Source organism: Podarcis liolepis (assembly GCF_965112155.1).
Source record: "Podarcis liolepis genome assembly, chromosome: 10".
Classification (NCBI taxonomy): Eukaryota; Metazoa; Chordata; class Lepidosauria; order Squamata; family Lacertidae; genus Podarcis; species Podarcis liolepis.
The window spans coordinates 5,209,355-5,327,729 of record NC_139562.1 but is presented as its reverse complement, the minus strand read 5'-3'; the positions used below and the strand labels follow the sequence as shown (position 1 = coordinate 5,327,729).

The 118,375-nt window shown below is 49.4% G+C and overlaps 2 protein-coding genes across 6 annotated transcripts; one reads left to right on the top strand and one right to left on the bottom strand.

Moving 5' to 3' along the window:
* The first annotated feature begins 15,556 nt into the window (after window positions 1-15,556).
* Window positions 15,557-60,607, top strand: TNPO3 (transportin 3). 3 transcript variants are annotated; one of them, XM_083461063.1, is made up of 23 exons: window positions 15,557-16,129; window positions 28,913-29,113; window positions 30,785-30,858; window positions 33,068-33,224; window positions 36,658-36,801; window positions 38,026-38,201; window positions 39,574-39,712; window positions 40,479-40,625; window positions 40,758-40,865; window positions 42,060-42,151; window positions 43,052-43,191; window positions 43,991-44,182; window positions 45,267-45,358; window positions 46,139-46,215; window positions 47,680-47,740; window positions 48,687-48,827; window positions 51,241-51,357; window positions 52,780-52,874; window positions 53,676-53,832; window positions 55,001-55,168; window positions 56,438-56,550; window positions 58,892-58,984; window positions 60,260-60,607. In XM_083461063.1, the coding sequence occupies exons 1-22, from the start codon at window positions 15,935-15,937 to the stop codon at window positions 58,950-58,952; spliced, it is 2,847 nt and encodes a 948-aa protein (XP_083317189.1). In that variant the 5' UTR covers window positions 15,557-15,934; the 3' UTR covers window positions 58,953-58,984; window positions 60,260-60,607. The 3 variants fall into 3 exon arrangements, 2 of the variants coding, with proteins under 2 accessions (XP_083317189.1, XP_083317188.1); XR_014516118.1 differs by having other exon boundaries at window positions 15,567-16,129; window positions 47,680-47,764; window positions 52,780-53,146; window positions 53,532-53,832; XM_083461062.1 differs by having other exon boundaries at window positions 15,569-16,129; window positions 47,680-47,764.
* A 5,513-nt stretch (window positions 60,608-66,120) lies between these two features.
* On the bottom strand, window positions 66,121-109,049 carry IRF5 (interferon regulatory factor 5). 3 transcript variants are annotated; one of them, XM_083461397.1, is made up of 9 exons: window positions 108,897-109,049; window positions 84,160-84,372; window positions 79,635-79,824; window positions 77,232-77,278; window positions 75,956-75,989; window positions 74,029-74,349; window positions 72,642-73,031; window positions 69,623-69,741; window positions 66,121-67,915 (listed from the first exon to the last, which is right to left on the bottom strand). In XM_083461397.1, the coding sequence occupies exons 2-9, from the start codon at window positions 84,331-84,333 to the stop codon at window positions 67,682-67,684; spliced, it is 1,509 nt and encodes a 502-aa protein (XP_083317523.1). In that variant the 5' UTR covers window positions 84,334-84,372; window positions 108,897-109,049; the 3' UTR covers window positions 66,121-67,681. The 3 variants fall into 3 exon arrangements, with proteins under 3 accessions (XP_083317523.1, XP_083317521.1, XP_083317522.1); XM_083461395.1 differs by lacking the exon at window positions 108,897-109,049 and adding an exon at window positions 108,553-108,797; XM_083461396.1 differs by lacking the exon at window positions 108,897-109,049 and adding an exon at window positions 87,281-87,572.
* Between the last annotated feature and the right edge of the window lie 9,326 nt (window positions 109,050-118,375).

Genomic DNA, 118,375 nt, shown 5'->3' with positions numbered 1-118,375 from the left:
AGGGAAACCAAAAGGCTTGCTCACAAAGCTATTGTACTACCAACCTTACTGTACGCTTGTGAAACATGGACCCCTTACAGGGAGGGGGGGAAGTATTTGATCCGCCTTGGGCAAAAGATTCACGGGGTCGGACTAGATGACCCTCGTGGTCCCTTCCAAGTGTACGATTCGACGATCCAGAGGAAAGCAGCGTGTGTGACTCGCTTGACCCGGGTTCTACCCAGGGTGTTTGTTTTTTAAAATTAAATTAAATTAAATACATTCTTTACAACAAGCAACTCCAAAATAAGCAGACAACTCCAAAATAAAATCATATGTAACAAAACCATAAGTCTCATGTTTTCATTTCACCCTCTCCAATATTTTTACTTGATATTTCTTGCTGCTTTCTGCTTTCCTTATAGAATCTTTATAAAAATTTAAATCTCTTAAATACTATACCAATCTTTAACAATTTCAGGTAACCCCCTCACCTCCCTCCCCCACAACCCAGTACTTCCCTCCACCCGTGTGTGATCTTCTTTACCTACTACTGTATTATTTTTCTTATTGTTGTGTTATTCACTTTATTTGTTACTCCATCTGTTATGTACTGAGTTGAATAGGGTCCAGAATGCAGCAGTCTGATTGGTCCACAGGAGCCACCCAATCCAGCTCCAGATGGAAGTGAATCCGCAACCTGATTGGCCTACAGGAGAATCCCGGAATTAGCCAATCACGTGCAGCCCATTGTGTAAATAATGTATATAAAGCAGACATTCTGGGGGAACTTTTATTCCTCCTCACCACTTTGAGCTGAATAAAGAGCATGAAATCCACTCTCGACTCCGAGTATATTTCACCATCCTTGATATATTATTATCCTATCTCCTTGCACCTTTTAAACTTTAAAAGGTTCAAGACTACATGGAGATGGCGGAAATGACTGGCAGAATCCGAGATCAGGGAGAAGAGTTGGTGGAAGAAGATTGGAGGAAATTTAAAATGTATTTGCAGAAATATTGTAAAATTTTTGAATGTTGAGGACATTGAAATGAATTGCAGGGGTTTTAGCAACAAGGTAAAGTGCAAGATTGGATTAATAAATAGATAGACTAACAGGATATGAATTTGCGGAACTAACTTTTAAAAGGGATACAAAAATGGGAGACGCGAGGCAGTCAGGAAAATAAGTTAATCAAAGAGGAGAAATTAAGAAAGAAGGAATTTTTGTCTTTTTATATGTGCTCTTTTCTTTTTTTGTGTTTAATGTCTGTATTACTCTATTTTGTAATTTTGTATCTTTTTCGTTTTTTGTATTTTTCTAAACTTTTTTATGAATAAAACCTAATAAAATATTATTTTTTAAAAAAACTTTAAAAGGTTCTACCCAGGATGTTTGGAGTCCTGACAGAGCAACCACACATTTTGCTGGACGCCCACCCTCCCTTCTGTTCTGAAAGGAGGAAAGGGTTAAAGACCTCCCCTTAGTGAGGGGGTGACATGGCTGGCTTAGTTGCTCCCCCCCTCCCATTGCTGGGAAGGGGCTAATGGGGGGCCACAACCACTCCATTTTGCGGCCCTTTTTCCTGCTTTTGTGACGTGGCAGCCATTTTGCATAGTGTCTTGGCAACCACAGCATCCATTTTGTGTCATTCTCCCATGGTTTGATTTCATCCCCGGAGGCGCACTCCATTGTCTTTCGAGACACTGTCTTTCCCATTGCTCTGCCCCACCTCCTGCCAAGCTAGCAGTTCTAAAGCACACCAGTACAAGTAGATAAATAGGTACCGCTCCGGCGGGAAGCTAAATAGCATATCCGTGTGTTACAGGAATTCATGTATAGTGTTGTGTATTGAGTCAAAGGATTTTATATCTGTATTATTATGGTCTGTATTTGCATTAGGGTAAAATAACTGCCTTTTGGTTTCAAAGGGTACAGCTACTATTGGTTCATTTAAGCTGCTGTATTTGGATCCTCTGTCTTATTGGTTTCCTCCAAAAGGCAGGACTGTGATTGCCTGATATTGTTCCCTCCAAAATGTATCCTTTCTAGCTAGTCCCCTGTCTCTATAAATGTAGCTTTCCCCTCCTCAGGCTTCAATCTTGTTTGCTTTAATAAAGAAGTGTTACTAGAGAACTGTCTCCAGCATATTATGTCAAGAGAGCTGAAATCACAAACCCCACGTCACAACATATAGGTTGGGGGGGGGGGAAGGTTGCCCCTCCAGCAGATATCATGCACATGCAGCCCGCTACCAAAATCAGCACAATCACTTTTGTGACTTTGGTGATTTGTCCCCACAAAACACTTCATCACAGTTTCTTCCTATCTATTCAAAGGGCCTTTCCTGCACGATACCAAATGTAAGAATTCACTGATAAATGTCTCTAGGTACTGGCTCACTGTGAAAACTTCAGAAATTCATCTAGACATGTGAGCTCAGCTACTCAGCAGCCCCTCTGCCTGAGTGATAATCCCTGGCATCCTGATACCTGAGTGCCAGACAGGTAGCCATTCCAGAAATAACAAACCCAGATGAAGACAAAAGGGTGTGATTCACTTGGCTGGGAAACAGGGAAATGTAAATGTCTCTTTTGTTACACTTGATGGGTGTTTGGTGGAGGGCAAGAGGAACCATGGGGCAGAGTCCAGGATGCTCAGATTCCGGCCACCAGACCTCCCCTTTCATGATGTAACCATGATGTAGTTTGGGGGGGTGTAACACGGGGATTAGCAGCTAATAAAAGTTGGGGGGCTCTTTTGTTCGGGCTTCCATCTTGTTCCACCTTGTGGCAGGTGGGAGTCCTGTTGCAACAGTCTTCAATAAAGACCAAGCCTACTGGCTGCTGTTTTACTCTGGTATTCCTGGCTGGTGTCCTTGTTTTTTGTCCAAGGGAGCCCTCAGATTTCTCCATTAACACCCCATTGCTGGGAAGGGGCTAATGGGGGGGGGGGGCGCAGCCACTCCATTTTGTTGCCCTTTTTCCTGCTCTAGTGACGTGGCAGCAATTTTGCGTAGTGTCTTGGCAACCACAGCATCCATTTTGTGTTATTCTCCCGCGGTTTGATTTCATCAGAAGGCCGGCAGTTCAGTTCCCCTGATCTCCCATTGCTCTGTCCCAGCTCCTGCCAACCTAGCAGTTCAAAAGCACACCAGCACAAGTAGATAAATAGGTACCACTGTGGCGGGAAGGTAAGCGGTGTTTCCGTGCGCTCTGCACACGTCATGGTGTCCCATTGTGCCAGAAGCGGTTTAGTCCTGCTGGCCAGCTGTCTGTGGCCTGAAAAGCGAGATGAGCGGTTGTCTGTCGACTTTCTGAGGCGACTTTAGCTCGGAATCGGGACCGGTCCTCACAGGGCTGGAGGCAAGGCTGGCAAGGACAGTGGAAAGGCTAAGGCAAAGGCAGTGTATCACTCACAAAGAGTTGGACTTCAGTTCCCAGTGGGTCGTATCCGTAGACACTTGAAGACTTGCACCACAAGCCATGGACAAGTTCGTGCTACTACTGCTGTGTACAGTGCTGCAATTATACACACACACACATATATATACCTTAATTTTTTATTTCAACACAGACTTATTGATGGCGACAGCACTAGCTGGCAGGGGCGGGGACAAAAAATACAAGCCCCCTTCCAGATCTCCAGATCTTTATTTTCTGCAGCAACATACAGGTACTTAACATAACGAAGGAGATCTTTAACAGACCTGGATTGTGTGAGAAAATCAACCCCTTTAATGGGGCCTAGGGCAATGTGGAATTGCTTTCTCGACAAAAGGGTGTGCACGTGTGCAAATAAATAGTAACAACGATAAGGATAAGGATAAGGATATTTTATTTAGACCCCGCCCATCTGCCTGGGTTTCCCCAGCCACTCTGGGCGGCTGCCAGCAAAACAGAAAAACATACTAAAATGTCAAACATTAAAAACTTCCAGATACAGGGCTGCCTTCAGATGTCTTCCCAAAGTTGTGTATTTCTTTATCTTCTTGTCATCTGATGGGAGGGAGTCCCACAGGGTGGGCAACCAAAGTTTTCCTGGATTTCCCATTTCCTCAGATGCGACTGTTAGGTACAGAGAGCAGGTAGCCGGGGTTCAGGAACTGTTCAGGAAGAAATGAAGTGCAAAAAAAGGGCAGACGACAAACAGGGGCTATTTGTTAAGATTGCTCAATGGCTCCAGAAGGCTGGCTGATGTTTCCCATGACAGGAGGTCTTGACCAGGAAATGGTTGAAGTTTCCCTGGGATGTTCTGAACTTGAAGGGAGGAAGCCCATTGTTTCGGGGACTAGCCCTGGAGATCTGCTGCCAGCCAGTGCAAGCAGCAGTGAGCTAAATGGGCCAATGCTCTGACTTTCTGACACTAAGAGACGGTGGAACAGACTCCCTCCGAAGGTGGTGGGCTGCCCTGTGATAGGAATTTTAAAGTCTTAGATATGTAATAAATGTTCATAAACATACCAAGCAAACACATACATAAATATATATATAAACAACATGTCTGAAAACCCCACAGAAAAAAAGTCCTGAACAAATTGACCTCAATTATTTCTCTGCAAGGTCAAAGTGGGAAATGTCCCCATTGTCTTTTTCCTTCACAAATCCTGTCTTAAGAGCACATTTAAGATATGAATAGGGTGTGAGGCTGTGACCTGGCTCAGGAACTAAGCATTTATCATTACAAAAGACTGGCCGGGCTCCCCAGGCAATCCAATCAAGTGACCATTAAACAGGTAACCTGTCAGGTGAGATAAACAATGCACTCAGATTTCTGCTGTAGACAGCCTTTTCTGTGATGTAGGTATGATGTATCTGAGAGGTGGTCTTAGGTTACACCCCTTCTGTGATGTATGTAGGATGTATGGAGGGGTGGTCTTGAGCTCCAGGGCAGGGAATTTAAAATGTCTATATAAGGCCTTGCGCGCCATGTTTCTGGGTTCCTCCTCCTCTCCTGCGGCTGAGAGGAGCACCCTGTTGCAACAGGTCAATAAAGATCAGGCTTACTAGCTGCTTTGTTTCTCGATATTCTCTGGTTGGCCTCTGTTATCTTCTCCTACCAATAGGGAACCGATGTAAGGACTCTATATGGGCTCTTGGGTACCCCAAAAGGGGAAAAGGGCAGGGACGCGGGTGGCGCTGTGGGTTAAACCACAGAGGCTAGGACTTGCCGATCAGAAGGTCGGCGGTTCGAATCCCCATGACGGGGTGAGCTCCCGTTGCTCAGTCCCAGCTCCTGCCAACCTAGCAGTTTGAAAGCACGTCCAAGTGCAAGTAGATAAATAGGTACCGCTCCGGCGGGAAGGTAAACGGTGTTTCCGTGCGCTGCTCTGGTTCACCAGAAGCGGCTTAGTCATGCTGGCCACATGACCCAGAAGCTGTACGCCAGCTCCCTCGGACAGTAAAGCGAGATGAGCGCTGCAACCCCATAGTCGGCCATGACTGGACCTAATGGTCAGGGGTCCCTTTACCTTTTTTTAAAAAAAAAATTAAGGGGAAAAGGGCAGATTTTTGTTTACAACAGTCCTTCCTTGGAGGTTTTTAAGCATGGCCACCTGTCAGGGATTCTTTAGTTGAGACTCCTGCTTTGCAGCGGGTTGGACTAGATGAGCCTTATGGGTCCCTTCCAACTCAACGATTCTGAGATTCTACTCCAGGATGGCTTCCTAAGTTCCTATTTGGACTGTAGCTCAGTGCTAGAGCACCTGCTCTGCATGCAATACGTCCCAGGTTCGGTGCTCCAGGTCTGAAACCACCGTCTGAAGTCCTAGACAACCGCTGACAGTCAGTGTCGACAATACTAGGGTTTTGGATGAGGCCCTTGGGTTGATCATCATCTCCCACGACCCTGCTCTGACCCTGCTGTGGGTTTCCAAACAGAGCATTCCTTCGCCTCTCCGTTCTCCTGTGCCCCCCTCTTGCCCAACTTTCATTCTTCTTCCTCATTACCGTTCATCGATACGATATGATACGATAATCTTTATTGTCATTGTCCCATACAAAACAACGAAATTGAAAAAAATCTACATAAGACATTCAAAAGCCAACAAGCCTGCTATCCCAACCTGTTTAGCCCCCTAAAAACTCTGATACCCCATAATTAAATACAATATACTCCCATAGAGACTACCTTACACTGCGTTTAAAACCAAAATCGCATTTGGATAGAAACTGTTTCTCAGGCGGCTAGTCCTAGTCTTTATAACCCTGGACCTTCTTCCAGAAGGCAGAAGCTGAAAGAGATCATTTCCGGGGTGCGCACTATCCTGCGCTATCTCTGCCGCTTTCTTATGGCACCTGGGAGCATAGATTTGATCCAAGGTGGGAAGAGTGCACCCAATTATTCTCTCCGCAGTCTTGACAACCCTGGACAGCATTGTTTTTCCCCTGACCGTGCAGCTTCCAAACCACACACACAGACCATAAGTTAATACACTCTCAGCAGGACAGTGGTAAAATGCCATCAACAGGTCCTTTGAGAGATTGTTTTATTCTCAGAAAATATAACCTCTGCTGTGCTCTCTTCATCAGGTCTTTGCTGTTTTCTCCCCCGGTTAAGCGTCTCTCAACTCCATTCCCAGAAATCGAAACACCGAGACCTGTTCCACACACTTCCCCTCAATAATGAGTGGCTGAATATTCAATATCCACATTGCCCTAGGCCCCGTCTCTCTTATTCTGACACTGGCTTTGTCCCTCCTCGCCTCGGTGGAACTGAATTTGCTCCCTCTCCGATTGCCTGAGTAAGCCTTAGTCAAGGCAGTCTCTGCTGGCAACCGCTCACGTTTTTTAGGCAAAGCTGAGGGAGGGGAAACACGCGCCCTTTTCTCTTTCCGGAAGCAGTCAGCATCAGCAGAGGTCTTCAGTGCCAGAAGCAGGAATCAACTCAGGGAGAATGGCACCTCCATTTTCCTTGCTGGCTCACGGATGCTGCCGCCACTGGCTGCCAACCCTGCCCCCTGGCTTTGCCTGTAAGAATGGACCGCTGCAATCCTGCACTTGCTCACCCAATCCCATGGAACTTGTTCTAAACAAAATCTGCCCTTTTCCCCTTATGGGGTACCCAAGAGCCCATATAGAGTCCTTACGTAGGTTCCCTGTTGGTAGGAGAAAATAACAGAGGCCAACCAGAGAATATTGAGAAGCAGAGCAGCTCGTAAGCCTGGTCTTTATTGATCTGTTGCAACAGGGTCCTCACTCACCACACGCAGGAGGGAGGAGGAACCCAGAACCAAGGTGTGCCTGTCCTTATATAGATATTTTAAATTGCCCACCTTGGAGTCCAAGACCACCCCCAGAAACATCATACATACATCACATAAGGGGTGTAGCCCAAGACCACCCCCCACAAACATCATACCTACATCACAGAAAGTGTGGTCTACAGCAGAAATCTGAGTGCATTGTTTACCTCCTGTCTGGCAGGTTATCTGTTAATGCTTACTTGATTGGATACCCTGGGGAGCCTGGTCAGTCTTTTGTAGTGATAAATACTTAGTTCCTGAGCCAGGTCACAGGCTCGCCCTATTCAAACACAGGATTTCTGAAGGAAAAGACAATGGGGAGGCTTTTCCATTTTCCTTTGACCTTGCAGAGAAAACATTTGGTCAGTTTGGGAATCAAAAATTGTTTCAGGTCGGTCTTCCTGTGCTGATCTATGTACGTGCTTGGTTGGTACATTTATTATATATCTAAGACCTTAAAATTCTTATCACAAACTGAACGGAGATTGCTTCTGAATGTACCTGTTCAAGATAGCACCACAAATGATAGGAAGAAGCCTGTGTTTTATAGCTCAGAGAAGCACAAGTGTAGAATCAAGGAGAATGGAGCAATGGAGAAAATTCTGAAACAGCAATGGGATACCAGCTTCGCCCAAGGCATGATGGATAACAGCAACATCTTACAAGGACAGGAAGAACGGACAGAATAATTGCCACATACAGGAAGAACAAGGATATCGTTTGAGTTTCTCACTAGTACATTGTTTAATGTGGCAACCCGAATAGAAGTTATGAATATTGCAGTTGTTGTATAAGGGATTATTATTATGACTTGAAGCTAATGGAAATTAATAAGATTTTGGAACGCAGAAATAAAGCAAATAATCAAGCCATCAATTCTAGCACATGGAGGCCCCCACCTTATCTAAATTACCATATTTTTCTGTGTATAAGACTAGGGTTTTTTTACTTTAAAAATCTGGGGGCATCTTATACACAGATAGTGCATATGCCCATTTTCTAAATTTGGGGACCCCAAAAGTAGGGGGCATCTTATACATGGGGATGTCTTATACACGGAAAAATACGGTATATAATTCATTATTTGAACTATTGGTGTTAATTGTACTGTATTATAAATTGGTATTGTTATAACGAGGCTATTATTGGATTGTCATTGAAAACTAATAAAAATTATTATCAAAAAAAGCAGCAGCATAGGTTTTGGAATCGAAGGCACCCCAAAGTTCATCTATTCCACCCCCTGCAACGCAGAACCAGAAGAGGCCTGAAAAGGGTGGAGAGATTTGCTAGGCTCATAAACAGCCCCCAATTGTTTGGAAAAAGCCCTGGGCAGGTGGGAACTTCATCTGATTCATGGGGGTAAGACCTACTGGTGACGAGCTGCTCTGCTCATTAGCCCTGACATTTGGCCAAGTCTGTGTCTTTGTCCATGGAGGTCCAACAAAGGTCTGTATAGTTCAAGCTCTGGTTTTCCCAGTAGTGATGTATGGAAGTGAGAGCTGGACCATAAAGAAGGCTGATCGCCAAAGAATTGATGCTTTTGAATTCTGGTGCTGGAGGAGACTCTTGAGAGTCCCGTGGACTGCAAGAAGATCAAACCTCTCCATTCTGAAGGAAATCAACCCTGAGTGCTCACTGGAAGGACAGATCGTGAAGCTGAGGCTCCAAGACTTTGGCTGCCTCATGAGAAGAGTAGACTCCCTGGAAAAGACCCTGATGCTGGGAAAGATGGAGGGCACAAGGAGAAGGGGACGACGGAGGACGAGATGGTTGGACAGTGTTCTCGAAGCTACCAGCATGAGTTGACCAAACTGCGGGAGGCAGTGGAAGACAGGAGTGCCTGGCGTGCTCTGGTCCAGGGGGTCACAAAGAGTCGGACACGACTAAATGACTAAACAACAACAACATACAGATTGTGTTCTTGCTAATAAAGAGTTAACTCCTTCAGTGTGATTTACTGCTGGCCTGTTCCTTACAAGAGGCTTGAGAAGGGCTTGGAGAAGTCCATGATGTGTTGAATTGAGGAGGAAATGAAGGAGGTGAGTGTGTTCCCTGGGGCCAAGAGGAATATTTCAGTTGTATCCACCAGAGGTCACCAAATATCACTTATTATTTGATGAACACCGATTACAGGAATGGATTTAAAGGCCAGCTCTTTCTGGACAGCTGACCTTCCGCCCTGCTGGTCAAGGCAGTGACTTCTACACTCCCAGCCGCTGCAGAGGATTTGAAGCCATATTTAGCGGAGACACTCAGTACAGGCTGTAATAGTGTGGCCATGTGTCCTACTTTTCAGAGAACTGCTCTCTGTTTGCAGAACTAACGTAGAAGACGAAGAAGAAGAAGAAGAAGAAGAAGAAGAAGAAGAGTTTGGATTTGATATCCTGCTTTATTACTACCTTAAGGAGTGGCGGGTGGCGCTGTGATCTAAACCACTGAGCCTAGGACTTGCTGATCAGAAGGTTGGTGGTTCGAATCCCTGTGACGGGGGTGAGCTCCCGTTGCTCTGTCCCAGCTGCTGCCAACCTAGCAGTTCGAAAGCACACCAGTGCAAGTAGATAATTAGGTACTGCTCCGGTGGGAAGGTAAATGGCGTTTCCGTGCGCTGCTCTGGTTCGCCAGAAGTAGCTCAGTCATGCTGGCCACATGACCCGGAAGCTGAACGCCGGCTCCCTCGGCCAATAAAGCGAGATGAGCGCCGGATCCCCAGAGTCGGCCACAACTACACCTAATGATCAAGGGTCCCCTTTACCTTTAAGGAGTCTCAAAGCGTCTAACAATCTCCTTTCCCTTCCTCCTTATTTCAAAGGGCCCTCTATTCGACGGGGCCGTACTGTCAAACACCTGTCTAAAGTTAAAGACCACAAAAAGTGGGATGGAGGGACTTTGATATGCCCACCAACTGTTAACACCTGGACAGCACACAGAGCAGGCACTCAGCTCACCTGGTCACAGGTGAGCCTAGTAGCTGCCAAGCAACTCTCAGCACCTGGGCAGCAGAATAAGCAAGCATACAGGCCATCAGGCAAAACTGTCCTCAACGAGGGCGAGATGTACTATATTTCTATTTACAGTGTAGGACTTCGTTCTAAACTTACAGCATCGATAAAGCAGCTCATGCAGATTTTATGCAAATATGTGCCCACCCCTTTTGGCAATGCCTAAGAGTCCACTGTAGTCGCTGACCGGACCTGATAATAATTAATAATAATACTAATACTAATAATAATAATTTATACCCCGCCCATCTGGCTGGGTTTCCCCAGCCATTCTGGGTGGCTCCCAACAAAAGATTAAAAATACCTTAAAACACCACAAAAGTCACAAAAGCGATTGTGCTGGTTTTCGTAGTGGGCTGCATGTGCATGATATCTACTGGAAGGGCAACCCCCCCCCTCAACCTATACATAAATTCCTGCAACAAAGCGACACCACACAACTCATGGTATTCAAACCAGGCACACGGATTCCAAGCAGCATAGAAAGTCCTCGCAGCAGCATCTCTCTTCCATGAACCTCGTTTTCTCAATATTTATATTCCACTTAATACTAAGTTTCAAACCCTCTCTGTTTAGTTGTGGGTGAACGTATCAGACGACACAGCAGTTCCTCAAACAGCTCTTGTTTATTCACAGGCCAGAACAGAACTGAACTGAAGGGTTCAGCCAGCCTGCTTATATAGAGCTCAACTACAAAGCAACAGTAACCACTTTCTGTAACTATCCAATCACTGAGCGTCCCTTTCAATCCCTTATTTGCATATGTGGACCTGAGTGAAAACTACAGTATCCCCCTGCTGGCCCAGGGTGAGAACGTCAGTACATAGCATTCTTGAGACCCTCTTTCGTAGAACACCCCCAAGTGACGCACACAAACTTATGCTCAGTGGCTAATGTTTTAGGAAAAGAGTTGGTGAGGCTAACTGGGCTCAGAAGAGTTGCAAATGGGGTTGTAAAGGAAAACCCCTTTGATGAAACCCGGTCTCCTTTCTTTTTATACCTAAGGGAAGAAAATAAAAAATAAAATAAAATATTTTATTTTCTCAGGTTTTAATCAACACATTGTGGCTCGTTTTTTGAGTTGCCTTGGAACTGCTATTGTCACACTGTGTGTGGCTTTGCACTGTGTTTTCTGTTTTTTTGTAATTTGTATGTAGCCATTTTACTGCATTTTAAATAAACAATGGTTTTAAAAAAGAGAAGTTGTGGGGCTTACATGTTTCTTTTCTTTCCCCAATTTTTTTTATTGATTTTCCAAATTTATAACAAATACAACACACAAAGAAAAAGACGTTACAATACTAAAAAGAAAGAAAAAGAAAAGAAAAAGACAAGAATACAAACCAATATTACTCTAGAACCCAATTTCATTGACATTGTTAACTGACTTCCGCGAATCCCCCCTATCTGAATTTCATTGAATCACCTTCTAACAGTTTTCCAATATCCTCTTTCTAATAAAATTACCTCCTTCAAATAACTATCTTCCTTTCTTTTCAACATGTCCTGGGCTTACATGTTTCTTAAGAACCAGCCTATGGTTTTGGCCTTCCTTTCTCCAACACCTTTTACACCCTGACATCACACCTCTTATGGTATGACATCATCATCATCATCATCATTATTATTAATATTAATATTTTATGCTGCTTACTATACACTGATCTATGAAGAAGTGTGCATGCACATGAAAGCTTATACCAGAACAAACTTAGTTGGTCTATAAGGTGCTACTGGACAATTTTTTATTTTTATTATTTTTATTTCCACTGCGTCAGACCAACACTACTACCTACCTGATCTCTGAGCAGTTCACATTAAAAGTTTTTTAAAAACTAATAAAACAAGGCAAAATGATACACATGTCAATAAAAACAGAACAAAGCGGTAAAACGTTATTACCCAGGGGACCACTACATAAAAAGGTGTGCTTTCAAGAGGTGTTTTAAAGTATGGCTTTTCGCAACTGTTACTGGAAAAATCTGAGGGCTCCCTTGGACAAAAACAAAGACACCAACCAGGATAACTTGGAGCAAAACAGCAGCCTGTAGGCTTGGCCTTTATTGAACTGTTGCAACAGGGTGTTCCTCTCACTTGCAGGAGAGAGGAAAGACCCAGAAAGATGGTGTGCAAGACCTTATAAAAACTTTTGAAATTCCCCTCCTCTAGGTCAAGCCCACCCCCAGAAACATCATGTATACATTACAGAAAGGAGGGGTTGACATCATGCATACATTACAGAAAGGAGGGGTTGAGGGAGGAGTTGTGGTGGTAACCTGAGTGTCCTGTCACCTGGCTGGTTCCTCCTTTCCCCCTGCCCATGAGTCACTTCCAGGAGACAAAGGGGAGTTTGCAGTTTCCTGCCCCCAGAGGGAAGATCTGATCATTGTCCTTTGTTTCAGTCCATGCTGAATCCACTCCCATATGCAAGTTCTTTGTGATTTTGATTGTCTTCTGTCTGGGATCATCAGGGTTGGCATAGCAACTGGGCAGGGCTCCTGTGGATGTGCTGGGATGGTGAAGGGATTATGGCTGACCAGAACCAAGCCACCCCCTTTTGATAGTCCTTGTCATATGGAGTAAAATAAAAATGGAACAGTGCAAATCCGATGTATGGTTGATTTTTCTATGAATTTATAACAGAAATGTGGCGTATGTAATGTGTGAGTGTGAGTGTGTGTGAAGTTTGTACAAACAGAATGATTGGGGTGGGGGGGTTCCTGCTACACCTCCCAAATGGCACATTGCAAAGGGTGCTTCGGCAGGGTATGTGTGCCACCACCAAGAAGGCCCTCGTCCGAGGTGTCCTAAAGGGGCATAGCTCTCAAGTTCTTCTCTGAAGAACTCATTGATCAACCAAGGCCTGCTCAAGACATTTGGGCACCTGAGGCGAACCACAAAATGGGAGAGCAGGAAAGAATGGATCTGTGAAGATCTACATCAGGAACAAGCGGGAGGGGGGTATAAAATCAACCATACGCAGTGGTTGTAGTGGGAATCAAAGGCTGCTGCTGCTGCTGCTGCAGGGTGTGGTCTATTTTTTTACAATTTATTTGGTTTTTCAAATTAAAAATTTTCAGAGATCCATCAAACATAAATCATTAAAAAACAGATTCCAAGGTATCTCCTGGGCTTCTATCCTCCCCTTTGTAGGTCCTGTTATTTATCATTTCCTCCCGCATCTTTTATGATAATTCAAACCCTTTAGCTCTTCCATTAAGTCCAGAATTCAACCTTCAATACAAGTGCTATTCCAATCCTACTAATGATTTTAACTCTTTACAATGGTCTTTAAGGTAAGTTATAAATTTCCCCCATTCTTTGTTAAAACTTTGGTCTTCCTGATTTCTGACTCTTCCCGGTCATTTTAGCCATTTCGGTATAGTTCATCAACTTCATCTGCCATTCTTCTCTGGTAGGGACTTTATCTTCTTCTGTATGGTTTTTAATATTCAGTTGGAAGCCGCCCAGAGTGGATGGGGTATAAATAATAAAAAAAAATATGAGGCACAACACTTCTGTAAAACAAGAAAATCTTGAATAAAATATATATATAAAAATCACACTGTTATGTACTGAGTTGAATAGGATCCAAAAGGCAGCAGTCTGATTGGTCCTAGAACAATAGGGTCCAGAATGCAGCAGTCTGATTGATCCTAGAACAATGCAGCAGTATGATTGGTCCGCAGGAGCCACCCAATCCAGCTCCAGGTGGAAGTGAATCTGCAACCTGATTGGCCTACAGGAGAATCCCAGAATTAGCCAATCACGTGCAGCCCATTGTGTAAATAATGTATATAAAGCAGACATTCTGGGGGAACTTTTATTCCTCCTCACCACTATGAGCTGAATAAAGAGCATGAAATCCACACTTGATTCCGAGTATATTTCACATACTATTTTCTTAGTGGGGTGTGAGACCAGCACTGGCTCTTACTCACCCAGAGGACACTGCAGAAACAGAATCAACATATAAAAATGATCCTTTGCTGGCAAGGCTGCCCTTTCAAGCAGGCAGAAACCCAACAGGCGCAGCAAGTCAGATAAGAGGGAGGTAGGTTTTTTTTTCTACCCCCCCCCACCCACGTGCGCTGTAGCTGTTGAACTTCTGCCTGCCAAGCCAGCTGTTCCAGGAACAGTTGCAGATGCAGCATCAACATATAAAAACAATCGATCCTTTCCTGGTGTGATAGGAATTTTATGGTCTTAGATATATGGTAATGTTCATAACTGCACATACATAGATCAACACAGGAAGACCAACCTGGAACCATTTTGATTCCTAAACTGACCAAATCCTTTCTCTGCAAGGTTAAACTGGAAAATCCTCCCCATTGTCTCTTTCCTCACAAATCCTGTCTCAAAGATATGAATAAGGTGTGAGCCTGTGACCTGGCCCAGGAAATAAGTATTTTACCACTACAAAAGAATGGCCAGACTCCCCAGGCAATAATAAAGTAACTTGCCAGACAGGAGATAAACTGTGACAGGAGAAAAACAACATTAAAACTTCTGTGATGTATGCATAATGTTTCTGGGGGTGGTCTTGATCTAGAGGATGGGAATTTCAAAAGTCTTTATAAGCCCTTGCACAGCAATTTGGGGGGGTCCTCTTCCTCTCCTGCGGGTGAGGGGAACACCCTGTTGCAACAGATCAATAAAGATCAGGCTTACTAGCTGCTTTGCTTCTCAATATTCTCTGGCTGGCCTCTGTTATTCTCTCCTACCAATAGGGAACCTATGTAGGGACTCTATATGGGCTCTCGGATACCCCATAAGGGAAAAGGGCAGTTTTTGTTTACAACACTGGCAAGGCTGTCCTTTCAAGCAGGCAGAAACCCAACAGGCGCAGCAAGCCAGAAAAGAGGGAGGGAGGTGTTTTTTTACCCTCCCTATACTCACAGCTGTTCCAGGAACAGCCCAATAATAAAAAAACAACAACAGTATGATATTTTATTTTTAAAGGCCGGTCCCCTTTCACATTATTAGTGAGGAGACACAGAGACACACACAGAGAAGGGCGCAGCAAGCCAGATAAGAGGGAAGGTTTTTTTTTAAACCCCCCCCACGTGCGCTGCAGCTGTTGAACTTCTGCCTGCCAAACCAGCTGTTCCAGGAACAGCCCAATAACAACAACAACAACAACAAGAGTATGATATTTTATTTTATTTTGAAAGGCTGGTCCCCTCTCCCATTATTAGTGAGGAGAGAGAGAGAAGGGCCGGTTTCCTTTTTCCCGCCTCCCGGCGCAGGGCGGGCCACTTCCGGCCGGGCGCGTGCTGCCGCCCGGACGCCTTTGGCGGCGGCCCCCCGCCGCCCGCCCGCCCGGAAGTGCGTCGTCGGTTGCCGTCGGTTCCGGGCGGGAGCGCCGCGAGCCAGCAAAGGACGGGGCAGGACGGGGCCTTGGCTGCTTCGCTGGGCCGCGCGGGGGTTTCTTTCCCCCCTTTCCCTCCTTCCGCGGGGCTCTTTTCCTTCCCTCAGCCCCTCGGGGAAGGCGAGTCGGGCGGCGCGGGCCTTTCCGCCTGCCGGGGCCTGGGCCGAGGGCGCTGGAACTTTCTCCCCTCACGCGGCGGGCGGGCGGGCGGGCGGCTGACGGGGCGCGGTTTCCGCGGCGGGGGGGGGGCGCGAGGCCTCCGCTGCTGCTGCTTCTTCTTCCCTCTCCCGGTAATGGCTGAGGAGGCCTGAGGAGAAGGAGAAGGAGGAGGGATGGATCCTGGTGGCGGAGGCGGCGGCTGCCCGGGACCCGGCACGGGCGGAGGCGGTGGCGGCGGCGGCGGCTCGGGCGGAGGCGGCAAGCCCAACCTGCAAGTGGTGTACCAGGCCGTGCAGGCCCTGTACCACGACCCGGACCCCAGCGGCAAGGAGCGCGCCAGCCTCTGGCTCGGGGAGCTGCAGAGATCGGTGAGCGGCGGGCGAAGTGGGGCGGGGGGGGTTGGGGGAGAGGGGAGGGGGCGGCGAACCGCCTCCCCCCCATGTGGGGGTGGGGGTGGGGGAGGGGAAGGGCAGACCAGACTCACCAAAGGCGCATGGGGAGCCCCGGAGGAGGGAAGGAGGATTCCCCAGGCAAGGGCGCACGTGGGGGGCAGAGGGCCAGGCGTGGGGTGGTTTTTTTGGGGGGGGATCGGGGAGGGTCACGAGAGAGTCGTAGTAATAATAACAGTGGGGGGGGGCAAACGGCCAGGCGTGGTGGTGGTCGTGGGGATTGGGGAGGGTCGAGGTGGGCCATGACGACAGGACGGGGAAAGCTCAGAAAGTAGAATAGTAGTAGTAGTAGTAATAATAATAATAGTGGGGGGCAGAGGGCCAGGCGTGGTGAGGGGTGGGATTGGGGAGGGTCACGAGAGGGTCGAGGCAGGCCATGGAGACAGGCAGGGAAAGGAGCTCAGGAACGGGAATAGTCGCAGTAATAATAATATGGGGGGGGGGGCAGAGGGCCAGGCGTGGTGGTGGTGGTGGGGTGGGATTGGGGAGGGTCACGAGAGGGTCGAGGCAGGCCATGGAAACAGGCGGGGAAAGGAGCTCAGGAACGGGAATAGTCGCAGTAATAATAATAATAATTAATAGTTGTGCTCTGTCGCCCCAAGTCGCTCGGGACGGATGCAGCCAGGAAGGGGCTTGGGCCTCCTACACACGGGATGGGGGTGGAAGGGTCTTTGAAGCCAAAGGGTCAGGCTCCTGTTCAGAAGGACCCTGTGGGATTGGGCCGAGGGGGACCAGGAGGAGAGACCCTGGGAGGGAGGGATAAGCTGGGGCTGTTGGGTCTGGGCAGGAGAGGGGCGTGGGAAGCAAGTGCCAGGGCAGCCAGAGGCAAGGAGGGATGCCAGAGGGTTGGGCAGAGGTTGGGTGAGCAAAGTAGCTGCAGGGGATTCTGGGAGGGTGCCGCTCGGAAGGCTTGACGGGGTGTGTGTGTGTGTGCAGGCCTCCAGGGACGTTGGGTACAGGAAGCGGCTTTGGGATATGAGTAGACGTGGGGCTTTTGCAGAATGCCGATGAGTTCCCATGCAATGAGTTTTAAGGCGGCTTCTTCCGAGGCCTTGCAGGGTCCCGGGCAAAGGTGGGTTCCTGAGTAGTGGCTTCTCAATCCAAGCGCTTCCCTTTCTCTCGTGCTCCCAATTGCATATGTAAGGGGACTGGCTCGCACCTTCACAACCGCCCACACCCAGCACCCTTTTTCATTCTACTCCTTTTGCAACCGCCGCAGCATGGGTGCTGGAGAAGTAGGCCCGGAGGCTCATTCTGTAGATGAGTAACCGTAGTCCTCTTTGGAGAGCTGCTGCTGTTTCCTTGGTGCGCGAGAGAAGTTTCAGGCATCGGATTTAACTGGCTGTGCACTTTGCGGTGCAAGTCATGGCACTCCTCTGCAGAAGAGGTAGGGATTACAGTTCAAAACGAGTGCTTAGCTTGATCCGAGCCCAGAACTCATTCTGAGGAGTTGAAGATGTAGATACCGTAGACGTAACTGTTGTGACAGATCTCTTGGCACCGCGCACGGATTCTTCAGCACTTGGCATGGATTTATGCAGAGCTAAGCAAATGTGTGTGTTGTCAATTCGTGCTGTGCCATAAACATAAAAAACTGAATCATGGTGCTAATGCTTCTCTCAAAATAAACCCTGGTTTTAAAAAACACGCAGAGATACTTCGCTGCAACCTGTGTAGTTTGACAAGCTGTTTGGATTAAAAAGCAAATCTTATTGATTTGGGAGTGTCGGTCATGTCCCTTGTTGTAGTACACTGCTTAAATCCCTGAGGCTGTGGAAAAGTCTCTCTTGGCCTCAGTCCTGATGGTTTCCCTTATCTCTAATTTTTGCCATGGTGCGTTTCTGTCCAGCTGCTCTGGGTTGTGACACCAGGGGGAGACTTAACTTCCTTTTATTCCTCCCAGCGGCAAGCCTGCATGCCTGGATTATTCTGAAACGGGCCTGGTTTGTGTTGTGGTAGCTTATGCAAGTTCCCTGCCTTTGAAACTCTAAGCCTGCCTCTGACTGCTCAGAAGCCCAGGCTTCATTTGTGGAGGGTAGGAAGAAAATCTAGCCCCTTTTACTTTAGCACGGGCCTTGAGCCTGCATTTTTGCCAGGTTGCGAAACTCAAATGTGTGTGAGATAAGGAAAGCTGCTTGTACTTTGCCTCCCTCTCCTGGTCTTGCAGTTTCTCCCTGGGAAGCTGTAAGTTGCTTTCAGAGACCAGAGCTACAGGTTTCGCCTGAGAATTTGAGGGATTCCATGCAGGGCAGCAGCTTGGAGCCAAAGGAGCCTGAATGGTTACTGGCTTCTTAATAGCTTGAATGCAACTGATCTCGTCCTGATTTCTTCTTTGCCCGGCCTAAGGAGCTGGGAGGAAGCCACTGCAGTGGGTGGCGGAGTGTAAGGTAACTTCTCCCTGCAAATGTTGATAAGGTTCGGGTGCATTCTTGGGAGTCGCGCCCATGTCTAAAGATAGTTGCAAAGCCAGTGTGGCCCAGTTAGACCTGTCTTCTAGCCTTCCATGGACCCATTTTCACTATTTTAGAGCACCAGAAATTCCACGAAACAAGTGGACTCCCTTTTGGGGATTACCGTCAATATGAATGTGCTAAAGCTCTGGTATGCAACTAGTTTTACTGCAGGACTACTTTGGGTACTGCTCTGACCATGTGGGCTATAATTCCCGTCCCGTCCCCCAGCTCACTTCTGGGAAATGCTATTTATTTATAGGATAGTTATTTTATTTTGCTTACTTATTAATACATACAAAACAGGAACTCAAGGTACATAGTTCTCCTTTTCCCCATTTTATCCTCACAACAACCCTGGGAGGTAGGTTAGGCTTAGAGTGGTGACTGGCCCCAAGATCATCCAGTTTGATTCATGGCTGAGTGGAGATTTGAACCCTGGTCTCGCCTGGCCCAGCACTCTAACCACTGCGCCACATGCATATAAACAACGCTCATAACATATATTCCAGGGCAATTCACAGTCAAAATTCATAAACAGTATTCATAAATAATAATCCATAAATGAAATAATAACTAGTCAGTTGTAAAAGCACTGAAAGTTCTTCAACGACAGTAGAATTACATACTAAAACAGCCAGTGTTTAGAACTTGTTGAATCGTAATTTTAAAATATTCTGGGCGCAGCCTCCTTGCACTTCTCTCGCCTCTGGGTTTGCAGCTTTAGGGCCCAATACAAAGGACTGCCCATCTCAACAAAAAAAAATCCCATTTCTGGTTTACTGCACAATGCATGCCGGGCCGGTCTTCTGAGAAAGTTCTTACTTTGCTTTTCTCTCCCGCAGTCATTCAAGGAGGACAACTGGTGTGCCACGGGGCTCTTGGGACGCTTCTTAAACCCCAAATCTACTCTTTATCTTTCAGAATCATGTGCTTTGGAGGATTTAGGCTTGTTCAAATATCCTACAAGTAGGGAAAGTGTCCAGCTGCGACATACAGCAATAATTGTGCCTTTTGGCATCTTAATGACTGACATATTTATTGTGATACAGTGGTACCTTGGGTTACAGACACTTCAGGTTACAGACACTTCAGGTTACAGACTCCGCTAACCCAAAAATAGTACCTCGCGTTAAGAACTTTGCTTCAGGATGAGAACAGAAATCATGCTCCGGCGGCAGCAGGAGGCCCCATTAGCTAAAGTGGGGCTTCAGGTTAAGAACAGTTTCAGGTTAAGAATGGACCTCTGGAACGAATTAAGTTCTTAACCCGAGGTACCACTGTATGTGCTTTTGTAGGTAAGGAAGTGAGTAAAGGATAGACCCTATCGGATGGGAGGGGTTAACCCTTCCATACTAAAAACAGGCATGTGTTTGAGTCCATTTTAAGGTATCTAAAGGAGAAATAGAAAAAGGTAGGTTCAGGCATGCCCATAATTCATATGTGTCATTTTTATACATGCGTTAATATGAGTGCATGTGCTTACCTGGTAAATCCTCCCGCTAAATCCAGTGGAGCTTATTTTCCAGTAAATGTATACAGTAGTAGGTTTACCTTTTAAGGTGGCCAAAGACTTTGCTCCAGTTAACTAGAAACACAAACAGCCTATGTTCTAGAGATGGTACGTTAAAGATGCCTCCCAAGCTGAGAATAAGCTTAGTGGCTTAGACTCACAGAGTTGGAAGGAAACCTGAGGATCATTTAGCTCGGGGGGGGGGGGGTGTCAGACCAGCAACCTCAGAACCATGCACTAACCAGCCAAGCTGCATGAAATAGCCTGTGAGCCAATGTCTTTGTTTCAAATCTTACCTTTGCTGGAAACTCGCCTGGTAAGCTTGGACAAACCGACTTTTCTTTCAATCTTGTCTCCCATACATTTTTATCCTATCCCTTCCCCTTGTAAGTGTGGGCAGTATACAAGACACACCCACCCACCCCAGGCTTTAATCCTCATAACTCTGTGAGATGGGTTAGACCAGGGGCAGCAAACTTTTTCATCAGGGGGCCAGTCCACTGTCCCTCAGACTATTTTTATTTTGGGGTGGCGGAAATGAACGAATTCCTATGCCCCACAAATAACCCAGAGGTGCATTTTAAACAAAAGCACACATTCTACTCATGTAAAAACACCAGGCTGGCCCCACAAATAACCCAGAGATGCATTTTAAATAAAAGGACACATTCTACTCATGTAAAAACACGCTGATTCCCGGACCGTCCGCGGGCCAGATTTAGAAGGCGATTGGGCCTCATCCAGCCCCCGGGCCTTAGGTTGCCTACACCTGGGTTAGACCGAGAGAGAACATAATCTCGCATAAATTGCAAGAACCTCATTGGCACCTAGCCTTTGGAGACCTAAGTGGCTGAGGGCCCAGGCACCTGGAGGAACGTGGGACTCATAGAATTGCAGCGTTGGAAGGGATCACAAGGGTCATCTAGTCCAACCTGCCATCTCCCCCGCAATGCAGGAATCTCTTGGTTCCTTTATTTATTTATTTTGTATTTTCGCCCTGATGATTCATTGCTGCTGTCCAGTGTAAGAGCTGTCCTCGCAGGATTGGGCATCACCCTGGCATCGCCTCTCTTCCTCTCACCTAGAGGGGCAGACATGACCGAAGATGAGCAATTGTCGTGAGTGAGATGATTGAGCAAAAATGCTGACTCTGGCACGTCGAGCCTTTTCTGTTCTGCATGCCGGTATTTTGCTCTTTGTTCGATTCTGTTCCAGTTCTGCTGTGCAAAGAACTTTATAGCCGCTCTTTGATCGCGCGAAACGCTGTCCCATGGAACTTACTGGCGATCCAAATCAGTCTCCCTTAGCTTGCTGCTATCCAGATGTTTGGAGCTGCAACTTTCACAATCGATTCTGGGCACCATGGCCATGTGGATGCAGCCGTGTCACTTGTGTGGGTTTGCCCGTGGTGCTTCCCATTTGGCTGAATCAGAAGAGTGCTGTGTTAAAAGGTCCGTCCTAGTAGGCAGCTGAGGTGCGGCTGGCCCTCCACATTGCTGTTGTGGCCGGGAGAGGTCCTTGTCATCCCCGCGAGAGCCTTCCTTGTTGACGTCCAAATCCTGGCCTCCAAGTCCAAATCTCTCTAGGCGTTTTGTCTCCTAGACTTCTCCCTCCATAGGGAATTTATAAAGGTAAAGGGACCCCTGACCATTAGGTCCAGTCGTGGCTGACTCTGGGGTGCAGTGCTCATCTCGCTTTACTGGCCGAGGGAGCCGGCGTACAGCTTCTGGGTCATGTGGCCAGCATGACTAAGCCGCTTCTGGCGAACCAGAGCAGTGCACGGAAACACCGTTTACCTTCCCACCGGAGTGGTACCTGTTTATCTACTTGCACTTTGATGCGCTTTTGTACTGCTAGGTTGGCAGGAGCAGGGACCGAGCAACGGGAGCTCACCCCGTCGCGGGGATTCGAACCGCCAACCTTCTGATCGGCAAGCCGAAGAGGCTCAGTGGTTTAGACCACGGCGCCACCCGCGTCCCCTCCACAGGAAATACTTTCCCCCTTTTTATAGTGCCATCTAAGCCCATTGCACTTGGTTAGAGGACAGGTCCTCTCTTCGATTGCTGGTGTGAGCAGGAGGGTTGGCAGAGGCGCCGACCTACTTGAAGGATCCCGTTTCCACTTTCAGGGAAACGAGACACTCTTGCCTGTGGAGAACTCTCTTCCCTTGGTTCTCCCGTATTCACTTTCAGGTGTCGCCCTGGGCTCTTTTGCGCATTTGCCTGCCGGGTGGCTTTCAGGACAAAGCCAGGCCTCGCAGCCTCCAGATTAATGCATTTTCTGCAGCATTTTGGACTTGCACAGGAGCAAGTCAGGAGGCGCTGCAGAAGGAGGACATTCCACTCTGTTCCCAAAACTGGTTTCCATTCAAGCCCTTCAATGTATTTTTATTACTCCTAATCTGTTGAGAGGGTTGTGCACAGCGATCCGGTTTCATTCTTGTAGGCAGGCGGTGCAAAGGGTTTTGCAGTATTTAAGAGGAAGCTGGGAGGGGAGCGGTTGGGACCCAGACATCCCAGTGAAGAGAGGCGCTCTGTTTGCAGTGGTGACCCTGGCAGTACTCGGGCCTTACCTGAGAGTCACCTGATGTGGGAAGCCACCCCCCCGCTCCAGTGATTGGCTGCCGGTTGCAGCCCCTTAGTGTTGGGGGGGGGAAAAGAAACTCTGCACATGCTCAGAGCTGCTCTTCTCACAACAGTTGCTGCATATGTTGCAGAGTTGATCTCTAGCTCTGAGAAAGATTCTTGAGTTTTTCTTTTGAAAGGCCTTGTTCGAATTATTCCCTGTGTCGAGGAAGGGTTAGGTGGGGATGGAGAGAAATGTCTGAAAATAAGAGGAGAGTGGCGAGGAGAACAGTGCGTGGGAGAAACTAAAAATCAGGTGTCGGCTAGATGCCTGGGGAAGAAGATACCAAGTAGAAAAATAATAAAAAATTTCGTCTAGCTTATAGTATCCTGGATTGAAGTATTTTATTGAAGGGTTCACCTGTCCCCCTTGGGCTGAAATCCTTTCAGAGTATCCTCACCCCTCTCACCAATGGTTTAGGCCAGGCATGTCCAAAGTCCGTTTCAGGGGTCTAACCCGGCCCACCGGTCGGTTTAATACGGCCCCTAAAAACTTCAATCCTAAAAAAAGGTCAACAACTTTGGTCGGCCCCCATGGCCTTTCACTTCATCGTATTAGGCCCAGACAACCATGCTGCTCCTCCAGGATGCTATAAACTAGACGATTTGGACCACAACTCCCAACACAGTGTGCCGGCTGGCCCAAACCAAAGAGCTTAAGCAGGGCATTGCACTTTCCCCTCTATTCCTCCCGATTCCCATTTTGTTCCAACTAACCACTAACATTTCATGACTACTGAAGATGCAGATGCTGTTGTCATTAGGCTGGGTTTTTTGTTTAAATAGATACTGTGAATTTTGGATTTATTTACTTTTTGTGCTTTGCAAATCTGCCCCCTCTTGAGCACACTGATAACCTCCCTCTTGTTTCTCTGTAGCACAGTTTTTACTCCCGTTTCGGCCGACACCCACCACCCGATTTCACTACTGGAGGCAGTGATGTGTTAAACAAGAGCAACCCAGAACATTTTGCCTCCCTTTTTGGAGACTCACTCCAAGTTGGCATAGGCCAGGGGTTGGCTCAGTGGGCCAGAGGCCACTTTCTATGCTCGTAGCCTCCATGGTTACTTGCCCAGGGCAACTAGACAAAAGTGGCTCTTTGCTAGCTGCTGTGGCACATTCCCCACCAAGGGCCTCTTCAAATGCACTTGAGTCAATGGTTCTCTTCTCCTCCTGCACGAGACATCATCTGGTGGCTCAACAATCTTCCACAGGGTGTTAGAAACTCAGATATATAATGCAATCGCCAAATGGCACCTTGCATCTAGGTTACAGTTGCCACCACGGAATGCCTAGGTGCCATTTTCTTTTGCAGTGAAATTATTATTATTTTGTTTCTATATTTCTTTATATTTTAAAGGAAAAAAATCTCAAAGCAATTTACAACAAATTATAACTTCAAATAAAACAATCCAGAATAAAACAAATTCAAGCTTCAAGGAAAATATTTCAGATCTTTTCCTAAGGGACATTTTGCTTTCCCTATGTTTATTCGCCTACTAATTTATATAGCTACCCCTAGCAGAAGTGGATGCGGGTGGCGCTGTGGGTTAAACCACAAAGCCTAGGGCTTGCTGATCAGAAGGTTGGCAGTTCGAATCCCCGCGATGGGGTGAGCTCCCTTTGCTTGGTCCCTGCTCCTGCCAACCTAGCAGTTCAAAAGCACGTCAAAGTGCAAGTAGATAAATAGGTATCTGGTGGGAAGGTAAACGGCGTTTCCGTGCACTGCTCTGGTTCGCCAGAAGCGGCTTAGTCCTGCTGGCCACATGACCCGGAAGCTGTACACTGGCTTCCTTGGCTAGTAAAGTGAGATTAGCGTCGTAACCCCAGAGTCGGCCACGACTGGACCTAATGGTCAGGGGTCCCTTTACCTTTACTGTAGCAGAAGTTCTCCAGGAAGCCAGTGTGGTGTAATGGCTAGAGTGTCGGACTAGGACCTGGAAAATCAAGGTTCGAATCCCCGCTCAGTCATGAAGCTCAGTGGGTGGCCTTGGACCAGACATAGCTGCCTAACCTACCTCGCAGGGTCGTTGCTGAGATTGACTGAGGTGTGTGTGTGAACCATGTACGCCTTGGAGAAAAAGGCAGGAGAGAAATGCAACGAATAAGCTCTTCTGCTTACCTGCATAAGAAAGCCGGAGAGGTCAGCCAGATGGAGAGGTCAGTTTTGGATCTGGCGCCCACAGATCACATAGTCGCAATTGGACCCACACCAATTGTGCCTGTCTAATTTCTAACACTGCTCACATACTCAGGATCTTGCAAGTTATGACCTTTGTTGATGCATCTGCTGGCATTTTTATGAAACCTTTTGAAAAATCTTTCCTGTGGTTGGTGATTTTGGGCTTTCATAATGGCCCCTCTCTTCCTTCCTCTCCTCGACTGCCTGTTTGGCCCAAAAGTTGAGAAGCAGCGAACTTTCCTTAAGTCCAATTTCTCCTCTTGGAACGCTTTCCTTGCCATAAGACATGACAGCATTAACACTGATAGTCTTTCTGAAGTTTGGTTGTAGTCTGAATCAGTTTTGCCCTTGATGAATTCATTTCAATTCACATTACTGTTTTGAAACGTTCAAATCGAAATCGCCTCGGATGTGCTTAAAACTGGTTGTCAACTGCTTTGAGAACATGGTGGCGTGCCCGGGAAGACGGTTTATAAATCTCCAAACCCATAAAGGAGAAGTAAATTATGTTCTTCCCCAACCAAGACTGTGACCTGGGGGCAGCTTTGAGCGGTCTTGTGGTCTCCCCAGGAAGCAGGTGGGCAGCAATCCCCACAACTAATGGGGATACCCCAAATCTCAGTCTTTCAGCCAAACGCAGAAGAGTGCAGCAGGTTGCTTTCTGGAATCTAAATAGAATTGTGGTACATACATGCAATCTACCCTCCTAAAACAGTTAACAGTCGCTTTGGGAATTGGGTTTCTAGTGCAAGGTCTCCTTGTCCGAAAACTCATCAATATTTCAGCTCCATCCTCCAAATAGCTCGTTTGCCGCAAATAAACTTCCCGTGGTGATTCCTACAAACTTTCCCAAGGCAGCAGCAATACATTTTTTTTTTTAAAAAAAGCCCAATTTCTCTCCTGCTGCCTTTTTTTGTCTGTTTGGTATAACCAAATCAGTAATTTTTGATATAATTGTAAAAACTCCTCTGAAGATTTATTCCAAAAATGAAACCTTCATCTGGTTGCAAATATTAAGATTATAGCAGCAAGAATGAGTCTTTCTGTAAAAAAATGTTTTAATTCAAATCTTACTGACTGCTGATTTAAATCGTGATTTAAACCGATTTGATTTAAATCAAATCCACCTTGCTTTCAACTCTATGATTTTGTGACCATTTGTCTTGCTGGCTGATGGGAACTGGAGTCCCCTTTGACTTCCCCTGAGTTCCTGTGTCCCTCAATGATGCTTGCAACCTTACAGTGGTGCCTCGCAAGACGAAATTAATCCGTTCCGCGAGTCTCTTCGTCTAGCGGTTTTTTTGTCTTGCGAAGCAACCCTATTAGCGGATTAGCGCTATTAGCGGTTTAGCGGATTAGCGGCTATTAAACGCTTAGCGGATTAGCGGCTAAAAGGCTATTAGCAGCTTAGAAAAAGGGGGGGAAAGCGGAAAAAAATCGGAACACTCGCAAGACGTTTTCGTCTTGCAAAGCAAGCCCATAGGGAAAATCGTCTTGCAAAGCAGTTCAAAAATGGAAAACCCTTTCGTCTAGCGGGTTTTCCGTCTTGCGAGGCATTCGTCTTGCGGGGCACCACTGTATACGATTCCTTCTGCAGGCTGAAGTGACTGCTTTCATTTCCTCTCCCTTTTTTGCAGTTGTGGTTGTTGTTTAGTCGTGTCCGACTCTTTGTGACCCCCTGGACCAGAGCACGGCAGGCACTCCTGTCTTCCACTGCCTCCTGCAGTTTGGTCAAACTCATGCTGGTAGCTTCAAGACCACTGTCCAACCATCTTGTCCTCCGTCGTCCCCTTCTCCTTGTGCCCTCCATCTTTCCCAACATCAGGGTCTTCTCTTCTCATGAGGTGGCCAAAATCTTGGAGCCTCAGCTTCAGGATCTGTCCTTCCAGTGAGCAGTCAGGGCTGATTTCCTTCAGAATGGGGAGGTTTGATCTTCTTGCAGTCCATGGGACTCTCAAGAGTCTCCTCCAGCACCAGAATTCAAAAGCATCAATTCTTTGGCGATCAGCCTTCTTTATGGTCCATCTCTCACTTCCATACATCACTACTGGGAAAACCATAGCTTTAACTATACGGCACCATTAAAAGGGATCAGATCTGTCAGTTACAGTTTTATATGCTGTACAGTCACGGTGTGTGTGTGTGTGTGTGTGTGTGCATGCGCATGCGTGCCAGCCCCTTGGATTTATTCATTTTTCTACATCTACTCCTTCCCTTTTTCTTGAGGACGGTGTTGTAACATCCTGCCTGGGACTGGAAGGATAGCGAGATGGGTGCAACAACCTTGCCTCGGAAAAGAGAGTGGGTGTGAAGGCTTGTGTCGTGGGTGTTTCCTCTTTGCTTTAAAGGATAAAGGAAGTCTTTTCGTTGGTTGTTTGTATTGTTGCATTTTATGCTCACTGTATGTTATGTTCATGTTTAATGAGGGTGGATTTGTGTATTGGGAGGGTGGGGGTTATGTTGCAAATAAATTTCCAATAAAATAAAAATAAGAAAATAAAATAGAGAAACACAACTCATTCTGCACTCCATCCCAGGTAGGGAGGAGAAAGCTGTCCCCACTGTGCCAAAATGAACAATAGTCTTACCAGACTTGTAGGGCGTTCCCAGGAGGAGAAGGAAAGCCGAGGTTTGTGTCCATGCAGCACGGTGTATGAGAGCTGCACGGGTCCCTGGCAGAATAGGGGCCAGAACTGGATGGTTATGGTGGTCAGAGTTGGTTGCACACCAAGATCTGGAACCCCAGAGCCCTGCCGTCCGGGGTGAGGAGGAGAGATCAAGGTCCAGGGTTGTAAAGACTGCGGAGAGAATAATTGGGTGCACTCTTCCCACCCTGGATCAAATCTATGCTTCCAGGTGCCATAAGAAAGCTGCAGAGATAGCGCAGGATAGTGCGCACCCCAGAAATGATCTCTTTCAGCTTCTGCCTTCTGGAAGAAGGTCCAGGGTTATAAAGACCAGGACTAGCCGCCTGAGAAAAAGTTTCTATCCAAATGCGATTTTGGTTTTAAACGCAGTGTAAGGTAGTCTCTGTGGGAGTATATTGTATTTAATTATGGGGTATCAGAGTTTTTAGGGGGCTAAACAGGTTGGGATAGCAGGCTTGTTGGCTTTTGAATGTCTGGTGTAGATTTTTTTCAATTTTGTTTTTCTGTATGGGACAGTGACAATAAAGATTATCGTATTGTATCGTCTGGGGCAGCCAAGTCCGGGCATGCCAAGGAGAGCCAAGGGTGGGAGCCAAAGCCGTCTACCCAAGGAGCAGGAATTGGGGGTGGGGGGCCACGCACAGAGCAGGCGCTTGTGCATGAGGCCTGGTGGTCTGTTGCCCAGGAGACTTGATGCTGGCCTCAAACAGACTTGCTACTAGTTTTGCATTGCGCCCTATCTGACAGCTTGCTGTAGAGCAGGGATTCCCAAACATTTTGGGGGCCCTGCTCCCTTGGCTGGTTCCATAAACTCATCCCCAGCACACCCTGGCCTATGAAAAGCATAGTTCAGAATAGTAGTTGGCGCAGCCCACTAAGGAAGTTCATAACACAGTGAAAACAGTAACAATCAATTGCATGCTTATTCAAAATGCTGTTAAAACTGTTTAATTAATTCAGCAAACTGGATGGACTCAATCCAGCTTTTCAAAGTCAGATCTTTACATCTCCAGTACTTTGCTGTCTCCCCCATACCATTCACTTCCAAATCTGGGGCACCTACTGGGATAATAACTAAAGATCTAATAATTGAACAATAATAACTAAAATAATACAAGTTTTTAGGGTCTTTTGGGAGATCGGGGAACTCCTTCGCTGGCTGTCTTTTGCAACTGATCTATGAAACAAGTTCTTTGGAGCTTGAAGCTGCTGATAAACACCCACCCACACCACACCTGCCTTTTTTGCCCTGATGGCATCCATTCCCCCTTTGTCTCGCCCCAAGGTCCACGCTTGGGAGATTTCGGATCAGTTGCTGCAGATCCGGCAGGATGTGGAATCGTGCTACTTTGCCGCTCAAACCATGAAGATGAAGATCCAGACCTCGTTCTACGAGCTCCCGACGGACTCTCACGTCTCGCTGCGGGACTCGCTGCTCACCCACATCCAGAACTTGAAAGACATGTCCCCTGTCATCGTCACCCAGGTGAGCAGTGAAGCCCACGTTTGTGGGGGGAGAGCGGCCATTTCAGAAGGCAGCCACCAGCTTGCATGGCTTTTAAAGGGGGCTTCATGGAGGGGTATCTTTTATCGGTGGTTACTGGCTGGGTTGGTTTGTGTGCTGCCTCCACTGTCAGGTAGTATGCCTCCCATTGAAACCAGTTGAACAATACCAGTTGCTGGAACAACCAGTTGTTGTGCGCGGGTCCTGCTTGCATCTAGTTAGCTACTGTGAGAACAGGAGTCTAGACTAGATGGGACGCTGGCCTGAACCTGTAGACCCATCTGATGTTCTTTTAACCTTTAAAGCCCTATACGACCTAGGTACCTATGGGACCGCCTCTCCTGGTATCTCCCACGGAGGACCTTACAGTCTTCAAACAAAAACATCTTGGAGGTCCTGGGCCACAGGGAGGTTAGGCTGGCCTCAACCAGAGCCAGGGCTTTTTCACCGTTTTCCCGATCTGGTGGAACGCCCTGTCCCAAGAGACTAGGGCCCTGTGGGACTTGACATCTTTCCGCAGGGCGTGCAAGACAGAGCTGTTCCACCTGGCCTTTGGCCAAGGCACAGTCTGACCCCCTCCTTTGGTAATCCTCGCAGAACTCTGGCCCAGTGTTTGCCATTAATTAGATTTTGATTTTAGAATGCTGTATTACTTTACTGTTGTTAGCCACCCTGAGCCCGGCCTTGGCTAAAATATTATTATTATTATTATTATTATTACCTATTGGCCCTGGCAGCTCAGTGGACTCTCAAAAGGTAGCCTTCCTCTTCCTCAGTCTACCTCCGAATGCCAGTCTGGTGACTGGGGAACAACAGCAGACACCTGCCTTTAGCCTTCGTGTCTGTCTTGGGGGCTTCCTGGCTATTTAGTGTCAAGCAGGGTTCTTGGACCCGATTGACCCCTTGGTCTGAACTCATCCAGCAGGCAGCTCTTGCATTAACTGAAAGCCAGGCGCAATTGCAGCGGACCGTTTCTTGCGGTGGAGGGCTACATCTTTTATTTTATATAATTTTTATTGAATGATTTTATGTTACAAGAAAATAATACAACCATAATACCACTAAATTAAGAAATAAAAATTACATACATCAATATTTAATTTGTTATTTACCGTCTTATTTCCTCCCAAACATTCCATACAAAAAGACGCATATGTACAGACACATACCCACCCACACAAAATGATAATAATGAAAGTAAATATTTCCCCCCCTTTTATTTTACAAAATCTTTTCTTCAACTTGGACTTCCTGTCAAGTCCCTTTGCATATATTTTATCTTGCAATCGAATGTACACAAAACAATAAACCTTTCTATATAAATTTTCCGATACATTCTGAAAACATAATAAATCCTTAATTGTTATCCACCTCCTTTTACTTCCTTTGTCACTCGAATGCTAGCACGGAGTCAAAACTATTATTGTATTTTTGAACATATCTTCTATAACCATCCCATTTTCCCACAAATATTTGCTTTGAGTTTCCTCTGAGTTTCCTAGTCAGTTGAGCCGTCTCCACCAATTCCTGTAATTTGATTTGCCAGTCTGTTATTTTTGGAGCCTCGTGGCCAAGGGAAAGGGGAGCTACATCTTTTAGCTGGAAGCGCCTGCCTTTGACTTGTGTTCTCCCACCGCCTCTCTCCCCCTGCAGCTTGCGTTAGCCATAGCAGACCTCGCCCTACAGATGGCCTCCTGGAAGGGCTGTGTGCACACACTGGTTGAAAAGTAAGTGGCTCCCTTTACAAATCTCCCTCTTCTCCCCACTCCCCACCTCCAGTTAAACCTTCTGTACCCTGTAATAGTTATGCAAAGTGCTGAAGACATGAGATGGCCCTGGGTGTGTGAAGTGGTAAACCCAGATGAGGTGCTTCTGTGTAAAAGCAGATTCTCTTGGGGTGGTGGTCGTGGGCTGCCCTTCTGGGCCTTCGGAAACGGCTTCCAGCCACGTGGGGAGCTGCGTGTCACAGGTGGGAGAGGTTTAGTGGGTCTGGGGACTGCCTGTTGGTTTGTTCGTGCTTTGCTTTTTCATGCACATGGTTGCGTTCCGACTGACAACCTGAAACTTAACAGAAAACGGTGAAGAGTAAAATCGATTTAGGGACGGCTTGCTTAGTAAGAACAGCAGCACCTCCAGCCTTTGCTCACAAACAGGCAGCCATCAAAGGTGTATTCAAGCTAAACAGTGTTTGTGATTTTTGTCAAAGTGGGGAAGGGCAGAGGCTAAATGATGATCTGAATGGTGGGGGCTAGGAACCACCACTGACAAGGTCCTGCCCCACATACTCGCTAAGGGTACCAGTATAGGAGCCAACTCCTAGGGGCTAAGGTCCCTTTTGTCCGTACGACTGAGCTGAAATGGCTATTCCTCCGGCTGTATCTTCGGAATGTCCTCTGACGGTGATTAACGACCTAACAGTCCAGGAAAAAAAAACACCCCCCTCTTCTCCTTCCAAAGGTGTTCAGTAATTTTAGATGATGAAAGTTGATCCTTTACAAACAATTTACTAAACTCTAGCTTGCCATGTCTTTGCTTTAATCTTTCTACAAAAAGCGGAAGGCTGACTTCCTGTTTAGACCTTCCCGCTTCAGTGCCAAATTAAAGGAATTTCTTAGTCCAATTTTCCGTTCTACTCACGGGTCGTTGTTTAGAGTCCAATTGTCCACATTTAACCTACTCATGGGTAGTTGTTTTTGTAGCCAAATTGTCACAGGAAAAAGGTAGCGCTCTCCGGTAACGGCTGTGCGGCTTCGCTCCACGGAAGAAGCAGTTGACTCTCAGCACCCCGCCGCTTGCCCCGCTTCGCTCTGGAGCCCGTAATCGGGTTCCTTTACAAATTGGGGGGGGGGCGCAAAAGGTGCCTGCCGAGTCCCATGGTGACAGGCTTCACCCGCCTGTGATTTTTTAAAGGGTCCCCGCTTCGCCGTAGCGGAACAGACCCGATTTCCGTAGAGCCAGTCCCTCCGGATCAGAGGGAGTCCGCCATTACCAATGGCGCCACCCCGGAAGTCTGAAACTGTATTCTTAAGCCAGCCTGTTGTCTATGCAGAAACTGGCTTGACCGAATGAGAATATAGGTTACAGCTGCGATAGGTAAAGGTAAAGGGACCCCTGACCATTAGGTCCAGTCTGGCCGACTGGGGTTGTGGTGGTCATCTCACTTTATTGGCCGAGGGAGCCGCCGTACAGCTTCCGGGTCATGTGGCCAGCATGACTAAGCCGCTTCTGGCGAACCAGAGCAGCGCACGGAAGCGCCGTTTACCTTCCCGCCGGAGTGGTACCTATTTATCTACTTGTACTTTGACATGCTTTCGAACTGCTAGGTTGGCAGGAGCTGGGAGAGAGCAACAGGAGCTCACTCCATCGTGGGGATTCAAACCGCCGACCTTCTGATCGGCAAGTCCTGGGCTCTGTGTTTTAACCCACAGCGCCACCTGTGTCCCTTTAAAGCTGCGGTAAAGAGTCCAAATTATTTCAGAGCTGAGAAGCAGTATTCTCAATCTCATTGGAAGACAAAACCAGATAGATTAAGGGGGGGGGGAGTAACCTGGACAATTGCAGCTCTGTTATTTGCCACGGAGGCAGGGGTGCAAATTTGTGTGTGTGTGTGTGTGTGTGTGTGTGTGTGTGTTTAAAGCACGAAAACATGCTTATCATGCTTCGCCCTGCTCTTGCATGGGACTTCCAGGATTGCTTAACTGAGCTACTGATCAAGTCCAAACCTGCATAGCATTAAGTAGTTCTTAGGCAATCGCCCAGGCTCTTTTGCCCAGCTAGGACAGCCACCCTCTCGAATCGGGGTCAAGAACTTGGGGGCCCCTATTGCTGGCGGGCTGGCGGGGGGGGTACCCCTAGCAGTCCCCTTTCATTGCCATCTCACGTTTCTCCTCCCTTCCCTTCCCCCAACGCTCCCCCTCCCTCGCCCTGGAACCCCAGGTACAACAATGACGTGACCTCGCTGCCCTTCCTACTGGAGATCCTGACCGTGCTGCCGGAAGAGGTCCACAGCCGGTCCCTGCGCATCGGAGCCAACCGCCGCACTGAGATCATCGAAGACTTGGCTTACTACTCCAGCACAGTGGTCTCTCTGCTGGTAAGCAGCCAGGAAAGAGGGAGGGCCTGGGAGCCGGTTGGGTGGAGTGGCTGGAGAACTCGGCGTGGAGGTGGGACGGTCTGGGTTCAAATCCTCACTTAGCCCTGGAGTTCAGTGGGCGACTTGGGGCCTCTCAGCCTTGTCTACCTCCCTGGACGACTGTGAACTTAAAGTTGCATGCTCCTGGGGTGTGTGTCTGTGTCTAGGGCCTGATACCTCATAGGCTGCCTGCACAGTAATGGGGGGGACACCTATTGCTTTCCTTTTTCAATTTATTGAGATTTTTCAGCTTCGCAAAAATTACATAGAATTGTAGAGTTGGAAGGCACCCCAAGGATCACCTAGTCCACTCCCCTGCAAGGCAGGAATCTCAACTAAAGCATTCATGGCGGGATAATAATAATAATAATAATAATAATAATAATAATAATAATAATATTTTTACCCCGCCCTCCCCAGCCAAGACCGGGCTCAGGGCGGCTAACACCAGGTATAAAAACAATTGATTAAAATACGACTTAAAAACAAGATTAAGTACAGCATTAAAATGCAGCCTCATTTCAGTAGAAACTCAAATCAAAAGCTTTTTGGGGATGAAAACGTCAAATCTTCACCAAGGCCAACTATCCAGACTGGTCCTACGTGGGCCAGAAAAAAGCCAGGGAAGTCCCCAAATAGGAGTTCCATCACAGAAGGAAAAAGGAAAGAGGGGGAGGGGATCAAGTTGATTCCAAGCCAAAGGCCAGGCAGAACAACTCTGTCTTACAGGCCCTGCGGAAAGAAATCAGATCCCGCAGGGCCCTGGTCTCATGAGACAGAGTGTTCCACCAGGCCGGAACCAGTGCTGAAAAGGCCCTGACTCTGGTTGAGGCTAATCTAACTTCCTTAGGGCCCGGGACCTCTAGGGTGTTGCTATTTATGGACCTTAAGGTCCTCCATGGGCCATATCGGGAGAGGCGGTCCCGTAGGTACGAGGGTCCTAGGCCGTATCCAATCTGTGCATAAAAACCTCTGAACAAGAAGAGTACAGGCATGTAAGACATAGCTACGAACCTAGCTCCAGTGCAGTGGTGCTCGTGGATGCACAGAAAAAGGACAAAATCCAAACAATCATGAAGGAAATAATAAAAAAATTCCTTCCAGTAGCACCTTAAAGACCAACTAAGTTAGTTCTTGGTATGAGCTTTCGTGTGCATGCACACTTCTTCAGATACACTGAAACAGAAGTTGCCAGATCCTTCTATATAGTGAGAAGGTGGGGAGGGGTATTACTCAGAAGGGTGGTGGGAATGGGAGATTGGCAGATAGCTGAGATGAGCCTGTTGACGACTCTTAACGACTGCAATAGGTCTTGCTATTTTACTACAAAGGAATTTCAGAAATAGACTGGAAAGAGAAGCTGCTGAATTGCAACTCATTACCAAACTTAAAACCATGGAGAGACCTGGTCTGAACAAAGACATTGGATTCTTATCTCATTATACATGACTAAGCCATTTTTCACCTTCTCACCCCTTGCCTTTTCCTGTAAGACCTATTGCAGTCGTTAAGAGTCATCAACAGGCTCATCTCAGCTATCTGCCAATCTCCCATTCCCACCACCCTTCTGAGTAATACCCCTCCCCACCTTCTCACTATATAGAAGGATCTGGCAACTTCTGTTTCAGTGTATCTGAAGAAGTGTGCATGCACACGAAAGCTCATACCAAGAACTAACTTAGTTGGTCTTTAAGGTGCTACTGGAAGGAATTTTTTTATTTTGACTATGGCAGACCAACACGGCTACCTATCTACTAATGAAGGAAATACACAGGCAGCAATATGAAGATAATTTATAGGTTTTAAACTCAGAACCAAAACCGTTCAGGTTGTGATGCCTGTCCACAATGGGGAGATCTGGGGGGAGGATTGCTCCCTGTCTTCTCAAAAGAAACTCAAGAAGCAGAGACCAAGTGACTTAAAGTCACGTTTTAGATGTAACCCCTCTTAAGTTGTCTGTTACGCTCCGTAACTTTTTCTACAACCCCTAACTGGCATGACCATTGCTTTTTGATCTCCCATCCAGAACTAGCACGTTGGCCAAGTTTACCCGCCCCCCCCCCCCATTTATTTATTTTGGTGCTAGAGTATCCTGGAGAATCCCAGCCTGGATGCCACTCTCCAGGTCAATTAACTAAACATTACTCAGTCAATTAACTTGGGCGCTGCAGCTTTCCTCTTTTGCCTTAATTCTTCGTCTAAAGTTTTGGTTGATTCCGCTCATCGATTAAGGGAGTGACGGCTTTCAGCCCGCAATGAAATAGTGGCAGCTTTTTTCAAAAAGAGGATGAGCTTTGAGGACAAACGGGATGAGGGCAGGATGTGGCAGGACTTTGCTGGGCAGCCCTCCCCCAGTTTAAAATGGAGGGGATTCCCCCCCCCCTTCCCTTGGCGCCCTGCCGTGATCCAGGCTCAGTGTTTGACTAAGACAGCAAAGCTGCTGAGGCCAGCATGGTCTCTCTCAGCCTCCCTGCCTGATTTTGCTGAGGCTCCACTTTTGAGTCACTCGGGGTGAGCTGGAATAACTTGCCCACTGACCGACTGTCTCTTGGCACCATGTACTTCCTGTTTGGGTCCTTCCTGCATTCCCTGGTTCCCTCTGTGAATCCCACTTCAGACCTTGGCTGCTTTTCTGTCTCTGCTGTCACTGAAATAGGGGCTGGCAACCTTGAGAGATGTTACGTTAGACAGAATTCAGACCCACCCCCCCTTCTCGGAAAGCTGCCCAGGGAGGGGCAAGCGCTGGCAAAGAGCAGCCCTTCTACGATGCATGATATATGATATCTTTATTGTCATTGTCCCACGCAGAACAATGAAATTGAAAAACTACATAAAACATTCAACCCCCCCTAAAAACTCTGAAACCCCATTTTAAAATACACTATACTATAGAGACCCCTTATGCTGCGTTTAGAACCAGAATTGCATTTGCGTAGAAACTGTTTCTCAGACGGCTAGTCCTGGCCTTTATAACCCTATACCTTCTCCCAGAAGGCAGAAGCTGAAAGAGATCATTTCCAGGGTGCGCACTATCCTGCGCTATCTCTGCAGCTTTCCTATGGCACCTGACAGCATAGATTTGATCTAAGGTGGGAAGAGGGCACCCAATTATTCTCTCTGCAGTCTTTACAACCCTGGACAGCATTGTTTTTCCCCTGACCGTGCAGCTCCCAAGCCACACACACAGACCATAAGGCCCCCTTTGGCGTGCAGCTGCCATCAGCCAGCACAGCTTGCCCTACTGCAAAACAGCTGGAGGGCACCTGCATGGGAGCTGCAGATTGCAGGCACTCACACATGCGCAGATTGCATTGTTGGGGATGTGCTGAGCACCATCAGCACCACTGCGAGGTCTCCCTAGCCCCCTCTCCCAATTTCCCTTTCTTCCCTGCAGATGACCTGCGTGGAGAAGGCGGGCAACGACGAGAAGATGCTGATTAAGATCTTCCGCTGCCTGGGCAGCTGGTTCAACCTGGGCGTCCTTGACAGCACCTTCATGGCCAACAGCAAGTTGCTGTCGCTGCTCTTTGAGGTTCTGGTGAGTTTTCCAGGGTCCCTCCTCTCTCGCAGAGGGCAGCCTGGCACCATGTCAGGGGACAATGGCATCGGGGAGGCCTTCAGTGCAGCCTTGGTTGCTGCAGAGGCTTCATCTGGGCAGATCTTGAAGGGAGAGCGGCCCAGTCTTGCGCTAGGATACAGTCAGCGACTGAAATGTCCTGATGTGTGCATAGTGCTCTCTTTCTCTGTTTCTGTGCCTGCCTGCAGCTTACTGCATGTTCACAGAACAAGAGGGGACTCCCTCTGCAGTGGAATGCACTGGAAAGAACCCAAAGGCTGTCTAGTCCCACCCTCTCTACTGGGAGGTAGACCACCAGAGCATTTGCACTGCAGAAAAGAGCTTGCAGTGCCTCCTGCAGTCAAACCATGTCTGATGGGAAAAGCAGCGTTCTCCTCCTCCTCCTCCTCCTCCAGCCCACTGTCTCTGCTCTGTTTGATGCAGAAGTGGGGGTCGTGGGGGAATCTCCTTCGAGGGTGGGGGTGCTTTTATAGTAAAGAACTGTCCTGGCTGGGGCTGATGGACTTTGCAGTCCAAAACAGGCCCCGGGTTGGCTGAAGGCTGTTTTTGAAAGAGTTTCACCACTTTCCTTTGATCTGTCAGGCCTTTCCCTTTCCCAGTGTGGTGTAGTGGTTAAGAGGGGTGGACTCGTAATCTGGGGAACCGGGTTCGCGTCTCCGCTCCTCCACCTGCAGCTGCTGGGTGACCTTGGGCCAGTCACACTTCTCTGAAGTCTCTCAGCCCCACTCACCTCACAGAGTGTTTGTTGTGGGGGACAAGGGAAAGGAGAATGTTAGCCGCTTTGAGACTCCTTTGGGTAGTGATAAAGCGGGATATCAAATCCAAACTCCTGCTCTTCTCCCCCCCCCCCCCAAGGCTTGCATCTTCCACCCTCTGTATCCTGGACCACATTTGCCTCACTTTACTTGTTCCTTGGTTGTCGTCTGATGCTGCCCTCTGCCCTTCTTGCATTCTTGCTTTTTGGACCCCTGTTTGAGCAGGTGGTCTCGGGTCATTTCTGCGTTCCGTATATCTGTTCGTAGGCTACACAGAGGTTACACAGGAGTCCTCGTGGAAGGAAAGTGTGCATAACCAAAACCCGTCTCTCTCTGTGTGCTTGTGCTGGGGTGGGGTGGTGGGCACGGTCTGGATGAGATCTCTGCAGCAGAGGATTAAGCCCAGTTCCCCCTCCCCGGTGCCTTTCAGCAACAGGACAAGACGTCGACGAACCTGCACGAAGCTGCCTCCGACTGCGTCTGCTCCGCGCTCTACGCCATTGAGAACGTGGAGACCAACCTGCCCCTGGCCCTGCAGCTCTTCCAGGGGGTCCTGACGCTTGAGGCAGCCTACCACATGGCCGTGGCTCGCGAGGATTTGGACAAGTGAGTTGCCGGAGTAACCGTTTACGGGGAGAGTGGTCTGTGCACGGCAGGTTCAGGAGAGGAAAGATCGAAGGCACATCTGTGCTGGATTTCTGCTTCCAGTTTTCAGTTGTATTGTGTTTTAAACATGCACACACACACACACACACACACACACACACACACACAGGTTTTAGCAACCCAAAGAAGTGTTCTCATTTGGATTTGGGACTTGGAACAGTACAGCTGCTCTGTCCTCTCCTGCTCTCCACTGCCTGCTTCTGAAAGATCTCTTTCAAAAGTGGGATGTGGTTTTAATTTGTACACTGCCTTTAGCTAATTCATGAGCGGTGTTTTTTTTTTTAAAGCCTTTCAATCATCCTTATTTATTAACGCACACCCAAATCCCCCCCTGGCCATATGGAACTAGCTGTCTGTGTCCTAGGATCCTGAGCAAAGTTTCAAGCAAGAAGTCCCACCCTGGAAAGGGCACTCTGTCTCTGCACTGTCAGCCGAAGTTACAGGGAACCAGGCAGAGGGCCTTCTCGGTGGTGGCACCCGCCCTGTGGAACGCCCTTCCACCAGATGTCCAAGAAATAAACAACTATCGGACTTTTAGAGGATATCTGAAGGCAGCCCTGTTTAGGGGAAGCTTTTAATACTGGAGGAATAATTATATTTTAATATTCCTCTGGGAGCCGCCCAGAGTGGCTGGGGAAACCCAGCCAGATGGGTGGGGTATAAATAATAAATTATTATAATAAATTATTATTATTCCTGTTAAGAAATGTACGCTCTGGCTAGAGATGGGAAAACCAGAAAAATTGGGGGGGGGGCAGGTTTTCCCCCAAAGCCATTTGGAAAAAAAACAGAAAAAAATCTAGTTTCCTGTCCCCCCCCCCAATTTCCCCCCATTCCCCCCCCTCCGGCGTTCCCATCTCTAGCTCTGGATTTTTAAAAACTACGTCATTCTGTCTAGATATTTAACACTCTTAAGCTGTAACTATGCGCTATGTGAAGAACTACTTCTTTTTATCAGTAGATAAATCAGTAGAGAGGGAGAAAACCTTTTCTCTAGCCGCTTCCTCTGTTCCATGCTTAAGTTTATAAACTTCTAACGTGGCACCTCTTACCCGCCTTTCCTCTAAATTGGAGTTGCCAAAGGATTGAATGCAGACCGGGGTCTCTCCTGCAGAGCTTGTTCCTCTTCCCATTGGGCGGGTGGGGGGCTGTGGCAGCCGGCGCAGATGGGGGAGCAGGAGACAGTGGTAAATATGGGGAGGGGGCAATGAATGACGTTGCCCTTCCTGCCTGAGGTGGGCATTTCCATGGCAAAGGCTGTGACTTGCTGACTTGGACCGCTGCTTACCCCTCATTTTTCTTTTCCCTTCAGAGTTCTCAACTACTGCCGGATCTTCACGGAACTCTGCGAGACCTTTCTGGATAAGATTGTCTGCACCCCAGGCCAAGGCCTGGGGGACCTGCGGACAATAGAGCTGCTCTTGATATGCGCGGGTCACCCGCAGTACGAGGTAGGAAGGCAGCCCCTCGTTGCCCCTTCAATTTCCGGGTTGTTGGCATGGTGGAGGCCCCTGCAGGGCGGGCCATTCAGGCAACAGGAGGGTGCTGGGTGATGCTGTGTTGCACAGAGAGAGAGAGAGGGAGAAACAGTTTAAAAGGGTCTTCTGATATTGGTATGGAAAAGGTAAAGGGACCCCTGACCGCTAGGTCCAGTCGTGGACGACTCTGGGGTTGCGGCGCTCATCTTGCTTTATTGGCCGAGGGAGCCGGTGTACAGCTTCTGGGTCATGTGGCCAGCATGACTAAGCCGCTTCTGGTGAACCAGAGCAGCGCACGGAGCGGTACCTATTTATCTACTTGCACTTTGATGTGCTTTCAATCTGCTAGGTGGGCAGGAGCTGGGACTGAACAATGGGAGCTCACCCCATACTAAAACAAACAAACAAATGAGGTCCGGCTCCAAGGGCCTTCTGGTGGTTTCCTCCCTGCAAGAAGCGACATTACAGGGAACCAGGCAAGAGGGCCTTCTCGGTCATGGCACCTTCAGACGTCAAGGAGATAAAGAACTACATAACTTTTAGAAGACATCTGAAGGCAGCTCTGTATCTGGAAGTTTTTAATGTTTGATATTTTACTTTGTTTTTATATATGCTTTGAGCCAGCCAGAGTGGCTGGGGGTACGATGATGATGATGGTAAATTTAAAGAAAAGGTTTTTTTTAAAAAAATGCTAGGAAATAAATAATAAATAAATAAATGGGTCTCCTGCCCATGACAGGTGGTGGAGATTTCCTTCAACTTCTGGTACCGGCTGGGGGAGCACCTGTACAAGACGGAGGACGTTGTCATCCACAGCATCTTCAAGGCCTACATTCAGAGGCTTCTTCACGCCCTGGCTCGGCACTGCCAGCTGGATCCGGACCACGTATGTCCGCCTCTCCTTCCTGGCCCCCAAACACCCCTGCGCCTCCCTTGCACTTGGCCCACAGGAGGGGAGCTGGTGGTAGTTATTTACACTCCCTGCCTCCCTCTTCCCTCCTTTGTTTTCCTCTGCTAGGAAGGAATCCCCGAGGAGACGGACGACTTTGGCGAGTTCCGGATGAGAGTGTCAGACCTCGTGAAGGACTTGATCTTCCTGGTTGGCTCTGTGGAGTGTTTTGCCCAGGTGAGAGGGGAACAGGTTGGTCTGGCGTGGTCCGAAATGCCGCTGGCGTCTCCTGGCTTTTGAGGGTGGCTTGGGTGGAGGAGTTGAAAGGGCTTCGCTTCCAGAGAGCCAGTGTGGTGTAGTGGTTAAGAGCGGTAGTCTCGTAATCTGGTGAACCAGGTTCATGTCTCCGCTCCTCCACATGCAGCTGCTGGGTGACCTTGGGCCAGTCACACTTCTCTGAAGTCTCTCAGCCCCACTCACCTCACAGAGTGTTTGTTGTGGGGGAGGAAGGGAAAGGAGAATGTTAGCCGATTTGAGACTCCTTAAAGGGAGTGAAAGGCGGGATATCAAATCCAAATCCAAACTCCTCTTCTTCCCAGTGCATGTCTGCACATTAATTCCTGCTTTTGTAAAGCTTGTTATTTATTTTTAAAGGGTGGAATTCAGTGTAGCACTAAGGTGATCGTTCCATGGTTGCTGATCTGTGGGGTTCTCCCAGTCCTCCAGAGCAGATTTGAGGAAGAAGGGGGCAGGAGTCCTTTTGCTGAGCTAATACAACTCTGTAGTGGATTCCGACCCAATGTGGTTTATTTCATAATTTTAATGATTTCCGCTCTTTTTCAAGTCTGCCTTTATTGCCATTTTCAGTGACTGCTTTATAGTGTTTTATGTAAATTTCCTTGAGCAGGGGTTCCCCAACTCTGATCTGCAGACCATCAGTGGTCTCTGAGCTTCGTTCAGGGGTTCGTGGTGTGTGTAAAAATACAAAACCACACAACACAGCACATTACAATTGCTACAGTGGCAGAAAAATTATTAAGTGGTTTGCCAAGACAGTTAGTGATTCCCAAGTGATCCATGAGATAAAAGGTTTGGGAACCAATGGCTAAAGAAGATTATTTCGATTGAGCAGCATATACATCTTGCTAAATAATTTTTTTTTACAAAGTACAACCCATGTTCACTGGCATGCCTTATGTTGGTCCCTGGGGCCCTCTTAAAAGCCATTTTACCCTTCTGTTTTCCGCAGACACGCATCCACTTTGACTGCATTAATTCTTTTCTGCCCTTGAGGTCCAAAACCCTTGATCTGCTCCTCTTTCGAACTGGCCGGAAAGTCCACCCTAACAGTGACTTTATGGTTAAAGTGCATCCACGAAAAAGCTCATGTCCCTGAATACTTAATTCTTGCATTTTTTTTCTTCTTCACAGCTGTATGCTACCCTGAAAGAGGGCAATCCTCCGTGGGAAGTAACGGAAGCTGTGCTCTTCATCATGGCCTCGATAGCCAAGAGCGTTGACCAGTGAGTACCGCCAGCACCGTCCCAGAGGGGGTGGGCCACGGACCATGAATTCATTTTTGCATTTGTGTGTGTATCCTAGTCACCAGCCAGTGGCCTTTGGGTCAAACTCATGCCATGATCTACTGTAATAAACCATAGAAAAAGCTCGTTTTTTTAAAAAAAAAAACATTTTTATTAACAATATCAACATAACAAATTATCAAAACAAATCAGCTTCATTATTTCCCCCCTCCCCAAGACTTCCCCCAGAAGCTCCTCTCTCTGATTTCTCAATTCATATTGTTCTCTGCATATTGTAAAATTGTATACATCCTTATATTATCTATCCACTATATTAACCCTCAAAAAATCTGTGTATGTTTACAGTCATACCTCGGGTTGAAGTAGCTTCGGGATAAGTATTTTCGGGTTGCGTGCTGCGGCGACCCAGAAGTAACGGAGCGTGTTACTTCCAGGTTTCGCCGCTCACGCATGCGCAGATGGTCAAAATGATGTCATGCGCATGCGTAGAAGCGGCGAATCGCGACCCACACAAACGCCGGTTGCGTTCGCTTCTGGATGCGAACGGGACTCCGGAACGAATCCTGTTCGCATCGAGAGGTACCACTGTATTCAAAACCTGCCAAGGAGTCCAGTTCATTTCGTTGTCTTTTTAAATAGTTTGTAAAAAGTTCCCATTCTTCTTTAAAGTGGAAGTGGGTAGAAAAAGTTCAGGTTGGCACAAACCAATTCACTGCACTCTCCGCGGCGAGGACTAGAAAAGCGAAACCTTTCTCTTCAGGCACTTTCTGCCCTCTTTGCGGAAGTGAGGCTCTCTGCTCAGGCCCCGTTATGGACTAGCTGCTTGCAGAGCTTTGTTTTTGTTGTTGCTGTGGCGTAATTGCCGTTTCCTGCCCTCAGGGAGAACAATCCAACGCTGGTGGAGGTGCTGGAAGGGGTGGTACGCCTGCCTGAATCGGTGCACACGGCCGTCCGCTACACTAGCATCGAGCTGGTTGGTGAAATGAGCGAAGTTGTGGACAGGAACCCCCATTTCCTTGGTGAGTGCGAGGGATCCGCCAGAAGGCCCTCAGAGCTGGGCCTCAGCATCAGGACTGGAAGATGGGGGTGGAGACACTTTGAATAGAACTCGGAAACGTTCAGGGAGCCAATATAGGTATTTCAGGACCGGTGTTATATGGTCTTGGCGGCCGCTCTCAGTCACCAGTCTAGCTGCCGCATTCTGGATTAGTTGTAGTTTCCGGGTCACCTTCAAAGGTAGCCCCATGTAGAGTGCATTGCAGTAGTCCAAGCGGGAGATAACCAGAGCATGCACCACTCTGGCGAGACAGTTCGCGGGCAGGTAGGGTCTTAGCCTGCGTACTAGATGGAGTTAGTAGGCAGCTCCCCTGGACAGCTGGGCGGGGGCGGGGGGAGTGTTATCAGTTTGTTTTTGTTATGCGTTTTGTGTTCTCATTTTGTATTGTAATAATAATAATAAATTTTATTTATTCCCTGCCCTCCCTGGCCAGAGCGGCTAACACCAGTAAAATTACAGTAAAAACATAATAGGGAAAAAACCCCAATTTAAAATACAGGTTAAAATGCAACTTAAAATGCAGCCTAATTTTAAAAGCAGCCCATAGATCAAAACCATAAGGGGAGGGAAATGTAAGGGTCAGACTGAGTCCAAACCAAAGGCCAGGTGGAACAGCTCTGTCTTGCAGGCCCTGCAGTGTTGTGAACCGCCCTGTGATCTTCGGATGTAGGGTGGAAATAATAATAATTAATAATAATAATAATAATAATAATAAATAGATTCATTCATTCTCCCTCTGCTGCCCTCTCTCCCTGCAACAGATCCTGTGCTTGGCTACCTGATGAAAGGCCTCTGTGAGAAGTCCTTGGCTTCGGTGGCGGCCAAAGCCATTCACAACATCTGCTCCGTCTGCCGTGACCACATGGCCCAGCACTTCAGCGGCTTGCTGGAAATCGCCCGCTCCCTGGACTCCTTCATGCTCTCGCCCGAAGCAGCTGTGGGGCTCCTGAAAGGTATGTTCTCCTGCGATAGCAGCGGCGGGGGGAGGGGGCAGCCCCACAGGGGAGGAGAGGATGCTTCCCTGGACCACATCTTTGGTGTCCTCCTGCAACAGCACAGCATATTTTGAAGGCCCCTTGCCTCGGGAAAGCTAGCATGCCAGGAATACTGGCACAGCGTCGCCTCCTCGCTGACATGCTTGTCTTCTACAAGCAAAGTGCGGCGGCAGTGTTTAGCTAAGTGCAGAGTACACCTCAGTGTTGTCCACACTGGCTGGCAGCTGCTCTCCATGGTTTCCGGCCAAGGTCTCTCCCATTCCGACCTGGAGATGCTGCCGGAGTTTACCGTATTTTTTGCTCTATAGGACGCACTGGACCACAAGACGCACCTAGTTTTTAGAGGGGGAAATCAAGAAAAATAATAATATTTCCCGGCTGGAGAGGCTGCACAAGGCTAAGGAGGAAGCCAAGGCAGCGAGTGGGATGGATCGCGCTCGCTGCCTTGGCTTCTTTAGCCTTGCGCAGCCTCTCCCGGCTGGAGAGGCTGCGCGCGGCTATGTCAATTCCCCCACCTCCCACAAAAGCCCACAGGAGCCGCGAACCCTTTAAGGAGTGTGCGGCTCCTGCGGGCTTTTCTACGAGGAGGGAGAAGGGACTGACTGGCCGTGTGAGTCCCTTCTCCCTCCTGGGGAAAAGCCCGCAAGAGCGAAGCTTGTGTGCGGCTCTTGGGGGCTTTTCCTGCCTGCCTCCCCCCTGCATTCACTCCATAGGACGCACAGACTTTCCCCCTTAGTTTTTAAGAGGGGAAAAGTGCGTCCTATAGAGCGAAAAATACGGTAAATCTGGGACTTTTCAGCATGCAAGGTGGATTCTCTACCCCTCAGCTACAGGCCTTCCAGAATCAGGAAACCAGTCTCCCCACTCCTAGTCCTGGGTTTGAACTTCAGTCTCCCCTCCCCATTTTTCACCACGTCACACTGGTTCTCAGGGGGAAATGGGAGACCCCAGAGGGCTGCTGTCAGTCTGGCCATTTGAGGCTGGGATTGGCCCCTGGGCTGGTTTCATTTATGAAGTGCCCGCCTCTCCCCTTCTTCTTCAGGGACTGCCTTGGTGCTGGCTAGGCTCCCGCTGGAGAAGATCTCTGCGTGTCTCAGTGAACTTTGTGCCGTTCAGGTGATGGCTCTGAAAAAGGTACGAGGCCGCTTTACCCGGAGGGAGGGAGGGTTTTTGAGCTCTGGGACAAAAACTGGTAAAGGAGGACTTGGAAGCAAGCCCTTGTTATTTGGAAGAAAGGCAAACGCTTTTTAAAAACACACATTTTGCTTGTTTTGCTCAAAGGGGGTAAGCCTTGTCCCAAACGACCATCTCTTTCCCTACACACCCTCTTGGGTGTTAGGATTAGCAAGGGGGGCCCTCTGGGTAGTTGGGGGTCGGTGTGGCCTAGGAGGCGGCTTTCTCTGTAGCAGCCCCATAAGTTGCGGGAATCCCCACAGAGGTGCGCCTTGCGCCTTCATGGCTCAGCTTCCGACATTCTCCGAAGACGCACGTCTGTCCATTGACCCTTGGCACCTGAGATACCTTGTTTTCAGGACTCCCTGCCTGTTCTTTTGACTATAGTTCGGTTTTTTCCAACGGTTTTTGACGTTTGGGTAACAAATTAAGCCATAGAAGTGGTGGTCGTCTTGGGTTGCCTCTGGAAACGCCAGCCCCATTTAATAAAGCGTGTCACTCCCAGCCACCCCTGAGTCGAGCCTCAAATTATCAGCCGCACAATCGGGGCGAGGGGTTGGCTCAGGGACTGTCGCTGGCACTCTCGGTGCCCACCAGTGGTCTTCCCACGTGCGGCTTGAACATGGAGACCCCCTCCCCAAGTGCCAGCAACAAGGCAACATTTTCTTGGCCACCCTCCTTGAGGAAGGGGAGTCCCGCGTCCCTCCCTGAGCCGTCTTGTGTGTCTTCTCTTTTCCCCAGCTGCTCTCTCAGGAGCCGAGCAATGGCCTCTCCTCAGACCCCACTGTGCCCCTAGATCGCCTTGCTGTTATATTTAGGTAAGAAGCTTTGGGGGACTGGGGTCTTTCCCTGTACCCATGGGGTTTGGGGGGGCGACAATAACCATCAGGCTGCTCACCTGAAACAGCGAGTGCATCTTCCTCTGGACGTCTTCAATCAGGATCTCCCGGACACTCGCTTGACTCCTGCACCAACGGAGCTGAAATTCTGTGGTTGGGAAGTGAATTTGTGGCAGTGGGGGGAGAGCCCCAGATAACGCTCCTCCGCCTTCCACTTTGGTCTTCTGCTCTCTGCTTGCCTCCTCCCTCCTTCTCCCCCCACAACTTCCCTCCTCTCTCATCCTTCTGTCCAGGCTCCTTTGGGAAGAGCCGCACAACAGAGCTTCAGCTAGTTTAATAGCCGCTCCCTCCCCCCCCCCCCGTGAAAGGGACGTGGGTGGAGCTGTAGTCTAAAACCACAGAGCCTAGGGCTTGCCGATTGTAAGGTCAGCGGTTTGATTCCCCACGACGGGATGAGCTCCCGTTGCTCAGTCCCTGCTCCTGCCCACCTAGCAGTTCAAAAGCACGTCAAAGTGCAAGTAGATAAATAGGTACCACTCTGGCGGGAAGGTAAACAGCGTTTCCGTGCGCTGCTCTGGTTCGCCAGAAGCGGCTTAGTCCTGCTGGCCACATGACCCAGAAGCTGTCTGCGGACAAACGCCGGCTCCCTCAGCCTATAGAGGGAGATAAGCGCGCAACCCCAGAGTCATCCGCGACTGGACTTAACTGTCAGGGGTACCTTTACCTTTCCCCCCATGAACTTGTTTATTTCCGGACCGGGATGGGGAGCAATAGAGGGGCCCATATAGGGATCTCTGGGAGAATTCTGGGTTTGCCAAATGTCAGTCCCTGGGATCGTTTGGCAGAAGCCATAGCAGCTGAAAGGGCACTATTAGGAAAGCAGAGAGAAGTTTGCCGGGTGTGTAAAATGCCCGTTCTCTCCTTCTGCTGTGCTGCTGGCTAAATCTACAAGGGCCTCTCCTTATCCAGCCTTGTCTCCCAACTCTGCAGCTCTGTTTTTGTTTCTCTGACTTTAAATCTGTTGCCGTTAGCCTGATTTGGGAAGCAGCAATCTGTTTTCAGCCTTTGTCCAAAGGTGTTTGGTCTTCCTGCTCTCCACATATCCAAGTACTTTTGTGTTTTCCTTCCCCTGCATTTGGTTCCTGGCAGCTGATTCTGTCCAGCTCCACCCTAAGGTCTTGCCTTTTGGGGGTGCAGTTAGATCTGCAAGGGGCCCTTTCCCCACCTCTTGAGGTTTCAGGATGGGCCAACATGTCAGCCGCACGTCTCTCAGATCTCTGCTGGTTTGCTTTTTTTGGAAGGCGGGGACTGTGTCTTTGCAGTCCTCCTTCCCTGGGGCAATTGTCCCGTTAAGCATTGCCAGTGGAGGAGAAGCTGATACCTGCCTCTCCAGCCCAGCTCGCCCACGAATTCCCTTCCATCCCTCCGTCTCTTTCCCCGCAGGCATACCAATCCTATTGTAGAAAATGGACAGACCCACCCGTGCCAAAAAGTCATCCAGGAGGTAGGTGGAGAAGTCATCCAGGAGGTAGGTGGAGAAGCCCCCCTGCTCACTCCAGAGGGCGACTGGTGAAGCTGCTTGGCTTACTTGCCCGGGTCACCTATGTGGGCTTGCCCTCTGTGGCACACTTCAGGCATGATTGCACAGGTGGAGCTTGGAAAGCGATATCTGGCTTCAGGGGCAGCCAGCTCTGGGTCTGTTTTCACAGTCCTAGGCTCGCCTCTGGATTCCAATTGACCTTGTCTCCTCCTCACCCCGGATGGAGCAACGCCAAGGGGTGGGGGTGGGAGGTAGCCGAGGGCTTTACTTACTCGTTTCCCCTGTTCTGTGGTGCCCTCCATGGTAAGGGGTGGGTGGCTGTATGTAATAATAATGTCATGCTTTTTTATCATGTTCTTCAGGATTCACACACGTTATCTCTGTAATCCTTACGCTTCATGTACATTACCTCTGTAATCCTAATGCTTCACGTACATTACCTCTGTAATCCTTACAACAACCCCTGTAAGGGGGAGGTCAGTTTTCTCCCCAGATGGTGGGGCATGGAAACAAGGCTTTACCTAATGAATTGATGGTGATATTTAAACTGGGGACTGAACGGATTCCCAGCCCCAGACTTTTCCCATCGCTCTGTCCCGTCGCTCTGTGCGTGCATTTGACCCTGCGGCCCACCCTTTGCAGCACTGGGGCCTTGGCCCACTGCCCTGGCCCCCCCCCCCAGACACGCTCCTGGTCTTTCCGCAGATGGCCAGATAAGCAAAGCCCCGCGGCCTGAATACTTTTGCAGACTGGGGCCTGGCCCCTTTCTCCCTGCTAGTGCTGACCTTGTGGAATGTGCCACTCCGGCTGCTGCCGGTGGGATTAGGTTTCCAGGGAGAGGAGGCCAGGCCTGCCACCCCCGTCCGACGTAAAGGAAACCCTCCGTAACCGCTCTCCTTCCTCCGCCCAGATCTGGCCAGTCCTGTCAGAGACCCTGAACAAGCATCGTGCCGATAACCGCATCGTGGAGCGCTGCTGCCGGTGCCTGCGCTTCGCTGTCCGCTGCGTGGGGAAAGGCTCGGCGGCCCTCCTGCAGCCTCTGGTCACCCAGGTAAACGCCCGTAGAACAATGGCCTTGGAAAGGGACCCCAGGGGGCCATGAATACCAACCCGCTGCCTTGCAGGAATCCCTAAAGGAATAATAATAATAATAATAATAATAATAATAATAATATTTTATTTATATCCCGCCCTCCCCAGGCAAAGTCGGGCTCGGAGCAACTAACAGCAATAAAAGTAACACAGCATTCTAAAATCAGTTCATTTTAAAATCAGTTCAAAATCAAAATGGCAACCATTGGGCCAGAGTTCTGTAAGGATTACCAAAGGCCTGGTGGAACCAAAGGCCCGGTGGAACACCTCTGTATTTCAGGCCCTGTGGAAAGATGTCCAGTCCCGCAGGGCCCTAGTTTCTTGTGACAGAGCGTTCCACCAGATCGGAGCCACGGCCAAAAAGGCCCTGGCTCTGGTTGAGGCCAGCCCAACCTCCCTGTGGTCCAGGAACTCCCAAGAGGTTTTTGTTTGCAGACCGTAAGTTCCTCCGTGGGACATACCAGGAAAGGCCGTCCCGTAGGTACGAGGGTCCTAGGCTGTATAGGGCTTTAAAGGTTAAAACCCTGCCAGTTGGCCAACCAGCCTCCATTTAAAAACTTCCAAGGAAGGAGAATCGTAGGATTGGAAGTGCCCATGCAGTGCAGAAATCTACGCCTCTGTGATTAAGAGTCTTGAGCCCCGCATAGTGGGGATTTTATTATTATTATTTTTTTAAAGAGCAGGTGCACATGTCTCCAGAATAGAGGGGCAATCCAGATGAAGTTTATAAATGCACATAAACCGTAAAACTAGTAGAGATGCGTGGGACCCCCAAAGGTCATCTAGACCAACCATCTGCAGTGCAGGTGCCACAGCTGAAGAGCCCCTGACAGATAGCCACCCAAGCTGTGCTTAAAAGCCTCCAAGGCAGGGAAGCTTTTAATGTTTATCAGATTACTGTATTTTAATAATTGGTTGGAACCCACCCAGAGTGGCTGGGGAAACCCAGCCAGATGGGTGGGGTATAAATAAATTATTATTATTATCCTTATCCTTATCATCATCATCATCATCCAAGGAAGGAGAGGTCACCACTCGTAAGTGTGTGTCCACCCTGCTTTGCATGTCGGGTCCCTTTCCGTTTCACTAGAAGCATTCTGAGCTCTGCATCCCAATGGCACCAATTATTAGCAAGACTCGTTTAGGCTGAGTCGTTGCGCATATTCCCGCCTCCACCAGCAGCAAGGAGCTCTGGAGAGTGCCACCCTCATGGCGCTCAGTTGAAATGATTATCTACTTGACATCTGATGGGAAGGGCTACAATCGAGAAGGCCCCCTGCCTGGTTCCCTGTAACTTGGCTTTTCATGGTGAGGGAACCACCAGAAGGCGCTCAGAGCTGGACCTCAGTGTCTGGGCTGAACGATGGGGGTGGAGATGCTCCTTCAGGTATAATTATTATTATTATTATTATTATTATTATTATTATTATTATTATTGGTATTATTTATTTGTACCCCGCCCATCTGGCTGGGTTTCCCCAACCACTCTGGGCGGCTTCCAACAAAGATTAAAAATACATTAAAATGTCACACATTAAAAACTTCCCTGAACAGGGCTGCCTTCAGATGTCTTCTGAATGTCAGGTAGTTGTTTATCGCTTTGACATCTGATGGGAGGGCGTTCCACAGGGCGGGCGCCACCACCGAGAAGGCCCTCTGCCTGGTTCCCTGTAGCTTTGCTTCTCGCAGTGAGGGAACCGCCAGAAGGCCCTCAGCGCTGGACCTCAGTGTCCAGGCTGAATGATGGGGGTGGAGACGCTCCTTCAGGGATACAGTGGTACCTCGGGTTACATACGCTTCAGGTTACATACACTTCAGGTTACAGACTCCGCTAACCCAGAAATAGTACCCTGGGTTAAGAACTTTGCTTCAGGAGGAGAACAGAAATCGTGCTCTGGCGGCGCGGCGGCAGTGGGTGGCCCCATTAGCTAAAGTGGTGCTTCAGGTTAAGAACAGTTTCAGGTTAAGAACGGACGTCCGGAACGAATTAAGTTCTTAACCCGAGGTACCACTGTACTGGGTTGAGGCCTTTTAGGGCTTTCAAAGTCAGTACCAGCACTTTGAATTGTGCTCGGAAACCTACTGGGAGCCAATGCAGATCGGCACCTGCTGAATATGCGCCTCCTCTTCTCAGCCCCTTTGGGCACCTGCGATAGATGTTTTTGAACCCACCCTGGTGTTCTCCTTGTGAATGGTTTAAACTGTTTAAAATGCCACCTGTTTTCTTACCGCTGTCTCTTGCCTTCGGACTTTCTGTCGAAGGGTAGATAGAAAACAGCTCCTCCACCCGGTCCGCTGGGCTGCTGCTTTGGCTCCAGGATCCTCCCCATTCACTGACCTCTGCTTCTCTCTCCCCCTCGCCTCCCTGGCAGATGGTGAGTGTCTACCAGGAGCACCAGCACTCCTGCTTCCTCTACCTGGGCAGCATCCTTGTGGATGAGTACGGAATGGAGGAGGGCTGTCGCCAGGGGCTGCTCGATATGCTGCAGGTAAGCTGGCCCCCAGGGCTTCCTCGCGGCTTCGCTGGGACCCGTCCCGGCCTGGGGAGGCCCCTTCCTGGTCTTGGTCCGAACACGTGCTGCGAAACAGCCGCACTTGTCCTGACGACGAGCTCTGCCCATGCTCAGAGGCGTTCCCTCCAGATTCCCTTTGAACGTAACATTTGGGGAAGGAATGCAAGGACGGCAACACGAGAGCGGGGCCTTCTCTGCAGTGGCTCCCTGTCTCTGGAATGCTCTCCCCAGGGAAGTTCGCCGGGCGCCTTCATTATACACCTTTAGGCACTAGGCAGAAACATTCCTTTTTAACCAGGCCTTGGGTTGATCCCATTTACATCCTACGCCCATGTGTTTTTCGGGGGGGGGGGCTATTGGTTTTGTTTTTATTAGGTATTTTGTGGTTTTGTATCTTGATTTTATTCTGTGAACCGCCTTGAGACCCCCGGGTATAGGGCGGTATATAAATTCTAATAATAATAATAGTAATTCCTTTCTTTATATACATTTTTATTAATTTTCTAACGTATTAATTCCAGCATTCATGCAACATAGCTTCTCATCTTATACAATATTTTTGGACTTCCATCAACGCTTCTGATGATTTTCCCTTCTATGTCACTTATTATGCATTTCTTAATTTCATATTACCATTAATTATCCTTAACTAATAATTCACCTCATTGTCTTTTTTTTTTTTTTGCAATATTTCAAAAAAATCACCTTCCAAAACTTCTTGCAAAGCTACTAGCATTATATAATAATAATAATAATAATTCCAACATTGCATTGCAGCGTTGGCAGGGACCTCCAAGAATGTTTAGTCCGTTGTAGCCTTGGATGCCCTTTCTGAAAAAGGTCGGCAGAAACTGCGCCCGTTGTTCCAAACGTTGCTGCCGCCCCCATATATTTGTATTACAGGGGGCATGCATTTGGAGGGACGCGGGTGGCGCTGTTGGTTAAACCACAGAGCCTAGGACTTGCCGATCAAAAGGTTGGCGGTTCAAATCCCTGCAACGGGGTGAGCTCCCGCTGCTCGGTCCCAGCCCCTGCCAACCTAGCAGTTCCAGAGCACACCACTGTAAGTAGATAAATAGGTACCACTCCAGCAGGAAGGTAAACGGCGTTTCCGTGTGCTGCTCTGGTTTGCCAGAAGCGGCTTAGTCATGCTGGCCACATGACCTGGAAGCTGTACGCTGGCTCTCTCAGCCAATAAGCGAGATGAGTGCCACAACCCCAGAGTCGTCTGCAACTGGACCTAATGGTCAGGGGTCCCTTTACCTTTACCTTACTTTTATGTAATAAGCTAGTTCCCGCCCAGGTCTGTACACCCCAGAGTTGTCTGCGACTGGACCTAACGGTCAGGGGTCCCTTTACCTTTACCTAACTGCTAAAGGCTTCCTTCTGCCGTTCCAGGCTCTGTGCGTGCCCACATTCAGGCTCATCGAGCAACCCAACGGCCTCCAGAACCACCCGGACACTGTGGACGACCTCTTCCGGCTGGCAACCAGGTACCCCCCACCCTGCGCTTGACTCCTGGCTGCCTTGCTTTCCAGGCCAGCCTTGGAACTTCCCACCCAAAGCAGGTTTTTTCGGTCTGATTTGCTCCAAATCCCAGCAGGGACTGAACCTCAGTCTCATATCCCCCCCGAGAGCCCCGCTGGAGCACAAATGCCTGGCAGTGTCTCTCGTAAAGGTCAGTATTCCTGAACCTTGGAGGAAGGAGGTTGGAAGAAACGTGGGGCCGCTATCGTTGCGGCTCCACTGCCCTCGGGACAGGAAGGTGTTGGGATACTGCCAGGGAGATAAAGTCCATCATGGCCCCCAAGCCGGCTGCCGGACATCCATCGATCTCCCGTAGACACGCAGTATCAGCAATTAGCGACATGAGCTCTAGAAATAGCCTGCCACATTCTAGAGCCGATGCACTCTCTCTATTAGCAGATAATGCACAGCGAAAGTTGCACGCAGGAGAGCATTATTTACAAGTTTTATTCAGTGTTGATCAGAACAAAGAAAAACATGACTGCCTGCTTCAGTGTCTCCAGACACAGAGAGAGCGAAAACAAAAGTCACAACAGAAACATCCTGTGAAACAGGAAATACGCAGACTCTGACTCACAAAGCCTGCTCCCTTTTAAGGTGGAACGGAAATATCCTAACAGAAGGGACCCCAATCAGGAATGGGGTTGGGGGTATCTAGGACCCAGATCCGAAGAGCTGTTATCAGGCAGTGACACGCAGGAGGGGTTTCTTTTCTCTCACCGGGAGCTATGGGGTCCTAACCTTCTGATGCTGCCTCCCCCTCGCAGGTTCATCCAGCGCAGTCCCATCACCCTCCTGCGCAGCCAGGTCATCCTCCCCATCTTGCAGTGGGCCATCGCCGCCACCACCCTGGACCACCGCGATGCCAACTGCAGCGTCATGAAGTTCTTGCGTGACCTCGTCCACACGGGAGTGTCCAACGACGTGAGTGGCGGGCGACGGGGTTGCGCGTTAACGCAGGGTGCCAAGACACACAGCTATTTTTTAAAAAAAATATCATTTTTATTAAGTTTTGCATTTTAACAATGGAACATTGCAGAGATCAAGGGGAGCTCCACCTGAGGGTTAATCAGAGCAAGGGCAAAGTTTAGCCCAAGGAGAAAAGCAGGGTCCTTTGAAAGGAGGGAGAGACCTGATTTGCAGGCCACCTGACTCTGTGGGTAGGATGGGGGGACTCCAAGGTTGCCTGCCCCCCAGAGAAGGGGGGGGAATGAGGATGATCTCTCCCTCTGGAGCAGAAGCGGGGTGTCGAGCGTGTTAACGGAGAAATCTGAGGGCTCCCTTGGACAAAAAACAAGGACACCAGCCAGGAATCCCAGAGCAAAACAGCAGCCAGTAGGCTTGGTCTTGACTGAAGACTGTTGCATCAGGACTCCCACCTGCCACCAGGTGAAACAAGATGGAAGCCCCGAACAAAAGAGAACCCAAACTTTTATTAGCTGCTAATCCCCATGTTACACCCCTCAAACTACATCACTCATACATCACGGTTACATCATGAAAGGGGAGGTCTGGTGGCAGGAATCTGAGCACCCTGGACCCTGCCCCATGGTTCCCCTTGCCCTCCACCAAACACCCATCAAGTGTAACAAAAAAAGATATTTACATTTCCCTGTTTCCCAGCCAAGTTAATCACACCCTTGTGTCTTCATCTGGGTTTGGTATTTCTGGAATGGCTACCTGTCTGGCACTCAGGTATCAGGATGCCAGGGATTATCCCTCAGGCAGAGGGGCTGCTGAGTAGATGAGCTCACATGTCTATATGAATTTCTGAAGTTCTCCCTGTGAGCCAGTACATAGAGACATTTATCAGTGAATTCTTACATTTGGTATCGTGCAGCAGAGGCCCTTTGAATAGATAGGAAGAAACTGTGATGAAGTGTTTTGTGAGGACAAATCACAAAAGTCACAAAAGTGATGGTGCTGATTTTGGTAGTGGGCTGCATGTGCATGATATCTGCTGGAGGGGCAACCCCCCCCCAACCTATACATAAATTCCTGCAACAAGAGCGGCCCATGGTTTGGGTGGGAAGCTCCCTGCAGCTCCGAGGGCCCCCCGCAAGTGCGCCCCTCTCTCTCTCTGTCTCCGCAGCACGAAGAGAACTTTGAGGCGCGGAAGGAGCTGATTGCGCAGGTGATGACGCAGCTGGGACAGCAGCTTGTGAGCCAGCTCTTGCACACCAGCTGCTTCTGCCTGCCGCCTTACACCCTGCCGGACGTGGCCGAGGTGCTGTGGGAGATCATGCAGGTCGACAGGCCGGTAAGGAGGAAGCTGGGACTGGGCCTTCCGGGTGGGGAGACCACTGGACGTGCCCAGCCTGCTTTTGGCAGGACAGCCGCCACTGCCCTCCCTCTGGGCGCTAGCTTGACACAACCGGACTTTGAAAAGCTAGACCAAGTCCAGTTTTGTTGGATCAACTGCATTTAAATTGGGTTTTGAACAAACATGCAGCCAGTCCTTACCATCTTGAATTGTCTATCTTCTTCCTTGGCGGGTCATGCAAACTGCTGTTTTGCATCATGCTTTTTGTAAGGTGGACGCGGGTGGCGCTGTGGGTTAAACCACAGAGCCTAGGGCTTGCCGATTAGAAGGTCGGCAGTTTGAATCCCCGCGACGGGGTGAGCTCCAGTTGCTCGGTCCCTGCTCCTGCCAACCTAGCAGTTCGAAAGCATGTCAAAGTGCAAGTAGATAAATGGGTACTGCTCCGGCGGGGAGGTAAACGGCGTTTCCGTGCGCTGCTCTGGTTTGCCAGAAGTGGCTTAGTCTTGCTGGCCACATGACACGGAGGCTGTACGCCGGCTCCCTCGGCCAGTAAAGCGAGATGAATGAGCACCGCAACCCCAGAGTCGGCCACGACTGGACCTAATGGTCAGGGGTCCCTTTACCTTTACTTTAAGGAGTCTCAAGGGATGCGGGCAGCGCTGTGCATTAAACCACAGAGCCTAGGGCTTGCCGATTAGAAGGTCGGCGGTTCGAATCCCTGCGGTGGGGTGAGCTGTTGCTCGGTCCCTGCTCCTACCAACCTAGCAGTTCAAAAGCATGTCAAAGTGCAAGTAGATAAATAGATACCACTCCGGCGGGAAGGTAAACAGCGTTTCCGTGCGCTGCTCTGGTTCGCTAGAAACGGCTTAGTCATGCTGGCCACATGACCCGGAAGCTGTACGCCGGCTAAAGCGAGATGAGCGCCGCATCCCCAGAGTCGGTCACAATGGGACCTAATGGTCAGGGTTCCCTTTACTTTTACCTTTTGTAAGTTGGGGGGCACTGGTGATGGGTTTACGGAACCAAGGGGTGTGGGGTGGCCCCAAAAGGTTGGGGATCCACTGGCCTGCGCTGGCTGGCAGGGATTTCTCCAGGGGTTCCAGGCAGGGGGCTTGGGGATGGAGCTTGGCGCCTTCTGCACTCCAAGCAGGTGCTCTAACCCCTGAGGCTTTGTGTGTTGCTGCGGGGTCTTGGGAGGGTCTTGTCTTGGGAGTCACTCCTTTCCCCTTTCCTTTCTCTCCGCTCTCCTCTCTGTGGCTGCCACAGACCTTCTGCCGCTGGCTGGAGAACTCGCTGAAGGGCTTACCAAAGGAAACATCGGGGGGAGCCGTGCAGGTGACGCACAAGCAGCTGACAGACTTCCACAAGCAGGTCACGAGGTCAGTGTGGTCTTCAGTGTGGGAGCTGGGTGGGGCGATTGGTCAGGCGGGGGTACCAGGGGTAAGTGTGTGTGTGTGTGTGTGTGTGTGTGAGTGAGATCAGAGGCAACAAGATTCCTTGGACTAGATCAGGGGTGTCCACCATCCAAGAGACTGCGATCTACTCCCACTATTAATAATAATAACAACAATAATTGTTGTTGTTTAGTCGTTGAGTCGTGTCCGCCTCTTCGTGACCCCCTGGACCAGAGCACGCCAGGCCCTCCTGTCTTCCACTGCCTCCTGCAGTTTGGTCAAACTCATGCTGGTAGCTTCGAGAACACTGTCCCACCATCTCGTCCTCTGTCGTCCCCTTCTCCTTGTGCCCTCCATCTTTCCCAGCATCAGGGTCTTTTCCAGGGAGTCTTCTCTTCTCATGAGGTGGCCAAAGTCTTGGAGCCTCAGCTTCAGGATCTGTCCTTCCAGTGAGCACTCAGGGCTGATTTCCTTCAGAATGGAGAGGCTTGATCTTCTTGCAGTCCATGGGACTCTCAAGAGTCTCCTCCAGCACCAGAATTCAAAAGCATCCATTCTTCGGCGATCAGCCGTCTTTATGGTCCAGCTCTCACTTCCATACATCACTACTGGGAAAACCATAGCTTTAACTATACAGATAATAATAAGGACGATGATGATGATGATGATGATGATTTATACCCCGCCCTCCCTGGCCAGAGCCGGGCTCAGGGCAGCTAACAGCAATAAAATTACAATAAAACATAGTGGGGGGGGGGGGGACGACACAAACAAACAAACCAGTTTATTAAAATATGCATTAAAATACAAGTTAAAATGCAGACTCATTTTAAAAGTAGCCCATATATCAAGACCACAAGGGGAGGGAAACAGAAGGGTCAGACTGAGTCCGACCCAAAGGCCAGGCGGAACAGCTCTGTCTTGCAGGCCCTGCGGAAATATGTCAAGTCCCGCAGGGCCCTAGTCTCTTGTGACAGAGCGTTCCACCAGATCGGGGCCAGTACCGAAAAGGCCCTGGCCCTAGTTGAAATAGAGTTGTTGGTCTTTTTTTGGTGGGGGGGGGGGGTGAGTCAAAGTTGTTGAACTTGTTTTAGGGTGCGAGATCAATCAGAGTTGTTGAGCTTTTTGGGATATCAACCGGTTGGACAGGCACCTTCCAACTCGCTCACAGGCTTTATGAATCTATTATCCTTGTGTGGATCACGAGCCATTCATTTCATTGGCGATTGTGAGAGTCGGGGGGCTTCACTGGGTCCCCTATCTCAATTTTGTGTGTGTGTGTGTGTGTGTGTGTGTGATGCCTGTTAAAAAGGTTTTTTTAAAAAAGCTTGTCATGCTAGGAGCATCTTGGCTGCCCCTCTTTCTGTGCCAGCTGTGGAGGGAAACCCTTCTTTGCCAGGAGATTGCGGGGTCGGTGTGTCCCTCGGCTGGGATTTCTCTCTCTCTCTCTCTTCCCGGTTGCCAGTCCGGTTTTTCTGGTCCTGCCAGTCCGGTTGTGCGGCTTTTGGGAGGGGGAAACCGCAAGGCTGCTTGGCCCCAGTCCTGCACCCTTTGCCAGCGCAGGGTGACTGGCTCGGGCAGGCCCATGCCCAGCCCTATCTGCTTCCGAGGCCCTGCGGCTTTGCCAGGGCTCCTTCCCCTTCGCCGGGGGTGTGTGTGCTGAAGCAAGCCCTGGCCTGTTCCTCCGTGCCACGCCTTGCCAGGCAGTTTGGCAAACGTCTCGGCACCCAAGTGCCACCCCAGCCTGCCAGCCTGCGGGGCTTTCCTTCCACCCCACGGCATTCAGGGCCTCCTCCGGCTGGGGCAGGCGATTTATGCAGGGCTGCTGTGAACCTTTGCTTGCTCAAGAAGAGGCTGGTGGGCAGAGGGCAGGGTGACCTGGTGTTTGGGGATCCCATGGTAGCCTTTCTCCTGCGTCCGAGTAAAGGAGGGAGCTTGGTGGGTTCCATCTTGGGCACTGGAATTCCAGGCTTCCTCTGGGAATATCTGGCCTGCTAAGGAGGCTATTTCCACACACGCAACACATTTGACCCTGAGCTTCATCACCACTGATTTATACAGACCTCCGCCCAGTTCCCTAACCTCTGACTCAAGTTCCTGGTCCTCAGTTTTCTGCCCTGTTCGTTTTGTAGCTGCACGGGGATTTAGATGTGCCGTCCCGGGTCTCTGTTGCTCACCGTCTCTGTGTGGTTTGCTGGTCTACTGGCGGCCGTTGGTACCTCACCCCGCAATGTGTGGCTGCACGGTTCCTGGCCATGCGCAGAGCGCTTCTTCTTCCCCTCCCCAAATAACGGCCGCCCCTCTCTTTTCCTCTCTCCTCCCGCAGCGCCGAGGAGTGCAAACAGGTTTGCTGGGCTTTGAGGGATTTCACCAGATTGTTCCGGTAGCCTGTGCCTCCTTCACTCTGCCTGTCTCCCAGGTGAGCAGAATCTAACTTTTCCTCCCAGTTTTCTGTGCATGTGGAGAGAGGCTTGAATATGGTGCCTTCCTTCTCCCGCTGGCCCCGGGCATGGCGGCTCTGCTGCCGGCTGCCATGTTTGACAGCTGTAAACACACAAGACGTAACCGGCTGTACGTTTGAAAAAATCTATACTATTTGTTGTATTGAATTGTAGATTTCAACAGAGGTAGCTCATAAAGTTCAACGAAAAATGTAGAAGACCCAGTAGATCAGTTCATTCTCTAATCAGTTAATGCATAAGGTCCATATATGTGAAAGTGTCTATTCCACCTGTCTGTTCATAGAGTCCAACAATCCACACGAAAGGTTGTTGCAGTTCCACAGAATCCTTTCACAAAGTCTAAGACAAGGATTTCTGGAATATTAGCCTTGTTTCGCCATCCTAGGCTTCATCAGAGTAGTTATAGCAGCTACTACTATGCTATAAGATCCACTGTCCTGTGATATCATATATGAGCTTGTACTACTGATGAAGCCTAGGATGGCAAAACAAGGCTAATATTGCGGAAATCCTTGTCTTGGACTCTGTGGAAGGATTCTGTGGAACTGCAACAACCTTGTTTGATGTTTGAATGTGTTGTAAACTGCTTTTGAGATTTGTTCTTAAAAAAACAAAGCAGTATAGAAATGGAATTAATCATAATACAGTGGTACCTCCAGTTGCGAACAGGATCCATTCCGGAGGTCCGGCCACATCCTGAGAAATTCGCAGCCGGAGGATCGTTTCTGCGCATGCACACAGCGCAGTTTAGCGCTTCTGCGCATGTGCATAGAGCACTTCTGCACATGTGTGCATGGCGAAACCTGGAAAACTACTTCCGGGTTTGCCACGTTCGGAGGTACAACTGTAATAGTAAGACAGTGGATGCTCGGGTTGCAAACGTCATCCGTGCGGGATGCACATTCGCAACCCGCAGCGTTCACACCCTGCGTTGGCGCATGCGCGGGTTGCGATTTAGCGCTTCTGCGCATGCACGACTGCCTAAACCCGGAAGTAACCCATTTTGCTACTTCTGGGTTTCGGCAGTCCGCAACCCGAAAAAACGAAACCTGAAGCGGACGCAACATGAGATACGACTGTAATCCCATCAGAGGGGGAAACTTGAACATATTTTGGCGACCGCAGCCTAGGTTTAATTGCCATTTGGCGATTAGACGATATATCCGAGTTTCTAAAACTGCCTTTCTTCCTCTGCCTTTTTTTACGGCTTCTCCCCTTTCCCCCTTCCCCAGGAATGTCTTATTTTCAGAAGAGGAAATAAAACTACCAAGACAGTGTCCCACAACCAGCAAACTTCATGGCGGCTGAGGGCTCTGACTCGCTCTGCTGTGTCCCGCCAATCCGGAAGAGACACTTTGCCGCGAGAACGAGTCGGTGAAGTTCCTGCTTGTGAGTGCGAGAAAGAGAGAGAGAGAAAAAGAGATAAAAACGCGAAAAAAACCATAAAATCCCGGGGGGCACAACTTATCCGCGAATATCGATGGCTGCAACTGACCTATGGCGTCGCGGGGGGAGGGGAAGCCTGCTTTTTCAGATGGACTTGCTTTAAAAAAGAGAGAGAGAGAGAGAAAGAGAAAGAGGGAAAGAAAGAAAGAGGGGGGGAAAAGACAAAAAAAAAAAACCATGAAAAGGAAAATAGTAATAAAATGTTTTAAAAACAACAACAGAAATATGAAACAATAGAAAACTAATTTGCCTGGAAGCAAAAAAAAAGAAAAAAAAGATGGAAAAAAATGCAAAACAAAGTAGTAAACTTTCTGTGAAATGAAAATAAAAATGATTACTTAAGGATCCATTCGGGATTAAGAAACAAAAACCAAACACCTATCTAAGAAACCCAATAGTCTGCCCTGCAGGGGATGGGGGAATGGGGCGAAGGGACTTAGTCCAGGGTTATTGTTGTTGTTGGTTTGCAAAGCCCCACCCTCCGGATTTCCAGAGCTCAGCCTCCCCTCCCCCCCCCCCGAGTCCCAAATGAGAGATTGGGTGGAATCCCAGGGTCTTTGGGGGGTTGGCAGAGGAGGACCCACACAGAGAAGGGTTAGGGAAAACCTAGACCCCCACCCCACCAACGTGTTTGCTTACTTTGATAAAACAGTTATAATATATATTATATTATATATATATATATATATTCTTTTTTAAAAGTTGATTTGGGTTTTTTGGAAAATTTGGTTTAAATCTGTTTGGGATTTTTTTTTTTTAAACCGCTTTGGAGGGGTGGGAAGGGGCTTCACGAGAGGGGCGGGGGGGGGGCTCTGGAGGACTGAGAGGGGACGGGCAGGCTATTTCTTTAAAACCGATCCCGGCAGCGACTCCGGTGTGGGGGGAGACACAGAGAGAGAGAGGGAGTCGCGGGCCCCGCGCAGACATTGAGGCAGGAAATGGGGGGGGGGTGCTGTTCCGTCTGGTGTTGTAGCCATCTCGAGAACAAGATTTAAAATATTAAAAAAACATGCAAAAAAAGAGAAAAGAAATAAAAACAGACGAAAAAGTTGAAACTGCAGCTGTGCCAGTAGCCTTTTTGCCCTAAGGGCTTGCGGGAGCGGTTGGGGTTTGTGGTTTACATTATGCCTCCTGTCCCTTTCACCGATGGCCTTCCTGGATTTGACCATCGCAGGATTCTGAAGAAGAGTTTGGATTTGATATTCTGCTTTATCACTACCCTAAGGAGTCTCAAAGCGGCCAACATTCTCCTTTCCCTTCCTCCCCCACAACAAACACCCTGTGAGGTGAGTGGGGCTGAGAGACTTCAGAGAAGTGTGACTGGCCCAAGGTCACCCAGCAGCTGCATGTGGAGGAGCGGGGAAGCGAACCCGGTTCACCAGATTACGAGTCCACCACTCTGAACCACTACACCACACTGGAGGGCACAGGGCTGCCCGTTCCTTGAGTTTAAGAAAAGCACCTGTCCCCCCACTGGCTGCTACCGCAGATTCCGGCGTATAACACGACTTTTTAACCCCAGAAAAGAGGCTAAAAAGTCAGGGGTCGTCTTATACGCCGGGTATGGCTTTCTCCCGGCGCGAAGCCCTCCCACTGCTGGTTCGGAAGCTGCCAAAGCTACCTGCCACCCACTGCCACTGCCCAGTGTATAAGACTGGGATTATAAGACGAACCCCCAAATTGGCAGCTGTCATCTAATACGCCCAGTCGCCTAATACGCTGGAATCTACGGTAGTTTCGTTTGGGTCTATGCGCTCTCGTCTCATATCGCTTACATGAATTCATCTCTGCCTTGTCCAGTCCCTTGTTCGAAATCGGCCAGGCATGTTTTGCAAGTGGCGCGGGTCCTATTGCAGCCGCACGGAGATTTCTGGATGCTAGCTTGGCGACTGGGGGAAGCAAAGCATCACTTAGAGAAGGGACTGAAACATTTCCCTTGAAGCTTGAGTTAGTTTTATTTGGGATTGTTTCATTTCAATGCGCTGCAAACTGCTCTGAGGTTTGTTCTTTAAAATATAAAGCGTTATAGAAATGAAAATAATCGTAACAGCAAATTCACATTGCAGAAAAAAATAGGGCACCTGGACATTCCATTGTGGTGACTCATTTGGAATTGGCTTATATACAGTGGTACCTTGGCTCTCGAACTTAATCCGTTCCGGGAGTCCATTCAACTCCCGAAACGGTTCGAAAACCAAGGCACGGCTTCCGAAAAACGCTTGCAAACCGGAACACTTCCGGGTTTGCGGCGTTTGGGAGCCGAGCCGTTAGAGAACCAATGTACCACTGTATCTGTGTTTCTAGCAATTGCCTTGCTGTAGTGAGTACTTTCAGCAGCTGTACCCCGCTGGATAAAACAGCTCATTTCTCACTCGTTTTGGGTGGGCAGCGACACCCTCACTCTTTCCCCTGAGGCTGGGGAATTTGGGGGTTTAGGCTTCTGTGGGCTCAGGACCCCCGAACTCCACAGGAATGCCCCACGCTCAGCGGCCGAACATTTGCCTTGGAAGCAGAAGGTCCCAGGTGGAGTTGGGAGAAACTCCCTGCCATATACCCTAGGGCAGTGTTTCCCAACCACTGTTCCACGGCACACTAGTGTGCCGCGAGATGTTGCCTGGTGTGCCGCGAGATGTTGCCTGGAGGGAGTCGGGCGGTGAGAGGCGGGGCGGCGGCGGCGAGGAGAGGCCGCCCAGCGCGGGGCTCTCGCCGTCTGCCTGCCTGGCTGCCTGCGAGCTCGGCGGGCAGTGCCTCCGTCCGCAGCGCCCACCTCACGGCTCTCATTCCCTGCCAAAGCTCACCCAGCCAAGCCGCGCTCTCCTTCCTGCCTCGCTTTGCTGCCTCCTCCCCCCCCCACCCCCAAAGCTTGGAGGTTCCCCGGCAAGGGGGAGGGAAAAAAATTGAAACTTACACTTTCATGCGTCCCTCCCGACGTGACGCTGCGCGCTGACGTCATGGGGTTGTAATGGTGGTGTGCCTCGAGATTTTTTTCATCAAACAAGTGTGCCTTTGCCCAAAAAAGGTTGGGAAACACTGCCCTAGGGAGCGGCCGCCAATCAGTGCAGACATTACCGTATTTTTCGCTCTATAGGACACACTTTCCCCCCTCCAAAAATGAAGGGGAAATGTGTGTGCGTCCTATGGAGTGAATGCAGGCTCCTTGGCTTCAGCGAAAGCCCGCAGGAGCCGCATGCTCTATAAAGGGTGCGCAGCTCCTGTGGGCTTTTGCGGGAGATGGGGGAATTCCCCTACCTCCCACAATAGCAGGGAGAAGGTCTGGGAGAAGCGCACAGACTGCCTGCAGCCTGTCCGCTGCTCCCAGAGCTGGCGGGGGGGAGGATCATATTTCCCCCCTTGATTTCCCCCTCTGAAAATCAGGTGCGCCCTATAGAGCGAAAAATACGGTACTGAGCAAGAGGGAGCCAAATGTATAAGGCAGCTTCCTGCGATGGAGCTTGCTTCAGAGTAGGCAGGAAGGGGATGGTGCCACTGAACTGGCCCAGGAAAGAGGCTGCAGCGAGAGGCTTTGCCACCCTGTCGTTCCATTTGCGGGCAGGGAAAGGGCTTGGGGTGGCATCTTTGCTGTGGACCAACCAGGTAAAGGTGGGAAATGGAAGGGAATCCTCTCCCATCTCTGCTGTGACGAGCGAGCAGCCATCCCCATCACGGCACCTCTCCCGGTGGCTTGTGCAAAATAAGCTCGTGCCTCATTTATTTTAAGAAAACTGCAAGGCGGTTCATAGCGCACCTGCTCTGGAGCACCAGCTTTGGTAAGGCTGCTCTAGGAATCCGAGACGAAAGAACCGGGCTATTGATCAAGTGCAGATGTAGCTGTGCGAATGTCCAGGAAGGCATGTTACTATCTATAGCAAGCAGGTGGTTTGAGTCAAGAATGTGTGTGCCCTTTGCACCCCTAACGCTCAAGGAATGCCAGGAAGCTGTTGCTTCTTGCGTCCGAATTGAGAAGAGGCTGTTCTTGAGATGCGCACATTATTTCCATCTTCCTGCAAGGTGTGCAGAGGAGGGTGACGAATATAATCCAAGCGTCTGGAAACTAAGCCTGATGAGGAACGGTTGAAGGAGCTGGGTATGTTTAGCCTGGAAAAGAAGAGCTAGGATAGCCCTCTTCAAATATCTCAAGGGCTGTCACATGGAAGAGGGAGCAAGCTTGTTTTCTCCTCCTCTGCACGGCAGGACTCAAACCAGGGACTTCAAGTTACAAGAAAGGAGATTCCAGCTAAACTTCAGGAAGAACTTTACGGCAGCAATAACTGTTTGACAGTGGAACTGACCCTCTCAGAAAGACTCCTTCCCTGGAGGTTTTTAAGGGATGCTTTAGTTGAGATTTCTGCATTGCAGGGGGTTGGCCTAGATGACCCTTGGGTGTCCTTTGCAAAATTCTCTGATTCTATCTCCTTAAAGGCCTTATCCCTGCTCTCCCCGTCAACACTCCCAGCTTTGGCTTTATTAACCCGAACCTTGTCCTGTCAAAAGACCACATTCTTGGTGTATGTTTTACCACCATGCTTCAGTGCAGACTGTGCCAGTTTCCATCACAAATTGTTCCAATCACCTTAAGGCTGTCCATGGAGGCGCAGGTTAATTCTGTGTCCAGGGCAGCTGTTTATCAGCTCCATCTGGTACACAGGCTGAAACCCTCCCTGCCCGCGAACTGTCTCGCCAGAGTGGTGCATGCTCTGGTTATCTCTCGCTTGAACTGCTGCAATGCACTCTACGTGGGGCTACCTTTGAAGGTGACCTGGAAACTACAATTAATCCAGAATGCGGCAGCTAGACTGGTGACTGGGAGCGGCCGCTGAGACCACATAACACTGGTCTTGAAAGACCTACATTGGCTCCCAGTACGTTTCCGAGCACAATTCAAAGTGTTGGTGCTGACCTTTCAAGCCCTAAACGGCCTCGGTCCAGTATACCTGAAGGAGTGTCTCCACCATCATTATGCCTGGACACTGAGGTCCAGCGCTGAGGGTCTTCTGGCGGTTCCCTCCCTGCGAGAAGTGAGGTTACAGGGAACCAGGCAGAGGGCCTTCTCGGTAGTGGCACCTGCCCCGTGGGACGCCCTCCCACTATTTTAAACAACTATTTTACTTTTAAAAGACACCTGAAGGCGGCCCTGTTTAGGGAAGTTTTTAATGTCTGACGCTGTATTGTTTTTGATATTTGGTTGGAAGCCGCCCAGTGTGGCTGGGGAGAACCAGTCAGATGGGCGGGGTATAAATAATAAACTATTGTTATTATTATTAGGCATTTCCTTGGGCTTAAAAAAATGGGTCTACCATATTTTGGGCATCATGTCTTGCATGTGGGTGCATCTCAGCTTATCCCAAAGTGTAAACATCTTAAGGAACGGATGGTTTGCGAAGTTGGGAGAAGCTGTGCTTTTTGCAAGGCCTATGGAGCTGGAGAAAGTTGCCTTGGGGGGGACTGACTCTTCCTTGCCCCCCGCCCCCCCAACCAAGCTATATCCAGGTACCATTCGGTGCAGTGGTTATTCTCCCCACCCCCCACCTGAGCCGCCCTCCCCTCTCACTTGCGACGGGGACAGAATTGCAGGAGGCGGCAGCAGGTGCCCTGGCGGAGCTCTCATGTTTCCCACGGCATCCCAACCACTCATCAGCCATCGCAGATGGGAGTAAACATGTTTATTTCACAGGCAGAGGTCGAGCTGCCCCTAGCTGAAGGGCAGAGGCCACGTAACACGGCAGTTTGGCAGCGGCGAACCGCAACACGCCCCTCCCTGCCACGGGGCACGCTCTTGTCCGACTCAGAAGGAAAGGGAGTGGCAGGAAACTAAATACCTTGGTGGTTCCAGTGGGGCAGGTTGTCAAATGCTTTCCCCATGGAATGGGTTCTTCCCTTCCACCCCTCTTTCCACTGTCCCCTTCTGCTTTGCCAAGGAAAGCAGAGTTCTGTGACCTGCATGGATTCTGATTTTGGCAGGCAGGTGGGGGAGTAAAAAACTGTAGAGAAGACCCTGAAGTGTTGCCCACCCAAACCCAAATCCCATCACTTTCCCTCTGGATTCAAGCACTTTTGCATTCGTAGATTTTTGTAAAGGAAGGCTGGGGGTGCTTTCTGGAAGCGCATTCAGTTCCTGCAAAGCTTTGGCATGTACACCCCTCCAAACCAGACCCAGGCTTCCGAAACACAAAGGAAAAGGCGTATCTCCTTCCCCAAAGGCTGGCTAATACCCTCTTGCCCGCAGAGGTTTCCTGCCCAGAGGAGCAATTGTGCAAAACCTGCTTTCTTGGTTCTGTTAGGCCGAGGGGAGTTGTAGTTCAAAACCCCCTGGAGGGCACCAGGTGGGGAAAGGCGGAGCTACATGCAGGGCCCTAGATGTGGCGATGCCTTCTTGCCCACAAAGAACCCATTTCAGGTAATTTCCTTGGCTCGTCGGAGCTCCGAAGGCACTGCACACCTGCTTACGAACATCTCTTCGCAGCCACGGGGACTGAAAACCCTTCGCTCTTGCAAATCGAAAGTCAAGAATCCCAGTGCCAGAGCTGGCGGAGTGTCTCAAACTTGGCAAAGGGTGCTTCTCGGAGGAGAGACTCCCTCTTCTGCTTGCTTGCACCAAGCAAGGCAGGTCTGGCCCCAATCCGTGCAACCTAGTGGGGGAAGGGGGCACAGAGCGGCCTCCATCTTTGGCCTTTGGGGGCTGAGGCCCAAGAGCGGCGCATGGTTCTCTGTGGTTACTGAATTTCAGAGGGTTGGGGGCTACAGGACCTTTGGGGGTACCTCCCATTTGTGCCCTGCTCCAGACCTTCGCAGGGGCTCTTTTAGAAAGTGGGAGTCCTGGTCTTCCCTTCCCCGCTACAGCGCTTACTCTTAAGTAAAGCTACCTGCTGCAGCCCAGCTCAACGGACTTCCCCCATCGCTGACGCAAGACCTGCCCTTGCCCCCCAAGTTCCTTGCGGTCCTCTCCCCGCACCCCTTCCATTTGACAGTTCACTTTTTTTGCAGCAATCGGGAGAAGGCCTTATCCTGCAAAGAACCACTCCGGCTTCTGTGTGGCTTAGCAAAAGGTTGCCAGTCAGGCTGCGTGACCCCACTTGGCGCCCGCTGAAGTCCGGCTCTTAACTGGGAACGCCGGGAGGCCCCAGAGCTTGCAAGTCCCTGTGGTTCTGCATCGGCCGCCCGCTAGCAAAGTGGCTAAGGCCTGGGGGTGGCAAGGCGCCCCCTCGTCGTGGCTACATGCTGTTGGTGGTGCTGGTCTGCATGGGCCAGGTCTCGGGCCCGGCCAGTTGCAGGCTCTGGACTTGGACGTTCTGCTGCGTCTGCCAGAGCTGGTGTAGCTCTTTGAACTGTTCCACCATCTTGTCCTTGAGATCCGGGTGGGAGATCTGGAGGCGGACGCTGTCGGCTGACCAGCACAGCTCTCCGGAGAACATTTCCAACAGGAGACGCGCAGCTACTGGCACCACCTGCGAAGGAAAAAGGGGGTTCCGTCATTTCGTGCACAGGTGGAAAAGCAGAGCAGCCTCGCTTTCATATATGCGGTGGAATGGTAAAATAATTACAGTGGTACCAACGTATAAGTCCACCCCATCCAGCGTCCATTTCGGCGGATGTCCGCGGCAAACCCAGAAGTACCAGAATGGGTTTCTTCTGGGTTTCCCGCTCGTCCATGCGCAGAAGTGCTAAATAGCGCTTTGTGCATGTGCAGAAGCGCAACCTGCGCTAATGTGCGCAGAGCGGCGCTTTGTCGAGTGTCCTCTTCATTAAGCGGGGTGGTGAAATGGTAAAATAATTACAGTGGTACCTCCATATAAGTCTGCCCCGTCCAGCAGGGGAAAACGGAAAAAGCAACTGGATATACATTTCCAAAACGTAAGATAAAAAACCAATACAGTGGTACCTCAGGTTAAGAAATTAATTCGCTCCGGAGATCCGTTCCTAACCTGAAACTGTTCTTAACCTGAGGTACCACTTTAGCTAATGGGGCCTCCCGCTGCTGCCACACGATTTCTGTTCTCATCCTGAAGCAAAGTACTTAACCTGAGGTACTATTTCTGAGTTAGCCGAGTCTGTAACCTGTAGTGTATGTAACCCGAAGTGTCTGTAACCCGAGGTACCGCTGTAAAATAAAACAGTGTTTTGTGTTGTATAGGCTCCTATGATGTAAGTCATGGGCCCTGCGTGCTCCCTAAAATATCACTGGTTTGCTCCTTTCTATATATAGGGTGCCTACATTCTGCGTGGACTGGTTGTAACAATTACTTTGATAAAATACATATTTTGTTATGTGCAAATGGCTTTAGATATGCCTTAAGTCCATAAATTACCACATGGCACATATTCCACACAAAAAACAGCGGCAATATGTTGTTGACAAAGGACAGCTGGACATAGAAAGGACCACGTTACCTTCAGGAGCTGAGGGCCTCATCAAACCTAAATCTGGCCCTGCCAGAACCCCCTTCTCCCAGAACCCAGAGAACCTTGAAAGTAGGAGAGCAAAGAGCTGAGGATGAGTAAGGAAGTGGGAGGAAAAGGGGGTGGAGAGTCACTCAGGACAACGCCATTATTCCCAGAGGTTGCGTTCCAAGCCTCTCTCTGTAAATATTGAATAAAAAGCAGATGGCAAGGACTTTTCCTCGCCTTATCCGTTCCTGGCAAGCTGCCGTGAAGATTGGATCCTCTGCCGCCTGACACCAACTTCTGCTAGAAAACCTTCATGGACACACGTACCTCCTCCTGATTTACTGTATTTTTCGCTCTATAAGACACACTTTTCCCCTCCTAAAAAGTAAGGGGAAATGTGTGTGCGTCTTATGGAGCGAATGCAGGCTGCGCAGCTATCCCAGAAGCCAGGAGAGCGAGAGGGTGAGGCTTTGAGCAGCTCTCCCTCTTTCTGTGCTGGCTTTAGGGATAGCTGCACAGCGCCTCTCCAGCGAAGCGGGAGAAGGAAAGTAAGGGGCTCCATAAGGGGTAAGTCTGATCATCCGTCCTCCTCCCTCTTCAACATCATTTGATTCAGAATATTTTTTCTCTCATTTTCCTCCTCTTAAAACTAGGTGCATCTTATAGTCGGGTGCATCTTATAGAGCAAAAAATACGGTATGTGGGCGGAAGGAGATGACGGACGGACGGATGGACGGACGGACACAAACACAGCGCCGCCATCCCACCTGGACTGTGATCAGCTTCTTCTCTTTAGGCTTCTGGTCCGGCCACTCCTCTCCGAAGCAGAAGAAAATCTCGTAGGGGGGTGGCGTGGTGCTCTGACCCTTCTGGAACATGATAAGTCCTATGGAGAGAGGATGGGAATGACATAATATTTTTTAAAAATAAAGGGAAAGGGAAGGGCCAGGAAGTATTGGCGGCCCATTGGGGGAAGAGAAGAGGGCAAGGAGGGAACAGGGAACCAGAAAGTGGAAGGAGAGAAAGTCATAGCAGGATGGTTGAAGGCTGTGAGCATCGCAAAGCAGGTTGGCAGGGATGACGCAGCCTGGCAGTTTTCCCTCCCCAGCAGAAAAGACTGGCTGCTGGACCAAAGGCATGCTTAGCCAAGCATCTCGCTTCTGCTAGAAAAATGCAACCTGTGCTGGTGCCGGGAGGAAGGTTACAGTTATCGTAGTCCAAGTTCAGTCCTGAGTCACTAGCCTGGAAACAGTTCACAAGGAGTGAGGCGAGGTTCGAAGCAGGAGGTCGGGCGGGAACAGGAAGGCTGGAAGGTCAGGTCTGGGTCCGGGTAGGAGCAGGTACTCAACAACGACGTTGCTCCCGCAACCTGGGACCGGGCTGACTGGCCTTTATCTTCTCTAAGGCCAGGGGCGGTCCCGGCCCCCAGGAGCCCCGCCTCTCCTGGCCTTAAGGCGAGCACTCCTCCTGGGAGAAACCAGTTCCCTTCGCCTCTCTGCCCTAAGCCTCTGCAGCTCAGGAGAGGCCGAAGGGTTACTGGGCCCAGGGGGAGGCTCACCTGTAGGCACTGAGTCCTCAACCACCTCTGGAGCCAGAGTGGATTCACCTGGTGCCTGCCCCTGAGGATCCGGCACAGGTGCAGGCGCCTCAGAATCAAGGCCCTGCCCCAGTTCAGCCAGCCCTGGAGGCGGGGACTCCTGTGCAGGCTGGGATTCCTCCGGTTCATCCTCTGAATCGGAATCCCAGGCCATCACACAACCTGTGTTGCTAATAGACGTAGTGCGACTCATGCAACACGCTGGCGATTATACAAAACATTAAACAAAGCCACAAAGACTTGTGAGACAGGGTGCTGGCATTTGGGGAGTGTGCTACCTGCAAGCCCCAGTTAAAGGGCCTTATTGGGGGCAAACAGCGGCCTTTTGATTACTTGGACTGCCAGGGCAAAACAGGTGCAAAACGCCGGCACCCTGTCTCGCAAGTCTTTGTGGCTTTGTTTAATGTTTTGTATTTTTCTCAGAAGGTTGATAAAGTATGTTTAATTATTGTTCTGTGTATATTCATCGCCAATGTGTTGCATGAGTCACACTACAAATGCCACAAAACAGCATGAAAACAACAAACATTTCCCCCCCTGTTGCCCCCTAGGCAAGATGGCTAGTGCACACCTAGCCATGTCTACTCAGAAGTAAGTTGCACAATAGCCAAAGGGACAAAGCAAACCAGCCTCCCACGAACCTGGTGCGCTCCAGGCTTGCGGGGCTAATATTCCCATCAGCCTCAGCAAAGGTTGGCCAAGGCAGAACCAAATGTACAGGAATGTTATCATCATCATCATCATTTACATTTGTACCTACGGGACCGCCTCTCCCGGTATGCCCCGCGGAGGACCTTAAGGTCCACAAATGACAACACCTTGGAGGTCCCAAGTTGCAAGGTGGTTAGACTGGTCTCAACTAGGGCCAGGGCCTTTTCAGTGCTGGCCCCGAATTGGTGGAACGCTCTGTCCCAAGAGACTAGGGCCCTGCAGGACTTGACATCTTTCCGCAGGGCCTGCAAGACAGAGCTGTTCCGCCTGCCCTTTGGTTTGGACTCAGTCTGACCCTTATGTTTCCCTCCCCTTATGGATTTGATCTATGGGCTCCTTTTAAAATGAGGCTGCATTTTAAATGGCATTTTAACCTGTATTTTAAATTGGTCCCCCCCCCCACCATTATGTTTTTACTGTGATTTTATTGGTGTCAGCCGCCCTGAGCCCGGCTCTGGCCGGGGAAGGAAGGATATAAATAATTTTTATTATTATTATTAAATGGTAACAATAAAAATGGCATTCCCGTGCATGATCCTCCAGCAGTTTGACCTCACCCCCGGTTTGACCTCACAATGGAGGGGCACCCCATTGTCTCTCAAGACAGACAGATGCCAAAAACATTGGCATCTTTCCCCCCCCAAGAGCTCAAGGGGCCTTGCATAGTTTCTCCCCGTTCCATCCTCACAACGACCCTGCAAGGTTGTTCTGTGCTGGGGAGAAAAGCGGCCTCACTCCTCCCCCCAGACCTGAATTCCCAGAGACTTCTGTCCTCTTCCTCTGTGCATCTGCTTGGCCCTGTGGGGTGACAGTGCCTCTGACCATAGCTGTCAACTTACAGATTTGAAAATAAGGGACCAGCAGCCTCGGAAATAAGGGATCAGCAGCCAAAATAAGGGATTTTCCGGGCACAGGTATGTTCGCCTTCTGAGCCCCTCCGAGCCAAAGGCAGAAAGCCCAGCCAGCAGCCAAACGAAGCCTCAAGGGGTGATTCCCACAGCACAGCAACCCGGCAAAGGGGACGCAGCAAGGGAAACCACCGTCACCTCTCCACTGGGAAGCGCTGAGCAAAGGCAAGTCCCCAGGCAAGGCGGCCGATTTGATCGGCACAAGGCATGCAAGCTCCACCCCCCAGTCATTCTCCAACTCCTTATGGGGTGAGCAACGCAGCCAAGCAACACAGTTGGAGCCTCCCTCCTCCCTGGCCGGCAGGGAGGGGGGGGAGAGGAGCTGCTTCCTTTGAAACCCGGGAAATTTAAGGGACATCATCAATAAGGGACAGCAGTGGGACACGGCGCTGGGATAAGGGAGTTTCCCGCCAAATAAGGGACGGTTGACAGCTATGCCTCTGAGCATGTTCAGAGAACCATTCCCGTTCCACCAAGCGCCTGCCTTTGCCCTCGCCCCCTCCTTTGGGACCAGGAGGGCCCTGGCGTCGGAGGGAGGGTGAGGCTGGGGTCTCCAGCCCTTTCCCTCACCGTTAAGGAAGCTCTCCAGGCTGAAGAGCTTGATCTTCTTCTCGCGCTCGATGGGATTGGGGCCTGCCAGCTCCCCGGCACAGGGCCCGGTCCAGAAGACCTTGCACTGGCAGAGGCGGATGGCGTAGATGTCCTGCCCCTGCAGCTCCAGGATGAGGCCCCGGTCCAAGACGTCCAGCAGCTGGTGGGTGTAGAAGCGCTGCTTCTCGTTGGGCACCCCCTCCGCGCTGGGGAAGCGCACCTGCTCCAGCGTCAGTGGCCCAAAGAGCTCCACCTGCTCCTGGGTGGGCTTCAGGTTGCTGTAGAAGAGGCGGCAGCCGTGGGGGTTGCTGATGGTCAGGGAGCCCACCGAGCGGCCGCGGTACTGGAACTTGATCTCCAAGTCGGTCACTGCGGGAAGGCGAGAAGCAGCAGCAGGACCGTTTAGGCATCGCAAGGGATCTTGTAGAAAGCACAGGCCCTACGTGCAGCCGTGGACTCCCACTCCCATCATCCCTAATGGCCTTGGACTCCAGCTCCCATCATCATCCCTAACGGGCCTTGGACTCCGGCTCCCATCAGCCCCATCAGCCTTGGATTCCTGTTCCCATCAGCTTGGGACTCCAGTTCCTATCATCTTTAATGGTGTTGGACTCCAACTCCCATCAGCCCCGGATTCCTGTTCCTATTAGGTTGGGACTATCATCTTTAACAATGTTGGACTCCAGCTCCCATCATCCCTAATGGCCTTGGACTCCAGCTCCCATCAGCCCCATCAACCTTGGATTCCTCTTCCTATCAGCTTGGGACTCCAGCTCCCATCATTCCCTAACAGCCTTGGACTCCAGCTCCCATCAGCCTTGGACTCCAACTCCCATCATTCCCTAATAGACTTGGACTCGGCCTTGGACTCCAGCTCCCATCAGCCTTGGACTCCAGCTCCCATCAGCCTTGGACTCCAGCTCCTATCATTCTTAACAGTGTTGGACTCCAGCTCCCATCAGCCTTGGACTCCAGCTCCCATCAGCCCCAGCCAGCACAGCCAATGGTCAGAACTGGTGGAAGTTGGAGCCCAACAGCATATGAAGGACCACTTCATTTCTTCACTTCAAAGAGCCACAGTTTCCGTAAAACTACAATCGGCACCCTCCTCTTGAGAGCAGGCGTAGCGCAGAGTGCGAGGGCTGGGAAGCCCCCCAGGTTTGAATTTCGCCTCAGCCATGGACCCATATAGCTGTCAACGTTTCCCTTTTTTAAAGGGAAATTCCCTGATTCTGAATAGGATTCCTCGCAAGAAAAGGGAAAGGTTGACAGCTATGCATCAGCCGCCGCTGTTTCCCCTTCCCCAAGGGTTTCGCGATTCCCGCCCGCCCTCCCGCTTCCTCCCTGCCGCGGGACGGATCCTTACGTGGCAGCATGTGGGGGCTGATCAGCAAATCCGGGATGAACTGCTCCATGGGCGCCACCGGGCAGCCCCCCGGGCGCAGGGGCTCCAGGTCCGCCGACATGGGGACGTCCCCTGGAACGAGGGGCATTGCTCCGGCCGGTTCGACGAAGTTGGGCGCGGCAGGCTCCCCGCCTACCGCAAAAGCACCGACGGGTGGAGGCGGAGGGGGAGCGTTCATGCGTGCCACGTGGGGGAAGGATCCGTTGGCGCAAGCGCCCGGGTACAAGGCCTCCTGCTTCAGCCACGGGTAGGGGGGCAGGGGCTCCACGCCGTGGGACGGATCTGCGGAAACGAGAGCCAAGCACGGATGAAATGTCAGGAAGGGATCTCGGGGGCAGGTAATAATAATAATAATAATAATAATAATAATAATAATAATTTATTTATACCCCGCCCATCTGGCTGAGTTTCCCCAGCCACTCTGGGCGGCTCCCAATCAAGTGTTAAAAACAATACAGCAGTAAATATTAAAAACTTCCCTAAACAGGGCGGCCTTCAGATGTCTTTTAAAGATAAGATATCTGCTTATTTCCTTTACATCTGAAGGGAGAGTGTTCCACAGGGCAGGTGCCACCACCGAGAAGGCCCTCTGCCTGGTTCCCTGTAACCTCACTTCTCACAATAAGGGAACCGCCAGAAGGCCCTCGGAGCTGGACTTCAGTGTCCGGGCTGAACGATGGGGGTACCCTAAGACACGGCAGACCCCAACCCCGGAAGAAAGCAGAAGATGTCTTTTGCTCGCTGCACAAGAGGGGATGGGCACGGCTGCTGGAATGTAAAGTTCTTGACTGCTCAGAATCATCAGGGGCAGGCAAACTAAGGCCCGGGGGCCAGATCTGGCCCAATCGCCTTCTCAATCCAGCCTGTGGACGGTCCGGGAATCAGCATGTTTTTACATGAGTAGAATGTGTCCTTTTATTTAAAATGCATCTCTGGGTTATTTGTGGGGCATAGGAATTCGTTCATATTTTTCCCCAAAATATAGTCCGACCCACCACATGGTTTGAGGGACGGTGGACCGGCCCACGGCTAAAAAAAGGTTGCCAACCCCTGGCTCAGATAGTCTGCTTCTGTTCCTGGATGCTTTGCAATGAGAACGTGGGGTTATATCCAAGTAAGGCACTCACTCTCGGCCTAACCCACCTCGCAAGGTTGTAGTGAGGGCGATAAAGGGAGGAAGAAAACTATTACGCTGCCTTGAGCTCCCAGTACGTTTCCGAGCACGTTTCCGAGTGTTGGTGCTGACCTTGAAAGCCCTAAACGGCCTCAATCCAGTAGACCTGAAGGAGTGTCTCCACCCCCATCGTTCAGCCTGGACGCTGAGGTCCAGCTCTGAGGGCCTTCTGGCGGTTCCCTCACTGCGAGAAGTGAGATTGCAGGGAACTAGGCAGAGGGCCTTCTCAGTGGTGGCACCCACCCTGTGGAACGCCCTCCCATCAGATGTCAAGGAAATAAACAACTATTTGACTTTTAGAAGACATCTGAAGGCAGCCCTGTTTAGGGAAGTTTTTAATGTTTGATGCATTACTGTATTTTTAATATCCTGTTGGAAGCCGCCCAGAGTGGCTGGGGAGACCTGGCCAGATGGGTGGGTTGTAAGTAATAATTTATTATTATTATTATTATTATTATTATTATTATTATTATTATTATTATTACTACTTCTTGAAGGTGGGATGTAAATGCAATACAGTAAATAATAGGGCCTACTCACCGCTTGTAAGGTCTCCTATGCAGTGCAAGAATTTCTGGACGTTTCTTGAGATGGTAATGTTGAAAATGACCAGTAGGAGTGTGCGAGATCAAAGCGTCACTCCAACTGGGTTAATGATTCCTGTACCCCCCCAGCCCCCCTCCCAGCACAGCCGCCTCCCCCTCCGGCACCCACCTGCAATTTGTAGCGTTGGCATCATCTTCTGCAACTGCAAATCAAGCAATCGGTGTTAGTGGCGGTGGGGAAAGACCTTGAGCCGAGATCCTGCTGGGGCACCCATGTTTGGAGACACCCTGGGCATCCTCAGGAAGCAGAACTAACCTCCCCTTGCACCCCAGTCGGACCCCCCTCTCTAGCTGAGATTCCCGCATTGCAGGGGGTTGGACTAGATGACCCTTGGGGTCCCCTTGCAAGTCTGCCATTCTACAAGCTACTGAGCTCACTTTGCAGGGCCTCTTGGGTTTATCATCCTGCAATCCAGGACTGCGAGGCGGCACTACAAATCCTTTAACGCAGCGGTTCTCAACCTGTGGGTCCCCAGATGTTGTTGGACTACAACTCCCATCGTCCCTGAGCTCTGGCCATGCTAGCTGGGGTGATGGGAGTTGTAGTTCAACGGCATCTGGGGACCCACAGGTTGAGAAAGGCTGCTCTAACGGGAGCTGCGTGACGACAGCCTTGCATTTCTATTTATATAGGAAGAAAAAAATCTCTCTGTGTGTATAAATGTAATATCTAAGCAATGTACACATTCCGTACAATATAAAAACAATAACACAGCCCTAAAGATAATAAAAGCACAGCATGGAAAACATGCAAAGGCAAATTAAATGGAGTGTCAGGATCAATCAGTGTCCAAACCAGCCTTTGGAGCCTGGGAGGGGATGGCTATGAAACTGCTGGGAATATCTCCTCCCACATCTGCAGCTTTCAAAGTGGAGAAGGAGCCTGGACCAAAGGGCAGCGCCAAGAAAAATGGTGGTAAGCGGAGTTGCGGAAACTTCACCCAGATCTCCTGCTGGTGGGTCTCTTAGAAAGTAGGATCTTGGACAATGAGGGACCTTGAATCTAGAAACCCAACCCAGCAGGAGTGGCTCATCTGAGACCTCCCCTCCCGATGTTGTGGGACTCCAATTCCCATCACCTCCAGGGATGATAGGAGTTGTAGTCTAGCAAAAAAAGAACAACCCAGAAGGGTTTTTGGTTCCCCAGCCTCCCACATGCAGGGTTAATTGCTCAGAGGTGAGAAAAGCCCTTATCTGCAGAACGCAGGAATGCGGAACCGAAGGAATGGGAGGATCACTGTCCTTTGAAAAATAAAATCCATGCAAACTTCACGACTCTGCTAGAACATGGGCAGAGGTCCAACTTCCACATGCCAATGTCTGCAGTTTCCTCAAAGGATGAAAAATGATCAGAAAGAGAAAGCGAGTAGGTCGTTCTTCCTTACCTCCTCCTCTTCTTCAGGGCCGATGTTCTCATCTCCAGCGAAAGGCTCTGAGGGAGGAGGGGAAATAAATGTTGTATGTTCCCCAGAGCCTCTTTCTTGAGCTTTACATGTCCCCCCACCTGAATTATCCTCCCCCCCCCAAAAAATGTAAAAACAGAAAGGTTTACAGCACAGGGGCTGTGCGGAGAGGACTGACTCTCAAAACTATGGCAGTATCTGGCCGACTTTTGCAAATCATGTTGTGTGCATGTGAGAGAGAAGGAGGGGAGACTTGTTACCAAACTCGTCTTCAACAAATTCATAGCGACTGCAGAAAATGAATTTTGCTGAAGGGCTGGAGAGGCGAGGAAGCAGGCGCGAGGGGCCAGCTCAAGTCATTTGGGTGCCAAGGAAGATGCGCCATGCAAGATGCTCTCGCCCACTCGGGCAAAGGCAGGCGGGCAGCTTTCAGGGGCATTGCGGCTACCTTGAGCTGCTCGACTGGGGGGGGGACCTCCCGTCCCCCAGCTGAGCGAGCCCCAATGCCTCTTGGCATCATGTCCCCCAGCTGAGCAGTTTAAGGAAGCCCCCATGTTCCTCCAGAGCAATATGGGGGCTTGCTTGCCATGTAGGGCTAGGCAATGCATGCCGGCTGCTTCCCCCTTCCCTATGGTGGGAAGATGGAAGAGGCAGCTGAAATACGTTCCAGACATTGTGACATATCAGCACATCGCCCTGTGAGCCGTATCACGATGTTGAAAACCGGATATTCCCCAGCCCTAGAAGCAATCCCATCACTGACCCACCCCTCCAAGAATGGAAGGAAATATGTCTGTGGCTCCAGATGCAATCTATATTTGTTCCAAACTTTATATAATGCACCTCTTAATATATGACTTGTAAATTCTTTATTGACTTTTACTTTCTCCTAATTAAGATACGCATACCATCCGTACCTATTATTGAAATTTTCAAGAACCAATATCTTAGTTTTTTCCAATCTAACCCAATCTCTTACCCAAATGAAACATTCTGCTTCATAATATAATTTTAAATTTGGCACTGCTAATCCTCCCCTTTCCTTTCTTCCAGTCAATCATTTATATTTTATCCGCGGGTTTTTTCCTTGCCATACGAATCTCGTTATATCTTTCCTCCCTTCTTCAAAGCAATTCTCTTTATTCATAATTGGTATTGTTTGGAACACATATAGTATTTTGGCAGGACATTCATTTTAATTATGGAGTCTTTTCCCCATATTTATTGAAAACCATGTTCAGGGCTGTCTTAAGCATATCTGGCGCCGTGGTGCGAAGATCCCTCCGGAACCCCCCATTTTCCACAGCTGCCGACCTCTTTTAGGGAGGACGGCACTGCTAGCGATGCGCCCAGTTTTGCGGGGCTGGAGGACAGCTCCTCCGGCAGGGAAGAGGCGGAGACTGGACGTGGCGACTCCCGGTTCAGCTGGACCCTAGGTGCCACGGTGGCCATGGCAGGTGGAGGCTCCCGGAGCGGCGCTGCTTCGGTGCGGCGCGGCAGAGGCGGGGAGCTGATGCTGGGAGGCGCCGCGCCCAGCCTCCACCTCTTTCCCTGGCGCCCTCCAGAACTTGGCGCCCTGGCATAGCTGTCAACTTACAGATTTGAAAATAAGGGACCAGCAGCCTCAAAAATAAGGGATCAGCAGCCAAAATAAGGGATTTTAGTCAACCAGCAGGCAAACGAAGCCTCAAACGGTGGTTCCCACAGCGCAGCAACCCGGCAAAGGGGACGCAGCAAGGAAAACCACCGTCCCCTCTCCGCTGGGAAGCGCTGAGCAAAGGTGAGTCCCCAGGCAACGCGGCTGATTTGATCGGCACAAGGCAGGCAAGCTCCACCCCCCCAGTCGTTCTTAGACTCCTTATTGGGTGAGCAACACAGCCAAGCAACCCAGTTGGAGCCTCCCTCCTCCCTGGCCAGCAGGGAGGGAGGGAGAGGAGCTGCTTCCTTTGAAACCCGGGAAATTTAAGGGACATCATCAATAAGGGACAGCAGCGGGACACGGCGCTGGGATAAGGGAGTTTCCCGCCAAATAAGGGACGGTTGACAGCTATGCGCCCTGCGCCACTAGCCTCTATGGGTAAGACGTCCCCACTGCTGTGCCAGGTCAAGCAGATTTCCACAGGGCTTCAAAAGCCAGCCGGACCTGTTTGACCAGCTGTGGCAAGGGGGCAAAGCAGCCAAGCATCTCACAGGCAACACATTTGGCTCCCAGGGGGTGGCAGGGAGGGGCATGATGGGGTTTTTGTTTGTCCTTTGGAGCCGGCAGACGGACTGCTTCCCGCTTTTGCTTCGGGGAGGGGTGGGGAGAAAGGGCGCGGCAAAGGGCTCTTTTTAGGGAGCAGCAGGAAAGTTGGGGTTTGCAAGTGCACAGGGGGCGGCTGGTACCTCCGTTGGGCTGTGGGGCATCGCAAACCTCGTAGATCTTGAAGGCCTGCATGGGGGTGTCCTTGGTGCCGTCGTAAATCAGGTTAAATTCGCGGCTCTTGTTGAGGGCACAGCGCAGGTTGGCTTTCCACTTGGCGGGGTCCGGCTCGTCGACGCCTTCATTGTATTTGCCCGTCTCTTTGGCCCAGGCCTGGGAAAAGGACCGACAGGACACAGGGCAGAGAGATTTAAAACACCACCACCTGAGAGCGCCCGTTTTAAGAACCAATATCCAGTGGCACCCTCACACATCCCCACATGCAACAGTGATAGAATCAGTAACAATAATTTGTAGTTATTAATGGTGTTTCTGTGTCGTTTGGTTTTCACCTATTACATTACAATACAGATGTACCAAAGCCAACACCATTTCCTCCCCATCTCCCCATACATTTACATTTCTATTTCCTCAGTCCATCATATTATTCTTTTCTCCCTCTTCCCGCTTCCCTCCGCCCCCACTCAATTTCCTCCACATTATATAATTTACAATAATCTTTGCATTCTACAGTCTTCTCAAATCATCTATATGTTCTTATTATCTTTCCTTACTAATTTTTCTTCCATCCAGTACTTCACATTTTAATCTAGGCATATTAGCGTATCTTTTTTTGAGCAATATTTTGCCATATATTCATCAAAACACTTCCACTCCTTTTTTAATTTTTGATTCGACTTATTTCTTATTATAGCAGTTAATTTTGCCAAAATTAAATATTCATTTAGTTTCTAAATCCATTCCTCCTTTGTGGGTATAGTTTGTGACTTCCACCTAGCAGCAATCTCTATTCTAGCAGCTGTACTTGCGTATAGAAAAATTAGAAAAATCCCCCCCCCCCCGTGTAATCTCATCATCTACCAATCCAAATAGATATGTCTCTGGTTTCTTTGTTATTGATATTATCAACATCTTCTTTAGTTTTTCATGTAAATTAATTAATTTATTATTATTATTATTATTATTATTATTATTATTATTATTATTATACATCCCGCCTTTGTCCCAGAAAGGGACTCAAGGCCGCTTACGAATTAAAAACCACACAGATAAAATACAGAAAGCCAAAAAATAAATAAATAAAAATGCAGAGAAGATTGTTAAAAAATGATTAATCAGAGTAAAACAGTATAAAAAACCCAATCTACCACCATCATTCTGTATTTTTGTTATGGCACTTTACACTTTTCGTACTTCTAAATCAGGTTGCCTACCCCCCTGATATTTTATATGAGGAGCGAACTGTAAATATGCTTATCGGTGAACAATTTTCATTTATTTTGACATCATCATTATATTAATGCCCGCTAGAGGTACATTAATGTGCTTTCTCCGTTATGTATTTATAACTGTCAACATATTTTGCTTATAGGTTTTCTAAAAATGCAATTTTCCTTTTAAAAAAATGCAGTAAGAATTTATAGAAGTGTATGAAGTGCCAAACCACACAACTCAACCCCACCCCCAAAAAACCCTGGTATTGTTTATATTCAAAAACGATATCCATGCTACCTTCCTACCTGCCAGGGCTGCAGATAAATAAAAATATAAGTATATGTGTGAATATTTTAAAGAAAGAAATAAAAAGGTAACGCAAGATCTAAATGGCAACATCGTAGAGAGCCGTCAGAGGAAAGTTTCCCCCGGCTAACTCTAAAAACTCTGCAGAATAAAAACACTTTTTTTTTACGCCCTGCAAGGGCCTGACCAGGTGAGTTCCCTTCATGGGGAGGATTCTGCAAAATGGCGGCTGCTCCGGACAAATCCCCCCCTCCCGTTCCTCGTTACCGTGGCAACCCTTAGGCCTAACCCCAGACCAGACTTTCCCAACCTGGTGCCCTCCAGATGTTGCCGGGCTGTATCTCCCACCAGGCACCACGGAGACCCCCAACAACATCTGGGGGGCTGCCTGCCTGCAGGCCCCCTCAGCCCCACATGAAAAAAAGAACACTTTTGACATGCCCATGCGCTCCTCGTTGTCACATGGCGCACTGAGGGCCTATGTCCAAGTAGGTGCCATCTTGGATGGGAAAAAAATCCCCTCCTTTGTGAGGTGAAGAGGCGTCTCTTCCAACAGGGCGCTCTCAGTATTTTGCATAAATACTTGAAGTAACAAATTACAGTGGTGCCCCGCAAGACGAATGCCTCGCAAGACGGAAAACCCGCTAGACGAAAGGGTTTTCCGTTTTGGAGGTGCTTCGCAAAACGAATTTCCTATGGGCTTGCTTCGCAAGACGACAATGTCTTGCGAGTTCCTGCTGGTTTTTTCCCCTTTCCCCCCTTTTTCTAAGCCGCTAAGCCGCTTATCAGCTGATCCGATCAGCAGATAAACTGCTAAAAGCCGCTAAAAGCGCTAATCCGCTAATCTGTCAATGGGCTTGCTTTGCAAGACGAAAAAACCGCTAGACAAAGAGAATCACAGAACGGATTCTTTTCGTCTTGCGAGGCACCACTGTAATTGGCGTTTGGTTTTCTAGTGTTTCCCAAACCCAGTGTTTCCCAAACTTCGATCTCCAGCTGTTTTTGGACTCCCACAACTCTCATCATCCAGTGGTCAGGAATGATGGGAGTCCCAAGTTTGGGAAACACAGATCTAACCATGTTTTAACAACAACAACAACAACAACAACAACAACAACAACAACAACAACAACAACAACAACAATTTTATTTATACTCCGCCCTCCCCGGCCAGAGCCGGGCTCAGGGCGGCTAACACCAGTAAAATTACAGTAAAATCATAATAGGAAAAAAACCCCAATTTAAAACACAGGTTAAAATGCAATTTCAAATGCAGCCTCATTTTAAAGTAGCCGATAAATCAAGACTATAAGGGAAGGGAAACATAAGAGTCAGACTGAGTCCAAACCAAAGGCCAGGCGGAACAGCTCTGTCTTGCAGGCCCTGCAGAAAGATGTCAAGTCCCGCAGGGCCCTAGTCTCTTGGGACAGAGCGTTCCACCAAGTCGGGGCCACTACTGAAAAGGCCCTGGCCCTAGTTGAGACCAGTCTAGCCACCTTGCGACTTGGGACCTCCAAAGTGTTGTCATTTGTGGACCTTAAGGTCCTCCGTGGGGCATACCAGGAGAGGTGGTCCCATAGGTATTATTGCATTTATACCTGTCAGAGCTGCCCAAGGTCCCAGCTCACAAAGGACCAACACCAGTTCGTTGTTATATACAAAAGTCTCTATTGAAGTTCAGTTTCGCTTTCACAGCCGCAGCGTGCAGCTCTACGTCTGAAACTCTTGACCGCTGAAGCTCCGTCTGAATCTCCTCCCCCCAGACACCAGTTTAAGACTCTGGCCTTGCTCCACCTCTTCCTTTGCTCTTTCCTCCTCTGGTTCCGCCTGTCCGCTGGGGTCTTGCCCTTCCTAGACTCTTCTGACGCTGAGTCCCCTGAGTCTTCCCCCTGCCTCCGGCGGGCTTTAGGACCTGGTTCCCAATCTGGGTTTTCTGCTGTCCCACACGCCTGTACATTCGAACTTGGCGCGCGCGCCCAGCCGCCAACCTTCCTCCTGACCGTTACACCAGTGGCGTAGCGTGGGTTGTCAGCACCCGGGGCAAGGCAAGTAATTTGCGCCCCCTAACCCGTGGATTTGCGCCCCCAACCCGTGGATTTGCGCCCCCTAACCCTAACCCCCAGATGTTGCGCCCGGTGCGGCCGGCACCCCCTGCACCCCCCCACGCTACGCCACTGCGTTACACTGCTCCTGTCACTGCTTCCCCCTTCGGGGGGCTAGCTGGACCCGATCTCCCCTCCGATAGAGGCGTGGTCAGTCCTGACTCATCTTCTCCCCCTGCTGGAGGAGACGCTGGCCCTGACACATGGGACTCTTCCCCCCCACTACGCTCCGGTGGGGAAGCTGGTCCTGATCTCCCGCTGCTGCTTTGGGAGTCCCCGCTGGCCCCTTGTTTCTGGTGCGTCCCCCCTGGGACCCCCCTTGCCCTGACCATCGGCGCCTCCTTCTGGGAATCTTCTGATTCGCTGGAGAAGCTCATGGAATCTCTCGGGTCACTGTCATACTCCCCTACGCTGCCCTCAGATTCTTCCCCTTCGCTCTCCATTTCCTCACTCCCCTGTGCCTCTGTTCCTGAGCCCCTGACAATACCCTACCTTTTTCTCCCCCTCGTTTAATCGCCACAACAACCCTGTGAGGTAGGTTAGAGCCGACAGCCAGCGTCAGTCTCCCAAGGGCAAGTGGGGATTCGAACCCTGGTCTCCCAGGTCCTGATCTGACACTCTAGAAGCCAGTGTTTCCCAAACTTCGGTCTCCGGCTGTTTTTGGACTACAACTCCCATCGTCCAGCGGTCAGGGATGATGGGAGTTGTAGTCCAACAACAGCTAGAGACCCAGGTTTGGGAAGCACTCTAAGCCATACTGGTTTAACGGTTGCAGCCCTAATTCCTACTTTTTAAAAAAGGCACTGTTATGTGGGATATAGCAGGGAATTTTAGCCGGCAAGCTAGATCGCTCCTCCTCACGCACCTTGAATATGGTGTTCTCGTCGTCCTGGCTGGGGATGTGGCGGGTGGCGTGGCGCCAGGGAATGAAGAAGCGCTTTCTCTCGGCATCCACCCAGCGGAGTCCCGGGTACTGACCGCTGTTGACTTGGGCCACCAGCCAGGGCTTCAGGCGGACGCGGCGGGGATGCGAGCTCATGGCGGCGTCACCGGAGGGACGACTGACCCACTGCCCGACCTGCAAAGAGAAGGCAGAATTGGTCAGGAAGTGGACGGCCTCCGAGGGGAAATGCGACTTCAAGGTTAGATCGCTGCATTGCACTCTTTGTGGGGTTTCCCTTGCATTTGATCTGAAAGCTGCATAATTTTTAATTTATACAAAATGGCAAGTCTCCTGGTCCAGCTGGATTAATGGCAAAGTATTATAAAAAACTAAGTGAACAATTGGTACACCCATTGAAAGATGTTATGAATGAGATTTTAAATACAGGCGAAATTCCAGAAACATGGAGAGAGGCTTATATTACAGTAATTCCAAAACAAGATTCAGATTTGCTGCAAATTAAAAATTATAGGCCTATCTTGTTAAATAATGATTCTAAATTATTTGCAAACATTTTAGCTAATGGAATGAAAAAAAATATCAAATGAGTATATACAGTGGTGCCTCGCAAGACGAAATTAATTCGTTCCGCAAGTCTCTTCGTCTTGCGAGTTTTTCGTCGTGCGATGCACGGTTTCCCATAGGAATGCATTGAAAATCAATTAATGCGTTCCTAGGGAAACCGCCTTCAGACCAGGTCCGGGGACAGTCTGTCCCTGGACCTTTTCTGAAGGCTGGGGGGGGGGGACCAAGGGCTTTTCTTCCCACCCCCAGCATTTTAAAAAAACCCGGGACAGCGGAGGACTTCTCCGCTGTCCGGGCAATCTTAAAATGCTGGCGGGCGGCATTTTAAAATCGCCCCGGGACAGCGGAGGACTTCTCCGCTGTCCGGGGCGATTAAAAAGCCCCTGGGAAGGCAGGCAGGGGGGACAAAGACTTTCGCCCCCCGCCCGCCTTCAGAAGGTGTTCCTTCCCCCCCGCCCGGCTTCGGAGGAGCCTTCCGAAGCCCGGCGGTGGCGGGAGGAGGTGTCCCCGCCCCACCGCCCGGCTTCGGAGGAGGTCCGAGGACAGTGGGGAAGACGAGCTGCGCTTCCCCGCTGTCCCGGATATTTCCCTATGGGCTGTCGTCTTGTGAAGCAAGCCCATAGGGAAATTCGTCTTGCGAAGCGCCTCCAAAACGGAAAACCCTTTCGTCTAGCGGGTTTTCCGTCTTGCGAGGCGTTCGTCTTGCGAGGTACCACTGTACATCAAGATCAGGCAGGATTCCTTCCAGGTAGACAAATGAAAGGGAATATAAGAAATATTCTGAATGTAATAGAATACCCGGAGGTCAAAAATGATGCAGCAATGATGTTTACAGTTGCCGAAAAAACCTTTGACAATGTCTCTTGGAATTTCATGACAAAATTCCTTGAAGAAATTAATGGTGGGTTCAAATTTTTAAAAGGCATACAAGCAATATATTCAGAACCAAAAGCCAACTTATTTGTAAATCAGGTGATAACGGATGATTGTAAGATACAAAAAGGAACTAGACAAGGTTGTCCACTATCACCCCCACAATTGCCAGGTTTGGGGGGGGGGGGCAGAAGTTGCTGCTGCTTCTTTGGCAGTTGCCATTGGCTGTGGACCGTGATGTCAGTGGGTTTTCGCAGCCTTTTTTTCTGGGGGGACGCAGGAGCATGTTGTTGTTGTTGTTTAGTTGTTTAGTCGTGTCCGACTCTTCGTGACCCCCTGGACCAGAGCACGCCAGGCCCTCCTGTCTTCCACTGCCTCCCAGTTTGGTCCAACTCATGCTGGTAGCTTCGAGAACACTGTCCCACCATCTCGTCCTCTGTCGTCCCTTTCTCCTTGTGCCCTCCATCTTTCCCAACATCAGGGTTTTTTCCAGGGAGTCTTCTCTTCTCATGAGGTGGCCAAAGTCTTGGAGCCTCAGCTTCAGGATCTTTCCTTCCAGTGAGCACTCAGGGCTGATTTCCTTCAGAATGGAGAGGTTTGATCTCCTTGCAGTCCACGGGACTCTCAAGAGTCTCCTCCAGCACCAGAATTCAACAGCATCAATTCTTCGGCGATCAGCCTTCTTGATGGTCCAGCTCTCACTTCCATACATCACTACTGGGAAAACCGTAGCTTTAACTATACAGTGGTACCTCAGGTTAAGTACTTAATTCGTTCCGGAGGTCCGTTCTTAACCTGAAACTGTTCTTAACCTGAAGCACCACTTTAGCTAATGGGGCCTGCTGCTGCCACGCCGCCGGAGCCCGATTTCTGTTCTTATCCTGAAGCAAAGTTCTTAACCTGAAGCACTATTTCTGGGTTAGCGGAGTGTGTAACCTGAAGCGTATGTAACCCGAGGTACCACTGTACGGACCTTTGTTGGCAAGGTGATGTCTCTGCTTTTTAAGATGCTGTCTAGGTTTGTCATTGCTTTTCTCCCACGAAGCAGGCGTCTTTTAATTTTGTGACTGCTGTCATGAAAGGAGCACGCATACCCCTAAATATTTTGAAGCCTGCCCTAAAACCCTTTGAAATCCTCCAGCCGGGAAGCACAAAAATTCCATCCTGAAACATCTTCTCCCGATCTCCTCCAGCCTGTTCTTTGCAGCCAGTCCGTTAAGTGATGGTTTGGGGAACCTTAGGAGGGAGGACAGAAAAGAACCTTACCCAGTGATGGTGACAATCCTTCTTCTCTTAATAGCAGCCACCGCAAACGGCTCCTTTCCTCTCTGCCAGGGGCCTCGCAAGCGTCTAAGGCACGCCACACATTTTAAGCCGAGGGATGACTCTAATCTCCGCAGATGACTCAGAAACTCCCAGTTCTGGTTCCACAGGTGTGACAGCCACAATGCCGAGCAGAAAACAGGGAAATCCCCGACAGTCACCAGCTGCAACAAACTCTCCGCTGAGTATTACGCTTGGGTCAGGAATAAGAGAAGCTACCACTCTCCCCTGACCTCCATCACAACACTGTTATAGGAATTCTAAGGTCTCATATATGTATATATAAATCATATGTTCATCAATGTACAAGGCAAACACATACATAAGTATGTGAGCCACCTGTCTGAAACAGTACAGGAGAGCAATCCTGAAGCCATTTTGACTCTCCCAGTGACCTCAGATATTCCTCTGCAGGAAGGGAGGCAAATGGGGAAAGCCTCCCCACTGTCTTTTTGCTTGCAAATCCTGTCTTAAGGGCGTATTTGCGTATGAATAGGGTGAGCCCGTGACCTGGAGTCAGGAACTAAAGTATTTACTATCACAAAAGAATGGCCAGGTTGCCCAGGTAATGCAATCAGTGACCATTATCAGGTATCCTGGCAGGCAGGATTTCTGCTGGATGTATATCTCCTTCTGTGATGTATATATGATGTTTTGGGGGGTGGTCTTGGGCTACAGGGTGGGCAATTTCAAAAGTACATATAAGGGCTTGCGCACCATTGTTCTGGGTTCCTCCTCCCTCCTGTGTGGGGTGAGCGGGGGACCCTGTTGCAACAGTTTGATAAAGATGGGGTTTACTAGCTGCTTTGCTTCTCAATATTCTCTGGTTGGCCTGTCATTTTCTCCTTCTGATAGGGAACCCACTTAAGGACTCTATACGGGCTTTTGGGTACCCCATAAAGGAAAAGCAGTTTTTTCTTATAACAACACCTTCTGGCGTTGGTCACTGGATTTGCTTTTCCACCTCGGAAAATATTCAGGCAACCAGAACTCCCAGACTTTTAGAAGACATCTGAAGGCAGCCCTGTTTAGGGAAGTTTTTAATGTTTGATGTATTACGGTATTTTAATATTTTGTTGTAAGCCGTCCAGAGTGGCTGGGAAAGCCCAGCCAGATGGGCGGGGGTATAAATAAATTATTTATTTATTTATTTATTATTATTATTATTATTATTATTATTATTATTATTATTATTATTATTATATCACAGGAAGAAGCAGTGACACAGCCTCAGAAACCCACAAAGCTCCTGAGCCGAACCCTGAAAAGACCACCGTGGCGTATGAACGAGAAAGAGGCTGCAATCTTGTTGCACGGTCGGAAATCAAGCATGCTTTTAAAAAAAAAAAGTGAAAGAGGCTGTGTGTGTAATGCACATTTAGAGCACACCCAACCCAACAATCATCCTGGGAACTGTAGTTCACCCTGGAAAAGGCTGAAATTCCCAGCACGCTTAAACAAACCGCTGAGTCTCCTTGCCTTGGTTTCAGGACGCAGCCACAACGGTTTCTTCCAATGATTTTTTGCAGCTGTCAACTTGCAAACAGCTTTAAGCCTCGGGGATCAGACAGCTCCACAAAGGTGTCCGAGGGGGTGGGTTGGGGGGGGGGGAGAAGTTGCTCTCTGTGGAAAAATCCCAGCTCCCTGCGATTAGCAGCAGTATCAGAGGAGACTTAAATGCCAAGGCTACGCATTCTTCACTGTAGATTCCCTGGGGCATTCCTGCGCCTCAGGACGACTCCCAAACACCTAGACTGTGCTTGCCAAACCAGTCTTTTCGCTCCAGCAAAACTTTGCTTTCTCCTTGCGGTTTTGCATGGTTCCTTTGCAGCCTGATCAAAAGAGCGTGCTTGAATTGTGCTGGTTTTACTCCAGAAGGACGGTTACGTCCTCATTCCTTTCTAACACTTGTATCTTGTCCTTCCTATCTATCTATCTATCTATCTATCTATCTATCTATCTATCTATCTATCATATGGTTACCAGATTTTTTTCAATGAATCCGAGGACACTTTTTTTAAAAGCTGAGTAGAATTCATGAGAAGAGAAGACTCCCTGGAAAAGACCCTGATGTTGGGAAAGATGGAGGGCACAAGGAGAAGGGGACGGCAGAGGACAAGATGGTGGGACAGTGTTCTCGAAGCTGCCAGCATGAGTTTGACCAAACTGCAGGAGGCAGCGGAAGACAGAAGTGCCTGGCGTGCTCTGGTCCAGGGGGTCACAAAGAGCCGGACACGACTAAATGATTAAACAACAACAACAACAACAGAATGGATGCTTTTGAATTCTGGTGCTGGAGGAGACTCTGGAGAGTCCCATGGACTGCAAGAAGATCAAACCTCTCCATTCTGAAGGAAATCAGCCCTGAGTGCTCACTGGAAGGACAGATCCTGAAGCTGAGGCTCCAAGACTTTGGCCACCTCATGAGAAGAGAAGGCTCCCTGGAAAAGACCCTGATGTTGGGAAAGATGGAGGGCACAAGGAGAAGGGGACGACAGAGGACGAGATGGTGGGACAGTGTTCTCGAAGCTACCAGCATGAGTTTGACCAAACTGCGGGATGCAGTGGAAGACAGGAGTGCCTGGCGTGCTCTGGTCCAGGGGGTCACGAAGAGTCGGACACGACTAAACAAACAAAACAAGGAAAAGCAAGACATTCCGGGATCAAATCAGAAATGCAAAATCAAATCAAATGCAAATCCCTGGAAAATAGGGGCACGTGTTTGCGTGTGCCCATTCTATACTGGCACTTTTGTTTTGTTTTATACCAGAAAACATCGGCCATTCTGAAACCAGAAATGAACCAGAAGTCCTTGACCTTCCCCTTTTCAGTTCTCTGAGCTCCCTAGGAAGAAAGTATTATTTTGAAACTGCGTTGGTGGTTTTGTGTTTCCCCCGTATGGCGACTGCCGGGCAAAAGCCACATGGCTCCCTTCCGGAGGAGCTTCATTTAACATAGGGCCTGGCTGCTGGATCCGACCAAAGGCAGCCCAGGTAGACCAGTGCCCTGTTTGCAGAGGGACTGACTAAATGCCCATGATGGGAAGATCAACAGCGGAAACTGAGCACAAGAGCATATCTCTGCACTTGGGATTCCCAGCTACTGTGACAGAGGACGACGAGATCTGCCTACTGGATCAGACCAACCAGAAGCCTGTCTGGAAGCCGCAGCAGGATTTCTTCAAAAGACCCCTCCCCTAGCAACTGGGATTTTGATGTCTTTGTGGCCTTTGCATACCTTCCAACACGGTGAAGCCAAAAGCTGGGACACCATCTTCTCATTATTTTTTTTTAGTGCAACACAATTTCCCCTCCAAAAAAACACCACGTGCTTTGGGGCGCCATGCGAGATCACAGCCCTGGGGGAAAGCACTTTTTTCAAGGGGAGAATCGTGCTGAGAAATCACGTTAAACAAAATGGCCTCCATGCTCTCGCGATAAAAACCAGGGTGTCCCGGCTTTTTGGGGACACTTGCCGGGTATGCCTTCGACCATCCGCAGAGCATAACCGCTGAGAATAGTGGCCATCAACTGCCCTCTCCTCTCCAAACCTGCCAAATCCTATTTGGAAGACACCTAGGTTGGTCCCGTTGCTGCTTCCAGTCATAGCTGTCAACTTACAGATTTGAAAATAAGGGACCAGCAGCCTCGGAAATAAGGGCTCAGCAGCCAAAATAAGGGATTTTCAGAGCACAGGTATGTTTGACTTCTGAGCCCCTCCGAGCCAAAGGCAGAAAGCCCAGCCAGCAGCCAAACGAAGCCTCAAGCGGTGGTTCCCACAGCGCAGCAACCCGGCAAAGGGGATGCAGCAAGGAAAACCACCGTCACCTCTGTGCTGGGAAGCGCTGAGCAAAGGCGAGTCCCCAGGCAACACGGCCGATTTGATTGGCACAAGGCATGCAAGCTCCACCCCCCAGTCATTCTCCGACTCCTTATTGGGTGAGCAACGCAGCCAAGCAACACAGTTGAAGCCTCCCTCCTCCCTGGCCGGCAGAGAGGGAGGGAGGGAGAGGAGCTGCTTCCTTTGAAACCCGGGAAATTTAAGGGACATCATCAATAAGGGACAGCAGCGGGACACGGTGCTGGGATAAGGGACTTTCCTTACCAATAAGGGACGGTTGACAGCTATGCTTCCAGTGGGAGGGACTTCCATAGTTCAACCATGTGCCGTGTGAAGAAGGACTTCTCTTTCGCCTGCCTTGAATCTCAAGAAAAAGCTAAGGGCTTAGAGACTTACTGCTTGCAGCAACGGAGGCAGAGAGTCACAATCACGCCTAGTACCTATTGACAGCTGTCTCTCCTCCGTAAATTTGTCTAATCTTCTTTTGGAGCCATCCCAATTGGCAGCCATCTTGTCGATAGCACAGCACAAGACTCTTGAGCTCAGGGTTGTGAGTTCGAGTTCCACGTCGGACTCCTGCACTGCAGGGGGTTGGACTAGATCAGGGGTCGGGCAAGGTTTATCTCGCTTGGGCCGGCTCACTCCTGCGGAGATCATTCCGTGGGCCGGATTGCGTCTGCGCAGATGCGATTTCTTGTGTCTGCGCATGCGCGATTTCTGGCGCCACGGAAGCAAGTCCCTGCTCCGCGCTGTGCCGGTTTAGCGCAGCGCGTGGGGACTCGCTAAGCGGGCGGCTTGATTTGGCGTGGGCCAGTTAAATGACCCCCTTGAGCTGCTTTTGGCCCATAGGCCGAAGGTTGCCGACCCCTGGACTAGATGATTCTCAGACGGCAGCCCCACATGAAACACATTATGTGTGTGGAAGCGGCTGGATTTACATATAAGCTAAGCAAGCTCTAGCTTAGGGCCCCACTCTCTCGGGGGCCCCCAAAAAAATTTGAATGAAAAAAATATGGATGTACATTGCCAAAATATAAGATAAAAAACAAATAAAATAAAACCTACATACAGCAACAGTGTTTTGTGTTGTGTAGGCTCCTATTAGGTCCATCAATTACCATATAGCATATATTCAACATAAAAAACAGTGACCATTTGTTGTTGACAAAGGACAGCTGGACATATCAAGGGCCCCATTACCTTCAGGAGCTGAGGGCCTCATCAAATCTTAAATCCGGCCCTGGCGTGCTTGTCCATCTGTCCCCTTTTTTCAGGTGATTTGGTTTCATTTCTTTACAAGTTTGCCTCTTTCCGCATTTCAAGCGCTAGACCTCATGAAATGAGTCATGTCCCCAGGCAGAAGAATAAGCAAAAAAACACACCAAAAATGAAAACCCCATACATAGAACAGACTGAGCTTTCAGTTCCTTCTGCCTCCTGGGGAGGAAATCACATGGGTCACACTCGGATCCCTTTTCGGTGATTTCTTTCAGTGGCTCTCCTTACTCCCCCCCCCCCCCCAAGTTTGGAAAGCCAAAGGAATGGAAGGGGTGGGTGACTATAGTTATTTATATCCTGCCTTTCCCCCAAACCAAGATTCAGGGTGGCTTATGAAATTTAAAACAGAGATAAAAGACAAAAGGCTACTATTCAAATAAGTATTGCAGTCGTACCTTGGAACCCAAACGCCTTGCGAGTCAAACATTTTGGCTCCCAGATGCCGCAAACCTGGAAGTGAATGTTCCGGTTTGCGGACGTGCTTTGGAACCCGAACGTCCGACGAGGCTTCCGATTGGCTGCAAGATCTTCCTGCAGCCAATTGGAAGCCGTGCCTTGGTTTCCGAACATTCTGGAAGTCGGACAGACTTCTGGAACGGATTCCGTTCGACTTCCGAGGTACCACTGTATAGTCAAATGAAATCGCGGGCAGGATTTGAGATGGGAGCAACGGCAAACAATTGATAAAATGATTGTACTAAAGGTAAAAAGGTAAAGGATGGTTAAGTCCAGCTGAATTCGACTATGGGATTGTGGCACTCCTCTCGCTTTCAGGGTGAGGGAGCTGGTGTTTGTCCACAGACAGCTTTCCGGGCCATGCGTCTAGCATGACTAAACCGCTTCTGGCGCAAGAGAACACCGTGATGGAAGCCAGAGCGCACGGAAACACCGTTTACCTTCCCACCATAGTGGTACCTATTTATCTACTTGAGCTGGTGTGCTTTCGAACTGCTAGGTTGGCAGGAGCTGGGACAGAGCAATGGGAGCTCACTCCATTGTGGGGACTCGAACTGCCAACCTTCTGATCAGCAAGCCCAAGAGGCTCCGTGGTTTAGACCACAGCACCACCTGCTTCCCTGATTGTACAGGGTTTCTTTTGTAATTGATGTCTGGTGCATAATGTAGCAGAAAAGGGTTTGATAATAAACACTCTGGATGTGAAGGTGGGAAGTCAACACAGGAAGCCATGTGCTTGTTTGATGTGAAGCCAGTTTGTGAAACTTTGGGAGAAAAGCATAGGAGATCATTGTTTGGAAGTAACTCAATAATATAATTATAAAACGATATAAAAGGAAAAACAAATCTGTTGAAATACGGTTAACGAAAACAGCACACAAACTAAAGAAACGTGAAAGGGGGGGGGGAAGAATCAAATCTATTGAAATACGGCTAATAAAAGACAACATTTAAAAGCCCTTTCCTTAAAGACAAAGTCAGTTCGCCCAAATCTGCCGGAATAAGACAGTCTTTTCCTTCCGGCGAAAGGGCAGCCGGTCTGGCTTTCTCAGGAAGGGAGTTCCAAAGTTGCCTGGGGGAAGCCACCACTGAGAAGGCCACCCAAAGGTGTTTCGGTGCAAGGGGAACGGATATCTGATCACAGACCTCACCTTTGTCTCCTCTCCTTGCATGTCCCCCAAATCTTGCTCTGGAAGTTTGGGAGAGCCTTCAGCGTAGATTTGGGAGGAGAGGAAGGTGAAGTCTTGTTGTTTATTGCCCTGCTTGGGCCACGGGTCACGCCCAGCCAGCTTCGGAGCTGGGATTTGGAGCTCTGACTGCGCAGCGAGAGAATCGGCCGACTCCCAGAAGGCAGCCGTGGGTGTCAGCGGGTGAATAAGCCTCTTCTGTGGGGCATTGCACAACGGCAGGCGCGGCACTTCCACCTTTTCCAGGCGGGAGCAGGTGGAGGGAAAAGGCCTCTCAGGTACCAGCAACGATGACAAAGCCGGGAGCACCCAGAGTCGTCGGACTGGCCTCCTCCGTTGCCTGAGGGGGTGCAGAGAAGCCCAAATGTGTGCAAACAGCGCAGGGTGCTTTGTGCAAAACGTTGTTGGGAACTGTGATTAGCGAGTGGCGTCCCGGCTCAACCGTTAGGCGGATTTGGGCGGATGCCTCAGGCGGCGGATGCTGAGGGGCGGAGATGTTGCAGGACAGAGGGGTGCACAGCCATCTCCGACACTCACCTCTTGGGTAGGGTGGGGGGCAGCTTCTCATTGCCTGTCGGGTCAGGGTTTGTACATGGAATGGGGAGACTGCCCCATCTTGACCATTGCAGACGTCAAGAGATTTTACTTCCTTGGGCTCCATGATCACTGCAGATGGTGACAGCAGCCACGAAATTAAAAGACGCCTGCTTCTCAGGAGAAAAGCGATGACAAACCTGGACAGCATCTTAAAACGCAGAGACATCACCTTGCCAACAAAGGTCCGTCTAGTTAAAGCTCTGGTTTTCCCAGTAGTGATGTATGGCAGTGAGAGCTGGACTATAAAGAAGGCTGATCGCCGAAGAATGGATGCTTTTGAATTCTGGTGCTGGAGGAGACTCTTGAGAGTCCCATGGACTGCAAGAAGATCAAACCTCTACATTCTGAGGGAAATCAGCCCTGAATGCTCACTGGAAGGACAGATCCTGAAGCTGAGGCTCCAAGACTTTGGCCACCTCCTGAGAAGAGAAGACTCCCTGGAAAAGACCCTGATGTTGGGAAAGATGGAGGGCCCAAGGAGAAGGGGATGACAGAGGACGAGATGGTGGGACAGTGTGTTTGACCAAACTGCGGGAGGCAGTAGAAGACAGGAGTGCCTGGCGTGCTCTGGTCCAGGGGGTCACGAAGAGTCGGACACAACTAAACGATTCAACAACAACAACAACCCTAACAATAAGGTGGTTCCTAAAAACATACCTGCCAAGAATCTAAGGCCAAGGTGAAAAGATGTGTCTTCAGCATTTGCTAGAAGCTGTGCAATGAAGAGGCCAGAGGCACCTCTTTGGGGAGGGAATTCCACAGCTTAGGGGCCACCACCGAGAAGGCCCTCTGAAGGTGGAGCAGCTACCAAGAAGGCCCCCTCTGTAGTTCTCAGCCCTCGAGAGGGTCTGTAGGGTAGAAACAAGCCTTTCACGTATTTGCGGCCTGGGTTCATCAAGGCTTTAAGCACCCATGTGAGCACCTTGAATACAGGAGCATTTTCCTACAAGACTAAGCTGAACCGAATTCTTTGCAATGCCATCAAAATGAGACCACATGCTCCGGTGACCTTCTCAAAATCGTCTCCTTGCATTCTTGGTGCTAAGCTCTCAATTTATGGTCCTGTGAACTGCCCTGAAGAGATTCTGAGGCTTAACCTCACAACAAGCCCCAGGCCCCGATCCCCCTAACCAGTTCAGCCGGCGTTACTCGGATTTCGGCAGCACCGAAACACCCTGACCTTGCTACATTGGGCGCTGGAGACCTCTGCTTGCTTTAGGTAATTCGCCCTCACTTAATATCAACACTTTCAATTCGGCGGCAGCCCTGGACCCGAGATGGAAATAGTTTATTTCAAGCCTAATGAGGAAAGTGCAATGAAGCCTATTAGAAGGTTGTTGTTGTTGTTTAGTCGTGTCTGACACTTCATGGCCCCCCGGACCAGAGCACGCCAGGCACTCCTGTCTTCCACTGCCTCCCTCATGCTGGTAGCTTCGAGAACACTGTCCCAGCATCTCATCCTCTGTCTTCCCCTTCTCCTTGTGCCCTCCATCTTTCCCAACATCAGGATCTTTTCCAGGGAGTCTTCTCTTCTCATGAGGTGGCCAAAGTCTTGGAGCCTTAGCTTCAGGATCTGTCCTTCCAGTGAGCACTCAGTAAAAGGTATATTATTATTATTATTATTATTATTATTATTATTATTATTATTATTATTTTATTTATATCCCCGTCCATCTGGCTGGGTTGCCCCAGCCACTCTGGGTGGCTTGCAACTGAATATTAAAAACACAATACAGCATCGAACATTACAAACTTCCATAAACAGGGCTGCCTTCAGATGTCTTCTAAAAGTAAGATAGTTGCTTATTGCCTTGACATCTGGTGGGAGGGTGTTCCACAGGGCAGGTGCCACCACCGAGAAGGCCCTCTGCCTGGTTCCCTGTAGCCTCACTTCTCGCAGGGAGGGAACCGCCAGAAGGCCCTCAGCGCTGGACCTCAGTGTCTGGGCAGAACGATGGGGGTGGAGACGCTCCTTCAGGTCTACTGGACTGAGGCCGTTTAGGGCTTTCAAGGTGAGCACCAACACTTTGAATTGTGCAGGTCTTTCAGGTTATGTGTTATGTGGTCTCAGTGGCTGCTCCCAGTCACCAGTCCAGCTGCCACATTCTGGATTAATTGCAGTTTCTGAGTCACCTTCAAATGTAGCCCCACGAAGAGCGCATTGCAGTAGTCCAAGCGGTAGATAACCAGAGCATGGACCACTCCGGCGATAAAGTCCGCGGGCAGGTAGGGTCTCATCCTGCATACCAGATGGAGCTGGTAGACAGCTACCCTGGACACAGAATTGACCTGCGCCACCATGGACAGCTGTGAGTCCAAAATGACTCCCAGGCTGCACACCTGGTCCTTCAGGGAAACAGTTGCCCCATTCAGGACCAGGGAATCCCCCAGACCCGCCCACCCCCTGTCCCCCCAAAACAGTACTTCTGTCTTGTCAGGATTCAACCTCAATCTGTTAGCCGTCATCCATCCTCCAACCGCCTCCAGACACTCACACAAGACCTTCACTGCCTTCACTGGTTCTGATTTAAGAGAGAGGTAGAGTTGGGTATCATCCGCATACTGATGAACACCCAGCCCAACCCCCCTGATCATCTCTCCCAGTGGCTTCATGTAGATGTTAAAAAGCACAGGTAGTCACTGCCTTTGCTCTTTCAAGCTGACCTTGGTTTTTAGAAGGGGGGAGGGATGGAGAGAATGGAGAGTTGAGTTTCCCAGCGCCAATATTAATTACAGCTCCTATTTGCCCCGTTTCCTCTTGAAAACCTTCAGCAAAGGAGATGACCCAGGATATTCAAGCGATTTCCGCCTGGGCACTGTTACAGACGGCCAAATCCCGGCTATGTCCGGTAAATTTTGGACGTTTGGCAACCCTACTTTAAGACTGTCCATGTGTCCTGATTTTTTTATGCTGAAGAACCGCTCCCAAATTGATCACACAGCCCTAGCAACATTACTGGAGGACATTACCGCCAAGCCAAAAACTTCGTATCAGATTTGTGCATTATTCCATGGGTCTGAGAAAGTGCCTTTTAAGTACAGAAACTGGTAACAGGGACAGAAATCAGCTATTTCAGCATTTCAGCTTTGGCCGGAAAGCAAACCTCTAAGTCTTCGTGGTTGCAAAAACTGGCAATGCCTGGGCAAAATGTTGGAAGTCAGAGAGGGCTGGGAAAAGGGAATGTTGAACTGACTTCATCGCCCCTTCCCCAGGATTAGCTGAGGCTGAATAAATTTTTGCAAAGTACGTAGATACGTGAATGTCATTGGCAGACACAGCATCCAGTTTTTCACTGCAGGGGAAGGGAAGTTTAATTGTGCAAGCAGAAGTCTGTTGCACAATGGGATTTCTGAACTGAGCGCAGCCCTGTCTGCTGTTGCTTCTTCTAAATAAAGCAATTTAGAACATTCATAAACTACCAGCTCACAAAAAGATATCATGGTGGTGTACATCAAAGGCATTACAACATCTAGAAATAATAAAATACTGTGCAAATGACCCAAGACTGAATCCAATTAATTCTCTAAATGCACCTGGAAATATAAAAGATATATTTTCAGCGGGGTGCAAAATACTTGAATTGCAGGTGTCTGTCTGATTTCAATAAAAACCATATTTCAAATAACTGGTGTCACTATACTTCTTTTTTGCGATCACTTTTAACCCACAAAGGGCTTCACAGCATTTACCATTTTACCAAGTAGGTCAATATAGTTCCATTTTACAGATGGGGAACTGAGGCTGGGACACTGCCCAAGGCCACACTGTGAATCAAGTGCAGAGGTGAGACTTGAACCCAGACCCCAGTCCAGTTCTTATATTCAAGCAGCTGCTTTCATTTTCTATTTTTTCTGCTCACTCCTTATGGAGAGATCAGGGCAAGCTAAATTTTCAAGGAACGCTGAGAAAACTCCAAGGGAAATTTTCAAGGAACGCTGAGAAAACTCCAAGGGAAAAGAGATGTATACTGAGTTAAGACAAACGTTTCAGAGAACTGGTGAAATGAAATCCATTTGCTTCTGTCCAAATATACCCATTTCTCCCTGAGATTAAGAGCAGCAAACTTTTCCAGCAGGGGGCCGGTCCACTGTCCCTCGGGCCTTGTGGGGGGCCAGACCATATTTGGAAAAAAATGAACGAATTCCTATGCCCCACAAATAACCCAGAGATGCATTTTAAATAAAAGGACACATTCTACTCATGTAAAAACACACCGATTCCTGGACCGTCTGCAGGCTGGATTGAGAAGGCGATTGGGCCGGATCCGGCCCCTGGGCCTTAGTTTGCCTACCCATAATTAAGAGTTTTTCTTCTGGAGGGTGGGATGCATTGCTTCCAATAGAAAACTTCCCACCCCAATTCCTGGAGCGATTTTGCAGAGTTAAACCCAGTGTTAGAAATTAGCCAGGCGCCAGGCACGTTTTGCGACTGTCACGGGTCTAATTGTGTCCATGTGGAGATCTGTGGATCTCCATCCGACTGACCCCTCCATTTCTCTTAAGCAGGTGAGCAGAAGAGCTTATTCACTGCAATTATATCCCACCTCCTCACCCCCTCCTCATTTAACCCCTACAATGACCCTGCGAGGGAGATTAAGATTGACTCCACGATCAGCCAGTGAGCTACTAGGATCAGGGCCTTTTCAGCACTGGCCCCGATCTGGTGGGACGCTCTGTCCCAAGAGACCAGGGCTCTGCGGGACCTGACATCTTTCCGCAGGGCCTGCGAGACAGAGCCGTTCCGCCTGGCCTTTGGTTTGGACCCGGTCTAACCCTTATGCTTCCCTCCCTTTATGGTTTTGACTTTTAAAATGAGGCTGCATTTTAAATTGCATTTTAACCTGTATTTTAAATTGGGTTTTTTTCTTATTATGTTTTTACTGTAATTTTACTGGTGCTAGCTGCCCTAAGCCCGGCTCTGGCCGGAGAGGTCAGGGTATAAATAAAATTTATTATTATTATTATGACCAAACGGGGATTTGAACCCAGATCTCCCAGGTTCTAGTCCGACATTCTAACCACACCACCACCCTGGCTTCCTAGACTTCTTCTGTTATGGGGCAGCTCATAATTCAAGTAGATAAATAAATATGGGGAAAGCAAAAATGTCCCTTAGGGGAGGATCTGAAATATTCTCCCTGAAGCTTCAAATTGTTTTATTTTGGATTGTTTTGTTTGATGCCTTAATGTGTTGTAAACTGAGTTTTTTTTGTTTAAAATATAAAGCAGAAATGAAATGAATAATCCTATTATACAGTGGCACCTCTGGTTAAGTACTTAATTCGTTCCAGAGGTCCGTTCTTAACCTGAAACTGTTCTTAACCTGAAGCACCATTTTAGCTAATGGGGCCTCCCGCCGCTGCCATTCAATTTGTGTTCTCATCCTGAAGCAAAGTTCTTAACCCGAGGTACTATTTCTGGGTTAGCAGAGTCTGTAACCTGAAGCGTCTGTAACCCGAGGTACCACTGTATTAATATTCTTTGGGGAGCCGCCTAGAGTGGCTGGGTATGTATGTAAATCATACCTTGGGATAACGTTTCTTCAGATTGAGCATTTTTGGGTTGCACTCAGCGGCGACCCGGAAGTAATGGAACGCGTTACTTCTGGGTTTCGGCGCTTGCGCAAACACTCAAAATGACGTCACGAACATGTACAGAAGCGGCGAATCGTGACCCGCGTAGACGCGGGTTGCGTTCGCTTTAGGTTGCAAACGGGGCCTTGGAACGGATCCCGTTAGCATCCAGGGGTACCACTGTATGTATGTATGTAAAGGTAAAGGGACCCCTGACCTTTAGTTCCAGTCGCGGACGACTCTGGGGTTGCGGCGCTCATCTCGCTTTACTGGCTGAGGGAGCCAGCGTACAGCTTCCGGGTCATGTGGCCAGCATGACTAAGCCGCTTGTGGCGAACCAGAGCAGCACACGGAAACGCTGTTTACCTTCCCGCTAGAGTGGTACCTATTTATCTACTTGCACTTTGACGTGCTTGTGAACTGCTAGGTGGGCAGGAGCTGGGACCGAGCAACGGGAGCTCACCCCGTTGCGGGGATTCGAACCGCCGACCTTCTGATCGGCAAGTCCTAGGCTCTGTGGTTCAACCCATAGTGCCACCCGCGTCCCCCCACCTTATTTAGAGCTCCTCTAAAGAATCCCAATCAAAACACGCAAAGCCCATGGGCTTCATTCCTCAATTCCGTCTTGAACAAACAGCCCTGGAATCAGTGCAATTCTCTTCCCTCCAAACTCAGCACGCCTCCCGCCCCTTCCCACCTTCAGTTTCATCCTAAGCATCATAAAAAGGAGAGAGAGAAAGAAGAGGGTTAGGGAGATAAACATCTCAGGGATGGTTTAGAAATCCTCTGCCCGTAATCTCTACTGCCTGGGGACAGGAGACTGCGCGGAAAGGTGACCTTCTTTGAGTCACCTTCCAGCCCCCCCAGTGCCTGGTGCCGGTTCCACGGTAAAGCGGCCAAACCGGCTGCAGGCCTCGCCCCGCCGGCCGTGACTCAAGCGGCAGCGCTGCCTTCCAGCTGTGTCAGGGGTCCTTTGCCAGGGGGTGGCAGCGCCAGGAGTCTTTAGGGCTTTGTTCTAGGGCAGGGGGTTGGGGGTCTCTGGCCTGGGCAAGGCCCAAACGCGACCCTCAGGACTCGTTCATCTGGACCTCTGCCGTCCCCAATCCGCAGCACGTGGTTTTCCTTACGGGGTGTACGCATCTGCATCGCAGGTGAGATGCGTTCTCCCCTCCAGTGGAGATTTCGCTTAGTTAACCTGCGGAACTCCCTCCCACAGTGAGGGCCATCAACTCTGATAGCCTTAAAAGGGGATTAGGATATTGAGAGCTCAGTTGGCAGAGCGTGAGACTCTCAATCGAAGGGCAGCGGGTTCGAGCCCTGTGTTAGGCAAACGGGGGTTGGGATAGATGACCCTTGGGGTCCCAACTGACAATTCTAGGATTCTGCAACACATTCAGGGAGGAAAAGGCTATTGATGGCTGCCAGCCATGACGGTTATGCTCTGCCTCCACTGTCAGAGGCAGCAATACTCCCGAATGCTCCTGGAAACCCCAAGAGGAAAGAGGGGCTTGTGTTCGAATCCTGCTCGTGGGTTTATCATGGGGGCATCTGGTTGTGGGAACAGGATGCTGGACTAGTTAAGCTCCTGGCCTGATCCTGCAGGTTCTTCTAGACAGGGGAGAGGGGCTATTGCCTTGATTTGCTTTCGTTATGAGTTTTGATTATGCCTTTTGTGGTTTCTATCTTGTATTTTTATGCTGCGAACCGTCCTGAAATCTACAGATAGGAGTCAATTTCATAATAATGATAATAAACCCTAAATATTGACAAAACTTTCAAATCACACTCAGTTCTAATAATGCACCCCCAAAGACGGGAGAGGGGGGGGGAAACGAGGAACCAAAAAATAGTGCATGTCTAGGTAAAGGGAGAGAGAATTGAGATGCGTGTGCCTGCGAGAATCATTTTATTTTATTTTGCTTAAAGAGGTCAGACTCTCAAATGTGCGAGGGAGGAAACCTGTAGTGAGTTCATGGAAAGGAGGGTGAGCTCTGAACCTGCTCTTTGTGTTCTGGGGCCTGGTTAATTAATTCTAGGACTGATCCTAGTTTAAATTAAATCATCCCGGATTACAAGAGATAGCCTAGCCAGGCAGCCTGTTCACTGAGCTTTTCCAAACTAAAAAGTGTGTCGGTTGGGGTGATCTCCTCTTAATCCCAAATCCTGCGGCAGTGTCAGATAGTTTGGGATCTTTGGAAAGGAGAAGAAGACATGCCGGAAAGGTCAAAGATATGTCAACCTGTTAAGATTATGCATATACAGTGGTACCTCGGGTTACAGACGCTTCAGGTTACAGACGCTTCAGGTTACAAACTCCGCTAACCCAGAACTAGTACCTTGGGTTAAGAACTTTGCTTCAGGATGAGAACAGAAATTGTGCTCTGGCGGCGCGGTGGCAGCAAGGAGGCCCCATTAGCGAAAATGGTAAAAAGGTAAAGGGACCCCTGACCATTAGGTCCAGTTGTGACCGACTCTGGGGTTGCGGCGCTCATCTCGCTTTACTGGCCGAGGGAGCCGGCGTACAGCTGGTCATGTGGCCAGCAGGACTAAGCCGCTTCTGGCGAACCAGAGCAGTGCACTGAAACGCCGTTTACCTTCCCGCCAGAGCAATACCTATTTATCTACTTGCACTTTGACGTCCTTTCGAACTGCTAGGTTGGCAGGAGCAGGGACCGAGCAACGGGAGCTCACCCCGTCGTGGGTATTCGAACCACCAACCTTCTGATCAGCAAGTCCTAGGCTCTGTGGTTTAACCCACAGCGCCACCCGTGTCCAGTTTCAGGTTCAGAACGGACCTCCAGAACGAATTAAGTCCTTAACCCAATGTACCACTGTACAGTGAGACCAAATTATTCGAAGAGGCTGCTGTTGTATCTCTGTATGAGTTATTGCTCGGCCATTGCCCGCTTCCAAACAAACTCCACCCTGTTCCAATGAGAGCAAAGGGCCTTCAGTCACAGAACTGTAGAGGTGGAAGGTATTGGGAAGCAACCAAGGAAACGGGGGCAATTGGCAGGTCTCCCAGCTGGCTCCAGCCCACCAGGCGATCTCGAGTTCTTGGTGCAGCATCTGTGACCCGAGCTTCACAAGCTGGGGCACGCTACTCAGCAGAGTAAACGCTACCCAACAGAAGTGGCAGGAGAAGTAAGGGACCCCTGACCATTAGGTCCACTCGTGGCCAACTTTGGGGTTGCGGCGCTCATCTCGCTTTACTGGCCGAGGGAGCCGGCGTACAGCTTCCGGGTCGTGTGGCCAGCAGGACTAAGCCGCTTCTGGTGAACCAGAGCAGCACACGGAAACGCTGTTTACCTTCCCACCAGAGTGGTACCTATTTATCTACTTGCACTTGACGTGCTTTCGAACTGCTAGGTTGGCAGGAGCTGGAACTGAGCAACGGGAGCTCACCCCGTTGCGGGGATTCGAACCGCTGACCTTCTGATCGGCAAGCCCTAGGCTCTGTGGTTTAACCCACAGCGCCACCTGCGTCCCTTATTCAGCATACACCAGGACAAAAGGAAAACATGTCTTCTCCCCTTCGTGTCCAAAGCAAAACAGCATAAGTAAAAGCTATACACAAACGGAAGTTCCCAGCAAGCTGTGCTGGAGTGTAAACAGGCATGTGACACACAACAAGCATGCCTGTTCCTTAAGGTGGAACGGAATATCCCAACAGAAGGGACCCGGGGGATAATATAGTCCAATCCCCAGCAATGCAGGAATCAACGTGGGGCTCGAACCCAGGACCGTGAGACCAAGCTCCTTGCACCGACTGAGCTGTCCTGACACAGATGCAGCCATCTTCCCCATCCTTAAAGGAAGCTGCTAGAGTCGGTGTTCTGGGCTGGCCGGACTTCTTCCAAATTAGGAGGCACGGCCAGAACAAGGACTCGTGCAAACATGCAACAGAAGCAAGACTCTGCTAAGGGCACGAAATTTGCCTGCTCTGAAACAAGAACATTTTTCTGGGGCAAAGCAAACTTTTTCAGCAGGGGGCCGGTCCACTGTCCCTCAATCCTTGTGGGGGGGCCGGACTATATTTTGAAAATAAAAATAAAAACAAATTCCTATGCCCCACAAATAACCCAGAGATGCATTTTAAATAAAAGCACACATTCTACTCATGTAAAAAGCGCTGATTCCCGAACTGTCCGTGGGCCAGATTTAGAAGACGATTGGGCCGGATCCGACCCCCCGGGCCTTAGGTTGCCCACCCATTATCTAAATTTCAGCAAACAAGGCGTTCCTTCAGGCCTCTAGACCTTTTCTGATCATTTCGCTGTCTGCCGCCTCTGAGAAAGTTTCTCTTCTGCTATTCCAAACTGCCCCTCCAGTTTGCATCTCATTACCGGTCCTGCCTAAATTAAAAAAGGAACCGGCTCACTTCCGCTGCTGCAAATCTGAGCCGGTTGAGCAAAAACATCCCAGTGGAGCTCGCGGCTGAAATCTGATTCAGTCTGCGTTTCAAGGCAAAGCGATCTAATCTGCCCTCTACACAAACTGAGACGCAGCCCTCCTTCGAAATCTGCCCTTGTCCAGGTTTTTTGAAATGTGGTTCCCCAGTAATGTGGACGAAAGCATAAGGGTTAAACGTACGTTCGTGAAAAAGACATGCCGCAAAATAATAAATAAATAAAATGCAGTGAGAGGCAGTGTGGTGTAGTGGTTAGAGGGTTTGACTAAGGAGGCCTGGGAGGGACTCAAATCCACACTCACCAATGCAACTCATGGAGTGACCCCCCGGGCAAGTCGCGGCCTCTCAGTGTAGCTTACCTCACAGGGTTTTTGTGAGGATAAATGGGAAGGAAGTAGAAAGCTGGGATAGAAACGTAACAAATAAGTAATATTACAGGGAACTGCTTTGCGAGGAAGTATTTGTTGTTGTTCAGTCGTTTAGTCGTGTCTGACTCTTTGTGACCCCATGGACCAGAGCGAGGAAGTATATTCTAGGCAAAAAGGGGCCTATTAGGAGAAATTCACACTTAAAATGCTGCTGAATGTGGAGAACAGAACTTAATACAGTGATACTTCTGGATGGGAACGGGACCCATTCCGGAGCCCCGTTCGCATCCTGAGTAGAACGTAACACGTAACTGTGCATGTGCGGGTGGCGTTTCACCGCTTCAGCACATGATGTCATTTTGAGCGTCTGCGCATGCGCAAGCGGCGAAACCCAGAAGTAACGCGTTCCGTTACTTCCGGGTCACCGCAGAGTGTAAACTGAAAACGCTCAACCTGAAGTATATTTAACCCGAGGTATAACTGTATGATGGCGTTTCCGTGCGCTGCTCTGGTTCGCCAGAAGTGGCTTAGTCATGCTGGGCACATGACCCGGAAGCTGTACGCCGGCTCCCTCGGCCAATAAAACGGGTTGAGCGCTGCAACCCCAGAGTCGGTCACGACTGGACCTAATGGTCAGGGGTCCCTTTACCTTTTATGACTGAATTGGAAAACCGAAAAATCGAGAGAAACCAGAATTTGACAAATGCCCCCTGTTTGCAGCCCAAGTTGCTTGGCAGGGGGTTGGACTCGATGGCCCTTGTGGTCTCTTCCAACTCTATGATTCTATTCTATGATTCTAAGTATTTATATGCAAAGACTGCTGCCTCAGACCATCAGTCAAGTTTGGCATCCCATCATGCATGTATTTTATGTTTTTATCTTGTACTTTTATGCTGTGAACCGCCTTGTGTTCTACAGATGAAGGGCAGTATACAAATGTCATAAAACAACAGCAACAGCAACAGTACACAGTCGGATGCCTTGAGGAGACCCGCAAGCGGCGGAGGAAGGCAAAAGCCCCCCCCCCCCAATTCATCCCCCTGCAATTGATACTCGGAGGTAGACTTCTCCTGAACATGGAGGCTCTGTGGCTAATAGCCACTGATAGGCTTATCCCCTAATCCAGGGGTGCCCAAACCTTTTTTCAAAGAGGGCCAGATTTGATGGAGTGAACATGCGTGAGGGCCGACCAACGTTGTTGAGCTTAAGTTGTTGAGCTTTTTTTTATGATTTCACCCCCCAAAGTTTTTGAGCTTTTTGGGCGGGATTAAAGTTGCTGGGCTTTTTTAAAAGGATTTTACCCCAGGACATATACTGCCACGGGGGCTGGCTTAGGCCCCCGAAACAGACTTTGGGCATGCCTGCCCTAATCCTAACGCAACGCATGCATTCCATAAATTCATTTTGTGCGTGAAGATCCGCTTGCACTCAATGCGCGGTTGCACGAACGCCTACTCTGAAGCAGTGGGGAGAAAATTTTGCTTCCTTGCCCTGCCTGCCCCCCTCTCTCCCAGTTAGCCATTGGCCATGGTCAAAACTGGCAAAAGAATGGACTGAAACCAAAAGCGATCCCATCCTTCAGCAAAAGTTTGCCTTTGCAGCATTTGAGAGGTAGATTGCCTTAGCCCCCAGATTAAGCAGGAGAAGGGATTGCATCACAAAATCTACAATTATTAACACATGAAGGCATCAAAGTGTGAGGATTCAGTGGGTGAGATTAGATATAACCCAATTATGTGGACCAGTAGATAAGCGTTGAATTTGGGAGAGGAGCTCCGGGTTCAAATCTGGTTCCTCTAACCAGGGCTCGGACCATTTCCTTCCCCTCGGTTTCCCAAATGTAAAGCAGAAATTTTATTCTATTTTTATTTGTTAAATGTGTTTGCCACCCTTCATCTATATATCTCAGCGCACCTCACAACATAATCTCAGGTGACCGGAGTGGCAGTTCGAGAGCAAATGTCAGAAATGTTTTCCAAAGCGCTTTGCAATCTTAAAAAGGATCACACACATATATTTTAAAAAAAAAACATGTCTTTACAAACCAGCCGTGCTCCCAGTGCAAAGCCCTTCATGATGACCTTGCGTTTGTGCCTGCTGTTTATTAATTTTTTGAAAAAATTATGCGTCTACCGAACAGATCCCAGGAAAGTTTGCAACGATTCAAATATGAACCGAGTGAAACCATCGCCAAAGCCCACAGGGCCAGATCAAAACCCACAATGCAATACTCAAAAGGCCTGGGAAAGGGCTCTGACTGGCGTCTAACGATCGCAACGCTGGCGCCCTTTTTAATTCTGCTCATATATCACAAGGATTTCCATTGCAAAGCAAAACAAAAACAAGCCACTTTTCTGCAGAGCTGAGAGGAGAGGAACAAGCAAGGTGTCAAAGAGCTTCGACTCACAGTGCAAACCTCCGATTTCATCAGGGACCATTAAAAAAGACAATATGGACAGGTAGAACAGACCGACCCAGACGCCACCAGAATCCCTTTTTTCCTACCTAGAGGGCACCAGGTTGGCAAAGGTACAGGTATGCACAGCTACAACCACATTCTACTTTCCTGGGTATTCTTGTTGCTGTTATTTATTGATTTATGACTCGCCTTCTATGTTTCATAGAATAGTAGAGTTGGAAGGGACCCCAAGGTTCATCTAGTCCAGCCCCCCGTAAAGAGGGAAATTTTTTTGCCCAACATGGGGCTCCAACCCACGACATGGCCGTTTACCAACACGCCACGAAATAGCAAAAAACAGATTTTTTATTTTCTTAAAAACAAAACAGGATTCAAATACAAGCTCAATAGATTGTCCTTCCAATTCCCCAATTCTGGGGTCTGTCTGTTTTGCTTAACAAAATATTCTAGGCTGCAAATCTGCCTCCATTTCCAAGCCTTGATGAACACAGCTGCACAATTCCGTTTTGTTTAAGAAGAACTAAATTCTTTCCGCTAAGAACTACTGCAAACCTCGAACATTTCTTTCCTGCATTAGGATGGTCAGGGCCCAAAGGCGATGTCTGGAGCCCAGCAAAACAGGGACAAGCTCACCAAACAGGAGGCAATACTCTGGAAGGGACCCGCGGGGTCATCTAGTCCAACCCGCTGCCTGCAGGGCTCTTTGGCCCAACGTGGCTCTCGAACCCACAACCCTGACCCGAAGAGTTTCATGCTCTAAATCGGAGAGGAGTTGGAAGGGCTCTCCCGGGGTCATCTAGTCCAGCCCCCCTGAAATGCAGGAGAGTTTTCTGTTTTTTAAAAAGGAAGATTTTAAAGAGCACCCATAATTTTTGGCATGGGGAACACCCACAAACCCACAGAGACAGAAAGAGGACTCTGGGTGTTGTTGGAAGGAGACGGAGAGAAATGCAAGGGATGGGGGGGATAGCTCACCTAGTAGCAGGGAATATGACTTATCAGGGTTGCGAGTTCGAGACTCACGTGGGCAAAAGATTCCTGCCTTGCAGGGGGGGTTGGACTTGATGACCCGGGTGGGTCTCTTCCAACCTTACCATTCAGTGATTCTGTCCATTCTCCCACCACCCACACCAAGAAGCCCCCAAACACACCGTGGGTGTAGCCAGGATTTATGTTAAAGGGGGGCAGGTAGCCAGGAATTACTATTTATTGGGGAGTGGGCAGGACGCCCACCTCTCCATATCCTCTCTCTGGCGCTGCCTAGCAGATTCGGAAGGAAAAGTCTCAACAGAAGTTTGTTGAAACAGCAGTTGTTACAAATTACTTTCTCTTGACCCCAAAACAAACTTTCGACTTTTAGTTAAGTATTTTATTTACTTGATTTGGGCGGAGGAGGCAGCTGCCCCCAGGCTACGCCCATGCCCCCCCCCCGACCAACCGTTTGGCAAGAGGCGAGGGTGCCCACCTGGGAAAAAGGAGGCGCCGTCGAGGGAGGACGCGGCTCTCTTTTCGGGGTGCCAGGCGCCGTCGGATCCCCCCCTGCTGTTCCTCTCCGTCCTCCTCCCGGGCTTGGCAAGGGCTGCGATCCGCCTGCCTCCAAGCCAGGCGAGCCGAGTCTCCGCAGAAGCAGCTGCCCCTGGCGCGCTCCTCGGGCGCGCAGCTTCCGCGGGGAGGAGCCGCGTCGCCCCCGCGGCCAGCGGCGGGGCCGGCGCAGGTGCCTCCCTTCCGGGACCAATGGCAGCAGCAGGGGGAGGAGTTGCGCACACCTGGAGGAAGCCAGGCCCCCTCACCTGGCCAGGGCGCACTCACCTGGGCGCATCCCCTCGGAGCTTGCCGCTCATGTCCCGCACCAAGGAGACTTCTCCGCAGGACCAGACACGGCGGCGTCGAGTTACCTACCTCTCACCTGGCCGGGGAGGTCTCCCTGTGCGCCTCACCTGAGTCAGGGCCCTTACCTGTCCCGGACCACGCCCCTCCGCGCTCTCCTGGTTCTCCGCACCTTCCATCAGCCAGGACGCAGCCCCGGGCCTGCGCGCCCTTGGCTGCAGGGGCCGCAGATCCCAGCTCAGGGGTGCCCAAACTTTTTTCAAAGATGAAGTGAACATGCGTGAGTGAGGGCTGACGGAAGTTGTTGACCTTTTTTCAGGATTGAAGTTGTTGAGCTTTTTTGGTGATTTTACCCCAGGAAATAAATAGCCACAGGGACCAGGTTAACTATTAGTAGTAGTAAAGGTAAAGGGACCCCTGACCATTAGGTCCAGTCATGGCCAACTCTGGGGTTGTGCCGCTCATCTCGCTTTAATGGCCGAGGGAGCCGGCGTACAGCTTCCGGGTCATGTGGCCAGCATGACTAAGCCGCTTCTGGCGAACCAGAGCAGCGCACGGAAACGCCATTTACCTTCCCGCCTGAGTGGTACCTATTTATCTACTTGCACTTTTGACGTGCTTTCGAACTGCTAGGTTGGCAGGAGCAGGGACCGAGCAACGGGAACTCACCCCATCGCGGGGATTCGAACCGCCGGCCTTCTGTGTCCCTGAGGAGGAGGAGGAGGAGGAGGAGTATTATAAATTGTTGTTGTTTAGTCGTGTCCGACTATTCATGACCCCCCTGGACCAGAGCACGCCAGGCACTCCTGTCTTCCACTGCCTCCCACAGTTTGGTCAAACTCATGCTGGTCGCTTCGAAAACACTGTCCCACCATCTTGTCCTCTGTCGTCCCCTTCTCCTTGTGCCCTCCATCTTTCCCAACATCAGGGTCTTTTATAAATTTTATTTATACCCCGCCCTCCCCAGCCAAGACCGGGCTCAGAGTGGCTAACACCATGTATAAAAACAATTGATATAAACAATTAAATAAAAACAGTTAAAAACAATTGATTAAAATACAACTTAAAAACAAGATTAAAATACAACATTAAAATGCAGCCTCATTTCAGTAGAAATTCAAATCAAAAACATTTCGGAATGAAAACATCAAATCTTCACCAAGGCTATTCAGACTGGTCCTACGTGGGCAAAAAAAAAAAAGGAAAAAAAAAAGCCAGGGAAGTCCCCAAATAGGAGTTCCATCACAGAAGGAGAAAGGAGTTGCCTGTCCTCATGCTAACCTCAGGTGTGTGAGTTCTTTACCTCCTGCAGGATTTTTAAAATGATGATTATTTATTGAATTTCTATGCTGCCCTATACCCAGAGGTCTGATCTTCTTGCAGTCTATGGGACTCTCCAGAGTCTCCTCCAGCACCAGAATTCAAAAGCATCCATTCTTTGGCGATCAGCCTTCTTTATGGTCCAGCTCTTGCTTCCATACATCACTACTGGGAAAACCATAGCTTTTACTGTACAGACCTTTGTTGGCAAGGTGATGTCTCTGCTTTTTAAGATGCTGTCTAGGTTTGTCATTGCTTTTCTCCCAATTTCGTGGCTGCTGTCACTGTCTGCAGTGATCATGTAGCCCAAGAAAGTAAAATCTCTCACTGCCTCCATTTCTTCCCCTTCTATTTGCCAGCAGGTGATGGGACCAGTGGCCATGATCTTCGTTTTTTTGATGTTGAGCTTCAGACCATATTTTGCGCTCTCCTCTTTCACCCTCATTAAAAGGTTCTTTAATTCCTCCTCACTTTCTGCCATCAAGGTTGTGTCATCTGCATAACTGAGGTGGTTGATATTTCTTTCTGCAATCTTAATTCCGGCTTGGGATTCATCCAGCCCAGCCTTTCGCACGATGAATTCTGCATATAAGTTAAATAAGCAGGGAGACGATATACAGCCTTGCCGTACTCCTTTCCCAATTTTGAACCAATCAGTTGTTCCATATCCAGTTCTAACTGTAGCTTCTTGTCCCTCCCAGGGGCGCCGACTTATAAAAAATATTGGGGGGGCCCATACCGGGGTCCTGCCGCTGGTTCGCTCGGGTAGCCGGGAGAACGCAGTTCGAGGTGGCGGTGTTGGGGAGAGACCCTCGCTCAGGGCGCCACTAGACTTGGCGGCCGGCGGCCTATCTGGGGGGTTTTGGAGCGTATTTCGGCGGAGCGATTGGGGAGGAGGGGGCTTGTTGCCGGATTCTTCAGCTGGGCCGGAGATCCGCTGCTGGGGAGTCCCTGGGCCGAGTTGTGAGCACAGCCTGCTGAAGGGAGATCCAGCCGATTGCGCGACGGGGACGGCCGGGGCTCTCCGGCTAGGGCGCGCGGCTGGCTGGCTGGCGAGGGAGCAGGTGGGGAGGAGGCGGGGGTCCTCACTCTCTTAGGAAACGCACCCGCGCGCCCGATTGCCACGAAGTCCGAAGGGTGTGTGTGTGGAATTAAAAAGCAAAAACGAGATACGGGCAGGGCAGGCAAAGAGTTTTCTGCAAGAGGATGGAGGGCAGGTTGAAGAGAAAATCACTCAGGATGAGACAGTCAAATCAGCCATGATAAAATGGGCTCAGGATATTGGGTATAACATCATGTTTGAGGACTGGGAAAGGTTATGGACCACCGGAATGAAATTCACGGCATGTAATGCCTTGAAGGAAAATATTATGAAAATGATTTATAGGTGGTACATGACCGCAGTCAAGCTTGCAAAAATATATCACCTGTCTGATAATAAATGTTGGAAATGTAAGGAGGCTGAAGGGACATTCTTTCACCTCTGGTGGACTTGTCCAAAAGTGAAGGCCTTCTGGGAAATGATCTATAATGAGTTAAAAAAGGTATTTAAGTATACCTTTCCCAAGAAACCAGAGGCCTTCCTCTTGGGCATTGTTGGCCAGAAAGTGTTAAAGAAGGATAGAACTTTCTTTATGTATGCAACTACAGCAGCAAGAATACTTATCGCAAAATATTGGAAGACACAAGATTTGCCCACACTGGAAGAGTGGCAGACGCAATTGATGGACTACATGGAACTGGCTGAAATGACTGGCAGAATCCGAGATTTGGGAGAAGAAACAACGGAAGAGGACTGGAAAAAATTTAAGGACTATTTACAAAAACAATATAAGTTGTATGAATGTTAAAAATTTACACGATTCGGAAACTATAGCTTCAGCAATTAGATTTGGGAAACAGGAAATTATATTTTAAGTAAGAAAAGGTCAAAATCTAAGGTAATACTATGTTTAATTTAAGATATAAGTAACTGATGAAAAGTATGTTAAATTTAGAGGTATAGTATTTGAAAAGTACAAAATAAGGTACGAAACAAGGTAATAATTTGCTGATATCTTTATTATAAAGAATGCAGGGTAAGGGAGATGCGAGGAAGTCCAGTTAGTTATATAAAAAATGTGTTGAATGGTTGGTTTTCTTTTCTTCTTTTTCTTTTTTTCTTTTTCTTGTTCTTTTACTTTTTTCTTCAGTGTATGTTTCTAACTTTGTATTTGAAAACTTAATAAAATATTTATAAAAAAAGAAGAAGAGAAAATCCTTTCGCTTTTCTGGGGCTCAGGGAAGTCTCAGAGCCGGAGGTTGGGGAAGGGACCCCCTTTGCTCTGCCCTCTTCTCCCGTCTTAGATTTGCATGGGGGTCCCTGCCCGAGCTTGCCTGGCCACCGGGCCACACAAGGGCCGCGCTCTACGCGGCGCGCCTTGCTAGCCGCGCAGCTGTCCTCCGCGGCTGCGGAGCGGCCCTGCGCAGGTGCCCAGCCCCTCTGGGCGCCCACTGCGCTGCCAATGACAAGCGGGCGACGTCGCGGGCGGGGAAGGCGTCGCTTTCTTTCCCGATCCTTCATCCTCCCAGTCTTCCAGCCCTTTTTTGGGTTGGAAGCTCGTCTCGTTCGCCCTTCTCCTTTCTTCACCCTGCGCGCAATTTTCCTCCCTCGTCTCCCTCCCCATTTCTCCTTCCTTCCTTCCTGACTGACTGACGGGCTCGGGCTCAGGCTCGGGCTCCGGGTCGGGCTCAGGCTCGGGCTCCGGGTCGGGGTCGGGCTCGGGCTCCGGGTCGGGCTCAGGCTCAGGCTCGGGCTCCGGGTCGGGCTCAGGCTCGGGGTCGGGCTCGGGGTCGGGCTCGGGCTCAGGCTCGGGCTCGGGCAGCCACAGCGTCGGCGGTGTTGGCGCCCTATAAAAGCCGCGGACGCGCCCACCGCCGCCCGAGATTATTGGGGGGGCTGAGCCCCCCCAAACGAATTTTTGAGGGGGCTCGGGCCCCCTCAAGCCCCATGGAGTCGGCGCCTATGCATAGAGATTTCTCAGGAGACAGATGAGGTGATCAGGCACTCCCATTTCTTTAAGAACTTGCCATAGTTTGCTGTGGTCAACACAGTCAAAGGCTTTTGCATAGTCAATGAAGCAGAAGTAGATGTCTTTCTGGAACTCTCTAGCTTTCTCCATAATCCAGCGCATGTTTGCAATTTGGTCTCTGGTTCCTCTGCCCCTTCGAAATCCAGCTTGCACTTCTGGGAGTTCTCGGTGGGAAGTTAAAAGAGGCTTTAACAAAAACAAGGAGAGGGGTCCACTTTCTCTCTATGGCGATGCGTTGTCTGGAATAAGTCAGGTGGTTGCTGCCTTTTCTGTTCTGCACAACAGACAGAAATCCAACTGGTGAAAAGGAAGGGACATTTTATCATATGTGGTGGGGTTGTAATGTAATTTAAAAAATTTGGGAAATGATATACAACGAATTGAAGAAAATGTTCCATTTAACATTTGTTTGAAAACATGAAGCATTTTTGTTAGGGATTGTAGGGAAAGATCTGCCAAAAAAGCTGAAAAACATCTTCATGTATGCCACAATGGCTGCGAGAGTCCTAATAATAATAATAATAATAATAACAACAACAACAACAATAATAATTTTTATTTATACCCCGCCCTCCCCAGCCAAGGCCAGGCTCAAAGCGGCTTACAAGCAATAATAAAAACAAGTTGAATGATTACAACTTAAAAACAACATTAAAATACAACATTAAAATATTGAAACATTAAAATATTAAAATGTAGCCTCATCGCAGGAGGAGAAGGAAAGGAAAAAAGAAAGAGAGGGAGGGAATCAAATTGGCTCCAAGCCAAAGGCCAGGCGGAACAACTCTGTCTTACAGGCCCTGCGGAAAGAAATCAGATCCTGCAGGGCCCTGGTCTCATGAGGCAGAGCGTTCCACCAGACCGGGGCCAGTGTTGAAAAGGCCCTGGCTCTGGCTGAGACTAATCTGACTTCCTTAGGGCCTGGGACCACTAGGGTGTTGCTATTTATGGACCTTGAGGCTCTCCGTGGGGCATACCAGGAGAGGCAGTCCCGTAGGTACGAGGGTCCTAGGCCGTGAAGGGCTTTAAAGGTCAAAAGCAGCACCTTAAATCTGACCCTGTACTCTACCGGGAGCCACTGCAGTTTGAAAAGCACTGGGTGAATATGCTCCCATGGCAGAGACCCCGTGAGGAGCACAAGGATGGAAGACCGAAGAAACCCCAACTAAAGAATCATGGCAAGAAAAATTGATGGACTATGCAGAAGTGGCAAAATATAAGCTACGGGACAAGGATAACTGTGATTCTAAAGATGAATGGGAACCCTTTACAAAGTATCTGAAGATGCAACAAAGCGAACTGGACTCCTTGGCTGGCTTTGAATAAACATTCACAAACTTTTTATTGATGATAATCTGCTAAATAGTTTGAGGATCTATGCAACTGTGTAACATGCAGAAAACAGCATTCTTAGAGAAATCAAAGACTGGAAATGAGGGAAGCGGGGGGGGGGAGGGTTGTGGGGGGGGGAGAGGGAGGAAAAATGGGAGGGGGGATATAAGGATGATATGTTTTTGGATAATATGTTTTGTTTTAATTTTGAACAAAAAAAGAAAGAAAAGAAATCCAACTGGTGATGTTCCTCCCAACATGGAAAAATATGACACCGTACATGTGAACTGTATATGTTGCACATACAGTGGTGCCCCGCAAGACGAATGCCTCGCAAGACGGAAAACCCGCTAGACGAAAGAGTTTTCCGTTTTGGAGGTGCTTTGCAAAACAAATTTCCTATGGGCTTGCTTCGCAAGACGACAATGTCTTGCGAGTTCCTGCGGTTTTTTTTTCCTCCCCCCCCCTTTTTCTAAGCTGCTAAGCCACTTATCAGCTGATCCGATCAGCAGATAAGCTGCTAAAAGCCGCTAATAGTGCTAATAGTGCTAATCCGCTAATCCGTCAATGGGCTTGCTTCGCAAGACGAAAAAACCGCTAGACGAAGAGAATCACAGAACGGATTCTTTTCATCTTGCGAGGCACCACTGTACTTTGAGAGAGAGAGAGAGAGAGAATATCAATGGTTACTAGCCACAATGGCCATGCTCTGCTTCCACATCCCAAGGAGGGGAGAATCTTGGGTTCGAATCCTTCTTGTTGGCCACTGTGAGAACAGGATGCTGGGCTCGATGGGCATTGCGCTTGATCCAAAAGGCTCTTCTCCCATTTTCATCGAGTCCCTTATGGGCTCAGCCTTTACACTGCCTCATCTGAAGACGTAGAACTGGGTGTCAACAGCATCCTGATGACTCCTGACTCCAATCTCGGGATGACTTGGCTCAGTAGTTTCATGCATACTGAAGATGTGTCATCAGTCAGTTTTAATTCTTGTAACATTTTAAATCCTTTTATTTATGATGCTGGACAGCCAGCCTGGGCTCCTTCGGGAAGGCGGGAGGGAGAAACGTCAAAGAAATAATAATAAAAGATTTACAGTGGTGCCTCGCAAGACGAAATTAATTCGTTCCGCGAGTTTTGTCGTCTTGCGATTTTTTCCGTCTTGCGAAGCACGGTGTCGTGAAAGTTTTGGGAAAGCTTCAAAAATCACCAAAGTCTTCAAAAACCTCAAAAAAGGCTACCACGGCGCATTCTATGAGTTGCTCCTTGAAGTCAAGTCGCAACTGTATTAACGGTGTTAAGAAAAAGGAAACAAACTTGCAAGACGTTTTCGTTTTGCGAAGCAAGCCCATAGGGAAATTCGTCTTGCGAAGCAGCTCAAAAAACAAAAAACCCTTTCGTCTAGCGAGTTTTTCGTCTTGCGAGGCACCACTGTATTTTAGGGGATGGTCACAGGGTGGGTCACAATGAGCCTAATATATAAAACAATCGCACCCACCTAAACACAAGAAACTAATACACATGTCCACCACTGTAGGGAAAGTGCTGGACATCTGCTTTGCATGTAGAAGGTCTTGGGTTCAAATCCCAGCATCTCCAGGTACTGTTGAGAGAGATTCCCTGCCTGAAATCCCAGTCAATGCCAACATTACTGGGCTAGATGGATCAGAATCTGACTCAAGGTAAGTTAACTTCTATTGTCCTATTTCTTTATATGCTAAAATACCTTAACCAGCAGACCAAATTTCTGCAACAAATAAAAATTACATGTTTCGACTCCGTGCCAAGGGATGCGGGTGGTGCTGTGGGTTAAACCACAGAGCCTAGGACTTGCCGATCAGAAGGCCGGCAGTTCGAATCCCTGCAACAGGGTGAGCTCCCGTTGCTCGGTCCCTGCTCCTGCCAATCTAGCAGTTCGAAAGACCTCAGAGTGCAAGTAGATAAATAGGTACCGCTCCAGCAGGAAGGTAAACAGCGTTTCTGTGCGTTGCTCTGGCTTAGTCCTGCTGGCCACATGACCCGGAAGCTGTACGCCGGCTCCCTCGGCCAGTAAAGCGAGATGAGCACCACAACCCCACAGTCGGCCACGACTGGACCTAATGGTCAGGGGTCCCTTTACCTTTACTCGATGCCAAGAGCTCCCCAGTACCAGGTGCCAGCCTAATCCCCAGGGGGAAAGTGTTTCCATGACCCAGGTGCTACCACCGAGAAGGCCCTGCTTCGAGCTATGGATTTCAGTGAGCAATGGTTTGGCCAGAAAGTCTTCCCTGAATCTTTTCTTGGTGGCTTCTCTGATGTATTGCTTTGCATTTGGGGTTTTCAGTCTTGTACATATGTTTTTCTGTTAAAAATACCTTGTTGAGTTTTCAGGACCATAACATCTCATGCTGCTGTACCAGTTAGCACTCGCACGGGTGCCTTCTGCGCACTGTGATTGCCACAGCACCTTCAAGGGCTGCCCCATGTAGACTGCATTGCAGTAATGAAGCATGGGGGTCGGAAACTATCTCCAGGCCAGATCTTCTCCCCCCAGGCCAGAACCGGCCTTGTCCCACACCCTCCTTGAGGGTTTTTGCCTGGACAGACAAGGCCCTTTCTGTGGCTGGACAGAGAAGGAAGGAATGGAATTGGACTAAATGATTTGGTGGATGATGGACTATATGGAATTTGCAGAACTGACCGGCAGACTCCGAGACCAGAGAGAAGAGACGGTGGAAGAAGATTGGAAAAAGTTTAAAGAATATCTGAAAAAATATGTTAATATTTAAATCTTAGAATAGCTTTGGAAGTGGATATAGGCTGTAGGGTTAGAAGTAGAAGATAGTGTGTTTTAAAACAGTATTATTTGTAAGTGATAAAATGTGAAGATTTTTATGGTAAAAGTAAGCGTGATAAAAAAAATGGTTAAAAATTATGATATATGCAAACTGCTAAAGATGAGGTAAAATGAAAATCAGATGGGGGGACTTGGGGAAGCCCACCTAACAATGTTTAGAAAAAATAAGGATAAGACAAGGATTTGTTTGTATTGTTTGTTTTTTTCTGTTTGTGTTGTTTAGTTGTGTTATAAAATGAATTAAAAATTTTGGGAAAAAATAGATGATTTGCTTGCCTTACAAGTCTGCAATTCTATGAAGGGTGAATGCAAGTTAATAATAATAATAATAATAATAATAATAATAATAATAATAATAATAGAAACAGTCTCCCTCGGAAGGTGGTGGACTCTTCTTCCTTGGAGATTTTTAAGCAGAGGTTGGACGGCCCATCTGTCAAGGATTATTTAGTTGTGACTCCTGCGTTTCAGGGGGTTGGACTAGATAACCTTTGGAGGTCCCTTCCAACTCTACGGTTCTGTTCTATGATTGGGCTGAACCTCCAAAACCGAGACCTAAAAATTACAAGCGGTCCTTGTTAAACAGATTTGTGCTGTTCAGATATACATGGCAGGTCTTTCCGTTTTCCACCTCAGCCCTCAATCATTTCAGGAGATGCCACAGCGAAGGAAATTGTTCCGTGGGTTGCGGGTGGGGGAATTTTCTTGCTACGAGTCAGGGGAACTTGCTGGAGGCTCAACTCTGCGGAAGAGATCTTCCTCTGATTGCAGGTGGCATCGGGAGTGTTGCTCATCCCTCGGTTTAGCTATTTCACCTTGTGCTATAGAGAAACTCTTAGTCACCCTCAACGCAGAGAATCCCTGATGATGTAACTGCCGTATCTGGCAAAGGGGAGTGGAAG

Excerpts from the sequence above, each read along its gene's own strand:
- IRF5 (XM_083461397.1), bottom strand. The coding sequence starts at position 84,333 with ATGAGCTCGCATCCCCGCCGCGTCCGCCTGAAGCCCTGGCTGGTGGCC. Across the intron at positions 79,825-84,159 it reads ACGAGAACACCATATTCAAG|GCCTGGGCCAAAGAGACGGG; the intron begins GTGCGTGAGGAG and ends TCCTTTTCCCAG. Across the intron at positions 77,279-79,634 it reads TGCCCCACAGCCCAACGGAG|AGCCTTTCGCTGGAGATGAG; the intron begins GTACCAGCCGCC and ends CTCCTCCCTCAG.
- TNPO3 (XM_083461062.1), top strand. The coding sequence starts at position 15,935 with ATGGATCCTGGTGGCGGAGGCGGCGGCTGCCCGGGACCCGGCACGGGC. Across the intron at positions 40,626-40,757 it reads GCCAGCTGGATCCGGACCAC|GAAGGAATCCCCGAGGAGAC; the intron begins GTATGTCCGCCT and ends TTCCTCTGCTAG. Across the intron at positions 52,875-53,675 it reads CTCTTCCGGCTGGCAACCAG|GTTCATCCAGCGCAGTCCCA; the intron begins GTACCCCCCACC and ends TCCCCCTCGCAG.